Genomic DNA, 144,179 nt, shown 5'->3' with positions numbered 1-144,179 from the left:
ATCTATTAGAGTGGATTCATGATCGCAAAGGAATAGCACTGCTGATGCCTGAGCTGTAACCTCATATAGGCCGATGAGCAGGTGCCTGTTCAATCTGGGGCACCGGGAAATGCTACTATGCCACGTAGCCTTTGCTTTGGCGTTGTGGCACCGGGTCAGACTCATCGATTCCACTGGCAGTCCTGCCATAGTGGTCTCAGAGGGCAGAAAGCAAAATTTTATTGCAGAGGCTTACAATCCCCATAGCGTTAACGTCCTCGTCCACGCCATGGGATGGGAGCCAGGCGAGGAGAAAGGGAGGTGGACATATCGACCAGTTGTTGGTATGCTCCAAAACTGACGGAGAGTCTTTTGCATCAACAAAGACATGGTTTTTAATTGACAATATAGAGGAATTTTTCGGAAAAGTTGCTGCGAAGAAAAGAAAAATGGATCTTTGTGATCGAAACATTGAATGTTAACCAATCACAAGCACTAAGCGGTGCCAAGCTCGGGGATATATTACCATCTCTCCTCGTAACAAACTCCACAAGATTCAAGGTGTCAACTTCCATTGGGACCTAATGCTGCAAACAAATGGACAACTGCATGCTGGCTTACTAGGGTGTCGAGTACATTTTGTTCGTCACTTTCAGAGGACCTACGGCTCACGGGGTTGACACTGGAACTTCCATGCTAGCCTCCGACAGAAATGTTTTACCTAAGAAAGTTTTTTTTTTTGGGGGGGGGGGGGGTCATCAGTCTACTGACTGGTTTGATGCGGCCTGCCACGAATTCCTTTCCTGTGCTAACCTCTTCATCTCAGAGTAGCACTTGCAACCTACGTCCTCAATTATCTGCTTGACGTATTCCAATCTCTGTCTTCCTCTACAGTTTTGCCCTCTACAGCTCCCTCTAGTACCATGGCGAAGTCATTCCCTCATGTCTTAGCAGATGTCCTATCATCCTGTCCCTTCTCCTTATCAGTGTTTTCCACATATTCCTTTCCTTTCCGATTCTGCGAAGAACCTCCTCATTCCTTACCTTATCAGTCCATCTAATTTTCAACATTCGTCTATAGCACCACATCTCAAATGCTTCGATTCTCTTCTGTTCCGGTTTTCCCACAGTCCATGTTTCACTACCATACAATGCTGTACTCCAGACGTACATCCTCAGAAATTTCTTCCTCAAATAAAGGCCAGTATTTGATATTACTAGACTTCTCTTGGCCAGAAATGCCTTTTTTGCCACAGCGAGTCCGCTTTTGATGTCCTCTTTGCTCCGTCCGTCATTGGTTATTTTACTGCCTACGTAGCAGAGTTCCTTAACTTCATTGTCTTCGTGACCATCAATCCTGATGTTAAGTTTCTCGCTGTTCTCATTTCTACTACTTCTCATTACCTTCGTCTTTCTCCGATTTACTCTCAAACCATACTGTGTACTCATTAGACTGTTCATTCCGTTCAGCAGATCATTTAATTCTTCTTCACTTTCACTCAGGATAGCAATGTCATCAGCGAATCGCATCATTGATATCCTTTCACCTTGTATTTTAATTCCACTCCTGAACCTTTCTTTTATTTCCATCATTGCTTCCTCGATGTACAGATTGAAGAGTAGGGGTGAAAGGCTACAGCCTTGTCTTACACCCTTCTTAATACGAGCACTTCGTTCTTGATCGTCCACTCTTATTATTCCCTCTTGGTTGTTGTACATATTGTGTATGACCCGTCTCTCCCTATAGCTTACCCCTACTTTTTTCAGAATCTCGAACAGCTTGCACCATTTTATATTGAAGAACGCTTTTTCCAGGTCGACAAATCCTATGAAAGTGTCTTGATTTTTCTTTAGCCTTGCTTCCATTATTAGCCGTAACGTCAGAATTGCCTCTCTCGTCCCTTTACTTTTCCTAAAGCCAAACTGATCGTCACCTAGCGCATTCTCAATTTTCTTTTCCATTCTTCTGTATATTATTCTTGTAAGCAGCTTCGATGCATGAACTGTTAAGCCGATTGTGCGATAATTCTCGCACTTGTCAGCTCTTGCCGTCTTCGGAATTGTGTGGATGATGCTTTTCCGAAAGTCAGATGGTATATCGCCAGACTCATATATTCTACACACCAACGTGAATAGTCGTTTTGTTGCCACTTCGCCCAATGATTTTAGAAATTCTGATGGAATGTTATCTATCCCTTCTGCCTTATTTGACCGTAAGTCCTCCAAAGCTCTTTTAAATTCCGATTCTAATACTGGATCCCCTATCTCTTCTAAATCGACTCCTGTTTCTTCTTCTAAGAAATTTAGTCATGGTTAATAGGTGTGATTTCAAGCCCTATTTTACTACTCCTATGAGAAGTTTCCGGTGCCAGAGATTTCGACACGTGGCGCCCTGATGTACTAATGAGGCTACTTATGAAGCATGTAGGAAGGCCATGCATGAGGGAAGTTCTTGCGAACAAGCAACTTCTTGTGTAAACTGCCCAGGATTCCAGCCCCCCCCCCTCCCCCCCGCCCTCTTCTCTCCATCGCTGACGTGTTCCGTTTTTAAGAAGGGAAAAAATCCAGGAATAGAAAACTCTCGACCCCCTGTCTTATCAAAAAGCTAATAAGAGAAACTCTCCCTCGCGCCCCTCCCCCCCCCTCCCCACCCGGTCAGATTTAGTAGTAAAATGCCCCAGTGGATAGCCCGTCCAAAACTGAACACAGATAAAGCGTAGAAACAGGACAAACGTGTACTGAAAATCGAAAAACAAAGCAAAACAGGAACAGTGAACGGTCCAAGCTCAAGATGTGCAAAATCGAGCGAATTGCGAGAACCACGGCGTCGTGGTTCTGTGGTCACGCTGTTGGACTACAAAGCGCGTGTTCAAATCTCCTTCGTGACCTATATAATTTTTTTTTCACAAAACTACGAAATTGACGTGTCTGGTGCCCTAAACTGGTTACAGAATATGAATCGTGTGGTAAGAATAAATTACCGTCGAAAAGAGCGGGTGAGATGCTGCGGAGACCTCTCACAAAAATGAAAACAAATGTCTCAACAAAGGAATTCGAGAGACAGAACTTCCAAAACGGGACGCAATATGTGGTGCTTGTGTAGAACAAACAGGAGGTACGTGCGTCTGGGGGTCCCTTCGTTACACCTTGCTTTTGCAGACAGACATCCGACCGCGACACAGACACTAATTTGAATACAGCGAGCAGACCCGTCAATGAACGGACGGACAGTTCATAATTTTGTGAAAAAATAAACAAACAAATATGGCACGAGGGAGATCTGAACACTGATCTCCCCCTTCACAGTCCAACATCGTGACCGTACAATCACGACGCCGTGACTATTCAAATTCCCTCGATGTTGCACATCTTGAGCTTGGCCAGCCACTTCCAGGACGAAACAGACCAGCAGCCTACCACCACCCAGTGACCAACAGTCACAGGCTGCGGGTCGTAAAAGAGAGCGGCTCTGTTCTGTCCCAGAAGTCAAACCGGAAAAGCCTCACAGAAACTGAAATGTCACAGGGACAAGAAGAATAAATAGGAAGTTAAACCGAATTCTGCTGCTTCATCTCAAATTTGCATTCTGGGCTTTCAGGGGCAACATAGACGAACTAATCAGTCTGGAGTTTGCAATGCGCAATACTTTCACGCATCGTCAGCATCTGATCACTGTGTTCTTTGAGCTACAGAAGGCGTACCATCTGGTGCCTTCATATTCCGCCTACACTGCTTGAGTAGTGCTTTTGGGGCTGTTCACACATTTTTAGTCAAAATTTCCTATTCCTCCGATGATTCCGGGTCTAGATAGGCCCCCCCTGCGGGTCCGGGGGTTAGAATAGGTCTGAGGTATTCCTGCATGTCGTAAGAGGCGACCAAAAGGAGTCTCTCACTTTTCGGCCCTATGCATTCAGGTCCCATTTTGTGGTTTGACCTGCCACTTTCCAAATTCTACAGAAGTGCGGACCATATGGGGAAGGACGCCTTATGTGGTGCACGAGTTATCCATAGTGCCCTTAGATTCGAACTCCTGAATCTCTTGTCATGGCTTTCCATCTCCACCTGGGATTCAACTATTTGGGCGATGACACTTTCCGGGATATGTCATCTTCTTCTGTTGTCTCCTGTCCTCTTTCGCCCCTCTGAAAATATTGGATTCACTGCACCGAATATCCAGCACAATAGTCCATTGTGGTGGGGCCGTCATGTACCCATTTGGTGGTAGCCCCATGACAACACAGGGATCTTACTGCTGATGCCTGAGCTGTAAACTCCCCATGTATGCCAAGGAGTAGACGCCTCTCTTCTTGGGGCATCAGGACTCCTGGAAACAGCCATCATGCCAGTTGGCCTTTGCTGTGGCTGGGTGGCGCCCGTGGGAAGAGCCCCTGAACAGAGTGGGTGGCATCAGGGTGGATGATCCGCAATGAAGAGGACTAAGTGGCTGGCCGGAGTGGTCGTGCGGTTCTAGGCACTACAGTCTGGAGCCGAGCGACTGCTCCGGTCGCAGGTTAGAATCCTGCCTTGGGCATGGATGTGTGTGATGTCCTTAGGTTAGTTAGGTTTAATTAGTTCTAAGTTCTAGGCGACTGATGACCTCAGAGAAGTTAAGTCGCATAGTGCTCAGAGCCATTTTTGAAGAGGACTAAGTCATCTCTTGCTGGTGACCGTATGCACAGAGTAACATATAAACATATACAGAGAGGAAGCCCCCCCCCCCCTAAACCACTGTCCCGGGGGTGTGCTCGCAGTTCCGTTAGACGACAGTAGATGTCAGGCGTGTCGCCTGCTTAGTTTCGGGAGATCACGCTAGAGGCGCTTCGGCAACGGCCTCCCTGACGTCAAGGGTAGCAAGGTGGGGGACTGGGGTGACAGAGGGGTGAGACCGAGAGAGGGTAGCCGTATCTGTGTAGGCAGCAACAAGCAATACTTCATAGAAAATTTGGGCCAACGCTTTCGGCAGCGAGCACTTCCGCGTGATGTCACTGTCGAGAAGAGACGATTTTTCACGTTCGCGCATGGCCGTATTCCGCTTAAGCCACCATTAATTTACTAAACTGAAGGGCGATGTAATAAGATATGAGTTCGATTGAAGCTTACCTACACAGGGACTTACTGCTTTCCACGGCAATGAAATTATCATATTGTCTTTCTACTAATGACCGATGTATAACTACGTATTATGGATCACCTTGACATATACATTCTATTGTTTAACATTTTCTATGAGATAAGTTATAACTTGGCATCCTTCAGTCGTTATTAAGTATTACACATTTTTAATAGTACAGGAAACGCAACAATCATAAGAGCGTTCAGTTTCTAAACGCAGTTTTTTCGTCACAATCAGCAATAGTGTATAACATTTTTTTCGTGCAGATATTAAGTAGAAAGGAAACGATAGAATTCCATTTACTTGTCATTTCTGCGTTTGATGATTGTGAAGCTTTAGTATTGATCGCCGTACTTCAACAATTCAACAACAAATTAAATACCTTAATCCCATATGGAATGAACTGCGGAAGCTCTCCATGTGTGTGCTCCTTTCTGCAGCTGTTTAGCCCTCATTGTCTTTGCCGACGTGTTAGGTGCCTTATCCGGATGTAGGTACAGTAATGATCTTAGTGTAAATTGCGGAGATCTCTTGAGAAATAGTTTGAAACTTCCGATTAAAAGTTTTGGCAGGTTTTTATTCACATCTGCTTCTTTACACAGAGAACTGCGTTTGAAGAGACGATTAAGCTAGGACGAGATAGTTCCTCAGTTGCCGCAGAGCTTATATGACCTTTTGATATTACTATTATCTTGTCACTATGATGTCCAAGTGATTGCTCTGTGGAGTCGGATCTGGAAGAAATACATCCAGTGATGTATTTTTGCGTCTCTTTCGTGACCAGCAGTATACAGACTGCTTCCAGGCTCCATATAAACCACATGCAATAACAACCTGTACCTTTCAAATAACTTCCGGGAATTCAGCCAGGTAACACTTTCAGCGACCGCCGATATTACGGCGGGAGAACACCCCGCCATTTTCAAGGCAAACTGCTGAAAGTGTTACCTGGCTGAATTCCCGGAAATTATTTGAAAGTTGTATACGCCAGGAGAAACTCAGGTCTCACAACCTGTACCTGGCTATGTGGTCCATATATGGCGTCACTTTCTTAGTCGTAGCATATGCCAATCATTTTATCAAATGCTCAACACACAAATTTTCTGCTTCACTTAAGCTTGTTTTTTGCTTACTCGTGAAGTGCTTTTAGCAAACCTTTTGTGTACTTTAGTCGTCAGCACTGTGTAGATACTTAATGCTTTGCATTACTTCCTCTCTTTGCTTAACGCGTGAAAGAGTAATAGCGGATAACAATATACTGAGAACGAAAAGCAAATTAAACGCTGAATTGTTTTCCCTCAATGGTGATAATTCTTCATTAAGTTTTTTTAATTTCATCCTCGATAATACCTTTGTCTGATTCTATGCTTTGATCTACTTTTTCTAGCATGTTAAGTGCACGTTTACGAGTTTCACAAGCTTATAGAATTTGCAGTCGGCTTTAAAACCTATTTTGGTTGAAGTTTCTTTAATTCAGCTTGTAGATACTGTAAACAAACGTCCTCTCTAAAGTTTTTGCTACAGGCAGTAGCATTTTTAATGTTAATGCTGTCACTACTGCTACAGAGCTGAACCCACTGAGCAAATGTTTCAGGAGTTCGAGGGAACTTATGACAAGTAATACTACTGCCTTTTAGTCTTCTGATTACAGTTTTCACACACAGCCGTAGGACAATTCGGCATTATTGTCAAACATAACGAACAAACTCGAAAGAGGCAAAAATAAACAGCAACAACATGAAACTTAATCGCTTCAACACGTAACAGTGCGCGCGAACTGTGCCGAGCTTCTCGACGGTGACGTATTGCGCAGGTCGGAGCAGTTCTGCGCAGACACTATGGGCCCTACCTGAGGCAGCAAAGCCTGAGACAAGTTCTTCACAGTACGTGAAGACAGACCTTTTGAAATAAGCAATGTTGGAAAATACTTCTAACAAATAATGGAAAGGAGCGCCGCAACAAAATTTTGCGCTTCTCCGCTGTGCGCAATTTTGGCTGTAGCAGCTGGCTGATTCTCTAATAGGGAGCCGTGATGAGCCAATATTCATAACTAGGTTTTATGCTGAAAACTGGCCTTCTATAACAGACGTTACAACATAGTGTCAGAAGACAATTCTGTTACATGATTCTGCATACAGCTGCAACTGGCGGCAGTAACATGCGTTGCAATTAATGATATCTACTTTATCCTCATTTCATAGGACATAGAAAATGAATAAAAACGCCGACCAGTCACATAAGGATCAATAATCTGCTTGAATACGATTACACAAATAATCGCTCCTTTAGTCAGCTCATGCCGATTCATAGAATGATTTTAGGTTCGGTTTGTTACGAAGAGTGTGTTTATCGTTGCTAATGACTGAGTTAGGTGTCTGGGCATTTAACTAATTCGTTTTCCGAGTCTTGTACATTGGCTAATGCTCGCTTTTATGTTGACCTAGCCTCTAACAGAGACAGTGTGCAGTTTTGATCGATCGTTTGTGAAATAATTCCAACCTACTACAATGAAGAGAACATTAAAATTGTTGAATGGAATACCAATTTTGTTGTACAATGCCAACCGTAATACGCTGATAACAGCTTGATTTGCTTTTTCCTTATAGTGCTGTCAGGTCACAAAATGCGTTTATCCCCTTTATTACGGAAGACATAACGAGGTTCTTCTCTGTAATATAAGTCCTAACGGTAATATTACAGAAGTTTTCCGTTTAAATTAACTACTCGTTTCTACACAGTAAAGATATAGATGACAGACCAGTTTTTGCCGACTATGACTAAAATGCCAGGATGGCTTAGTAAAACTGTCTCTAAGAAGCAACTATGTCCCCTAAACGAAAAGCCATACAAGAGGTAGCAGGGGCAAGTGTTATAAAGAAACATCGTTTTCTTTTCCTTTGAGGGCGGATTGTACGAAAAATAAGAAAATTTGAATAGAGTAAGTTACTTGTGGAGGGATGGGTACATGGACGTGCAAATCATAAAAACGTTACATTGTGATTAAGAGGAAGATCTATTTCATCACATAGAAACTGACATCGATTTATAACATCCATAGATATTAAATTCTTTTGCGCCCAAAACATCATGTTAGGAAAAATCGGAGCTTCCACGAAAAACACATCAGATCTAAACAAAATCATATGATAGATATGGTATTAAGTATAATTGGTCTCACGAAATAAAGGAAATTAAGAAAGTTAACAGACGTGTTGGACAGACACAGCAGTTCATAAATAAGCAAACCGCAGATAGAAAATAAACACAGTAAAATATAATACATAACAAGATAAAATTAAACTTAAGCTTTGCAATAACAAAGTTATGGTCTGAATTTATTTATTTACCCTGGGAAGTTTGGATGCTTTTGAGTCTTTTGCTGGATACATTTCGTTTGAAATCCAAAGTAGCTCCTTCTGTAGCCGTACTTTACAGAGCATTTCTAGGATATACTTTCGATGCATTGAGCATGGATCAAGCTGAAGCCATTGAGGATACAAACGTTCAGTGTCCTTCAACATTGAGTTCACAAGGCTGCAGTTTACACCAAACTGGTAATGGACAGTTTTGAACACGTCGTTGGACACTTTTAAATTAGATCTAACTACGGCAGTCAGATTTTCTGAAGGGGCTCTTAATTCGCCCAAGTCTTCCGCGGACGTTTCATAAGCTTTATAAAATATATAGAGTTCATCTGCACTTTCCAGAGTCTTGTTGCCTTTAAGCAGTTCCGACACACAAACGTCACAATTAAATTTTTTGATGCATTTATGTGCCAGGTAGCCTGCTAAGTAGCGCACTGCACAGTCCTCCACAGACGCTGGCTGACTCTGTAACTCTAATACAGCACTGTGTACAAGCTCAGGTGCTTCATGTGCAGCTTCTTTCGGAACATGTTTTCCGCTGTCTCCATTCATGCTTACGTTAATTGCCGAAGAGGTCACACAATCGTTCCCTTCCAGCACAGAATGGTCCTCATCGGGTTCACAGTTCGCCGAATCAACAGGTTTCATTAGTGATGCTACCACTATGTGCTGCAAGTTTCTGCGGAATTCCTGGCAGCTGGGATTCCTGTTGAAACCTGATCGTTGCCGGATTACTGAAAATACATTTTCTATGGGATCTTGGTTCACCCGCGATGTTAAGAACAACTCATAGCCATCGCTTTTCAAGTCATTCCATAGCGTTAACAAAGCACGAATTGTGTGCTGAAAGCCTGTACAACATGGAGGAATCCCCCAGTTTTTTTGGGGAGGGTTAACGACCCTCCACGTTTTTAACCAATCCAGGGAGTCCTGTAGATAATCCTCTAACCAACTTTTTTGAGTGATTAGAGCACAGGCGAATGGTTTCGAATCATAAGAGAGTCTTGCTATTCATTGCGTCGAACAAATTGTTCAGTCTTGCCAGAAAGGAAGCTGTATTCAGCGCTGTTTTGCTCTGAAGCTCCGACGTGGAATACGCTGATAGAATAGCGGCCGAGATGGAATGACTGAATACTTGTGTTGCAAGTCGAACACTCATTTTTTCAAAGTTATTCGGATTGATGTGCTTGTGACTGAGAGAGCAGCACATTCTTGCCTTGCCGCCCTTCCTATCTAGTTGATACATTTTGACAATGTCTTGCCAAGACACAATATCATTCGAATCAGTTTGTATATCTCTCTCCAGCAAACGGTTTCGAATGCTTTTCAGGAGATGACACACATCGTACATGACGTATAAAACTTTGTTTCGATAATGAAAGAAAGGTTTTTCAGTTGTAACACCGAGATCACGCACTAATGAGCGGTTATTGGACCCTTGGTCACAAACAATGCAACGAACTTTTAAACCAACAGTAAAAAGTTTCTCTAATACAACGAACAGCAACTGTTTCATTACATCAGATTTGGTCTGTTTACAAGACGTAAAATAGGCAACAGGTAACTTCCATTTTTGACGCAGCCCACGAACAAGGAACATGAGAGCCTGTGTTGCCACCTTAGACGTACGTCTGAGGCTACCAAAATCTTCATAGCCCTCAACGACATACTTAGCGCAGTAGCTGAGACACTTCCTCACACTCATTTCGTCGAACACCAATACACAATCTCGGCAACTATCATCCATTGTCTTCACTTTTTCTACAAGATGTTCAAATAGTTTAGTTTCTGTGCCCGCTATAATATCCATTTCACTGACCCACTTCTGAATAATTTTTTTCGAAGGTAGTTTCATCCCAACTTCTTAAGTGGTCATATGCAGCAGGACTTTTATAAAATAAACTCAACGACAGCCGTCTCTCCGCTTCTGTCCAAGGAGTGAAAGGCCTGAAAACAATAAATGCGACTGTTTAATTCAGTTATTAAGAAAGTTGGCGCTAGTTAATGTATTTGACGTCATCGGAGGACGTTACTTACTTGTGTAGAAGCTGCATACCAAATAATGTTCCACATTTTGGAGACATATGCTTAACAGCCTCTGTTGCCACAGCTTTTACATCAGGCTTCTTCGTGGCAAGATGTCGCATTCTCCACAGTTTTTTTTTTTTCCTCTGCTTTGCCAATTTTAACTTTTGCTCATTAATTCTTTGTGTCAGCTTTCGTTTTCTTGGTGTTAAATCTGTTGGCAGCGACGTATCCGGCGAACTATGGACTGGCTCACGGGCAGGTGGCGAACAGCTTCCTTGTTGGTGCATTTCGTAATCGCTGTGTTGTCTACTGTTGTCTTCGTTTTCTACGTCTGCAGGCTCTTCCAGAGGTTCTGGATTTGGCACAGCGTTAAATACTAGTTTTGTTTTCAACTCATTCATAAAAGAATTGTCAGTGAAGTGAAGAGCACAAAGGAATTTATTACGCAGCTGACTCTGCTACAAGTCAAACAATGAAAAGTTTCCACTGCGCAGAATCCACTCTTGACACCTGTAATGTAAGGGTGAATTAGTAAGGCGAAATCGCATCTGGCTAACTAAATGAGACTGAGACATTAACAGATGAAAGTGCTTGGAAATTACGGTGTCTAGATATGTGGTTATTCATCAGCACCTTCGTAACTACATTTCACTTTTTAATGCTTTGTAAGAGAAACAGCAGATGCACCGATGTTTTAAAGAACATCGCTTTGCTGTAAGCAAAGAAAATATTTTTCGAAATGGGGGACTGAAGCAGAGTTCCCTTCGGGTAGTAAGTGCAGAAAGTGTTGAGGAAGAAACAACGGGACAATATGTTACTGAATGGACGTGGAAACAAATGAAGTTGAACGATAAATGAAAAATACATGGCTCTCGAATGACACGTTATCATACAGCACCCACGAGGAAGTGCAAAAAAATGAGGAAGCATGAAATGCTAAACGTTTCGCTAAATTTATAAACTCTGTTCAGTGTCTAATTGGACCTGGAATTAAACGTAACATACAAAATAATACTTAGGAGCGACAATTACAGGATGAGTAAACGGAGTTATGCAAGTTTTGTAGGGGTTATTGATAACGGGAGGCATTGGTTCGTTGATAGCATGCAAAAGACTACAGCCTGCGTGCAAAGCAAAGAATTTCCGGTGCTTTTATGAAACATTACTCTATCTACAAAATTGCTTGAATACTCTACAAATCACTTAATTGATGGCACAGGATACTCTTGCTTCTACCATTATGGTCTCCTTCCATTAGATTAAGAAGTAGTGCGGGGGAAGCACGACTGTTTATATGGCATTCTATGCATTGCGAGTAACGTAATTATATCCTCATGATCCCTACGCGAAAGATATGGAGGCAACAAGAGATTTTCAGATTCCTTACTGAAATTTGAGAGAGATCTTACCGAGGCTAGAGTGAGCATCCGAACCATTTTCTTCCGACTACATTACGAGGACAGTTTGGTAAGTCTGGTAAGTTTCATGAAGAATGGAACACTTTTTTTGAGCCTCCATGGCTGGTAAACTTGATTATTCAAAGTATCATATAAACAATTTCAACAAAGTCAAGCATCCAGTTCGTTGTTGAAATGTTGACAGCCATCTGAATTGTTCAGTCTGTCGACTGCGACTGCAGGTGGAGAGATCAGAGTTTCGTGCTGTTATTAAACATGTTGATTTGAAGGATTGGACTGCCGCTCAAATCAGAACTGAATTGGATTAAGTTTACGTGAACTCTGTTCCATCACTGAAGACTCTTTACTTTTGGATTAATGAATTTAAACTTGGTCGGTAAGCACCTAGGACGAAGCGTTCAGCGACTGTCCAAGTGAGGTAATCACAAAGGAAATCCAGGATATGGTAATGCAAGACCACCAAATAAAAACTCTTGAGATTTATGAGACTGTCTGCATCTCAACTGAGCGACAGGATAATATTCTGCTCGAACATTTGACTATGAAGGAGCTGTGGTGCCACGATTGCTCACTATCTACCAATAACGTATCCAGCGCAACACTTCAATACGATGTCTGACGATGTTTGATCACGATCAGTAAGTTTTATGCGGCGATTTGTGACTGTCAGTGAAACCTGGATCCATCGTTACACACCAAAGCAAAACGGCAGTCAAAACAATGGACAAATGTTCGTGAAAGAGCTCGGAAGAAGGCAAAGACCATTTTGTCACCTTATAAGGTGATGGCCACTTTTTTTTTAGAATTCCCTTGGAGTAATCCAATTAGTTTACTTCGAAAAATGCAGAACCATAACTGGACATATAATTACTTTCAACGCTGATGTGAAGACGTTAATCTGCAGACAGTGTAGAAAGCTCATTTAACATGTAAAATTTCCTGTGTTGAGAACTCTAGGGCGTGCACTATTTAACACACAGACTCTTCATAAGTGAAAATGACTCTTTTGATCGCACTTACAAGGGAACTTCATCAACTCGACCTCATATTTTCATGCGGAAAAAAAAATTGCCAGCAATCGACCTCACGCAAAAATTTGAGCCATTATGCAGACACGATGTACTTATGGCCTTCTTATTCCTTTACTTTACTTCTATTTATTCCTTTACTTGAAGTGTGGAACATTGCTTGTTGTCAGAGTTCACGATTCTAGGTCAACTGGAAGTATGTTACAGATTTTCAAGAGTGAGTTAGCGAGTAACAGAATTTGTGACATAAATAATCGTATCTTTTGATTGCGTTGACTTAGATGTTCAAATATTTTGCACCGCTTTCGCACGGTACATAAATTTCGACTCGATATCTTATCGCGATCTTTAGAAAACGGAGACTGAAGGCTGCCAGACAGACAAGAAATGACAAATATTTTTTTTCGAGTGACATAATTTCACAATTTTCGAACTTTTTCTTTTGCTTGTTCTTTGAAACCTTGCTTCATACCAAATTTTATGATTCTGGGTCAACAGGAGGTACCCTACAAGTTTTGACGAGTGACCTTTGACGTATAAATTTCTTTTACATAAATTGCCGTATCTGTTGCTTGCGTTGACGCAGAAGCTCAGTTTTTTCACATAACGAAGTGACCTTATACCGTATTATGTGACATAAATTTCCAATAATTATCTCTACCCATTCTCAAGAAAACGCGTTTTAAGTGTCGGACAGACGTTAAAGTGAGACTACAACGGTTCCGTTTCTACCGATTTAGTATTAAGATTGTAAATGTTGTGTATCTGTTGGAGTAGTGCAAGACAGAATGCATTCTCACTCTGCAGCTGATACAAAACTTCCTAGCAGTGTAGAGTCTTGGTATGGCACACAGTTTTAATCTGCCAGGGAGTTCTAGCACAAGACACTCATTCTCAAAGGAACAACATATAAAGTAATACAATTTGTTTAAAGGTACCTTTTCTCATCTTTCACAGGGAAAGAAAAGAATTTCATCGTCGTATCTTTCCGGTTGGATCCGCACCCCTTATACGCACAATTTCTTCCTGACATGACGCACCACAGATTCCCAAAAACACTTCCAGGAAATACTCGGTAGCGATAACGTAACCTGCCGCGGCAACTAAATGTCTCAGAACTGGATGGTGCCCTGTGCTGGCATTTGAGGGGAAGTGGTGGTGGGGATTTCCACTGCCACGGCCTCGTGTGCAGTTACCTGCTGCCCGCTGTCCGAGCAGTTTCGCACCCCAGCGCCATCCCGTGTCATCTGACAGAACTGCTGTAACCCCCCGTCCCGCACCCCTGTCCGCGTCAACAGGCCCATACGGAGGTTGCCTGTCTGGATATCTTTGTCTGTGCCGTATGGCACCAGCAGTCTCTAACGAGGGCAAGATAGAATACAATGCCGACAGGTATGACCCTAAATAGTTTCCCTCCCTCGCTACACCATGGGAGGAACGTAACGGCACAGAATGGAGAGAGCCATATTCGCCTCGGTTTTTAGTCTGTAGCAGAACTGAAGTGGTGTCTTTTCTACCAATGAAGCCTCAATTTTTCGCTGAACACGTTGAAGATAAGTTTGGAGAAGTGACAGCGCTGTCAAAGATGCGAAACGGCGCAGTCTTAATTCAGACAGCATCTCCAGCCCAGTTCCGAGCGTTACTCGCCTGAGACAAGCTGGGTGATATTACTGTTTCCGTCACTCCCCATAAAAGCCTCAACACGGTCCATGCGAATATTTTCCATCGTGACCACCTCTTGCAGTCTGACGACGAGCTCCGCACCAATTTAGAACGGAGGGGTGTTCTTTTCATCCGGTGTGTTTAATGGGGACCCAAAGACAACAGGGTTGCGACTGGTGCTTTCATCTTGCCCTTTGAAGTTGATTCACTGCCTGAAAAGTTCAAGGTGATGGTGTACCACTGTGACGTTAAACCATACGTCCCTTCCCCTATGTGGTGCTTTAAGTGCTGGAAGTTCGGGCACATGTCTTCCTGCTGCATTTGCACCACCACATGTCGAGACTGCGGGCATCCACTGCACCCAGATACTCCATGTGCACCACCTCCCACTTGCATCAACTGTGGAGAGCAACACTCCCACTGCTCGCCAGACTGCCCACTACTCCAAAAGGAGCGGAAAATTATGGAATACAAGACCCTAGACCAGTTGACTTACACTAAATGTAAATTCGAAAGATTACATCCCATTCTGTTGACGTCGACATAAGCTGCAGCTACATCACCATCGCTGTCCCAAGTGCCAGTAGTTCCTCACTCTGTGCCATTAGCAGTGGGCCGCCCAGGCCAATACATCCCCCCCCCCTCCCTTGGTGGTAGGGGCAAATCTTCCTCTGTTGCTCCCAAAGCACCTACTTCGGGAGTAAGGCCCCTCAAACGCAGGCAGCCCCTCAAACGGAGGCAGCAGGTGACCGAGGCATAACCTGCTTCCTTGTGCACTTCATGCCTCCCCCCCCCCCCCCCCCGCCCTGCGGGTTCGGGATTAGAATAGGCCCGCGGTAGTCTGCCTGTCGTAAGAGGCGACTAAAAGGGGTCTCTAACGTTTCGGCCTATATGTGATGGGACCCTCTCGGGATTGACCTCCATATTCCCAAATTCTTCCAAAGAGCGAGCCAATTGGGGAAGGGCGCCATACATGGTGCATTGCGTCCATCGTGCATTGAGACCTTTAGCCAGCTGGTGGTAGCTGCTCCACTAACAGCTTGTGATATTGGAAACATCAGTCTGGGTGTAGACAAATATTACATATTGTCATTCGAACTGACACATGGACACTAATGGCCACAGCCCCACTGCAGTGGTAAGAGGCATCTGCTCACTGCAAGTTGGTTGATTTAAAATCGCATTTGGCGGGAAGGAGCATTTCTCTCTCAATGGCGGGAAGGTGTTATTCCTGTCCTGAAACTGGGAAAGGACCTACATAGTTTAACTTACTACAGGCCAATCTCTGACGCCTGGGCTATGTAAGTTATTCGAACGAATGGTCAAACACAGTCTTTGTTCGCGTCCCGAAGCTGCAGAGCATATATCAAGATTCCAAAGTGGCTTTTGGGCTTTCCAGTACACCATATATCACCTGGTTCATCTGGAATCTACAGTCTGAAATGCTTTCGCGCATCACTAACATCGGATTGTTGTGTTCTTTGACCTACGGAAGGCATAAGGTACCACCCGGCGATGTCACACATCTTATCTACATTCATGAGTGGGGCTTCCAGGGTAGTTTACACATTTTTATCCAGAATTTCCTTTCTCTGACTTTTTCAGGTCTGGATAGGTTCGACAGTCAGCAACCAGTATCTACAGGAAACTGGAGTCACTCAGGGATTGGTTCTGAGCGTAATACTGTTCACTGTCGCCATTAACGGTATCGTAAATGCAGTGGGCCCCATAGTCTTTCTGTCACTCTATGTGAATGATCTTTGTATTACGAGGCGTGTTTTTTAAGTAAGTACCGTTTTGAATTAAAAAAAGACACGTTAAGATATCTCAATAATTTTATTTTTACATGAAAGCCTGCGCCATAATCTACTTTTCTACATAATTTCCGTCAATATTGAGGCACTTGTCATAACGTTGTACCAGTTTTTGAGTACCCTCCTCATAGAAGTCTGCCTCCTGACTTGTTAACCACTGCATCACCACTGTTTTGACTTCGACATCATCTTGAAGACGCTGACGGCCCAGGTGTTTCTTCAAGTGGAGAAACAGGTGGTAGTCACTGTGTGCAAGATCGGGGCTGCACGGAGGATGATCTAGAGTTTCCCATCGAAAAGATCGATGAGATCTTTGATCTGATTCGCCACATGCGGACGGGCATTGTCTTGCAGCAAAACGATGCCCTCGCTCAACTTCCATGGACTGTTGCTTTGATTTTGGTGTGACGTAGGCCAACCATATTTCATCGCCCATAACAATTTGGCTTAAGAAATCATCACTGTCGTTGTGCTACCGCTCAAGGAAAGTCAGTGCTCTGTCTAAACGTTTGGTTTTGTGCACATCCGTCAACATTTTCGGTACCCAACGTGCGGACAATTTTCGGTAATTCAACTGCTCGGTCACATTGTCATACAAAACACTACGAGAAACATTAGGAAAGTCATCCCGCAAGGAGGAAATCGTAAAGCGTCTTTTTTCTCTCACCTTATTGTCCACTTCCTGCACCAAACTTTCATTAACGACCGAAGGACGCCCACTCCGTTGATCATCATGCACCTTTGTGCGCCCATCCTTAAAAGCTTTCACCCACATTCTTACCATTCCATCACTCATAATGTTTTCTCCGTAAACTGCACAGATCTCACGGTGAATATCGATCGCTTTTAGGCCTTTAGCACTGAGAGATCTTATAACAGCCCGTACTTCACAGTCGGTGGGACTCAGGATTATCGGAGGCATCTTACTCACTCACTACACAACGTAAACAAGGAAGAATCAGACTGTAATGGCGTCAGTGCGTAGATTAAGGTACAGGCTTTCATGTAAATATAAAATTATTGAAATATCTTAGCACGTCTTTTTTTAATTTCAAAACGGTACTTAAAAAACACACCTCGTATATCACTGCGTACTGCTGACCAACTGCAGGGGCTGTCTGTAGAGTACATGACTGGGCCCTAAATCATAGCTATCGATTTTCTCCTGTATTTTAGCTGACTCCGGACTGTGTACCCACACACAGAAATTTATCTTGGTGACCAGTTACTTTAACTCATTGAACCTTTTAAATTTTTAGGTATTTTGACAATAAGCTAACTTGGCTGCAACACGTTAGCCGGCTCAAGGCAACTTGCATGAAGAAGCTACATGCTCTACATTTTCTTAGTAACACCTTCACAGGCACGGAACACCCCCTGCGGGTCCGGGGATTAGAATAGGCCCGAGGTATTCCTGCCTGTCGTAAGAGGCGACTAAAAGGAGTCCACCCTCTCACGGGGGTAGTTAGCACCTGCGTCCGGAGACGGACGGTTCCACGACCTATAATTGTGGTCTTTTTGGTTTCTCACTTCTCGTTTCTTCCTTCCTTTTGTTGGTTCCTTTCTTTACTCTTCTCCACCTCACTGTCTTCCTTACTCTTTCCCTTGACTTCTCCTTGCTTTCTCATTGCCTTCTTCTCCTTGCCTTCTCATTGCCTTCTTCTCCTTGCCTTCTCTGGTCTCCGCCTCGGCGTTTGAGACAGTCTGTCCTCTTTCTCCCTCTCTCTTCTTTTTCCTCTTCTTCCTTCCTCCCTGTGCGTGCCTGAAGGCCGACCCACGCGTTCGCACGCGTAGCCGGTGACGGGGTAACGCGTAAGTCCCCGCCCTGGGTAGACATGTAAGGCACGCGCGTACCCCCTGGTAAAGGCCAGGCCCGGGGAGGGGTGATTGCCTGAGCTGATACCTTCTGACCATGCCGATTGGTCCCTCCGTCTGTTTCTCGGGAGGTGTGACCTGAGGTGTAAGCATTCACCTAAGGCGGGAGTGCCCTCTGAGAGGGTCCCCACAAGGAAGGAGCGCGCCATCGGAGACGCTGGCAATCATGGGGGATTCCTCCGCAATGGATTCTACTCCATCGCTTTCGACTTCTGCCCAAAAACGGAAACGTGACCAGCCACCAGTGACAAAAGTACTACCGCCTGCCCCACAGTTCCTCGTCGTTTCTCGATCTGAGGACGGAAAGGATTTTTCCTCTGTCAACCCTTTCGTTATCCAGAAGGGCGTAGATGCCATAGCCGGATCTGTCAAATCTTGTACCAGGTTGCGTAACGGTACCTTATTACTAGAAACTGAGAGTGCCTTTCAGGCACAAAAACTGCTTCGGGCCACACTCCTGTACACGTTCCCTGTCCGGGTGGAGGCCCACCGAACTTTGAATTCGTCTCGTGGTGTAGTCTATACTAGCTCCCTCGACGGATTGACTGACGAGGAGATTCAATCTTTCCTCGCTGAGCAGGGCGTGACGGCTGTCCATAGGGTCATGAAAAAGGTCAACAATGACCTTGTACCGACCCGGACACTTTTCTTGACCTTCGATAGTGTTAAGCTGCTATCGCGCATCAAGGCGGGCTACGAGGTAATTTCTGTTCGCCCCTATGTCCCGACACCTACGCGCTGCTACCAGTGTCAGCGTTTCAATCACACTCGACAGTCTTGTTCCAATGCGGCTAAATGTGTCACTTGTGGCAGGGATGTCCATGAGGGTTTTTTATTTCTCGTTCAGCTACAGGCAAAGCGTGATACACTTACAAACATCAACATAAAAATTTAAATTAACATTAGCAATGATTTACAATAAAATTTTCAGGGTTTCCAGCCACAAAAGTGCTTGGTCACTTATCACATGTATGTCCATCAGATTTCCTCCCTTAAGTCCGTGTACGTCGCACTCAACTATATGCTGCATGGTTTGACTCTCTCCGCACTCACAATTGGGGTCCTGGGAGAAACCCCACTTTTTCAACAAATATCCGCAACGACCAACACCTGTCCGCAGACGATTTAGAGTTACCCACACTCTACGTTGGAGTTGGAAGCCTGGAACTCGTTGAGATGGGTCCTCAATAAGGAAACTGTTATTCACTTTGCTTTCCTGCCATTGCTGTTTCCACAGGTTATCGATATCAATCTGTTGTTTGAGTTCTTTCCAGAAGGGATTTCTTGACATCAATCTGTCAGGGGGAGGAGGTAGGTCCCTGAACTTTTCTTTGTACCTCTGGATTGCTCTTTCACGTCTAATCGAGGGTGGTTCGATATTGGCAAGGACGGGCAGCCAAGGTTTCGGGGTGGGTCTTACTGTTCCTGTTATGAGCCTCATTGTCTCGTTAAGTTGCACATCAATATATCTGACATGCCTACTGCGGGCCCAGACGGGTGCGCAATATTCCGCTACACTATACAGAAGTGCCAGTGCTGATGTACGTAGAGTTTCAGTGGAACATCCCCAGGTTGTTCCTGCCAGTTTCATTATGATGTTGTTTCTTGTTTTCATTTTTGGGCGACTTCGTACAGGTGGCTCTTATATGTGAGAGTGCGATCTAGCTTAACACCCAGATATTTTGGCGTTCTATCGTTTTTCAACAATTTACCTTTTATTTGCACTTTTAGCTCACGATTTGCATCTTTGTTACACAAGTGCATTATTCATGCCACGGATTTAGTCGGATTTACTTTGAGGTGCCAGTTGTCATAATATTGTTGTAGTCGTTCCAGATCCCTGTTTAAAATTTCTTCCAGTTCTTCGAAAGTGTTGGCGTGAGCCGCGATAGCGATGTCATCTGCATACATAAAAGAACGAGATTCCAGGTTTGGGATGTCCGCTATGTATAAATTGAAAAGGCATGGAGCCATCACAGACCCTTGGGGGAGACCATTTTGTAGTGTCCTGTAGCTGCTTGTTTTCCCATTCAGAGATACCTTGAATCTCCTGTTTATCAACATATTTCTGACTAGATCTATGATCTTCTTGCATTTCACGACTTTTGACAATTTATACAGTATCCCTTTTGTCCATACGGTGTCGTATGCTGAGGTGAGATCTAATAATACCATGCCCGTTTTCTTTTTGTTTTGGTAACCTCTTTCAATGAAAGTGGTTAGGGCGAGAACTTGGTCGCAGCAGTCTCTTCCTTTTCGAAAACCGCCTTGCTCTGGGGGAAGAGCAGCTTCTATTTTACTTTCTATTCTGCCTAGGATGACTCGTTCAAACAGCTTGTAAGTGGTGCACAATAAAGATATCGGTCTATAATCTTTAGCATTCTCTCCTGTTTTCCCTGGTTTCTGGATGGCTATGACTTGTGCGTTTTTCCATTGCTTTGGTAACCGGCTGGTATCTATGATATTAGAGAAAAGAGAAGACAGCCATACTCTTCCCTTTGGCCCGAGGTTCTTCAAGAATTCTGGAAGAAGGCCGTCACAGCCAGCTGCTTTACCAGGTGACATTTTCTTTAGTGCTATATTTATCTCTTCTTGTGTTACCCAGTTCGCTAAACCTGCTTCCTCCTCGCTTGCATCTAGCTCTTCGTTCATCAGTTGGTGCAGTTCTTTTTTCTTCGAGGCGGAGGCATGGATTCTGGATGTTTGTAGTATAGAAGAGCATATCTTGTTAGGGGTCATTTTATTATTGATGTTCCGTCCCTTGAATTGTGCTCCGCCAAGTTTCCTCAGTAGACTCCAGCTCTTCTGTGAGGAGTGCGTAAAGTCCATTTGTTCCATCCGCTTTTGCCATCTCTGTTTGCGTTCCTCGTCCATAGCTCTTATGAGCTGTTCTCCTAGTTCTGGATTCTCTGTTTTGTTGTATTCATCGAGTAGTTGTTCGCACTCCTTTGTCCAGTATGGGATGTATTCTTTCCGCGCTCCTCTTGGTATTGAGTTATGTGCCGCTTTGATAATTAACTTCGTAAATCTGTTTACATTATTTTCAATGGTATCTTTAAACTTAACCCAGTTAGCCTTCCTGAGGTTCCAGCGGGCTATAGGGGGGCTCTTTATTACTGGTATTTGGATCCCAAGGTCTATAATAACTGGTCTGTGTTGGCTCCGAGGAATACGGCTCAGTACAGTTCTCTTGGACGGAAGTGCTATTCCAGTTTCTCCAGATGAGACAAAACAAAGATCGGGCGTTGATGTTGTGCCCCACGCTCCTGAACAGAAGGTGGGGGTATCTTTTGCATCGTATATTAATGTATAATTATTTATATCTGCCCAGTCTGCCAGCATGAGTCCTTCTTTGTCGCAAGACTGATAGCCCCATCTGGGGTGATGGGAGTTAAAATCGCCAATTACGACTGCAGGGTGTTGTGGGTTAGGTAAAACAGGTTGTTCCCATTTTTCTGAAGGTGGCTTGTACACGTTATACACAGTCATATCGTTTAGTTTGATTCCCACGGCAAATTCGTGGTGCATAGTTTCCTCAATATTATCAACCAGTTCTTTCTTGATCAGTGTTGCAATACCGTGTTTATTATGGGCTTTATAGCCCACAATTTCATAGCCTGGTATTAGAAGTCTCGAGATATTTTCTTCTGATAGATGTGTTTCCTGCAAGGTCAGCACATCAATTTTTTCTTCTGTTAGTAGCTTTGTGAGGATGTCTCCTTTTGTCCTCGTGTATCCTTCTATGTTAACTTGGCATATACGCATTCGTCCACGCACTTGGCTCCGGGGGGGGAAACTGAGGCATTTGTCTCGCTCTCTTGCGTAACTTCGCCTGTGAGGGCCGGAAGGTATTACTACGTCCGGCCGCCGTTTGGTGGTGACATTTGCTTCTCGTGTCGCAGCTCGTTCTGAGCATTTCGATTTTCTTCTCGCAATGCGATCGTTGTGCGGCACGATACTGGGGGGGTAGGCCACGTCGAGGCTGTCACCATCTACCCCTCCATGAGGGTGACTGTCCACCTCCGTCTCCTCGTTGTGTGAACTGTCAGGGTGACCATGCCGCATCCTCCCGCGACTGTCCTGTCTATAAGGAAGAACGCTGTATCCAAGAAATTCGGGTCAAAGAGAAAGTGTCCACCTCAGCTGCTCGCAAGCTATTGGCTAGTAGGAAGCCCACGCTGCTCCCAGCGGGGAAATACAGTACTGTCCTCGCCTCTCCTCGGACTACCAAGGAGGTAGCGACCCAGACATGCGATCTGACCTTCAGCACCACGGTCGTCCGTTCGGCCAGTGCTAAGGTCGCGCGGTCGACGTCTCCTCTTCCTCCCATCACCCCACAGACAGCAGCCCCTTCATCAGCTTCTGCTAAGACGAAGACCCCGAAGTCAGATGCACGGGCCTTCAAGAAGGAACCATCCCGTGCAGACTTCCTACGTTCCTCGACCTCCCAGCCTTCGACCGGTACTTCCACCAAACGTCCTTCCAAAAAGGCGCATAGGAAGCACAGTTCTCCTTCTCCGCCATGGCCCATTTCTTCTCCTGCGCCACCCAGCGGTTGCCGCCCCAGGCCGTCATCCGTTTCGCCTGGCCGCACCGCTGGTAGCCGTCCATCTGGCCGTTCACCGGCGGAGGAAGCTCCCCCTCCCGGTCATCCTCATGAGATGGCCGATGAACCTATGGACCCAATGGACGATGACTGTCCGCCTACTGATAGCGGCGGCGGTGCTCGCTCGAAACCATGCCCTCAGCGGCCTTCGAGGTGACCCCTTTTTTCATCTTCCTTTTCTTACGATGGCACTTATTCACTGGAATATTCGCAGCATTCGCTCCAACCGAGAGGACTTGAAGTTGCTGCTCCGCTTGCACCGTCCGCTCGTCGTAGCCCTCCAGGAAACGAAGCTACGCCCATGCGATCAAATTGCCTTGGCACACTACACCTCTGTGCGTTTTGACCTACCCCCTGTGGTAGGTGTCCCAGCTCATGGAGGTGTTATGTTGCTGGTCCGGGATGATATTTACTACGATCCCATCACGTTGCACACCGGCCTGCAGGCAGTTGCCATCCGCATTACTCTCCCCACTTTTACGTTTTCCTTTTGTACCGTTTACACTCCATCGTCATCTGCCGTTACCAGGGCAGACATGATGCAACTTATTGCTCAGCTACCTGCACCATTTTTGTTAACTGGAGACTTCAATGCCCACCATCCCCTTTGGGGCTCTCCAGCATCCTGCCCGAGGGGCTCCTTGTTAGCAGACATTTTCAACCAGCTCAATCTTATCTGCCTCAATACTGGCGCCCCTACTTTTCTTTCGGACACATCTCACACCTATTCCCATTTAGACCTCTCTATATGTACTCCCCAACTTGCACGCCGGTTTGAGTGGTATGCACTTTCTGATACATATTCGAGCGACCACTTCCCGTGTGTTATCCATTTCCTGCAGCATACCCCCTCTCCGTGCTCCTCTAGTTGGACCATCTACAAGGCAGACTGGGGGCTCTTCTCTTCCAGGGCGACCTTTCAGGATCAAACCTTCACAAGCTGCGATCGTCAGGTCGCACACCTCACGGAAGTCATTCTCGCTGCTGCTGAATATTCCATCCCTCACCCTACTTCTTCTCCACGTCGCGTACCGGTCCCCTGGTGGACCGCAGCATGTAGAGACGCTTTACGTGCTCGTCGACGTGCTTTCCGCACATTTAAACGCCACCCTACAGTGGCGAATTGTATCAATTATAAACGATTACGTGCTCAGTGTCGTCGTATTATCAAAGAAAGCAAGAAAGCCAGCTGGGCTGCTTTCACAAGCTTCAACAGTTTTACTCCTTCTGTTGTCTGGGGTAGCCTGCGCCGGCTATCTGGCACTAAGGTCCACTCCCCAGTTTCTGGCTTGAAGGTCGCGAATGACGTCCTTGTGGCCCCTGAGGCTGCCTCCAATGCATTAGGACGCTTTTTCGCAGAGGTTTCGAGCTCCGCTCATTACCACCCTGCCTTCCTCCCCCGCAAACAGGCAGAGGAGGCTAGGCCACCTAACTTCCGCTCCTCGAATTGTGAAAGTTATAATGCCCCATTCACCATGCGGGAACTCGAAAACGCACTTGGCCGATCACGGTCCTCCGCTCCAGGGCCTGATTCTATTCATATTCAGATGCTGAAGAACCTTTCTCCTGCGGGTAAAGGTTTTCTTCTTCGTACATACAATCGCATCTGGATTGAGGGACATGTTCCCGCATGCTGGCGCGAATCTATTGTTGTCCCGATTCCTAAGCCGAAGAAGGACAAGCACTTGCCTTCCAGTTTTCGACCTATCTCGCTTACCAGCTGTGTCTGTAAAGTGATGGAGCGAATGGTTAACTCTCGATTGGTTTGGCTGCTCGAGTCTCGACGCCTACTTACCAATGTACAATGTGGATTTCGTAGGCGCCGCTCTGCTGTTGACCATCTGGTTACCTTGTCGACCTTCATTATGAATAACTTCTTGCGGAAGCGCCCGACCGCGGCTGTGTTCTTTGATTTGGAGAAGGCTTACGACACCTGTTGGAGGGCGGGCATTCTCCGCACCATGCATACATGGGGCCTTCGCGGTCGCCTCCCTCTTTTTATTCGTTCCTTTTTAATGGATCGACAGTTCAGGGTACGTGTGGGTTCTGTCCTGTCAGACACCTTTCGCCAGGAGAATGGGGTGCCACAGGGCTCAGTTTTGAGCGTCGCTCTCTTCGCCATCGCGATCAATCCAATAATGGATTGCCTCCCAGCTGATGTATCAGGCTCCCTTTTTGTGGACGATTTTACCATCTATTGCAGCGCGCAGTGTACACGTGTCCTGGAGCGCTGTCTTCAGCGTTCTCTTGACCGTCTTTACTCCTGGAGTGTCGCCAATGGCTTCCGTTTTTCTGCCGAGAAGACGGTCTGTATTAACTTCTGGCGCTACAAAGAGTTTCTCCCACCGTCCTTACGATTCGGTCCCGTTGCTCTCCCAATCGTGGAGACAACCAAATTTTTAGGCCTTACATTTGACAGGAAACTTAGCTGGTCTCCACATGTGTCATATTTGGCTGCCCGTTGTACCCGTTCTTTAAATGTCCTCCGTGTTCTCAGTGGTATGTCGTGGGGAGCGGATCGAACCGTCCTACTTCTGTCTATATCGGTCGATCGTCCGCTCCAAGCTGGATTATGGGAGCTTCGTATACTCCTCTGCACGGCCATCCATCTTACGCCGCCTCAACTCCATACAACATCGGGGCTTACGACTTGCGATCGGAGCATTTTATACTAGTCCCGTAGAGAGTCTTCATGCTGACGCTGGCGAATTGCCACTCACCTACCGGCGCGATATACTGCTTTGTCGGTATGCCTGTCGGCTACTGTCAATGCCCGACCATCCGTCTTATCGTTCCTTTTTTGACGACTCTCTCGACCGTCAATACGGGTTGTATGTCTCTGCCCTGCTACCCCCTGGAGCTCGCTTTCGTCGCCTCCTTCAACACCTTAATTTTTCACTCCCTGCAACCTTTCGAGTGGGCGAGAGCCACACGCCACCTTGGCTCCAGGCTCAGGTCCGAGTTCACCTTGACCTCAGCTCGCTCCCAAAAGAGGTTACCCCCGGTTCGGTCTACCACTCCCGTTTTTTGGAACTTCGTTCGAAGTTCATCAACATGACTTTCATTTATACAGATGGCTCTAAGACCAATGACGGGGTCGGGTGTTCCTTTATTGTCGGGGCACAAAGTTTCAAATACCGGCTCCATGGCCATTGTTCGGTCTTCACAGCTGAGCTCTTTGCCCTCTACCAGGCTGTTCTTTACATCTGCCGCCACCGACATTCTGCTTCTGTCATCTGCTCCGACTCCCTGAGCGCCATCCAGAGCCTCAGTGATCCGTACCCGGTTCACCCTTTCGTACACCGGATCCAACGCTCTCTTCAGCAGCTGGTGGACGTCGGTTCTCCGGTTAGCTTTATGTGGGTTCCTGGCCATGTCGGTATCCCTGGGAACGAAGCTGCAGATGCCGCGGCCAAGGCTGCGGTCCTCCAGCCTCGGACAGCTTCTTGTTGTGTCCCTTCGTCCGATTTTAGCAGGGTCAATTGTCGGAGCATTGTGTCGCTGTGGAATGCAGATTGGGCTGCACTTACAGAGAACAAGCTTCGGGCCTTAAAACCTCTTCCCGTGGCTTGGACGTCCTCCTCACGCCCTACTCGGCGGGAGGAGGTAGTTTTGGCCCGGTTAAGAATTGGACACTGCCGGTTCAGCCATCGCCATCTGCTGATGGCTGCGCCAGCGCCGTTCTGCCCATGTGGGCACTTGCTGACGGTTCGACACATTTTAATGTCCTGTCCATATTTTAACACACTGCGTCTAGATCTTAACCTGCCAAGTACTTTCGATGCCATTTTAGCGAATGACCCACGAGCAGTTGCTCGTGTTCTTCGTTTTATCAATTTGACAAACCTCTCTCAGGACATTTGATGATGCTGTTTTTTAATCCTATGCCTGTCAGTCTGTCTTTTATCGTGTTTTCCCTTTTAGTTGTTGTTGTCCACTTGTGCCTCGCGGTGCATTCTTAGAGTAGTCAGGGCGCTAATGACCATTGAAGTTGTTCGCCCTAAAACCACAAAAAAAAAAGGCACGGAACGCACAGTCGTTCTGAGATTTTACAAAGCGCTGAATTTATCCCCCTTGGACTATGGAGGTGTTGCCTGTGAGTAGGCAGCACCCCCCTTACTGGGTTTGCTGGACCCTGTTCACCACACTGGCTTGCAGTTGGCAGTGGGGGCCTTCCTTATGAGCCCTGTTGACAGCCTTCTGGCGGAAGCTAGTGTCCCACTGCTGCGGGTTAGATGACAGCAGCTTCTGGCAAATTACACAGTCAGAAACTGTAAGATACCAACTCACGCATGTTACTCAACTCTGTTCCACAACCAACAGTTCAGACTGCTTGCGCATCGCGAAAAACTGGGTAGACAAGCTTAGATCCGACTCTATACTCTACTGAAGGACCTCAGACAGCCTGATCGGGTTGGTTACGCTGTTGCACATGCAAGGGGATACGAGAGGCACTCTCTGCCAAGTGCCTGTTGTGTATTTCCTACAGAGTTGGTTGCCATATCTCAGGCATTGTGGTACGTCAAATCCCTAGCCACAGCGAACTTTTTGATCTGTAGCAATTCCACGAGTTGCTTAAAAGGCATATCCCGGTGCTATCCCAAAAATATTTTGGTCGTCAACATCCAGGACCTACTGGCTGACCTCTACAGCTCTGGAAAGACAGTGACTTTCATCTGGACACCGAGCCACATAGGCATTCCAGGGAATTAACTTGCCGACCGTCTAGCTAAAGACGCCACTACATGAGATCAGATTAAGTCGGAATACCAGATACTGACTTAATATTACGTCTTCCATGCAATATTTTGTGATTCTGGGAATTGGAATGGCAGTCTACTACGCCCCGAAGCAAGTCGAGAACGATTAAATGGTCCACTAAGGTGTGGCATACATCTTTCCAGGCCTCTCTGAAAGATGCCATTGTGTTGCGCTGAATACGCATCATTCGCATCTCGTGGTCGTGCGGTAGCGTTCTCGCTTCCCACGCCCGGGTTCCCGGGTTCGATTCCCGGCGGGGTCAGGGATTTTCTCTGCCTCGTGATGGCTGGGTGTTGTGCGCTGTCCTTAGGTTAGTTAGGTTTAAGTAGTTCTAAGTTCTAGGGGACTGATGACCATAGATGTTAAGTCCCATAGTGCTCAGAGTCATTTGAACCATTTTTTTTGTTGAGATAACTTTTTCGCAAATGGTACTTGAATTACGTAACCTCACCTCAACTTCTCGATACCAGCAATATTCTACTGTGTTTCTGTAAAATAGTTAACATATTTCTGTGACAACAGTCACATTTGATTTCATTAACGTAGAGGTACTTCGATACGTCGGTATGTATATATTCCAATGATATTATTCTTATGTGTATTCTTTCTTTTGTCACTATGATCTTTGACGTACTTGTAACTCTGATTTTTGGGCGCGTAAGCGGTTATTAGAGAGTCAAACTTTGGTCGTCATGTTAGAGAGACGCAAATTGTAGTCAGTTTATGAAATGTGAACTTAAACAGCGAGGAAGATATTTTCAAGTATGTTTTATATTGTGAAGTGATGTTTTGGAACGCGTTACGTGATATTGCAACAAAAGTAATAAAGAAGTGTAACTTAAATTCGGAATGCTGATTATTTTTTTACATCACCAATGTCCTAACTTGCAAAAGTTTAATCTTCAAGAATGGTTTATGAAACACATCTATAAAACTTTTGAATATCGCAGAATAACACCTAGGCCTCTTTGCATCCGAGATTGGGATCATCACCACATAGATTTTAGACGATTGAGCCATGAGTTCACAATGAGACCAGCGTGGGAAACACGAAAAGATGAGTGTCTAGTTTATCTATTATTTCAAGAAATGATTTTATTAACTGTGCTCTTATGACACCTGCCACATAATATAACTTTGTTGTTGCCCGAAGATGCAATATTTAGCAGCGTGAGCAAAACTACAATCATAATTAATTTTTGACCTTTGTTGTGATAGGGTTGTTAGAACGTGCTTGTTAAAACTTGGGTTGAGCATTAACCTTGAGTGTTATGTGCGCACGAAAATTCGTTGCATGTCCCAGTGTGCCATCGAACAAATGCCCATATTTTTCACACGACTGATCAATGTACCCATTCCAAAAATATCTGAACTCGAACGTGACTGAACTACTTTGTATGGCACTGATGTCATATTCCTATATTTTGCTTGCACTGCGCACATCCCAAGAAGAGATGTTTTCGCAGTTCTAATCCATGAACACATCTACGGTAAGCAGTCCTGTACAGTGCTTCTTATTTGTAGATGATTTTGCTGTTTTCTGTTCCTCCTCCAGTATTGCAACGGCGAGTCGTCAGTTGCAACTTACAGTGCGAAGATTAGAGGAGTGGGCTGCTAAGATGAGATTCCAGTTTTCTGCAGATAAGTGAGTGTGTGTGTGTGTGTGTGTGTGTGTGTGTGTGTGTGTGTGTGTCCATTTTAATCTTTCTCGTCGTCTTTTTAATTTGCCTGTCTTGAATATGGGGGACACCAACCTACATTTTAGACACAGTGCGGTTTCTGGGCCTGATTTTTGACTCCCGATTGTCGTGGTTACCACACCTGCGAGACCTGAAAACCAGAACCTTGAAGGCAGTGAACATCATAAGGTGCCTTAGCCACAGGTGTTGGGGAGCGGACAGAGCGCGTCTCCTTCAGTTTTATCGGGTTTTTCTGCGAGACGCTGTCCATCATGAGGGATTTCGGCTGGCAACAGGTGTTTAACGGACCAGTCCCATACTTAGCATCTGTGCTGGGGGGGGGGGGACCGTCACTTACCATCTGGCGCAAGCTCCTCATTGTAAGTTCCTTCCAGCTCCAACTTCACCCACACACCATACTGTTGCTCGTCCACTTTATGGCATTATCGCCATTTCGTGCAGTGGAAGCGGCAGTGTTTGTGATCGTGAGTTACAGAACACTTCACACAAGACTTTGGAGTGCTTGAACTAAAAATGAAACATTCGGAGTCTGTCTTTTCACGGCAGAAATGGACGATAACAACGCCCGAGACATGATTAGGGCCCTTACTATTCCGGTAAGGAGCACAGACAAATAGTTTGGACTCTTTGCCTACAGCAGACTGACGTGGGCAAGCCATGTGGAATATTTTATTTCGAAGGTCGGTCGACCACTCAAATTCATATGATAGGTGGGGAGCTGCTGGTACAATTTTACTCACTCCATACCTTGACACGTTTCGGCCTACACTGGGTCATGGGTGCACGTTATATGACAATACCTCGACATCTCTACTAAACGATATCGATACTGTGCAGTACCGTGCCATACGCATCTGTCTTTGGGCAATAAATTCCACCCCTGTGAATGCGCTTTAGGTGGAGGCAACAGAGATGCCCCTTCAATTCCGGAGGACACTCTTCGTCAGAAAGCCTCCCTTGGTGGAGCAGCGCAAACAGTTCAAACCCTTCTCCACAATCTTAACTGCTTCATAGAGGACAACGGGTTCGTCGATAGGATTCGAAGGAGGAGGGTATCTCTCCAGGTTCAAAGTTTCAGGCAGTAAAGATTGAAAGATTACCGTCAAACTTCCTTACCTAGGGACGCCAGATGCAAGTTGATGTCGTCAAGCCCTGAATGAAAATTGCGCAACGGATAACTGGGGAGGGGAGCTTGAGAGCGCTACCTAGAGAGCGTGCCCTTTCTGTACGATACTAGGCAAGGGGCTGGAGAGCTCACACGCTGATGTGTGGGTCCCTGCATTCTATATCTTTTATTTTAAATGAATTTCTTTAACTTGACTCCTATGTGATTTTTGGGATATGTTAAAGATTGATGACAATTGATTACCTATTTATTATAAACATTATCACTCGACTTACAGCGATTGCAGCCATTGTTCCAGTTTACAGATATTACAATTTTAAAACTTATAGCTCGGGTATATTATATACTAATCTGCACGCACATTTCTACGGACAACACGGAATTGCGTTGGCCAAATGCATACCACCCAAAATCTCCCAATATTTTACATGGGACATACACTATGTGCGGAGGATAACGGGCAAACTGGGGACCAAATAAATTAACACAGGGGGTCAAATTTCCGAAATTAAACGAGAACATTCATGTCCTTACACAATCTGAAGCTGGAAATAAAAGAATTAGTGCAGATATTCAGATATCTCTCTTCCACGCGTGAACATCAAGACAGACGCACTGAGGGCATGTCTGCTCACTTACCCGTCTTCTGTAACACTCCCAGAATTCAGCGGGCACCCAGAGATCTTCCTGGGCCCCAGTGGACGGGGTAGTCGAACCACTTGGCCGTGACCAACCTCTCCACCCCAAATCTTGTGACACTGGAACGTCTTTGACTTTTACCTGCCTGTGCTGTCTCTCTGATCCCCTACCCGGGAGTAAGGTTGGCACTGCTATACTACTATACTACAGATGGTGTACTCAACGACGAACCTGGATGCACGAATGGCAAAACATCATTTTTCCGGATGAATCCAGTTTCTGTTTACAGCATCATGATGGTCGCATCAGTGTTTGGCGTCATCCCGGTGAATGCACTTGCGCCCCCCCCCCCCCCCCCCCCTCTGGAGTACAGAGTTTTTATTCACAACAGAATTCTCACACTCTTGTAATTTTCGTGGTTCTGCAAAACATCTCGTTTAGCGAACTGTTGCGTTATCTGCATGATCGCAGTGAAATAATATAAGGTGGCGCACGAAAAAACGGTCCCGAGTACAAACTGCTCGCCAATTACGCACGATTTGTTGGCCGCTACGAGCAGAATAGGTAAACATATAATATTTAGGCAGTGAAGAAATAACAAATAAGCTAATGCAAACAACTTCGAAACAATACATGACGATTGGTAAGCGACAATGAGCAGTCTAGCACTCAAACCCGATTTTTCGTGCGCCACCCTGTACCACTGAAATAATATTGTGGGAGTTACAAAATGTGACACCATACACTCGATTACGAAGCGCGGGCTTCATTAGATTGTAAGTCGATCTGCCTTGCATAACAATGAACATGCTGTTTTCCCTTGGATAAAAAAAAGACGGAAATGACCACTCCTGTGTGCCGTGCCGACGTCCTTTGCATGTCTAATAACAAAAAATCTTGCCTTTTTGCAAGTATTTCTTCTGCTGTTTAGCGAAATAAAGCTGATACGCCGTTTTGTTGCATGAAAAGATGTATGTATTACATACCACGTAATTTTTATGTATTTTACGTAATTATAAAATACATTTTAATTACCGGTCGTGGACGCTGAATAGAATACGAAAAGAACCGGAAGTTCAGAATTAAAAAAATGTTTAAAACAGATCCAGAATGATCGTGCGAAACTAATGAAACGAACAACTCGATACTGAACCATGAGCAGTCGGCAGTGGAACTGCGACGAGTAGCAACGCGAAGGAGGACGAGGTGAACTATGAAAGACCGTTCCTTACAAGGGAACCTCCCCATCGCACTCCCCTCAGATTTAGTTATAAGTTGGCACAGTGGATAGGCCTCGAAAAACTGATCACAGATCAATTGAGAAAACAGGAATAAGTTGTGTGGAACTATGAAAAAAATAAGCAAAATATACTAACTTAGTAGTCCATGCGAGAGATAGGCTACATCAAGGATAGTGTGTGCTCAGGAGCGCCGTGGTCCCGTGGTTAGCGTGAGCAGCTGCGGAACGAGCGGTCCTGGGTTCAAGTCTTCCCTCGAACGAAAAGTTTACATTATTTATTTTCGCAAAGTTATGATCTGTCCGTTCATTTAAGTCTCTGTTCACTGTAATAAGTTTAGTGTCTGTGTTTTGCGACCGCACCGCAAAACCGTGCGATTAGTAGACGAAAGGACGTGCCTCTCCAATGGGAATCGAAAACATTTGATCGCAAGGTCATAGGTCAACCGATTCCTCCACAGGAAAACACGTCTGATAAATTCTATACGACACTGGTGACGCCATGTGCGTCACATGACAGGAATATGCTGTCGACCCACCTAACTTGTACACTTGGCGAATGGGTAAAAAGATTCTTCTACCTTGGCCGATTTAGGTTTTCTCGTGGATGTGATAATCACTCCCAAAAAGTGATGAAAACATAAGAGTTTGTCACATAAACTGCAATAAATGAATACAACAGTTTCACAGTCGCACAGTTTTCCCTGTGCTCTGTCAAAACATACGTTTTCAATGTTTTCAAATTTTTCCGTGTGTAGATCGTCAAATCCTGCGTATGTCCAAGCAAATCTGAACATGTCCTGGAATTTTGGAGAGCGAAGTTGATTATGTTTGAGTGCCTGAACTTTACTAATTTTCTGAAAATAAAAAATTAAACTTTTCACTCGAGGGAAGACTTGAACCAAGGATCTCTCGTTCCGCAGCTGCTCACGCTAAGCACGGGACCACGGCGCTCCTGAGCACACACTATCCTTGATGTAGCCTATCTCTCGCATGGATTACTAAGTTTGTATATTTTGCTTATTTTTTTCATAGTTCCACACAACTTCTTCCTGTTTTCTCGATTGATCTGTGTTCAGTTTTTCAAGGACTATCCACTGTGCCAACTTATAACTAAATCTGATGGTGCGATGGGGAGGTTCCCTTGTCAGAGCCATTTGACCCAAAGGGAAGACCAGTGTTCGGCATATGGCTCTGGCGCATCGTATTAAATCTGCAGCAACAGTCTGAGCAGCAGTTGGCGCCATAGTGACACAACGAACTGTAACACATCGGTTACTTCCAGGACAGCTCCAAGCCAAACTCCCTGTAGCGTGCATTCCACTGAGCCCAAACCACCGCCATTTGCGACTTCAGTGATGTAAAGCGAAAGCTCATTGGAGGGCAGGGTGGAGGTCTGTTGTTTTTTCAGATAACTGGTTCTGCCTCGGTACCAGTGGTGGCAGTGTGTTGGTTAGGAGGAGGCCGGTTAGGGCCTGTAACCAACCTGTCTGGGTGCTGGACGCACTGGACATACACTGGAGTTATGGTCCGGTGTCTGATTTCGTATCACAACAGGAGCACTCTCGTGGTCATACGACGCAGATTGACTGCAAATTTGTACCTCAGTCTTGTGATTCGATCTGTGATTCATGAACAGCATTCCTGGTGGTGTCTTCCAACAGGATAACGCTCGCCCACATACTGCTGTGCTAACCCAGTAGGCTCTGCAGAGTGTCGAAATGTTGACCTGGCCTGCACGATCTCCAGATCAGACTCCAATCCAGCACATATGGGACATCATCGGACAACTCCAGCAGCGTCTACGAACACCATTAACAGTCCCTGTATTGATCGACGACAACAGCCATTGAACTCAGTCTCACAAACTGATATCCGCTACCTGTGCAACACAACGCATCAACTTTTACATTCAACATTCTGGCGGTTGCGCCGGTCATTAATACAGGGTGTTCCATTGATCGTTACCGGGCCAAATATCTCACGAAATAAGCATCAGACGAAAAAACTACAATAAACGAAACTCGTCTAGCTTGAAGGGGGAAACCAGATGGCGCTATGGCTGGCCCGCTAGATGGCGCTGCCATAGGTCAAACGGATGCGTTTTTTTAAATAGGAACCCACATTTTTTATTACATATTCTTGTAGTACGTAAAGAAATATGAATGTTTTAGTTGGACCACTTTTTTCGCTTTGTGATAGATGGCGCTGTAATAGTCGCAAACGAATAAATACGTGGTATCACGTAACACTCCGCCAGTGCGGACGGTATTTGATTCGTGATACATTACCTGTGTTAAAATGGACCGTTTACCAATTGCGGAAAAGGTCGATATCGTGTTGATGTATGGCTATTGTGATCAAAATGCCCAACGGGAGTGTGCTATGTACGCTGCTCGGTATCCTGGACGACATCATCCCAGTGTCCGGACCGTTCGCCGGATAGTTATGTTATTTAAGGGAACAAAGTGTTCAGCCACATGTGAAACGTCAACCTCAACCTGCAACAAATGATGATGCCCAAGTAGATGTTTTAGCTGCTGTCGCGGCTAATCCGCACATCAGTAGCAGACAAACTGCGCGAGAATCGGGAATCTCAAAAACGTCGGTGTTGAGAATGCTACATCAACATAGATTGCACCCGTACCATATTTCTATGCACCAGGAATTACATGGCGACGACTTTGAACGTCGTGTACAGTTCTGCCACTGGGCACAAGAGAAATTACGGGACGATTACAAATTTTTTGCACGCGTTCTATTTAGCGACGAAGAGTCATTCACCAACTGCAGTAACGTAAACCGGCATAATATGCACTATTGGGCAATGGAAAATCCACGATGGCTGCGACAAGTGGAACATCAGCGACCTTGGTGGGTTAATGTATGTTGCGGCATTATAGGAGGAAGGATAATTGGCCCCCATTTTATCGATGGCAATCTAAATGGTGCAATGTATGCTGATTTCCTACGTAATGTTCTAACGATGTTACTAAAAGATGTTTCACTGCATGACAGAATGGCGATGTACTTCCAACATGATGGATGTCCGGCACATAGCTCGCGTGCGGTTGAAGCGGTATTGAATAGCATATTTCATGACTGGTGGATTGGTCGTCGAAGCACCATACCATGGCCCGCACGTTCACCGGATCTGACGTCGCCGGATTTCTTACTGTGGGGAAAGTTGAAAGATATTTGCTATCGTGCTCCACCGACAACACCTGACAACATGCGTCAGCGCATTGTCAATGCATGTGCGAACATTACGAAAGGCGAACTACTTGCTGTTGAGAGGAATGTCGTTACACGTATTGCCAAATGCACTGAGGTTGCCGGACATCATTTTGAGCATTTATTGCATTAATTTACAGGTAATCACGCTGTAACAGCATGCGTTCTCAGAAATGATAAGTTCACAAAGGTACATGTATCACATTGGAACAACCGAAATAAAATGTTCAAACGTACCTACGTTCTGTATTTTAATTGAAAAAAACCTACCTTTTACCAAATGTTCGACTAAAATTGTGAGCCATATGCTTGTGACTATTACAGCGCCATCTGTCACAAAGCGAAAAAAGTGGTCCAACTAAAACATTCATTTTTCTTAACGTACTGCACGAATATGTAATAAAAATGGGGGTTCCTATTTTAAAAAAACGCAGTTGATATCCGTTTGACCTATGGCAGCGCCATCTAGCGATCCAACCATAGTGCCATCTGGTTTCCCCCTTCAAGCTAGACAAGTTTCGTTCTCTGTAATTTTTTCGTTTGACTCTTATTTCGTGAGATATTTGACCCGGTCACGATCAATGGACCACCCTGTATACGAACATTTTAGATTTGCAGTGGCTTATCTCGCCCTTAGATTAACCTGTGATCTTGCAATGTTAATCACTTAAATATGTGATCTAAACAAACCAATTCCCGAAACTTCATTACTCTATATTAACTATTTTTTGGTGTCGAGATTTTTTTCCGTCAGTGTACTTGCTCTGGGTTCCGTATTGTGATCAAAGACGACAGAAAAGCACTAAGGTGACTCAGTATCTACACAAAACACGTACGAGAAAGACGAAGTGACGGCAAAGTTTTGTTTGAAAATTTCAGGAGGAAGTCACAACAGGGGTTTGGACTTTGTTTGGGAAATTGCTGCTATAATGTTGACACTAACATTTCGTTTGCCTGAAAGGGGATACTTATGAAAGACTTTGAGTTATTAATTTGGAAACAAAGTATTTCAATGATTATTTCTGAAACACAGAACTTACAAGTTCTCAGTCGTTACGTGAAGGTTAACTACATCATTTGTATTTTATTTTATAAAAATATTGTTCGCACAACTTCAAAGTTCATATACAGCAAAAACTGCCTTACACAGTACTGACGTTCAATAATAAAATTCGTTGTACAGTTCTTTACGAAATGACTTTGGACTTCTATGCCGTCCACAGACAACTTCAGACTAAACTATCTGTTCGGAAATGTGTTCGTAAATACTGAAAAAATACTTCCTGTTATGCTGCTGAAGGTCGTCAAACTGTGTATGAAAATAATCATTAGATATCCTCCCTTCTAGAAATGGTACAGAATTTCCTTTCACATTTCTACCTTTTTACTAGCTTATTCTGTAAAGAAAACATCTGTTGTCCGGGGACTGGGTATTTGTGTTTTCGTCCTCATTTCATCATCATTCATGAAATGGCGAGATTGGACTGAGTAAATATTGGGAATTTGTACGGCCGCTGATAACCGCGCAGATGAGCGCCGCACAAACCAATCATCATCAAAACAACTGTTGAATCTTAAGTTGTCTGAGGATCGTCTACAAAGCCGTAACCTGGTTCATAACGAACTACAAGAGAAATATTTTCGTGGAATGTCAGTACCGTGTGTTTAAATTTTTAATATGTGTATGACTCTGGACCTTGCCGTTAGGGTGTTGGCTAATGTGCCTCAGCAATTCAGATTGCCGTACCGTTGGTGCAACCACAACGAAGGGGTAACTGATGAGAGGCCAGACAAACATGTGCTTCCTGAAGAGAGGCAACAGCTTCGCAGATGAAGTTAATTGAGACGAAAATTTAATTGTGTTGATCGACTGGAATTCGATAGTAGGAAAAGGAAGAGAAGGTGGTCGCAGGTGGTCTTGCCTCTACTGCTTCAGAGGTGGGACATTTCCTGCCTCTAACATAGCGTTGGGTTCGCTCTCTTGCTAACTTGCGATTTTTACCATTGACGACATGACTGCACTTTTACATTTTTTAGCCTTTTCCCTTTTATCATTCTGACTTCTCTAAGATGTCACACTATCATAATGGACCACATTTAAAACAAGGGACTGATGACCTTGCTGTTTGGTCCCTTCCACCCCAACCAACCAACCATCCTCCCAGATAAATGGACACGACTTCCACAAAAATGCTGCAAGTCAGGTGTTTGGCATCAACCTGTTTCTAATCCACCATGATTTCAGCTGTGATGGATGTGGAGTGAGGCATAGATGTAACAGTGGAGATGGGGTCCAGCAGAGGGTGAACCCCAAACAACGAGACCTCAAACGCCAAATAAACAAAGTTGAAAGAAACTCAGATTTCGTGATGTTACACCATAAGACGTAAAACTAAATGTGCAAATTTTTCAAGTGATCTGCTGCAGAACAAAAAAATGGTTCAAATGACTCTGAGCACTATGGGACTTAACATCTGAGGTCATCAGTCCCCTACACCTTAGAACTGCTTAAACCTAACTAACCCAAGGACATCACACACATCCATGCCCGAGGCAGGATTCGAATCTGCGACCGTAGCCGTCGCGCGGCTCCCGACTGAAGCTCCTAGAACCGCTCGGTCACCGCGGCCGGCGAGAAGGAAAAGTAGTAGGTGAATATGGACTGGGGAAAGAAGTGAAAGAGTAAGCAGCCTGGTAGAATTTTGCACGGGGCATTATTTAATTGTCGCCAACAGTTGGTTTAAGAATCACGAAAGGACGCTGTACATGTGGAAGAGATGTGGAGACACCAGGTGGTTTCAGAATGATTGTACACCGAAGAGCCGAAGAAACTGGTACACCAGCCTAATATCGTGTACGGCCCCCGCGAGCACGCAGAGGTGCCGCAACACGACATGTCACGGACTCTACTGCTGTCTGAAGTAGTGCTGGAGGGAACTGACACCATGAATCCTGCAGGGCTGTCCATAAATCCGCAAGAGTACGAGGAGGGGAAATCTCTTCTGAACAGCATGTTGCAAGGCATCCCAGATATGTTCAAAAACGTTCATGTCTAGGGAGTCTGGTGGCCAGCGGAAGTGTTTAAACTCAGAAGAGTGCTCCTGGGGCCACTCGGTAACAATTCTGAACGTTTAGGGCTGTCTTGCTGGAACTGCCCAAGTCCATCGGGATGCACAATAGACATGAATGGATGCAGGTGATCAGACAGGATGCTTACATACGTGTCACCTGTCAGTCGCATCTAGACGTATCACGGGTCCCATATCACTCCAACTGCACCCGCCCCACAGCATTACGGAATCCCCGCCAGCTTGAACAGTCCCCTGCTGGCATGCAGGGTCCATGGATTCATGAGGTTGTCTCCATACCGTAAACGTCCATTCGCTCGATATAATTTGAAACGGAACTCGTCCGACCATGCAACGTGTTTCCAGTCGTCAACAGTTCAACGTATCCGTTGACGGGCCCAGGCGAGGAGTAAAGCTTTGAGTCGTGCAGTCATCAAGGGTACAAGAATAGGCCTTCGGCTCCGAAAGCCCGTATCGACGATCTTTCGTTGAATGGTTCGCACGCTGACACTTGTTGATGGCCCAGTATCCAAATCTGCAGCAACTTGCGGAAGGGTTGCAGTTCTGTCACGTTGAACAATTCTCTTCAGTCGTCGTTGGTCCTGTTCTTGCAGGGTCTTTTTCCGGCGCAGCGATGTCGGAGATTTGATGTTTTACCTGATTCCTGATATTCACGGTACACCCATGAAATGGTCGTACGGGAAAATCCCCACTTCATCGCTACTTTAGAGATGCTGTGTCGCACTACTCGTGCGCCGACTACAACACAACGTTCAAACTCACTTAAATCTTGATAACCTGGCATTGTAGCAGCAGTAACCGATTTAACAACTGCGTCAGACACTTGCTTTATACAGGCGTTGTCTATCGCAGCGCCGTATTCTGCCTGTTTATATATCTCTATTTTAATACGCATCCTTATAACAGTTCCTTTGGCCCTTCAGTGTATAATGGCAAGACAGACATTTCGGTACGGGATTTTAAATTGTAAGACATTTCCAGGGATACATATGGACTCGGGCCACAGTTTATTGGTTATGAATTTAGATCAAAACTAAAGAAATTGGCAAAAGGGAAGAAATTAAGAATATGGGGTGTGCGCAAGTTAAAAAAAAATGATGAGATTTTCAGAGCGAGCATTGGGCAGCAATTGACTAAAACAGGGAAAAGGAATACGGTAGAAGACGAATGGCTAGTTTGAGAGATGAAATAGAGAAGGTATCAGAGGGTCAAATACGTAAAAAGATACGGCCTAATAGAAATCATTGGATATCACTGTACCTATCGCATTTATTTGATGAAAGGAGGAAATATAATAATACAGCAAATGAAGCAGGCGAAAGGGATTACAAACGTCTAAACACGAGATTGACGAAGTGCAAAATGGGTAAGCGCGAATGCCTAGAGGACAAGAGTAAGGATTGAGATAGATACGGCGTACAGGATAATTAGAAGCCTTTGGGGGAAACTGAAGCAGCTGTATGAATATAAAGACTACAGATGGAAAACTAGCACTAAGCAAAGAAGGGAAAGGTAGGAGTATGTAAAGGGTCTATACAAGTGAGATAAACTTGAAGGCAATATTACAGAAAGGGAAGAGGACACGGATGGAGATGGGAGATACGATACTAAGAGAATAATTTGACGGAGCACTAAGAGACCTAAGTGAAAAAACAAGGCCTCTGGAGTAGACGACATTATGTCAGACGTACTGATGTCCTTTGGAGTGCCAACGACGACAAAACTCGTCCATCTGGTGTGCAAGATGTATGAGAGAGAGACGAAACACCCTCATACTGCAAGAATGTAATAATTCCATTCCAAAGAAAGCAGGTACCAAGAGGTGTGAATATTACCGAACTATCAGTTTAATAAGTCATGGTTGCAAAATAAAAACACGAATTCTTTGCAGGAGAATGGAATAACCAGTAGAAGCTAACCTAAGGGAAGATCCGTTTGGATTCTGGAGAAATACAGGACCGCGTGAGGCAATACTGACCCTCCAACTTCTCTTACACGATAGCTTGAGGAACATCAAACTTATGTTTATAATGTTTGTAGACTTAAAGATTTTGACTATGTTGAGTGGAATACTCTTTGAAATTCTGAAGATAGCAGGAGTAAAACACATGTAGCGAAAGGCTATTTTCAACTTGTACAGAAACCAGATGGAAGTTGTGAATCGAGGGGCATGAAATGGTAGTTGTGGTTGAGAAGGGAATAAATTAAGGTCGTAACCTATTCCGATGTCATTCAATCTGTAAATTTAGCAGGCACTAAAGGAAACGAAAGAAAAAGTTGCAGTAGGAATTAAAGTTCAGGGAGAAGAATAAGAACTCTCAGGTTTGCCGATGACATTGTAACTGCCAGAGACAGCAAATACTTGTAAGAGCAGTTGAACGGAATGGATAGTGTCTTGAAAGGAGGACAGAAGATGATCAACAGAAGCTGAACGAGAATAATGGAAGTAGTCGAATTAAATCAAATGATGGTGTGGGAATTAGATTAGGAAACGAGACACAAAAAGTAGATGAGTTTTGCTACTTCGGCAATAAAATAACTGTTTATGCCCGATACAGAGAAGATATAAAATGCAGACTGACAATAGCAAGAAAGGCGTTTCTAAAGACGATAAATTTATTAAAATCGAATGTAGATTTACGTGTTGCGAAGTCTTTTTTGAAAGTATCGGTCTGGAGTGTAGCCATGCGTGGAAGTGAAACACAGTCGATAAACAGTTAAGACAAAAAGAGTGCAGAGGTTTTTGAAATGTGGAGCTACAAAGTAACGCTGAAGATTAGATGGGCAGATCATGAAACTAATGAGGAGGCGCTGAATAGAATTAGGAAGACAAACGTGGTGCACAACTTGACCAAAAGATGGGATTGGTTGATACGACACATTCTGTGACATCAAGGGATTACGAGTTTAGTATTGGAGGGAGGTGTGAGGCTAAAAATTGTAGAGGGAAACCAAGAGATGAATACAGTATAGAGATTCAGAAGGATATAGGTTGCAGTACATATTCGGATTTCAAGAGGCTTGCACGAGATAGAGTAGCATGGAGAGCTGCATGAAATTGTTGAAGACAACAACAGTATGTCTGTTCCCCCAGATACCGACGAAACATTCCATGAAGATTATAGATCAATATCCCCTCTGCAGATCCGGGGATTAGAATAGGCCCGAGGTATTCCTGCCTGTCGTAAGAGGCGACTAAAAGGACTCCATCCCCCTCACGGGGGTAGTTACCGCCTGCGTCCGGAGACGGACGGTTCCACGACCTATGATTGTGGTCTTTTTGGTTTTTCACTTCTCGTTTCTTCCTTCCTTTGGTTGGTTCCTTTCTTTGCTCTTCTCCACCACACTGTCTTCCTTACTCTTTCCCTTGACTTCTCCTTGCCTTCTCATTGCCATCTGTCTCCTTGCCTTCTCATTGCCTTCTGTCTCCTTGCCTTCTCATTGCCTTCTGTCTCCTTGCCTTCTCATTGCCTTCTGTCTCCTTGCCTTCTCATTGCCTTCTGTCTCCTTGCCTTCTCATTGCCTTCTGTCTCCTTGCCTTCTTCTCATTGCCTTCTGTCTCCTTGCCTTCTTCTCCTTGCCTTCTGTCTCCTTGCCTTCTGTCTCCTTGCCTTCTGTCTCCTTGCCTTCTGTCTCCTTGCCTTCTGTCTCCTTGCCTTCTGTCTCCTTGCCTTCTGTCTCCTTGCCTTCTGTCTCCTTGCCTTCTGTCTCCTTGCCTTCTGTCTCCTTGCCTTCTGTCTCCTTGCCTTCTGTCTCCTTGCCTTCTGTCTCCTTGCCTTCTGTCTCCTTGCCTTCTGTCTCCTTGCCTTCTGTCTCCTTGCCTTCTGTCTCCTTGCCTTCTGTCTCCTTGCCTTCTGTCTCCTTGCCTTCTGTCTCCTTGCCTTCTGTCTCCTTGCCTTCTGTCTCCTTGCCTTCTGTCTCCTTGCCTTCTGTCTCCTTGCCTTCTGTCTCCTTGCCTTCTGTCTCCTTGCCTTCTGTCTCCTTGCCTTCTGTCTCCTTGCCTTCTGTCTCCTTGCCTTCTGTCTCCTTGCCTTCTGTCTCCTTGCCTTCTGTCTCCTTGCCTTCTGTCTCCTTGCCTTCTGTCTCCTTGCCTTCTGTCTCCTTGCCTTCTGTCTCCTTGCCTTCTGTCTCCTTGCCTTCTGTCTCCTTGCCTTCTGTCTCCTTGCCTTCTGTCTCCTTGCCTTCTGTCTCCTTGCCTTCTGTCTCCTTGCCTTCTGTCTCCTTGCCTTCTGTCTCCTTGCCTTCTGTCTCCTTGCCTTCTGTCTCCTTGCCTTCTGTCTCCTTGCCTTCTGTCTCCTTGCCTTCTGTCTCCTTGCCTTCTGTCTCCTTGCCTTCTGTCTCCTTGCCTTCTGTCTCCTTGCCTTCTGTCTCCTTGCCTTCTGTCTCCTTGCCTTCTTCTCCTCCCCCCAGGGGGTCCACAACTCTTTTGTGGATACGTGTGTGGCGAGCACGGGGCCCCGAGCCATTGCAGCCTTCCTTCTCTCCCGGGCTGCATTTCCTTTCCCTTCCCCTCCTTTCCCCTCCATACCCCTTTCCCCTCGCCCTCTCCTCTCCCTCTATTGGTGTCCTTGCTTATGTTGGCCCCCGCTATCCTCCTGGTTCTGTTGGTTTTACACTCCGGCTTTGTTGCGTAATCATCTCCTCCTTTTGGCATTCCTTGGTCCCCCTCTGGGGTTTGACCTCCATTCCAAAATTTCTCTTCTGTAGTGTGAGCCATTTGGGGAAGAGCACCTTACCTAGTGTCTCCGACGTGTGCCCTTCTAGTACATTCCACCTTTTCTTTTACGTCGTTGTCTGATGCTAGGGTGCATAGCCAGCACGGTAGCCAGCCCGTGTGGTGCGGTCGCTATGTACCCTTTTGGTTGAGCCCCCTGAACACACAGGGATCACACTTCTGATACCTGAGCTGTGACCTCCTCATGCATGCCTTGGAGTGGTTGCTCGTCATTCTGGAGCATCGGAACTCCCGGCAATGGCCGCCGTGCCAGACGGCCCTTGCTGTGGCTGGGTGGCGCCCGTGAGGAGAGCCCCTGATCGGAGTGGGTGGTATCAGGGCGGACGCTATGCAGATGAAACGCATACGGGTCCAAACCTCTGGCCGCTCTTCTGCGGCCGTCTCTCTGCGTGGTACTGATTCCTCAAGTGCTCCTTCTCTTGCTCCTTCGGCCTTCCCTTCCGTGGCTACCCCCTGGGAGGAGGGTCAGGCCCGTCGTCTAGGGGCAAAACCTTTCCCCCGTTATTTAGTTTGCACTAGGACTGATGGAGATACTTTCACCAGTGTCAAACCTTTATTCTTTGTGGAACACATTGAAGACAAGTTCGGCGAAGTGGACTCCCTGAGCAAGATGCGGTCGGGTTCGTTGCTGATAAAAACTGCTTCGGCTGCCCAATCTGCGGCCCTTCGTGCCTGTACCCACCTTGGCACAATTCCCGTGTCCATTACCCCTCACCAGTCTCTAAATATGGTACAAGGTGTGATTTTTCACAGAGACCTCATCCTTCAAACTGATGAGGAACTTCGGGACAATCTCGGACGGCGGGGTGTTCACTTCGTCCGGCGTGTTCAGAAGGGTCCTAAGGATAATCGTATTGATACTGGTGCCTTTATCCTGGCCTTTGAAGGGGATACCCTTCCTGAGAAAGTTAAGATTATGGTCTATCGCTGTGATGTGAAGCCGTACATCCCACCTCCTATGCGGTGTTTTAAGTGCTTGCGTTTTGGCCACATGTCTTCTCGCTGTTCCCAGGACCCCCTCTGTGGTGACTGTGGACGTCCACTCCATGAGGGGAGTCCCTGTGTTCCCCCTCCTGTATGTGTAAATTGTCATGGTAGTCATTCTCCACGTTCAGCAGATTGCCCAGTCTATAAGAAAGAAAAAAAGATACAGGAGTATAAGTCCCTTGATCGTTTAAGCTACACAGAGGCCCGTAAGAAATATGCACGATTGCACCCTGTGTCCATGCAATCTAGTTACGCCTTGGTTACATCTTCATCCCTTCCTCCCCCTTCCTTACCCCCATCCCGGACCCCTCTCCTTCCCCCCTCCCCTGCGGCTCCCACCCCCTCTCCTCTGGGCGCTGCTCCCCCTCCCCAGCCGGAGAAGTGTCCCACTCCTTCGGCGTCTGCCGGTCAAGGGCGCCTCTCCCGGGATGCCCCTTCCCGGCACCTTCCAGGTCAGAGGTCTGCTGCAGCGCGGCGACCGCGAGAGCCGCGGTCTATCGGCCCCCAGGTCGCCCGGTCTCTTTCTGTTCCTGATCTTGCTGCAGCTGGCTCCATTATGCCACACAGCCCTCCTCGATCTCAGCCTGAAAAGAAGAAGAAACATAAGTCCCGGGACAAAGAGCCTCTGGTACCACCGGAGGTCCCTTCCCCGACTTCGCAACCGGATTCTGACCTGTCTTTTATGGACGTCGCCCCCTCCTTGTCGGTGACGGGTGGGGACCCGGCGGTATGACTGGATTCAGCGTGTTCAGCCCTCATTTAAACCATCGTTCTGTGGTTCTCCAATGGAATTGTAATGGCTATTATCGTCACCTTCCGGAATTGAAATCCCTTCTCTCGTCCTACTCAGCAGCTTGTGTGGTTCTCCAGGAATCTCATTTTACTGATGCTCACTCACCGACCCTCCGTGGGTTCCGTGTTTTCTGTCGAAATCGGGTCGGACCCTTGCGGGCTTCTGGTGGCGTTTGTACGTTGGTCCGTACAGACATTGCTAGCACGTGGATTCCTCTCCAAACTACATTGGAAGCGGTTGCTGTTAGGGTCCACTTAGACTCTGCAGTCACAGTATGCAATCTTTATCTCCCTCCTGACAGGACTTTCACACCTGCTGCCTTAACCACCCTTCTTCAGCAACTTCCTCCTCCCTTCCTCCTCCTTGGGAATTTTAATGCTCATCATCCTTTGTGGGGCAGTGCCTTTCCATCTAGACGAGGTCTTCTTATCGACCAATTTATTGCAGACCACGACCTGTGCCTTCTTAATGATGGCTCCCCTACTCATTTCAGTGCTGGTCCTGGTACCTTTTCTGCCATTGATCTTTCTCTTTCTTCTCCCTCTCTCCTCCCTTCATTACACTGGTCGCCACACGACGACCTTTGTGATAGTGACCATTTCCCGTTGATTATCACGCTCCCTTCCCGCTCCCCGATGGATGGGTTACCTCGTTGGTCTTTCCACCGCGCCGATTGGCCTCTATACACTGCACAGGTCGAGTTTTCTCCCTCTTTGTCGGGTTGTATTGATGACGTCGTACGTGACGTGTCTGACGCGATTGTTCGCGCGGCTACCCTTGCTGTCCCGCGCTCATCTGGCCAATTTCGTCGTCGGCCAGTCCCGTGGTGGAGTACGGCCATTGCCATTGCCATCCGTGATCGCCGTCGAGCTTTGCAACACTTCAAGAGGCACCCATCTGTAGCCAGCCTTTCTACCTTTAAGCGCCTTCGCGCTAAAGCCCGTTATTTAATCAAACAGAGCAAGCGGATATGTTGGGAACGATTCGTTTCTTCCCTTGGTTCCACTGTCCCTCTGTCGCGGGTATGGGCTACACTTCGCTCTCTCCAAGGTTGCCATCGGCAGTCCACCCTCCCAGGCCTTCACCTCCCAGATGGCATTTGTACGGACCCATTAGTTCTCGCAGAACATCTTGCGACCCATTTTGCCATGGCATCGGCGTCGGCCTCCTATCCAGCTGCTTTCTCTCATCAAAAACAGCAGGCTGAAGCTGTCGCCTTATGTTTCACCACTTGTGCGTCAGAATCTTACAACGAACCTTTCACTGAATGGGAATTTCTTTCTGCTCTATCTTCTTCTCATGATACGGCCCCTGGCCCCGATTCCATTCATAACCAGCTGCTTCAACATCTCAGTGCTCCACAACGGCACCATCTTCTTCGGGTGTTTAACCGTATCTGGCTCCAGGGTGACTTCCCTTCTCAGTGGAGGGATAGCATTGTGGTTCCTGTCCTTAAGCCTGGTCAGAACCCCCTATCTGTTGACAGCTATCGGCCAATTAGTTTGACCAATGTTGGCTGTAAGTTACTTGAACGGCTGGTAGCCCGTCGGCTCACTTGGGTCCTCGAATCTCGGGATCTATTGTCCCCATACCAGTGTGGCTTTAGAGAGGGACGATCTCCAATCGATCATTTACTTCGCTTGGAATCTGCAGTTCGGCAGGCTTTTTCCCAGCGCCGCCATTTGGTTGCAGTGTTTTTTGACCTTCGCAAGGCCTATGACACGGCCTGGCGCCATCACATCTTACTAACCCTTCATCAGTGGGGTCTTTGGGGCCCACTCCCGATTTTTATCCGCCAGTTCCTGATCCATCGGTCATTCAGAGTTAGAGTTGGTACTGCTTTTAGTTCTCCACGGACCCAGGAGACGGGCATCCCACAGGGTTCTGTCTTGAGTGTCCTTCTTTTCCTCATTGCTATCGATGGACTTGTGGCCTCTGTCGGTCCCTTGGTCGCTCCTGCCCTGTATGTGGATGATTTCTGCATTTGGGTTAGTTCCTCCTCGATGGCATCTGCAGAACGGCAGCTCCAGGTGGCTATACGGCGTGCCTCTGCATGGACCCACTCACACGGGTTTCAATTCTCTCCTTTAAAATCGCGGGTGGTCCACTTCTGTCGCTGTACTACGGTCCACCCTGATCCAGAGCTCTATCTTGCTGCACAACAATTGCCTGTGGTTCCACAGTTTCGTTTCCTGGGTCTTCTTTTTGACAACAAGCTCACTTGGCTGCCCCATATCAGACTCCTGAAGGTAGGATGTTTCCGTAAACTCAATGTCCTTCGCTTCCTTGCCCACTCCTCTTGGGGTGCGGACCGTTCCCTCCTCCTCCGTCTTTATCGTGCTCTAGTTCTGTCACGTTTGGACTATGGTTGTCAAGTTTATGGTTCAGCTGCTCCTTCCACGCTGCACGTGCTGGATCCGGTCCACCATCGTGGTATCCGTTTGGCCACCGGTGCCTTCCCTACTAGCCCTGTTGATAGTCTCCTGGTTGAAGCTGGGATCCCCCCCCCTTTCTGTTCGGCGGTCCCAGCTTCTGGTGTCTTATGCCCTTACTATCCGTTCTTCTCCCGCTCATCCTTCCTATTCTATCCTATTTCCAGACCATGGACGTCGCACGCCTGACTCCCGCCCTCGGGCCGGTTTACCGGTTGGGCTGCGCCTTGCGTCTCTTAACCGTGATTTTCGGCTTCCTTCTTTGTCCTGTCTTCCTCGCTCCCTCCCCTCCACCCCTCCTTGGTTAGTTCCTCGGCCTCGAATTCGGATGGATCTCCGCCGCGGTCCGAAAGATTCCATCTCCCCGGTGGTGTTCCGTTCCTTTTTCCGCCAAATTTTATGGGAGTTTCGGGATGCTGTTGTTTTTTACACTGATGGCTCTAAATCTGCTGATCATGTTGGGTATGCCTTCACGTCCTTTGTTGGAACGGAAAATCATCTGCTGCCACCCTCATGTGGGGTGTTTACCGCGGAATTGATGGCCATATCCCGGGCCCTTACCTTTATTAAACAATCCCAACACAACCGCGTTTTGTTATGTACGGACTCGATGAGTGGCCTTCTTGCTATTGACCGGTGTTTTTCGCGCCATCCCTTGGTCTCTGCCATCCATGACCATCTCGCTGATCTTCACCGTGCTGCTTGTTCCATTGACTTCCTATGGGTCCCGGGCCATGTGGGTATCCCGGGTAATGAGCTCGCTGATCGTTTGGCTGGGGGAGCAGTTACTTACCCCCCGTTTTCTGTAACCCCTCCTGCAGCGGATTTACGGCTTCACATCAAATCCCACTTTGCACAGTCATGGGCCAGTTCTTGGGAGGCTACTCCACTGTCTAATAAACTTCGTGCCATTAAGGTGAATCCAGGCCCATGGCGTACTTCCTTTCGCCTCTCCCGCAAGGACTCGACCACACTGTGTCGTCTCCGCATTGGCCATACCAGGCTGACCCATGGTTTCCTTTTGCGTGATGAGCCACCCCCGCTATGTGGTTGTGGAGCCTTCCAGTCAGTGGCCCACATTTTGGTTGAATGCCCCCTTCTTTTGGCTCTGCGTGCGAAGTACAGACTCCCCCACACTTTACCTTTGATGTTGGCTGACGATTCCCGGATGGTCTCTCTGGTTCTAGGTTTCCTCCGGGAGAGTGGTTTTTATTCTCAGTTTTAAAGTTTTTAATCTCCCTCTGGTGTTGGGGCAGGGCGGTGAGTGTTTGGGTGTCTCCCACTGTAGGCGGTGTTCAGAGATTCCCGATTCACCTCCCTGCCTGGAATCCTCTTTTCTTTCCCTTTTACTCTGTTTTTACCCCTTCTTTTTAAGGCTTGGTTAGTTTTTCTATTCCCATCCGTACTTTCTGCATTATAGCGGTTGTCCCTTTTAAGTCACAGGTGGTCTTGCCTATGCTGCTTCAGCATAGTGTTGGGTTCGTTCTCTTGCCAACTTCCCTCGTTTGTTTTTACTAATGACAACATGACTGCCCTTTTACGTTTCCCCTTTTTCCGTTTTATTGTTCTGCCTTTTCTGAGATGTCCAGTTAGCAGCATGGAGTCTATTTGAAACAAGGGACTGATGACCTCGCTGTTTGGTCCCTTTCACCTCAAACAACCAACCAACCAACCTTCTTCTCCTTGCCTTCTTCTCATTGCCTTCTTCTCATTGCCTTCTTCTCATTGCCTTCTTCTCATTGCCTTCTTCTCATTGCCTTCTTCTCATTGCCTTCTTCTCATTGCCTTCTTCTCATTGCCTTCTTCTCATTGCCTTCTTCTCCTTGCCTTCTTCTCCTTGCCTTCTTCTCCTTGCCTTCTTCTCCTTGCCTTCTTCTCCTTGCCTTCTTCTCCTTGCCTTCTTCTCCTTGCCTTCTTCTCCTTGCCTTCTTCTCCTTGCCTCCTTCTCCTTGCCTCCTTCTCCTTGCCTCCTTCTCCTTGCCTCCTTCTCCTTGCCTCCTTCTCCTTGCCTCCTTCTCCTTGCCTCCTTCTCCTTGCCTCCTTCTCCTTGCCTCCTTCTCCTTGCCTCCTTCTCCTTGCCTCCTTCTCCTTGCCTCCTTCTCCTTGCCTCCTTCTCCTTGCCTCCTTCTCCTTGCCTCCTTCTCCTTGCCTCCTTCTCCTTGCCTCCTTCTCCTTGCCTCCTTCTCCTTGCCTCCTTCTCCTTGCCTCCTTCTCCTTGCCTCCTTCTCCTTGCCTCCTTCTCCTTGCCTCCTTCTCCTTGCCTCCTTCTCCTTGCCTCCTTCTCCTTGCCTCCTTCTCCTTGCCTCCTTCTCCTTGCCTCCTTCTCCTTGCCTCCTTCTCCTTGCCTCCTTCTCCTTGCCTCCTTCTCCTTGCCTCCTTCTCCTTGCCTCCTTCTCCTTGCCTCCTTCTCCTTGCCTCCTTCTGCTTGCCTCCTTCTGCTTGCCTCCTTCTCCTTGCCTCCTTCTGCTTGCCTCCTTCTGCTTGCCTCCTTCTGCTTGCCTCCTTCTGCTTGCCTCCTTCTGCTTGCCTCCTTCTGCTTGCCTCCTTCTGCTTGCCTCCTTCTGCTTGCCTCCTTCTGCTTGCCTCCTTCTGCTTGCCTCCTTCTGCTTGCCTCCTTCTGCTTGCCTCCTTCTGCTTGCCTTCTCTGGTCTCCGCCTCGGCGTTTGAGACAGTCTGTCCTCTTTCTCCCTCTCTCTCTTCTTTTTCCTCTTCTTCCTTCCTCCCTGTGCGTGCCTGAAGGCCGACCTACGCGTTCGCACGCGTAGCCGGTGACGGGGTAACGCGTAAGTCCCCGCCCTGGGTAGACATGTAAGGCCCGCGCGTACCCCCTGGTAAAGGCCAGGCCCGGGGAGGGGTGATTGCCTGAGCTGATACCTTCTGACCATGCCGATTGGTCCCTCCGTCTGTTTCTCGGGAGGTGTGACCTGAGGTGTAAACATTCACCTAAGGTGGGAGTGCCCTCTGAGAGGGTCCCCACAAGGAAGGAGCGCGCCATCGGAGACGCTGGCAATCATGGGGGATTCCTCCGCAATGGATTCTACTCCATCTCTCTCGACTTCGACCCAAAAACGGAAACGTGACCAGCCAACAGTGACAAAAGTACTACCGCCTGCCCCACAGTTCCTCGTAGTTTCTCGCACTGAGGACGGAAAGGATTTTTCCTCTGTCAACCCTTTTGTTATTCAGAAGGGCGTTGATGCCATAGCCGGATCTGTCAAATCTTGTACCAGGTTGCGTAACGGTACCTTATTACTAGAAACTGAGAGTGCCTTTCAGACACAAAAACTGCTTTGGGCCACACTCCTGTACACGTTCCCTGTCCCGGGTGGAGGCCCACCGAACTTTGAATTCGTCTCGTGGTGTAGTCTATACTAGCTCCCTCTACGGATTGACTGACGAGGAGATTCAATCTTTCCTCGCTGAGCAGGGCGTGACGGCTGTCCATAGGGTCATGAAAAAGGTCAACAATGACCTTGTACCGACCCGGACACTTTTCTTGACCTTCGATAGTGTTAAGCTGCCATCGCGCATCAAGGCGGGCTACGAGGTTATTTCTGTTCGCCCCTATGTCCCGACACCTACGCGCTGCTACCAGTGTCAGCGTTTCAGTCACACTCGACAGTCTTGTTCCAATGCGGCTAAATGTCTCACTTGTGGCAGGGATGCCCATGAGGGTGACTGTCCACCTCCGTCTCCTCGTTGTGTGAACTGTCAGGGTGACCATGCTGCATCCTCCTGCGACTGTCCTGTCTATAAGGAAGAACGCTGTATCCAAGAAATTCGGGTCAAAGAGAAAGTGTCCACCTCGGCTGCTCGCAAGCTATTGGCTAGTAGGAAGCCCGCGCTGCTCCCAGTGGGGAAATACAGTACTGTCCTCGCCTCTCCTCGGACTACCAGGGAGGTAGCAACCCAGACATGCGATCTGAACTTCAGCACCACGGTCGTCCGTTCGGCCAGTGCTAAGATCGCGCGGTCGACGTCTCCTCTTCCTCCCATCACCCCACAGACACCAGCCCCTTCATCAGCTTCTGCTAAGACGAAGACCCCGAAGTCAGATGCACGGGCCTTCAAGAAGGAACCGTCCCGTGCAGACTTCCTACGTACCTCGACCTCCCAGCCTTCGACCGGTACTTCCACCAAACGTCCTTCCAAAAAGGCTCATAGGAAGCACAGTTCTCCTTCTCCGCCACGGCGCATTTCTTCTCCTGCGCCACCCAGCGGTTGCCGCCCCAAGCCGTCATCCGTTTCGCCTGGCCGCATCGCTGGTAGCCGTACATCTGGCCGTTCACCGGCGGAGGAAGCTCCCCCTCCCGGCCATCCTCCCGAGATGGCCGATGAACCTATAGACCCAATGGACGATGACTGTCCGCCTACTGATAGCGGCGGCAGTGCTCGCTCGAAGCCAGGCCCTCAGCGGCCTTCGAGGTGACCCCTTCTTTCATCTTCCTTTTCTTACGATGGCACTTATTCACTGGAATATTCGCAGCATTCGCTCCAACCGAGAGGACTTGAAGTTGCTGCTCCGCTTGCACCGTCCGCTCGTCGTAGCCCTCCAGGAAACGAAGCTACGCCCATGCGATCAAATTGCCTTGGCACACTACACCTCTGTGCGTTTTGACCTACCCCCTGTGGTAGGTATCCCAGCTCATGGAGGGGTTATGTTGCTGGTCCGGGATGATATTTACTACGATCCCATCACGTTGCACACCGGCCTGCAGGCAGTTGCCATCCGCATTACTCTCCCCACTTTTACGTTTTCCTTTTGTACCGTTTACACTCCATCGTCATCTGCCGTTACCAGGGCAGACATGATGCAACTTATTGCTCAGCTACCTGCACCATTTTTGTTAACTGGAGACTTCAATGCCCACCATCCCCTTTGGGGCTCTCCAGCATCCTGCCCGAGGGGCTCCTTGTTAGTAGACCTTTTCAACCAGCTCAATCTTGTCTGCCTCAATACTGGCGCCCCTACTTTTCTTTCGGACACATCTTACACCTATTCCCATTTAGACCTCTCTATATGTACTCCCCAACTTGCACGCCGGTTTGAGTGGTATGCACTTGCTGATACATATTCGAGCGACCACTTCCCGCGTGTTTTATTCATCTCCTGCAGCATACCCCCTCTCCGTGCTCCTCTAATTGGACCATCTCCAAGGCAGACTGGGGGCTCTTCTCTTCCAGGGCGACCTTTCAGGATCAAACCTTCACAAGCTGCGATCGTCAGGTCGCACACCTCACGGAAGTCATTCTCGCTGCTGCTGAATATTCCATCCCTCACCCTACTTCTTCTCCACGTCGCGTACCGGTCCCCTGGTGGACCGCAGCATGTGGAGACGCTTTACGTGCTCGTCGACGTGCTTTACGCACCTTTAAACGCCACCCTACAGTGGCGAATTGTATTAATTATAAACGATTACGTGCTCAGTGTCGTCGTATTATTAAAGAAAGCAAGAAAGCCAGCTGGGCTGCTTTCACAAGCACCTTCAACAGTTTTACTCCTTCTTCTGTTGTCTGGGGTAGCCTGCGCCGGCTATCTGGCACTAAGGTCCACTCCCCAGTTTCTGGCTTGAAGGTCGCGAATGACGTCCTTGTGGCCCCTGGGGCTGTCTCCAATGCCTTCGGCCGCTTTTTCGCAGAGGTTTCGAGCTCCGCTCATTACCACCCTGCCTTCCTCCCCCGCAAACAGGCAGAGGAGGCTAGGCCACCTAACTTCCGCTCCTCGAATTGTGAAAGTTATAATGCCCCATTCACCATGCGGGAACTCGAAAACGCACTTGGCCGATCACGGTCCTCCGCTCCAGGGCCTGATTCTATTCATATTCAGATGCTGAAGAACCTTTCTCCTGCGGGTAAAGGTTTTCTTCTTGGTACATACAATCGCATCTGGATTGAGGGACATGTTCCCGCATGCTGGCGCGAGTCTATTGTTGTCCCGATTCCTAAGCCGGGGAAGGACAAGCACTTGCCTTCCAGTTATCGACCTATCTCACTTACCAGCTGTGTCTGTAAAGTGATGGAGCGAATGGTTAACTCTCGATTGGTTTGGCTGCTCGAGTCTCGACGCCTACTTACCAATGTCCAATGTGGATTTCGTAGGCGCCGCTCTGCTGTTCACCATCTGGTTACCTTGTCGACCTTCATTATGAATAACTTCTTGCGGAAGCGCCCGACCGCGGCTGTGTTCTTTGATTTGGAGAAGGCTTACGACACCTGTTGGAGGGCGGGCATTCTCCGCACCATGCATACATGGGGCCTTCGCGGTCGCCTCCCTCTTTTTATTCGTTCCTTTTTAATGGATCGACAGTTCAGGGTAAGTGTGGGTTCTGTCCTGTCCGACACCTTTCGCCAGGAGAATGGGGTGCCACAGGGCTCAGTTTTGAGCGTCGCTCTCTTCGCCATCGCGATCAATCCAATAATGGATTGCCTCCCAGCTGATGTATCAGGCTCCCTTTTCGTGGACGATTTTACCATCTATTGCAGCGCGCAGTGTACACGTGTCCTGGAGCGCTGTCTTCAGCGTTCTCTTGACCGTCTTTCCTCCTGGAGTGTCGCCAATGGCTTCCGTTTTTCTGCCGAGAAGACGGTCTGTATTAACTTCTGGCGCTACAAAGAGTTTCTCCCACCGTCCTTACGACTCGGTCCCGTTGCTCTCCCAATCGTGGAGACAACCAAATTTTTAGGCCTTAAATTTGACAGGAAACTCAGCTGGTCTCCACATGTGTCATATTTGGCCGCCCGTTGTACCCGTTCTTTAAATGTCCTCCGTGTTCTCAGTGGTATGTCGTGGGGAGCGGATCGAACCGTCCTACTTCGTCTATATCGGTCGATCGGAGCATTTTATACTAGTCCCGTAGAGAGTCTTCATGCTGACGCTGGCGAATTGCCACTCACCTACCGGCGCGATATACTGTTTTGTCGGTATGCCTGTCGGCTACTGTCAATGCCCGACCATCCGTCTTATCGTTCCTTTTTTGACGACTCTCTCGACCGTCAATACGGGTTGTACGTCTCTGCCCTGCTACCCCCTGGAGTTCGCTTTCGTCGCCTCTTTCAACACCTTAATTTTTCACTCCCTGCAACCTTTCGAGTGGGCGAGAGCCACATGCCACCTTGGCTCCAGGCTCAGGTCCGCGTTCACCTTGACCTCAGCTCGCTCCCAAAAGAGGTTACCCCCGGTTCGGTCTACCACTCCCGTTTTTTGGAACTTCGAAGTTCATCAACATGACTTTCATTTTTACAGGTGGCTCTAAGACCAATGACGGGGTCGGGTGTTCCTTTATTGTCGGGGCACAAAGTTTCAAATACCGGCTCCATGGCCATTGTTCGGTCTTCACAGCTGAGCTCTCTGCCCTCTACCAGGCTGTTCTTTACATCTGCCGCCACCGACATTCTGCTTATGTCATCTGCTCCGACTCCCTGAGCGCCATCCAGAGCCTCAGTGATCCGTACCCGGTTCACCCTTTCGTACACCGGATCCAACGCTCTCTTCAGCAGCTGGTGGACGTCGGTTCTCCGGTTAGCTCTATGTGGGTTCCTGGCCATGTCGGTATCCCTGGGAACGAAGCTGCAGATGCCGCGGCCAAGGCTGCGGTCCTCCAGCCTCGGACAGCTTCTTGTTGTGTCTCTTCGTCCGATTTTAGCAGGGTCATTTGTCGGCGCATTTTATCGCTGTGGCATGCCGATTGGGCTGCACTTACAGACAACAAGCTTCGGGCCTTAAAACCTCTTCCCGTGGCTTGGACGTCCTCCTCACGCCCTTCTCGGCGGGAGGAGGTAGTTTTGGCCCGGTTAAGAATTGGACACTGCCGGTTCAGCCATCGCCATCTGCTGACGGCTACGCCGGCGCCGTTCTGCCCATGTGGGCACTTGCTGACGGTTCGACACATTTTAATGTCCTGTCCAGATTTTAACACACTGCGTCTAGATCTTAACCTGCCAAGTACTTTCGATGCCATTTTAGCGGGTGACCCACGAGCAGTTGCTCGTGTTCTTCGTTTTATCAATTTGACAAACCTCTCTAAGGACATTTGATGATGCTGTTTTTTAATCCTATGCCTGTCAGTCTGTCTTTTATCGTGTTTTCCCTTTTAGTTGTTGTTGTCAACTTGTGCCTCGCGGTGCATTCTTAGAGTAGTCAGGGCGCTAATGACCATTGAAGTTGTGCGCCCTAAAACCACAAAAAAAAATAATAGATCAACATCCTCTGACTCGATAAATTCACGAATGTCATAGACACCATAATACACAAGAATGGAGGGTGTTCTCCTTTTTTCCGTCATCAGTTCTCTAATTTCGATTTCCTGCAGTTTGTTGAGGATCTCCACCTACCAAGTCTTTCCTTTTGTGCTTTTAAGCCGCCATAACATGAATGATCTTCACAGTTTTCGTATTCATTTCTCATATATGTGTAGGCTTATTCTATTTAGACTCCTCTTATCTTTTACAGTAATATCATCGAAGACTTATCTAATACTTCACGCCCAGAGCATCATATCTCAAATTTTTATTCAAATCTATAGAACGGGTATTCCACGATTTCTCTATCAAAATTTCAGCGTACATTCTTTGGAGGCAACAGACAATTGCAGATAAATAGCCTTAAAGCATAACGTCAACGCACTACACAATGAAATAAAGATGAGCCTCATCTGCCCGTCGTCTGCTAAACAGCGCAAGACATTCCCACGGAACCCGTGACATAATGCGGTATGACACACGCCCTCCAATTCAGTGCTTGCTCTCCAAATCAGTGTTTGCACTGTTGTCAAAGTAAGCACATTCGCAAAGTTAAACAGAAAAAAAGGAATCGGTGCAGGCGTGCCCTTAATGAAAAAGATAGGCCAAATCAAAGCGAGGAAATTTAACAGGCAATTGTGGGTCCATCCATTTCGAGAAGGAAGAATAGCTAAGGATTATTGTCATACACTGCACCACGACCTACAACGATATGAATGTCGAGTGGATCCTTCGTACTTTCCTTCCATAGTTCAGCAATTTACACAGGGATCCAAGTGCTAATGTGCGATGATCTTTCATTCCAGCAAATGAGAAGCTTGCTTTCACTTTAAGGTAAGAATCGTTTATACTCACGTCCATATCAAACATTTATTTTGCTGGAAAGTACACATACTCTTATTATCCAAATTATTCGATTTGATTTGCATGAAGCAGTTAAAATGGATGTCAGTTGGTAATGATGTTAACTTCCCGTGTGAATCTCTGTGCACACTTGAGGGTGAACTGATCAGAAGGTAGTGAGAAATTCCGATGTTGCACATGACGTGGTTTTCAATATGCTTCAGACGGAAATGTGGAGCTGAGCAGTGTGAGGTATATGACGTAGAGCTAATAGCTACTGTGACAGCTTGGTTTCTTGCCTTCTTAAAACAATCAAAATTTCCGCCTTTGCGTCTAACTTCACAAGTTCACGCGTAGTTCAGGAATTAAAGAGAAGATGAATAGTGTATCTTCATCTTCCTGTTCATTCGATGTTTGACGACTGTAGAATTTAGTTTCTAGAGTTTGTTAGGTCATCTGTTTCTGTAGGCTCCTTTGTACACTACTGGCCATTAAAATTGCTACACCACGAAGATGACGTGCTACAGACGCGAAATTTAACCGACAGCAAGAAGATGCTGTGATATGCAAATGATTACCTTTTCAGATCATTCACACAAGGTTGGCGCCGGTGGCGACACCTACAACGTCCTGACATGAGGAAAGTTTCCAACCGATTTCTCATACACAAACAGCACTTGACCGGCGTTGCCTGGTAAAACGTTGTTGTGATGCCTCATGTAAGGAGGAGAAATGCGTACCATCACGTTTCCGACTTTGATAAAGGTCGGATTGTAGCCTATCGCGATTGCGGTTTATTGTATCGCGACATTGATGCTGGCGTTGGTCGAGATCCAATGACTGTTAGCAGAATATGGAATCGGTGGGTTCATGAGGGTAATACGGAACGCCGTGCTGGATCCCAATGGCCTCGTATCACTAGCAGTCGAGATGACAGGCATCTTATCCGCATGGCTGTAACGGATCGTGCAGCCACGTCTCGATCCCTGAGTCAACAGATGGGGACGTTTGCAAGACAACCACCATCTGCACGAACAGTTCGACGACGTTTGCAGCAGCATGGACTATCAGCTCGGAGACCATGGCTGCGGTTACCCTTGACGCTGCATCACAGACATGAGCGCCTGCGATGGTGTACAAATGGCAAAACGTCATTTTTTCGTATGAATCCAGGTTCTGTTTACAGCATCATGATGGTCTCATCCGTGTTTGGCGACATCGCGGTGAACGCACATTGGAAGCGTGTATTCGTCATCGCCATACTGGCGTTATCACCTAGCGTGATGGTATGGGGTGCCATTGGTTACACGTCTCGGTCACCTCTTGTTCGCATTGACGGCACTTTGAGCAGTGGACGTTACATTTCAGATGTGTTACGACACGTGACTCTACCCTTCACTCGATCCCTGCGAAACCCTACATTTCAGCAGGATAATGCACGACCGCATTTTGCAGGTCCTGTACGGCCCTTTCTGGATACAGAAAATGTTCGACTGCTGCCCTGACCAGCACATTGTCCTGATCTCTCACCAATTGAAAACGTCTGGTCGATGGTGGTCGAGCAACTGTCTCGTCACAATACGCCAGTCACTATTCTTGATGAACTGTGGCATCGTGTTGAAGCTGCATGGGGAGCTGTACCTGTACATGCTCTGTTTGACTCAATGCCCTCGAGTATCAAAGCCGTTATTACGCCCAGAGGTGGATGTTCAGGGTACTGATTCCTAAGGATCCAGGCACCCAAACTGCGTGAAAATGTAATCAAAAATGGTTCAAATGGCTCTAAGCACTATGCGAGTTGACTTCTGAGGTCATCAGTCGCCTAGAACTAATTAAACCTAACTAACCTAAGGACATCACACACATCCATGCCCGAGGCAGGATTCGAACCTGCGACCGTAGCGGTCGCTCGGCTTCAGACTGTAGCGCCTAGAAGCGCACGGCCACTCCGGCCGGCGAAAATGTAATCACATGTCAGTTCTAGCATAATGCATTTGTCCAATGAATACCCGTTTATCATCCGCATTTCTTCTTGGTGTAGTAATTTTAATGGCCAGTGGTGTATATTTCTTCTTTTTAATTCGGGTAGCACCCACATTCTCTTCAGCTCCTGCGGCATGTGATGCGCGAGCTTGGGATCATCCTCAGTCTCATCTTCAGTAGTCAGATGCAGCTCTATGTGACGTATCAAAAAGTCGTAAATTCACAAAGAAAATTGTTCCGCCCAGAAGCAGATTGTTCTTTATTCCTTTTTGACATTTCTTTGGCGTGAGTATCCCTTAAGCTGTTCTATGTGAAAAATGGATGCTTTAAAGAAAATTGAAACATTATGAAGTATGTAAGCACTGTATTAAGAGAATTTTTTGTAATGATAAGCTTTGAAAAAGCAAAGGAAATACTTGTTGAATGTAGCTGGCATTTCTCGTTTTCAGGTACGGATATCTTCCAGCAGGAAGTAAGATGGATCTTCATTTACAATATCGAACTGGCCTATCAACTGTATCTGGTGTAATACGACAAGTGTGTCAGGCTGTATGGCACTGCTTGAGACCTGTCTACTTCCCACTTCTCACAGTAAGTATACTTCTGGATTCTGCCACAACCTATGAAACGATAGCCAATCATCCCAGCTGTGTGACGGCTATATAGGGTGAGCGTATGTGTCCTTCAAGCCAGCTAACAATGGGTCTCTTTATTATAACTGCAGAAACGTTCTTTATGTTATTGCTAGCTATGTGAGATTTCCACTATAGTGTCATGTTCATTGACGTTGTTACTTCTGGAAGATCGTCAGACAACAGTGTTGAATTCATTGCTTTACATAAAGTTAATTAGCGATGTAATTTAATTTCCTCAAGGCGGGCAGTTCTAGCAGGGCTAAGATTACTTTTATTTTGTAATGGTTGGTCAGAAGGTAATTTTTAATCAGAGTTTTCAGCTATAGTCACTGAAGGGCTATAAAATATTTTCCATGAACCTGCGACATCCATTGTAACAGGCGGAGAATTTTTCACATACCTTTGAATGTATCTTGACAAGATACTATAAAAACAAGTTGTGTGTTGGACAGTCTCTACATATAAAACACATGTCCCGACTCACTCATCATCGTCGAACCTAAGCCACCAGGGATAGAAACTTGAAATTTTCAGAGGGTGTTGATCTTATACTGTAGGCGTCGTTTGCGGTATTGTTCCAAATTCCACCCTTAAGTGAGATAAATAGGGGATAAAGGATTTTTGAAAATATCCCGCTATCAAGGAAATTTTGAAGTTAACCTAGGAAAATTGGTATTTGATTTCTCGATCAGAAATACGGAACAACTTGTTTTTAGCATTTTTGGAAATTCAGCTATTGAGGGGGTAAAGCAGCTGGTGAAAGTTTGTTTGAAAACGAATCATTATTAAGGAACTACTAAAGCATTTTCAGAGCTACGTCTATGAAAACTGATATTTGACTTCCTGGTTAGAAATAAAACATACGCGTTTCAGTGTTTTAGGAAATTAGACCCCTAAGGGGGTGAAATAGGGAATGAAACGTTTTATGAAATTATTTCATTATGAAATCATTTTCGAAGCTTGATCTATGAAAATTTGTACTTGGCTTCTCTGTCAGAAATAAAACAAAGATGTTTCATTGTGTTAGGAAATTGATCCCTAAGGGGGTGAAATATAGGATGAAAATTTAAACAAAATATATTTCGTTATATTAAAAAAATTAAAGCCATGAAAACAGGCATTTCACTTCTCGGTTAGGGGATGAAAGTTTCTATGGAAATGTCATCATAAGAACCCAAAGGCGTGATTAACAAAACCTTGGACTCCAGCAGCCGCTATAGATTTTTGGTCAGAAGTACATTCGGAAAAGGTTATACTTCTATGGCATTAATTACCGTGCAAAGTCTAGAAGGTGTTGCAATTTGTAACCAACATAAAAAATGTATTAAAGGAAACCAAAAACACGTGTGCAGACCGTAGAGTCTATGCGAGCGAAGCAGCGGGAGCTAAGCCAATGTGGTAGAGATGGATACAGATTTGAAGTCACTTTGACTACTTGGTGTTCATACAACATAGCAACAGACCTAACACAGGCAGGAAGAAACATGAACAATGTTCGTGACAAATTGAAGACTACTTTATGAGCACAGAGGGACAACTACTACGGCAGTTTGAAAATGTCCCCTTGCTCAAAATACCATTTAAGTGAACACCCGGCTGGATAGCTGCGCTTGTTAATGCGACTGTTTCCGGGACGGGGAGGTGTGTCGTCCCTGAATCGGATATGCCTGGTGGATTAACAACAATATGGTTTTTGGGAGGTTTCCCACATCCCACTAGCAGAATACCGGGTTAGTTCCCATGTTTCTGCGCAAAGTTTTAGAACATTTTCTCAACCTATGCACAGAATTTACCTTATACTCAGACAAGGTATGTTGGTTGGTTCTGTCATGGAGGGGGGAGGGGGGGGGGGCAGGATCGTTTAATATAAGTGTCAATGCGGTATATGTCCGGTTTGTTCATAATTATCAGGACACCATTTGTCTTCTTCTTTGCAGCACTTTTGCCTGCAAAGTCCGGTGAAAACTTAGAAATGACTGTCTGCCATGCTTCAGTCTTCTCCATTTTATCTGAGTACTAGCTGAACACTCGGCGTTGCCCGGGTATGTATTTATTCCATTCTTTTATTAGTCCATCTCCTCCTCGCCCCCCCCCCTCCCTCTCTCTCTCTCTCTCTCTCTCTCTCTCTCTCTCTCTCTCTCCCTCTCTCCCTCTCTCCTTTCTATGTGTCAATCTCTTCTTTTTCCTTTTACTATCAATCTTCTCCTATCCCCTTCTCTCCACGTTATTACCCCTACCTCAGTAGGAGGCTGCTGGTTCTTAGCCCACAGTATTTCTATCCAGACAATAAGTAGTATGTATACAAAGTTTGGATGAAATAGATCCAGGGATTTAGGAAGAGCCTTTTACCCTTGGCTGTGCCTTCGTACGCAGTCACATATCATTCGCATGTATTTAACATGATTGACACATACCTGAACACACATTTTACCTGTATGTATAGAAAATTTCACTCTGCAGTTTCGTTTTCACGGATCTCAGTGCTTTTCCTGAATTGTGTGTCGTACAATGACAAAATTTTGTAGGTACATTCAGCAGCATATGTAGATACTGCCTGCGAAACTTGCTGCCAATAGTAGCAAAGAAGTAATGAATTAAAAAGTCATGCATCATGCAGTAATTTTACTGCATGAACATCAATAATGTGGTAAGTGATAAACTTTATTCCTTTCATCATTTTGTAGGCGCGGATCCGTGCAGGTATAAAATTGAGTAGAATTTGTTGCAAGTCACTAAGAGTTCTCATTCTCAAATACCGAATTATTTGCGCGTAGTGGGCTGCACTTATTTTTCACCCCCGACCTCTTCCATAGGTAGATGGTTCTTCCGTCCAAAGCGATTCTTTCCAGACGATGATTTGTGTACCAAGTTTTGTTGAAATCTGTCCAGTAGCTTAGGAGGAGATGTGGTAGATACGTATGTACATACATACATTTTTATAATATGGATTTTTCACACTCGATGTTACGTTATCAACGGATGTTTCTCAACTTCACAGATGAAATCCTCTTCGTTAACTTCCACTTCTAGCCAATAGTGTCACCTACACGGCGGTACCATAGCCCACGACAAAAATCGCGAAACTCTGTGGCAGAAAAAATGCATCGAGTTGAGTCAAGTTACTACACGCCAGACGACTGGAGCGCTAACATTGCTGCAACTGTCAAAATTTTGACGCGTAATGCAATGCTAGCGCTCGAAGCGCCTGATGTGTGATAACATAATGGGATGAAATAAACTAAGAGTTTACTATTTTTAATGGTGTTACTTTTTTCTTCCATATTTTCCAATCACTAAATGTAGCGGTGACTTTGCCAATACGCTAAGGAAAATATAGTTAATGTACTATCTTTCCTCCTAAATGTCAACATACAGCAATGAAATCTAAGTTCAATGTAATATATTCGGTTCACAGTAGCACAGTCGTAATCGTATCATCGAAAATCGTATAAGACAGAAAATTGTGGCTTGATGTGTTTAAGTTCAAAAGGAACTGATCAATATTACATGCACGTACTTCGCACGTTCTTTCTGAATTCTGATGCACTTTGCCGATTGTACAGTGTGTTTGAAAAAGAGCAAAGTTTTAATGTATCCTAGAATCTGTGTTTGATTCATCAACTCTCCAAGTTTGGCTCCAGTACAGTTTGCAGGTCTGCTTGACCTTGAGACAACACCAGTGCAGTTTTTTTCTCTACTGCGTGCAGTGCAGAGCAACTCAGCAACAATGTGTACTCCACAACAGAAAAGCCACTCCGTCTTCAGGCCACGAGTGGCCTGCCGGGACCATCCGACCGCCGTGTCATCCTCAGGGGAGGATGCGGGTAGGAGGGGCGTGGGGTCAGCACACCACTCTCCCGGCCGTCATGATGGTATTCTTGACCGAAGCCGCTACTATTCGGTCGAGTAGCTCCTCAATTGGCATCACGAGGCTGAGTGAGTGCGCCCGAAAAATGGCAACAGCGCATGGCAGCCTGGATGGTCACCCATCCAAGTGCCAACCACGCCCGACAGCGCTTAACTTCGGTGATCTCACGGGAACCGGTGTAGCCACTGCGGCAATGCCGTTGACTCCACAACAGAAAGCGCAGTGTATTATTTGGCTTGTGTAAACTGAGTCAGTGGAACGTAATTTTAGACGCCAGTATGGTGATGAACCACTTACAGCAAAAACTAGGTAGACGGAGAACTTCTGAAGATGTTGTTGAAGAGATCCGTGTTTAGTGTGTTTGGAGCCCGAAGAAGTGATTGATGTAGTTAACAATTAAAAGTGCCTAAAGGTACTGGGTATGATGTTATGCGTTAGACTTAAGTTGCGCACCTACAAATTGCAACTGTTACACAGGCAGGGCTGGCCCAATACGTTGGCCACCATAAAAAATCAAATGGCTCTGAGCACTATGGGACTTAACTGCTGAGGTCATCAATCCCCTATAACTTAGAACTACTTAAACCTAACTAACCTAAGGACATCACACACACATCCATGACCGAGGCAGGAGTCGAACCTGCGACCGTAGCGGTCGCTCGGTTCCAGACTGTAGCGGCCGGCACCGCCGTGAAGCCCAGGCTTAACCCCACTGGAAATTTTCTTCTGGGGTCACACAAAAAATGTTGTGTACAGTGGAAATATCACACACATCAATCATTTACGGGAAAGAATTTTCGCGGCGCTTGGGACAGTTAAACTTGAAATGTTTGTAAATACGTCGCGAGAAGTGGAATATCTTCTCGGCGTGTGCAGGGCAGCAAATAGATCCCACGTTGAAGTCTACTAACATTAAACAAAACTTGAAGGAATTTTCTTTCATGATACGTACTCATTGATGTAATTTTTCACTAATTTCTCCATTAAATTTATACTTCAAACACCACGTACTTTTTTTCACAAGTTTCTTTGCGGACTCATTGTAATACGCCTAGCATTAGGCACATATTTTACAGTCTAGGATATATTTTTATTGCTGCTACAATTTATAGCGGCGCAGTTAACTGCGAAATACGACCTGATTTGCATTATGAACTTGCATTTACGCCCCATATATGCAACTCTCAATAGTTTTGCAGTTTTGACTGTTCATGTGCGGCTTTACCCTATGCTTGGCCTACCCAGAAGCGCCACAGAGTGGCGTATTGTGAAGGCTGCTATTGAACTCGAAGTTCCGCCAGCAGTGACACTGTGTCTTCGCCACCACCTGTCTCTCGCGGCTACCAGAGCATTGCTTGTTAGTTGGCTAACGTTCATCTCGTCTTAATAAAGACAGGTCTGTAGCAGCACCGCTCGGTGATTTGGCCTGCAAGAAGCTCTGTTGACGGAAGCGATGTCACTCGCCTGTTGATCGAAGCCCTTAAATACAGACTACCCACAGCTATCAGTTTGGAACGTAAGGTCAGTACGGTTTTCTGAATGGAGAATCGGTTATGTAAATTAAATACAGAAACCAGCTTCGCGTGCGTTAAATCTATATTGTGGTGACAGACTGATCAATAGCGTCGTCAGAGGTATAGACGTGATTATCTGAAGCCAGTGAGTGTCACTAAGAGTTATTAATGAATATACGACTTATGAATTGAATGACAGTGAGTTACCGCTTAACAGTTGGTATCGTTGAGTTGCTTAATCAAAAAGAAAAAAAGTTATGCTGTCATTTATTCCCTTCCCATGGAGCTCATATTCACTCACGGGTACTTCATCTTCGGAAATTGCGAAATTTGGATTATGTGCTTGCTTAGGCGCAGGTTAGCTCAATGAAATGTCTTCATTACAACGATCCTCCTTGATTTTCAACATGTAAAGCACTGCTTGCTAATGAACCTATTCTCAGACTTTGTAGTACTGAACTACGAATTTGTCTTCGCATCCGCAGCAGCAATAGCAAATGCAGAAAAACGGGCCAAATAGGGATAAAAGTTACGTAGTGCCCCCACCACCTTGCATTTTTTGCGGTTTATTTACTATGTAAGAACATAACCTGAATCAAAATACTCGTCAGAACCTTATTCCCCCCCCCCAGGGGGTCCACAACTCTTTTGTGGATACGTGCGTAGCGAGCACGGGACCCCGAGCTAATGTGGCCTTCCTTCCTTTCCGGGCTGCATACCTTCCCATTCCGCATCCTTCCCCATCCCTATCTTCGCCCCTCCTCCCCTCACCTCTGGCTCTTTCCTTCCCTTTCTCCCCATCTGGGAGTATGGTTTGTGCCTACGTCCAGAGACGGACGCTCTTAAATGTACTACATTCTTCGCCTTTCTTGCTTTTATGTCTTCTTCCTTCCTTTGTCCTTCCCTTTTTCCTTACCTCTTCTCTTTCCCTTTTCTCCGCTGCGGCGTTTGAGACCTCTCTTCTTTCCTTTCCCTTTCTCTTTCTTCCTCCCTGTGCGTGTCTGAAGGCCGACCCACGCCCTTCGTGCGTAGCCGGTGACGGGGTAACGCGTAATTCCCCGCCCCGGGTAGACAGGTAGGACACGTACGTACCCCCTGGTAACGGCCAGGCCCAGGGAGGGGTGATTACCCGAGCTGATACCTTCCGAAAATGCCGATTGGTCCCTCCGTCCGTTTGTCGGGAGGTGTGACCTGAGGTGTGAACAATCACCTAAGGCGGGAGTGCCCTCAGAGAGGGCCCCCACAAGGGAGGAGCGCGCCATCGGAGACGCCGGTAATCATGGGGGATTCTTCCGCAATGGTTTCCTCACCTTCCACTATGTCTGCTCACAAACGTAAGTATACTGAGTCTCAGCCACAGACGATTCTTCCATCGTTGCCACAGTTCCTTGTTGTTTCTCGGACTGATGAAGGTCACGACTTCTCCACGGTCAACCCTTTCATTATTCAGAAAGGTGTCGACGCAATTGCAGGTCCTGTAAAGTCTTGTTCCAGATTACGGAATGGCACCCTGTTGTTAGAAACACACAGTGCCCTCCAGGCACAAAAATTGCTGCGTACTTCTCTGCTCCACACCTTCCCTGTCCGGGTGGAACCGCACCGTACCTTAAATTCCTCGCGTGGAGTCGTTTATACACGCTCCCTCGATGGATTGTCTGACGAAGAAATTCAGCACTATCTGTCTGACCAGGGCGTAACGGCAGTTCATAGAGTAATGAAACGGGTTGACACGAACATCATTCCAACCCGCACTGTCTTCTTGACATTTGACACAGTTTAACTCCCATCGAAAATCAAAGCTGGCTATGAGATAATTTCCGTTCGCCCTTACGTCCCAAACCCTACGCGTTGCTATCGATGTCAGCGGTTCAATCACACCAGCCAGTCCTGTTCCAATCCAGCCAAATGTGCTACGTGTGGCAAGGATGCCCATGAGGGTGCTTGTCCACCTCCATCCCCTCGCTGCATCAACTGTATGGGTGACCACGCTGCTTCCTCTCGAGATTGCCCCGTTTTTAAGGACGAAAAGCTCATCCAGGAAATAAGAGTGAAGGAAAAGGTGTCGACCTTTGCTGCTCGAAAATTATTCGCCAGTCGCAAGCCCACCGTGCCTCAGACAGGAAAATATAGCACTGTCCTTGCTTCTCCTCGGCCAACAAAGGAGGCGGCCACGCAGACTTGCGACCTCACCTTTAGTGCCACGGTCGTCAGATCGGCCAGCGCAAAGATCGCTCGTTCAACCTCACCACTTTCGCCTGCCCACTCTATGGCTCACCCTTCGTCGGGTTCTGCTAAATCTCGAGCCCAAAAGTCGGACGCCAAGTCTTCGAAAAAAGAGCATACTCGTGAAGAGTTTTTACGTACCGCAACTTCCCAACCATCGGTTCCTCCATCTAAACATCATTCCTCGAAGAAGGCTACAAAGGAACCCAGTTCCTCTCCTTCTCCGCCAAGGTGTGTCCCATCTACAGCACCACCTGGCGGAAATCGCCCTCGGCCGTCTTCTGTGTCGCCGAGGCGCACTGCTGGTGGCCGGTCAACCGGCCGATCGCTGGTGGCAGGAGCTGCTCCTGACCAACCTATGGATCAGGATCTTCTGCCTTCGGCTGACTGCCATTCCATGATGTCGGTTGCTAGCTCCGAGCAGTCTTTGACTTGACAGCAACTTTGGTCACAGTCCTCCATTTTCTGTTCACCCCATGTCCATTATCCACTGGAATATCCGCGGCATTCGAGCCAATAGGGATGAATTGTCGATTCTCTTAAGATCCTACTCGCCGGTCATCTTCTGTCTTCAGGAAACGAAGCTGCGTCCCCATGACCGCTTTGTTCTCCCTCATTTTCAGTCCGTCCGATATGATCTCCCCTCTGTTGAAGGCTCTCCAGCCCATGGAGGACTCATGATTCTTCTCCATGATACTCTCCATTATCACCTAATCCCCTTAAACACTTCCTTCCAAGCTGTCGCCGTCCGTCTTTCCCTTTCCGGATACACGCTCTCCCTTTGTACTGTATACATTCCATCGTCCACACCAATGGCACGAGCTGATCTCCTTCATCTTCTTGGTCAGCTTCCACCCCCCTATTTGCTGGTTGGGGACTTCAATGCCCACCACCCGCTTTGGGGATCTCCACATCCTTGTCCACGTGGCTCCATATTGCTAGACGTCTTCCACCAAGCGGATCTAGTTTGCCTCAACACTGGGGTCCCCACATTTTTGTCTGCCTCCACGACAACCTTATCTCATTTGGACCTTGCGGTCGGTACTGTTCCGCTAGCTCGGCGCTTCGAATGGTTCGCCCTTGATGATACACACTCGAGTGACCACTTTCCATGTGTCCTCAGACTGCAGCCTCAACTGCCATATATGCGCCCGCGACGCTGGAAGTTTGCCCAAGCCGATTGGACACTTTTTTCGTCTCTCGCGACATTCGATGACCGTCGCTTTCCCAGCGTCGACGATGAGGTCACACATATTACCGACATTATCCTTACAGCTGCGGAACGTTCAATACCACGCACCTCCGAATTGCCCCGGCGCCCCCCAGTTCCTTGGTGGAACGAGGCATGCCGTGATGCAATACGTGAGCGGCGACGTGCTCTTCGCATTTTCCGTCACCATCCTACTTTGGCCAACTGTATCCGCTATAAGCAGCTCCGTGCGCGATGCCGTCGCGTCATCCGCGATAGCAAGAAGGCAAGCTGGAAATTCTTTATTAGCTCATTTAACACCTTCACTCCCTCCTCGGAAGTTTGGAGTCGGCTTCGATGGTTCTCAGGCGCGCCTAGTTTCTCCCCGGTCTCTGGGCTCACTGTCGCGCATGATACCTTAGTGGACCCCGTCGCAATTTCTAACTCGTTGGGTCAGCACTTTGCTGAGATTTCGAGCTCTTCAAATTACCCGCCAGCGTTTCTCCCGAAGAAACGTGCAGCGGAAGTGCGACCTCTTGCTCTCTCCTCTCAAAATCACGAAAGCTACAATACTGTTTTCTCCATGCGGGAACTCCAACATGCCCTCTCTTCTTCTCGCTCCTCCGCCCCAGGACCGGATGGTATTCATGTCCAAATGTTGCTGCATTTATCAACCCCTAGTCTGCGTTACCTCCTTCGCCTTTATAATCGAATTTGGACCGACAGTACCTTTCCCAAACGGTGGCGGGAAGCTATTGTCGTTCCTGTTCCGAAACCTGGAAAGGACAAACATCTCCCCTCTAGCTATCGCCCCATTTCTCTCACGAGTAGTGTCTGTAAGGTTTTGGAGCGTATGGTGAATTACCGTTTAGCTTGGTGGCTGGAATCCCGCAGTCTTTTTAACACCAGCCCAATGCGGATTCCGGAAGCATCGTTCTGCAGTTGACCATCTTGTTGCTCTCTCCACTTATATCATGAACAATTTTCTCCGGAAACGCCAAACGGTAGCAATATTTTTTGATCTGGAGAGAGCATACGATACCTGTTGGAGGACAGGCATCCTCCGCACACTGTTCTCTTGGGGCTTTCGAGGCCGACTGCCCCTTTTTCTTCGCGAATTTATGGCAGAGCGCACTTTTAGGGTGCGGGTGAACACTACTCTCTCCCGTACTTTCTCCCAAGAAAACGGGGTACCCCAGGGATCCGTGCTGAGTGTTGTACTGTTTGCCATCGCCATAAATCCAATTATGGATTGTCTCCTTCCTGATGTCTCGGGCTCCCTCTTTGTGGACGATTTTGCGATCTACTACAGCTCTCAACGGACCAGCCTTCTTGAACGACGTCTTCAAGGATGTCTCGATCGCCTCCACTCATGGAGCATCGAAACCGGCTTCCGTTTCTCACCCAGTAAGACCGTTTGTGTCAATTTTTGGCGACGTAAGGAGTTTTTTCCGCCCTCCTTACATCTAGGTCCTGTCAACCTTCCGTTTTCAGACGTCGCTAAATTCTTGGGTCTTATGTTTGACAGAAAACTGTGCTGGTCCTCCCACGTCTCCTATCTTTCGGCTCGCTGTCTGCGATCGCTTAACACCCTCCGTGTCCTGAATGGTACCTCCTGGGGAGCAGACCGAGTGGTCCTTCTCCGCCTCTATCGCGCCTTAGTGCGCTCAAAATTGGATTACGGAAGCATAGTCTACTCCTCTGCTCGGCCGTCTATTCTTCGGCGTCTCGACTCTATCCACCACCGTGGATTACGTTTAGTGTCTGGAGCTTTTTACACTAGCCCTGTGGAAAGCCTTTATGCTGAGACTGCTGAACCTCCGCTGTCCAATCGGCGAGCAGTCCTCCTGAGTCGTAATGCTAGCCATCTGTCTTCCATGCCTGCTAATCCAGCCCATGACCTTTTTTTCGACGCCTCCTTTGATGTAGGGTATGCAGGCCGCTCCTCCTCCCTACTACCCCCGGGAGTCCGCTTCCGTCAATTGCTCGATTCTCTTTCCTGCCGCTTTCCGAAAACCTTTTTGACAACTTGGGGTACAGCACCGCCTTGGCTCCGTCCCCGGATCTGCCTGCTCCGTGACCTTTGTCAATTTCCGAAGGATGGTACCCCTACACTTGTTTATCGTCGGGCATTTGCTGCTCTATGTGCACAAATGACGGACGCCACGTTTATTTACACCGACGGCTCGAAAACAACATTAGGTGTAGGGAGTGCCTATATTGTTGGCGACACCCCAAATCGCTTTCGACTTCCCGACCAGTGTTCGGTTTATACTGCGGAGCTTTACGCTGTTCTCCAGGCTGTCCACTACATCCGCCGCCATCAGCGGATACAGTACGTTATCTGCTGAGATTCTCTCAGCTCTCTCCTCAGTCTCCAAGCTCTTTACCCTGTGCACCCTCTGGTCCACCGGATTCAGGACTGTCTGCGCTTGCTCCACCTGGGGGGCGTCTCGGTGGCGTTCCTCTGGCTCCCGGGACACGCTGGTATCTGTGGGAATGAGGCGGCCGATATGGCGGCCAAGGCTGCAGTCTCTCTTCCTCGGCCAGCTATTCAGTCGCTTCCCTTCACCGATCTACGGAGCGGTTTATGTCGCCAAGTTGCTCATTTATGGCATGCGCATTGGTCAACACTTCCCCGTAATAAATTGCGGGAAGTGAAAGCCCTTCCTTGCGCTTGGACTTCTTCCTCCCGAACGCGTCGTCGGGAGGAGGTAATTTTAGCTCGACTCCGGATAGGGCACTGTCTTTTTAGCCATAGACATCTTTTAAGCGGTGATCCTCCTCCACTCTGTCCCCACTGCTCTCAGCCGTGGACGGTCAGACACCTTTTAATTGAATGCCCCTATTTTAATCCGTTACGCTCCCGTCTACAGCTATCGCCTGATCTATCGTCGATTTTAGCAGATGACACGCGCTCAGCCGACCGCGTTCTCCAGTTTATTATCGACAGTGAAATGACGTCAGTCATTTGAAGTTTTTTTTTTGGGGACAAGTCTGTACTGGATTTTTAAGCATTCTTTCTACTTTTAGTTTCTCCAATTTTATGAGTTTGTTTCCATTGCTGCTGGTTTTCAATTTCGGTTTTTTACTGTCTTAAGTCACGGGCTGGGCGCTAATGACCATAGCAGTTTTGCGCCCTAACACCACAACCAAAAAAAAAAAAAAAAGAACCTTATTCAATATCTATGTTGTTGTTGTTGTTGTTGTTGTTGTTGTTGTTGTTGTTGTTGTTGTTGTTGTTGTTGTGGTCTTCAGTCCTGAGACTCGTTTGATGCAGCTCTCCATGCTTCTCTATCCTGTGCAGGCTTCTTCATCTCCCAGTACCTACTGCAATCTACATCCTTCTGAATCTGCTTAGTGTATTCATCTCTTGGTCTCCCTCTACGATTGTTATCCTCCACGCTGCCCTCCAATACTAAATTGGTGATCCCTTTATGCCTCAGATCATGTCCTACCAACTGATCCCTTCTTCCAGTCAAGTTGTACCACAAACTCCTCCCCAATTCTATTCAATACCTCCTCATTAGTTATGTGATCTACCCTTATAATCTTCAGCATTCTTCTGTAGCACCACATTTCGAAAGCTTCTATTCTCTTCTTGTCCAAACTATTTATCGTCCATGTTTCACTTCCATACATGGCTACACTCCATATATATACTTTTAGAAACTACTTCCTGACACTTAAATCTACACTCAGTGTTAACAAATTTCCCTTCTTCAGAAACGCTTTCCTTGCCATTGCCAGTCGACATTTTATATCCTCTCTACTTTGACCATCATCAGTTATTTTGCTCCCCAAATAGCAAAACTCCTTTACTACTCTAAGTGTCTCATTTCCTAATCTAATTCCCTCAGCATCACCCGACTTAATTCGACTACATTCCATGATCCTCGTTTTGCTTTTGTTGATGTTCATCTTATATCCTCCTTTCAAGACACTGTCCATTCCGTTCAACTGCTCTTCCAAGTCCTTTGCTGTCTCTGACAGAATTACAATGTCATCGGTGAACCTCAAAGTTTTTATTTCTTCTCCATGGATTTTAATACCTACTCCAAATTTTTCTTTTGTTTCCTTTACTGCTTGCTCAATATACAGATTGAATAACATCAGGGATAGGCTACAACCCTGTCTCACTCCCTTCCCAACCACTGCTTCCCTTTCATGCCCCTCAACTCTTATAACTGCCATCTGGTTTCTGTACAAATTGTAAATAGCCTTTTGCTCCCTGTATTTTACCCCTGCCACCTTCAGAATTTGAAAGAGTATTCCAGTCAACATTGTCAAAAGCTTTCTCTAAGTCTACAAATGCTAGAAACATAGGTTTGCCTTTCATTAATGTATTTTCTAAGATAATTCGTAGGGTCAGTATTGCCTCACGTGTTCCAACATCTCTGCGGAATCCAAACTGATCTTCGCCAAGGTCGGCTTCTACCAGTTTTTCCATTCGTCTGTAAAGAATTCGCGTCAGTATTTTGCAGCTGTGACTTATTAAACTGATAGTTCGGTAATTTTCACATCTGTCAACACCTGCTTTCTTTGGGATTGGAATTATTATATTCTTCTTGAAGTCTGAGGGTATTTCGCCTGTCTCATACATTTTGCTCACCAGATGGTAGAGTTTCGTCAGGACTGGCTCTCCTAAGGCCGTCAGTAGTTACAATGGAATGTTGTCTACTCCCGGTGCCTTGTATCGACTCAGGTCTTTCTCTGTCAAACTCTTCACGCAGTATTGTATCTCCCATTTCATCTTCATCTACATCCTATTCCATTTCCATAATATTGTCCTCAAGTACATCGCCCTTGTATAGACCCTCTATATACTCCTTCCACCTTTCTGCTTTCCCTTCTTTGCTAAGAACTGGGTTTCCATCTGAGCTCTTGATATTCATACAAGTGGTTCTCTTTTCTCCAAAGGTCTCTTTAATTTTCCCGTACGCAGTATCTATCTTACCCCTAGTGAGATAAGCCTCTACATCCTTACATTTGTCCTCTATCCATCCCTGCTTAGCCATTTTGCACTTCCTATCGATCTCATTTTTGAGACGTTTGTATTCCTTTTTGCCTGCTTCATTTACTGCATTTTTATATTTTCTCCTTTCATCGGTTAAATTCAATATTTCTTCTGTTACCCAAGAATTTCTACTAGCCCTTGCCTTTTTACCTAATTGATCCTCTGCTGCGTTCACTACTTCATCTCTCAGAGCTACCCATTCTTCCTCTACTGTATTTCTTTCCCCCATTCCTGTCAATTGTTCTCTTACGCTCTCCCTGAAACTCTGTACAACCTCTGGTTCTTTCAGTTTATCCATGTCCCATCTGCTTAAATTGCCACCTTTTTGCAGTTTCTTCAGTTTTAATCTACAGTTCATAACCAATAGATTGTGGTCAGAGTCCACATCTGCCCCTGGAAATGTCTTACAATTTAAAACCTGGTTCCTAAATCTCTGTCTTACCATTGCATAATCTGATACCTTCCAGTATCTCCAGGATTCTTCCTTGTATACAACCTTCTTTTATGATTCTTGAACCAAGTGTTAGCTATGATTAAGTTATGCTCTGTGCAAAATTCTACCAGACAGCTTCCTCTTTCCATTCTCTCCCCCAAGCCATATTCACCCATAATTTTTCTTGCTCTCTCTTTTCCTACTCTCGAATTCCAGTCACCCATGACTATTAAATTTTCGTCTCACTTCACTAACTAAATAATTTCTTTTATCTCATCATACATTTCATCAATTTCTTCATCATCTGCAGAGCTAGTTGCCATATAAACTTGTACTACTGTAGTAGGCATGAGCTTCGTGTCTATCTTGGCCACAATAATGCGTTCACTATGCTGTTGGTAGTAGCTTACCCGCACTCCTATTTTTTTATTCATTATTAAACCTACTCCTGTATTACCCCTATTTGATTTCGTATTTTAACCCAGTATTCACCTGACCAAAAGTCTTGTTCCTCCTGCCACCGAACTTCACTAATTCCCACTATATCTAACTTCAACCTATCCATTTCCCTTTTTAAATTTTCTAACCTACCTGCCCGATTAAGGGATCTGACATTCCACGCTCCGATCCGTAGAACGCCAGTTTTCTTTCTCCTGATAACGACGTCCTCTTGAGTAGTCCCCGCCCGGAGATCCGAATGGGGGACTATTTTACCTCCGGAATATTTTACCCAAGAAGACGCCATCATCATTTAACCATACAGTAAAGCTGCATGCCCTCGGGAAAAATTACGGCTGTAGTTTCCCCTTGCTTTCAGCCGTTCGCCGTACCTGCACAGCAAGGCCGTTTTGGTTAGTGTTGCAAGGCCAGATCAGTCAATCATCCAGACTGTTGCCCCTGCAACTACTGAAAAGGCTGCTGCCCCTCTTCAGGAACCACACGTTTGTCTGGCCTCTCAACAGATATCCCTCCGTTGTGGTTGCACCTACGGTACGGCCATGTGTATCGCTGAGGCACGCAAGCCTCCCCACGAACGGCAAGGTCCATGGTTCATGGGGGTAGGAGATTTATACTAGAGTAAGTCAATTATTATCTGCAATTTAGTTATAATTTTGTTTATTTTGGGAGTACTGTCGTTTTACGTTGATGACGCATGCTTTGTTGCTATATCTTTGCAATTTTCAAGCTGCTAGGCTAGTTTCTTTATCGCTGCCCTGCTGTTAATCATGGCTGCTCCGCTATCCATTTGCACCAAAGAAGAGCAACGTTCAGTGATCCGATTTTGTGGTCGGAAGGCGTATCAGGAACCGAAATTCACTGAAGAATTTTGGTACAATACGGGAACAGTGTTTTACCACTATGGAGTGTCTACGAATGGATTGAAAAATTCCGAAATCGTCGCACAAGTGTTACTCACCATTTACCGCCAGAAATGAAGAAACCATTGAGAGTTCACGTGAAATGATCCTCTTAGACAGACGGTTAACTATTGACCAAGTGGCACATGGTCTGCAAATTAGTCACGGTTCTGCCTACAAAATCAACAACTGACTTGGGTTTCATATAGTTTGTGCAAGATAGGTCCCAAAACAACTCACACAGTTGCATAAACAAACGCGCTTGGACATCTGCCAAAAAAAAGAAAAAAAATTTGGATCGCTATGGTAACGAAGGTTCTTAGACAGGATCATTACTGGTGACGAAACATGGATCCGTCATTACGTGCCGGAGAGTAAACGACAGAGTATGGAATGGAAACATCCAAATTCGCTGTGCAAAAAAAAAGTTCAAGACACAACCATCCACAGGATAACTGGTGCTTACGGTTTTTTGGGACGCACAAGGTCCAGTACTGGAACATTATGGGGAAAGGGGTATAACAATAAACAGTGTACGTTACAGTGAGATTCTTACTCCCAGGCTAAAGCCTGCAGTTCGAAGCAAACTCCGCGGACTACTGCCAAAAGGTGGTGTTGCACAACCATGACCATGCGCATACTGCTTTCCACACTGCTGAAACGCTCCAGAAACTCAAATTTGAAATACAGGATCATCTTCCATATAGTGCCGGCCTTGCCCCTTTTGACTATCACTTGTTTGGTCCACTCAGGCATTAAGGGGCCGTCGATTTGCCTCGTACGAAGCAGTGAAAGAAGCGGTGCATTCCTGGCTCGCAGCTCAACCGAGAACCTTCTTTTATGAGGGCATCAAGAAGCTCGTACAATGATTGACCAAGTGGGTTGAAACGGAACGAGACTGTGTCGAAAAATGATGTTCTTGTAAGTATCCTATTTGATTACAATAACATTTTATAACTACTTTGCGGATAATAGTTGACTTACCCTCGTAATAGGAGTTCGAAGGAAAAATACATCAAAATTACCTGCTAAACATAATTGTACTCTATACTATGGATTCCTACGATCTAATACTATGCCAACCAATGAAGGGTTTCCGGTGGCTGATTTGGTGAATGCCCACGGGTTTTCCTGTTGAATGCTGTTAGGTTTAGGTGGGCAACGTTCAACGACCTCACCTTGTACTCATTCAGGAGCAAATTCATTGTGCCTGAACTGTCTCCTATTATCATTTTGGCGAAATATCTACATCCATACCCCGCAAGTCACCTAACGGTGTGTGGCGGAGGGTACTTTGAGTACCTCTATCGGTTCTCCCTTCTATTCCACTCTCGTATTGCTCGTGGAAAGAAAGATTGTCGGTATGCCTCTGTGTGGGCTCTAATCTCTCTGATTTTATCCTCATGGCCTCTTCGCGAGATATACGTAGGAGGGAGCAATATACTGCTTGACTCCTCGTTGAAGGTATGTTCTCGAAATTTCCCGTACCGAGCTACTGAGCGTCTCTCTTACAGAGTCTTTAATTGCAGTTTATCTGTCATCTTCGTAACGCTTTCGCGATTACTAAATGATCCTGTAACGAAGCGAGCTGCTCTCCGTTGGATCTTCTCTCTCTCTCTCTCTCTCTCTCTCTCTCTCTCTCTCTCTCTCTCTCTTCTATCAACCCTATCTGGTACAGATCCCACACCGGTGAGCAGTATTCAAGCAGTGGGCGAACAAGTGTACTGTAACCTACTTCCTTTGCTTCCGGATTGCATTTCCTTAGGATTCTTCCAATGAATCTCAGTCTGGCATCTGCTTTACCGACGATTAATTTTATATGGTCATTCTATTTTAAATCACTCCTAATGCGTACTCCCAGATAATTTATGCAATTAACTATTTCCAGTTGCTGACCTGCTATATTGTAACTAAATGATAAACGATCTTTTTTTCTGTGTATTCGCAGCACATTACACTTGCGTACACTGAGATTCAATTGCCATTCCCTGCACCATGCGTCAATTCGTTGCAGATCCTCCTGCATTTCAGTACAATTTTCCATTGTTACAACCTCAGCATCATCGGCAAAAAGCCTCAATGAACTTCCGATGTTATCCACAAGGTCATTTACATACACTCCTGGAAATTGAAATAAGAACACCGTGAATTCATTGTCCCAGGAAGGGGAAACTTTATTGACACATTCCTGGCGTCAGATACATCACATGATCACACTGACAGAACCACAGGCACATAGACACAGGCAACAGAGCATGCACAATGTCGGCACTAGTACAGTGTATATCCACCTTTCGCAGCAATGCAGGCTGCTATTCTCCCATGGAGACGATCGTAGAGATGCTGGATGTAGTCATGTGGAACGGCTTGCCGTGCCATTTCCACCTGGCACCTCAGTTGGACCAGCGTTCGTGCTGGACGTGCAGACTGCGTGAGACGACGCTTCATGGGGGACAGATCCGGAGATCTTGCTGGCCAGGGTAGTTGACTTACACCTTCTAGAGCACGTTGGGTGGCACGGGATACATGCGGACGTGCATTGTCCTGTTGGAACAGCAAGTTCCCTTGCCGGTCTAGGAATGGTAGAACGATGGGTTCGATGACGGTTTGGATGTACCGTGCACTATTCAGTGTCCCCTCGACGATCACCAGTGGTGTACGGCCAGTGTAGGAGATCGCTCCCCACACCATGATGCCGGGTGTTGGCCCTGTGTGCCTCGGTCGTATGCAGTCCTGATTGTGGCGCTCACCTGCACGGCGCCAAACACGCATACGACCATCATTGGCACCAAGGCAGAAGCGACTCTCATCGCTGAAGACGACACGTCTCCATTCGTCCCTCCATTCACGCCTGTCGCGACACCACTGGAGGCGGGCTGCACGATGTTGGGGCGTGAGCGGAAGACGGCCTAACGGTGTGCGGGACCGTAGCCCAGCTTCATGGAGACGGTTGCGAATGGTCCTCGCCGATACCCCAGGAGCAACAGTGTCCCTAATTTGCTGGGAAGTGGCGGTGCGGTCCCCTACGGCACTGCGTAGGATCCTACGGTCTTGGCGTGCATCCGTGCGTCGCTGCGGTCCGGTCCCAGGTCGACGGGCACGTGCACCTTCCGCCGACCACTGGCGACAACATCGATGTACTGTGGAGACCTCACGCCCCACGTGTTGAGCAATTCGGCGGTACGTCCACCCGGCCTCCCGCATGCCCACTATACGCCCTCGCTCAAAGTCCGTCAACTGCACATACGGTTCACGTCCACGCTGTCGCGGCATGCTACCAGTGTTAAAGACTGCGATGGAGCTCCGTATGCCACGGCAAACTGGCCGACACTGACGGCGGCGGTGCACAAATGCTGCGCAGCTAGCGCCATTCGACGGCCAACACCGCGGTTCCTGGTGTGTCCGCTGTGCCGTGCGTGTGATCATTGCTTGTACAGCCCTCTCGCAGTGTCCGGAGCAAGTATGGTGGGTCTGACACACCGGTGTCAATGTGTTCTTTTTTCCATTTCCAGGAGTGTATATTGTGAATAGCAACGGTCTTACTACACTCCACTGCGGCACACCTGAAATCACTCTTACTTCGGAAGACTTCTCTCCATTGAGAATAACATGCTGCGTTCTGTTATCTATGAACTCTTCAATCCAATCACACAGTTGGTCTGATAGTCCATATGCTCTTACTTTGTTCATTAAACGACTGTGGGGAACTGTATCGAACGCCTTGCGGAAGTCAAGAAACATGGCATCTACCTGGGAACCCGTATCTATTGCCCTCTGAGTCTCGTGGACTTGGTCGCGATAGTGCTGATTGTTTCAGCTTCCTGTTTGTCGTAGGTGGTTGCTGTTTATTGACACCTGATGTACTATCTCTGTCTGCATGCAACGGTCATCTTGCCAGGTGGCCCTTGCTGAGGCTGGGTGGCGCCCGTGGGGAGAGCCCCTGGTCGGAGTGGGTGGTATCGGGGCGGACGTTTCGCAGATGAAACGTCAACATGTATCAGGTCGCTCTGCGGCCGAGTCTTTTAAAAAGGAAGGTACTGTCTCTGGTTCTGGTTCTCCTGCCCTTTCCCCCTTGGCCACTCCCTGGGAGGAAGGACAGGCCCGCCGGCTTGGGGCGAAGTACTTCCCCCGCTATTTAGTCTGTTCTCGGACCGATGGGGGGATGTTCGCCACCTCCAAGCCCATGTTCTTTGTCCAGCACATCGAGGACATCTTCGGGGAAATCGAGGCTCTCAGTAAAATGCGTTCAGGGTCCGTTCTTATAAAGACCGCCTCCGCCACACAGTCGGCGGCGCTCCAGGCGTGCGACCGACTAGGGGACATCCCAGTGTCCATTGTCCCGCATCTGGCACTGAATAGGACGCAGGGGGTTATTTTTCATCGGGACCTCCTGCTGCAATCTGATGAGGAGTTCAGGGCCAACCTGGAGCGCCGAGGCGTGCATATTTCGTCCGGCGAGTTCAGCGTGGCCCCAAAGACCGTCGCATCGACACCGGAGCCTTTATCCTCGCCTTCGAGGGGGACATTCTCCCGGAGAAGGTAAAGGTGATATGCTACCGGTGCGACGTGCGACCTTACGTCCCGCCTCCTATGCGCTGCTTTCGGTGTTTGCACTTTGGGCACATGTCGTCACGGTGTGAGGCTGAGCCCCTTTGTGGCGATTGTGGACGTCCTCTTCGTGAGGAACATACATGCACCCCACCACCTCGGTGCGTCAATTGTCCTGGCATCCACTCGCCTAGATCTTTAGACTGCCCCCGTGTATCAGAAGGAGAAGAAGATTCAAGAAATAAAAACTTTGGATCGTCTCTCTTATTCTGAGGCCAGGAAGAAGTATGACCGCCTCCATCCCGTGACGTTGACAACTTCGTTTGCCTCAGTCGTGTCCACTCCTTCCACAGTATCCTCACCCCTATCCTGTCCCCCCTCCACCTCCTCACCCCATTCGGGGTCTATGCCTCCGCCTCCCAAATCCCTCCCTTCCAAATCCTCCTCCTTCGCGGCCCCTGCCCCCTCTGCCCCAGGGGCCACTCCTCCTCCTCCTCCTCCTCCTCCTCCTCCGCCGCCGCTTGAGAAGTGATCCTCTTCTCAGGCGTCCATCGGGGAAACGTTCCGGACCCCAGCTTCCGAGGTCTGGCGTTCCAAAACAGACCCCGCGCGTGAGGACCTTCTTCGGGTCTAGCCCACCATCCCCGTGCCTCATCGGACTTCCAAGAAGGCCTCCAAGAAGAAGTCTTTATCCCCCTCTCCACCCCGGCGCGTTTCGTCTGACGCTCAATCCACGAGTCGCTGCTCCCGGCCGTCCTCAGTTTCGCCGGGACGCTCTGCTGCCAGGCGCTCAGCTGGCCTCACGTTGGCGAATGATGCTGCCCCTCCTATGCAATCCGGGAAAGCGGCCGCAGCTGGCGACGACTCGATGGAACAGGATCCGCCTCCCGCCGGTTGTAGCGTTGTTCCCTCGAAACCTGGCCCTCCGCTGCCGTCGAGGTAACCAGCTCTTAACCCGTTTCGTTCCCTCTTTTTTCTGACTAGCGATGGCTTTGTTAAATTGGAACGTCAGAGGTATTTGATCTAATCGGGAGGAATTACAACTGCTCCTCCGCCTGCACTGTCCGTTCGCCCTTGGTCTCCAGGAAACCAAGTTGCGCCCAACTGACCGTATTGCTTTTACCCACTATCCCTTGGAGCGGTCTGACCTCACACCTGCGGACGGTATTCCAGCTCATGGTGGGGTCATGTTGCTCATTCGGGACGATGTCTATTACCATCCCATCCCATTGTCCACCCCACTCCAAGCAATAGCTGTCCGTATTATTCTTTCTGCCTTTACTTTTTCTGTTTGTACTGTCTACACTCCATCGTCATCCGCAGTTAGTCGGGCTGACATGATGCACCTGATTGTTCAGCTTCCTCGCCGTTTTTATTGTTTGGCGACTTCAATGCCCATCATCCCCTTTGGGGCTCTCCTGCATCCTGTCAGAGAGGCTCCCTCTTGGCGGATGTCTTCAACCATCTCAATCTTGTCTGCCTCAATACTGGCGCCCCGACTTTCCTCTCGGACTCCACTCATACCTACTCCCACTTGGAGCTCTCGATCTGTTCTACCACTCTTGCCCGTCGGTTCGAGTGGTATGTCCTTTCTGACACCTATTCGAGCGACCACTTCCCCTGTGTTGTTCGTCTCTTGCACCACACCCCATCCCTATGTCCTTCGAGCTGGAACATACCGAAAGCTGACTGGGGACTTTACTCCTCCCTGGCGACCTTTCTGGACCACGATTTTCTCAGTTGTTACAGTCAGGTCGAATACCTCACGGCTGTTATCATCAATGCTGCCGAACGTCCATTCCTCGTACTACCTCTTCTTCACGTCGCGTTTCCATCCCCTGGTGGAATGAGGCTTGTAGAGACGCTAGCAGTGCTCGACGACGTGCTTTACGCACCTTTCGCCGCCATCCTACGTTGGCGAATTGTATTGGATACAAACGTCCCTGAGTGCAATGCCGTAGAGTCATCAAAGACAGCAAAAAAGCTTGTTGGGCCTCTTTCACCAGCTCCTTTAACAGTTTTACTCCCTCTTCTGTCGTCTGGGGTGGCCTGCGCTGGCTGTCGGGCATTAAGGCACACTCCTCGGTACCTGGCCTGACTTCAGGTAATGAGGTCCTTGTTGATCCTGTGGATGTCTCCAACGCCTTCGGCCGCTTTTTCGCGGAGGTTTCAAGCTCCGCCCATTACCACCCTGCCTTCCTTCCCAGGAAAGAGGCAGAAGAGGCTCGGCGACCTTCCTTCGACTCTCTGAATCTGGAAAATTATAACGCCCCCTTTACTTTGCGGGAACTCGAACGTGCGCTTGCACTGTCCTGGTCCTCTGCTCCAGGGCCAGATGTCATTCACGTTCATATGCTGGTACACCTTTCTCCGGCAGGCAAAAGCTTCCTTCTTCGTACCTACAATCGCGTCTGGACCGAAGGTCAAGTCCCCATGCGTTGGCGTGATGCCGTCGTTGTTCCTATACCCAAACCCGGGAAGGATAGACACCTTCCTTCTAGTTACCGCTCCATTTCTCTTACAAGCTGTGTCTGTAAGGTGAAGGAGCGCATGGTTAACGCTCGGTTAGTTTGGATTCTTGAATCTCGACGGCTACTTACAATGTTCAATGCGGCTTTCGGCGCCGCCGCTCCGCTGTTGACCACCTTGTGACCTTGTCGACATTCATCATGAACAACTTTGTGCGAAAGCGTCAAACGGTAGCTGTGTTCTTCGATTTGGAGAAGGCTTATGATACCTGTTGGAGAGGAGGTATCCTCCGCACTATGCACAGGTGGGGTCTACGCGGTCGCCTGGCCCTTTTTATTGATTCCTTTTTAACAGATCGAAAGTTTAGGGTACGTGTGATTTCCATATTGTCCGATGTCTTCCTCCAGGAGAACGGAGTGCCTCAGGGCTCCGTCTTGAGCGTAGCCCTTTTTGCCATAGCGATCAATCCTATTATGGATTGCATTCCACCTAATGTCTCAGGCTCTGTTTTTGTCGATGACTTCGCGATCTACTGCAGTGCCCAGAGAACATGCCTCCTGGAGCGCTGCCTTCAGCGTTATCTAGACAGCCTATACTCATGGAGTGTGGCAAATGGCTTCCGGTTCTCTGAAGAGAAGACGGTTTGCATCAACTTTTGGCGATATAAAGCGTTCCTTCCGCCATCCTTACATCTCGGTCCCGTTGTTCTCCCATTCGTGGAAACAACTAAGTTTCTAGGGCTCACACTGGACAGGAAACTTTGTTGGTCTCCGCACGTCTCTTATTTGGCTGCCCGTTGTACACGTTCCCTTAATGTCCTCAGAGTTCTTAGTGGTTCATCTTGGGGAGCGGATCGCACTGTCCTGCTTCGCTTGTATCGGTCCATAGTCCGACCGAAGCTGGATTATGGGAGCCTCGTCTGCTCGGCCATCCCTCTTACGCCATCTCAACTCCATCCACCACAGGGGGTTACGTCTTGCGACCGGAGCCTTCTACACCAGCCCCTTCGAGAGTCTTTATGCTGAAGCTGCCGAATTACCATTGACCTACCGGCGCGACGTACTGCTATGTCGGTATGCCTGCCGGCTGTTGTCAATGCCCGACCACCCCTCTTATCAGTCCTTCTTCGCCGATTCTCTCGACCGTCAGTATGGGTTGTATGTGTCTGCCCTGCTGCCCCCTGGAGTCCGCTTTAGTCGCCTGCTTCGACAATTGGATTTGCCCTCCCCACCACCTTCAGAGAGGGTGAGAGCCCGACTCCACCTCGGCTCCAGGCTCCGGTTCATGTTTATCTCGACCTCACCTCGCTCCCGAAGGAGGGTACTCCGGCTGCAGTGTATTGCTCACGGTTTGTCAAACTTTGTGCACGACTTGCCGGTCACACCTTTATTTACACTGATGGCTTCAAAACTGACGATGGTGTCGGCTGTGCCTTTGTCGTCGGGACCGTCACCTTTAAATACCGGTTCCTCGACCAATGTTCCAGCTTTACGGCCGAGCTTTTTGCTCTCCATCAGGCCGTTCAGTATGCCCGCCGCCACCGCCATTCATCGTATGTACTCTGCTCTGATTCACTCAGTGCTCTTCAGAGCCTTGGAGCTCCATATCCGGTCCATCCCTTGGTGCAACGGATCCAGCAGTCCCTCCATTCTTTTGCTGTTGGTGGCTCTCCTGTCAGCTTTCTGTGGGTTCCCTGCCATGTAGGAGTGCCTGGGAATGAGGCTGCTGATGCTGCAGCCAAGACTGCAGTCCTCCTGCCTCGGCCAGCCTCCCATTGTGTCCCGTCATCTGATGTTAGTGGGGTTGTTTGTAAGAGGCTTGTGTCCTTGTGGTGGGATGCTTGGTCCTCACTTCAAGGAAACAAGCTCCGGGCAGTAAAACCGTTCCCAACTGCTTGGACAACCTCCTCCCGACCATCTCAGCGAGAAGAGGTCCTTCTGACCAGGTTGCGGACTGGGCATTGCCGGTTTAGCCACCGCTACCTGCTCTCCGGTGACCCAGCCCTGCAGTGCCCTTGTGGTCATGCATTAACAGTGCACCATATTTTATTGTCGTGTCCCCGTTTTAGTCAATCTCGTGTTGTCCTGTCTCTGCCATCTACTTTACAAGATATTTTAGCTGATGACGCTCGAGCAGCTGCTCGTGTTCTTTGTTTTATTACTTTGACTGGCTTATCCAAAGACATCTAACTCTTTCACTTATTTTATCTGCATCTTTGTAAGAACTTTCTGGTGTCCCCCCCCCCCTTGAGTTTTACTAGATTCTATGTGCTTTAACAATTGTGACTGGACGCTAATGACCTCAGTAGTTGAGCGCCCTTAAACCCACCCACCCCCCCAAAAAAAAGGTCCACCTTTTCTTCCAGTCGTGCTCTGTTCATCCAGCATGAATTCTAATTGTCTCAGGTATCCCGAAAGAATTCAGTATCGTTACCACATTTGCCAATCAGTATTTGTTGGTGGTGTGGTGGGTGCTTCATATGGCAGAATCGGATTATTTCGGCATCGCTACACGGGTCATCAAAGAATTGCTTCACTTTGACCAGAGAATTTGACAGGACTTTTAAATCCTGATGCGATCAGATCCTTGTAAAACATGATTTCGTGTATGATGCATTCCTGTGTCTTGGTTGACCAGTATTTCGTCAAAAACGTATCCCTGAAATTTTTGTACGACTTCCAGGTTGCAGCGATCGTACGCGTTCTTTCTGCCACACTGCCCTCGATGTGCCCACATCCCCCCAGGGGGTCCACAAATCTTTTGTGGATACGTGCGTAGCGAGCACGGGACCCCGAGCTAATGTGGCCTTCCTTCCTTTCCGGGCTGCATACCTTCCCATTCCGCATCCTTCCCCATCCCTATCTTCGCCCCTCCTCCCCTCACCTCTGGCTCTTTCCTCCCCTTTCTCCCCATCTGGGAGTATGGTTTGTGCCTACGTCCGGAGACGGACGCTCGTAACTGTACTGCATTCCTTGCCTTCCTTGCTTTTGTCTTCTTCCTTCCTTTGTCCTTCTCTGTCTTCTTCCTTCCTTTGTCCTTCTCCTTTCCTTACCTCTTCTCTTTCTCTTTTCTCCGCTGCGGCGTTTGAGACCTCTCTTCCTTCCTTTCCCTTTCTCTTTCTTCCTCCCTGTGCGTGTCTGAAGGCCGACCCACGCCCTTCGTGCGTAGCCGGTGACGGGGTAACGCGTAATTCCCCGCCCCGGGTAGACAGGTAGGACACGTACGTACCCCCTGGTAACGGCCAGGCCCAGGGAGGGGTGATTACCCGAGCTGATACCTTCCGAAAATGCCGATTGGTCCCTCCGTCCGTTTGTCGGGAGGTGTGACCTGAGGTGTGAACAATCACCTAAGGCGGGAGTGCCCTCAGAGAGGGCCCCCACAAGGGAGGAGCGCGCCATCGGAGACGCCGGTAATCATGGGGGATTCTTCCGCAATGGTTTCCTCACCTTCCACTAAGTCTAGTCACAAACGTAAGCATACTGAGTCTCAGCCACAGACGATTCTTCCATCGTTGCCACAGTTCCTTGTTGTTTCTCGGTCTGATGAAGGTCACGACTTCTCCACGGTCAACCCTTTCATTATTCAGAAAGGAGTCGACGCAATAGCAGGTCCTGTAAAGTCTTGTTCCAGATTACGGAATGGCACCCTGTTGTTAGAAACACACAGTGCCCTCCAGACACAAAAATTGCTGCGTACTTCTCTGCTCCACACCTTCCCTGTCCGGGTGGAACCGCACCGTACCTTGAATTCCTCGCGTGGAGTCGTTTATACACGCTCCCTCGATGGATTGTCTGACGAAGAAATTCAGCACTATCTGTCTGACCAGGGCGTAACGGCAGTTCATAGAGTAATGAAACGGGTTGACACGAACATCATTCCAACCCGCACTGTCTTCTTGACATTTGACACAGTTCAACTCCCATCGAAAATCAAAGCAGGCTATGAGATAATTTCCGTTCGCCCTTACGTCCCAAACCCTACGCGTTGCTATCGATGTCAGCGGTTCAATCACACCAGCCAGTCCTGTTCCAATCCAGCCAAATGTGTTACGTGTGGCAAGGATGCCCATGAGGGTGCTTGTCCACCTCCATCCCCTCGGTGCATCAACTGTATGGGTGACCACTCTGCTTCCTCTCGAGATTGCCCCGTTTTTAAGGATGAGAAGCTCATCCAGGAAATAAGGGTGAAGGAAAAGGTGTCGACCTTTGCTGCTCGAAAATTATTCGCCAGTCGCAAGCCCACCGTGCCTCAGACAGGAAAATACAGCACTGTCCTTGCTTCTCCTCGGCCAACGAAGGAGGCGGCCACGCAGACATGCGACCTCACCTTTAGTACCACGGTCGTCAGATCGGCCAGCGCAAAGATCGCTCGTTCAACCTCACCACTTTCGCCTGCCCACTCTATGGCTCACCCTTCGTCGGGTTCTGCTACATCTCGAGCCCAAAAGTCGGACGCCAAGTCTTCGAAAAAAGAGCATACTCGTGAAGAGTTTTTACGTACCGCAGCTTCACAACCATCGGTTCCTCCTTCATCTAAACAACATTCTTCCAAGAAGGCTACAAAGAAACCCAGTTCCTCTCCCTCTCCGCCAAGGCGTGCCCCCTCTACAGCACCACCTGGCGGAAATCGCCCTCGGCCATCTTCTGTGTCGCCGAGGCGCACTGCTGGCGGCCGGTCAACCGGCCGATCGCTGGTGGCAGGGACTGCTCCTGACCACCTTATGGATCAGGATCTTCTGCCTTCGGCTGAATGCCATTCCATGCTGTCGGTTGCTAGCTCCGAGCAGTCTTTGAGTTGACAGCAACTTTGGTCACATTCCTCCATTCTCTTTTTACCCCATGTCCATTATCCACTGGAATATCCGCGGCATTCGAGCCAATCGGGATGAATTGTCGGTCCTCTTACGCTCCTACTCGCCGGTCATCTTCTGTCTTCAGGAAACAAAGCTGCGTCCCCATGACCGCTTTGTTCTCCCTCATTTTCAGTCTGTCCGATATGATCTCCCCTCTGTTGAAGGCTCTCCAGCCCATGGAGGACTCATGATTCTTCTCCGTGATACTCTCCATTATCACCCAATCCCCTTAAACACTTCCTTCCAAGCTGTCGCCGTCCGTCTTTCACTTTCCGGATACACGTTCTCTCTTTGTACTGTATACATTCCATCATCCACACCAATGGCACGAGCTGATCTCCTTCATCTTCTTGGTCAGCTTCCACCCCCCTATTTGCTGGTTGGGGACTTCAATGCCCACCACCCGCTTTGGGGATCTCCACACCCTTGTCCACGTGGCTCCGTATTGCTAGACGTCTTCCACCAAGCGGATCTAGTTTGCCTCAACACTGGGGTCCCCACATTTTTGTCTGCCTCCACGACAACCTTATCTCATTTGGACCTTGCGGTCGGTACTGTTCCGCTAGCTCGGCGCTTCGAATGGTTCGCCCTTGATGATACACACTCGAGTGACCACTTTCCATGTGTCCTCAGACTGCAGCCTCAACTGCCATATATGCGCCCGCGACGCTGGAAGTTTGCCCAAGCCGATTGGACACTTTTTTCGTCTCTCGCGACATTCGATGACCGCCACTTTCCCAGCGTCGACGATGAGGTCACACACATTACCGACGTTATCCTTACAGCTGCGGAACGTTCAATACCACGCACCTCCGAATTGCCCCGGCGCCCCCCAGTTCCTTGGTGGAACGAGGCATGCCGCGACGCAATACGTGAGCGGCGACGTGCTCTTCGCATTTTCCGTCACCATCCTACTTTGGCCAACTGTATCCGCTATAAGCAGCTCCGTGCGCGATGCCGTCGCGTCATCCGCGATAGCAAGAAGGCAAGCTGGAAATTCTTTATTAGTTCATTTAACACCTTCACTCCCTCCTCGGAAGTTTGGAGTCGGCTTCGACGGTTCTCAGGCGCGCCTAGTTTCTCCCCGGTTTCTGGGCTCACTGTCGCGCATGATACCTTAGTGGACCCCGTCGCAATATCTAACTCGTTAGGTCAGCACTTTGCTGAGATTTCGAGCTCTTTCAATTACCCGCCAGCGTTTCTCCCGAAGAAACGTGCAGCGGAAGTGCGACCTCTTGCTTTCTCCTCCCAAAATCACGAAAGCTACAATACTGTTTTCTCCATGCGGGAACTCCAACATGCCCTCTCATCTTCTCGCTCCTCCGCCCCAGGACCGGATGGTATCCATGTCCAAATGTTGCTGCATTTATCCACCCATAGTCTGCGTTACCTCCTTCGCCTTTATAATCGAATTTGGACCGACAGCACCTTTCCCAGACGGTGGCGGGAAGCTATTGTCGTTCCCGTTCCGAAACCTGGAAAGGACAAACGTCTCCCCTCTAGCTATCGCCCCATTTCTCTCACGAGTAGTGTCTGTAAGGTTTTGGAACGTATGGTGAATTACCGTTTAGCTTGGTGGCTGGAATCCCGCAGTCTTTTAACACCAGCCCAATGCGGATTTCGGAAGCATCGTTCTGCAGTTGACCATCTTGTCGCTCTCTCCACTTATATCATGAACAATTTTCTCCGGCAACGCCAAACGGTAGCAATATTTTTTGATCTGGAGAGAGCATACGATACCTGTTGGAGGACAGGCATCCTCCGCACACTGTTCTCTTGGGGCTTTCGAGGCCGGCTGCCCCTTTTTCTTCGCGAATTTATGGCAGAGCGCACTTTTCGGGTGCGGGTGAACACTACTCTCTCCCGTACTTTCTCCCAAGAAAACGGGGTACCCCAGGGATCCGTGCTGAGTGTTGTACTGTTTGCCATCGCCATAAATCCAATTATGGATTGTCTCCCTCCTGATGTCTCGGGCTCCCTCTTTGTGGACGATTTTGCGATCTACTACAGCTCTCAACGGACCAGCCTTCTTGAACGACGTCTTCAAGGATGTCTCGATCGCCTCCACTCGTGGAGCATCGAAACTGGCTTCCGTTTTTCACCCAGTAAGACCGTTTGTGTCAATTTTTGGCGACGTACGGAGTTTCTTCCGCCCTCCTTACATCTAGGTCCTGTCAACCTTCCGTTTTCAGACGTCGCTAAATTCTTGGGTCTTATGTTTGACAGAAAACTATGCTGGTCCTCCCACGTTTCCTATCTTTCGGCACGCTGTCTGCGATCCCTCAACACCCTCCGTGTCCTGAATGGTACCTCCTGGGGAGCGGACCGAGTGGTCCTTCTCCGCCTCTATCGCGCCTTAGTGCGCTCGAAATTGGATTATGGAAGCATAGTCTACTCCTCTGCTCGGCCGTCTATTCTTCGGCGTCTCGACTCTATCCACCACCGTGGATTACGTTTAGTGTCTGGAGCTTTTTACACTAGCCCTGTGGAAAGCCTTTATGCTGAGACTGCTGAACCTCCGCTGTCCAATCGGCGAGCAGTCCTCCTGAGTCGTTATGCTAGCCGTCTGTCTTCCATGCCTGCTAATCCAGCCCACGACCTTTTTTTCGACGCCTCCTTTGATGTAGGGTATGCAGGCCGCCCCTCCTCCCTACTACCCCCGGGAGTCCGCTTCCGTCAACTGCTCCATTCTCTTTCCTTCCGCTTTCCTAAAACCTTCCTGACAACTTGGGGTACAGCACCGCCTTGGCTCCGTCCCCGGATCTGCTTGCTCCGTGACCTTTGTCAATTTCCCAAAGATGGTACCCCTACACTTGTTTATCGTCGGGCATTTGCTGCTCTATGTGCAGAAATGACGGACGCCACATTTATTTACACCGACGGCTCGAAAACATCGTTAGGTGTAGGGAGTGCCTATATTGTTGGCGACACCCCAAATCGCTTTCGGCTTCCCGACCAGTGTTCGGTTTATACTGCGGAGCTTTACGCTGTTCTCCAGGCTGTCCACTACATCCGCCGCCATCAGCGGATACAGTACGTTATCTGCTCAGATTCTCTCAGCTCTCTCCTCAGTCTCCAAGCTCTTTACCCTGTGCACCCTCTGGTCCACCGGATTCAGGACTGTCTGCGCTTGCTTCACCTGAGGGGCGTCTCGGTGGCATTCCTCTGGCTCCCGGGACACGCTGGTATCTGTGGGAATGAGGCGGCCGATATAGCGGCCAAGGCCGCAGTCTCTCTTCCTCGGCCAGCTATTCAGTCGCTTCCCTTCACCGATCTTCGGAACGATTTATGTCGCCATGTTGCTCATTTATGGCATGCCCATTGGTCGGCACTTCCCTGTAATAAATTGCGGGAAGTAAAAGCCCTTCCTTGCGCTTGGACCTCTTCCTCCCGAACGCGTCGTCGGGAGGAGGTAATTTTAGCTAGACTCCGGATAGGGCATTGTCGTTTTAGCCATCGACATCTTTTAAGCGGCGATCCTCCCCCACTCTGTCCCCACTGCTCTCAGCTGTGGACGGTAAGACACCTTTTAATTGAATGCCCCTATTTTAATCCGTTACGCTCCCGTCTACAGCTATCGCCTGATCTATCGTCGATTTTAGCAGATGACACGCGCTCCGCCGACCGCGTTCTACAGTTTATTAGTGACAGTGAAATGACGTCAGTCATTTGAAGCTTTTTTGGGGACAATCACCCCCTTTCTCTAGTGGATTTTTAAGCAGTCTTCTATTTTTAGTTTCTCCAATTTTCTGACTTTGTTCCCATTGCTGATGGTTTTAAATTTCGGTTTTTTACTGTCTTAAGTCACGGGCTGGGCGCTAATGACCATAGAAGTTTTGCGCCCTAAAACCACAACAAAAAAAAAAAAAAAAAAAAAAAAGATGTGCCCACAGACAAAATCTAGTTTACACCCGAGTAGCCACCGTGAAGGTAGAAAGAGGTCAAAATTGTGAGATGAAGGTCTTGGGTTGTAAGGTGTTCCTGTTATCTTTGTAATTCTGAAATTTTCTGTTGGGCACAAAATGGACACACAATGTTTGAAGTCGAACGTGTCGTCCGTTCGTCTGCCCAATGTCTCCCCTGAAAGGCCATCTGGTGCTGATTTCATTCTCAGAATACTGTCGTCGCTTGCTATAGGACTCGCCGCATTGTTCATCTGCTCGTCAGTTCTGCACAGTGGTATGCAATCGTCTACACCGCTCGTTCGCTCGTTCGCTCGTTAGCTCGTTTCAAGATATCTGTTCCAAGGGCTCCCGTAATTTTGTAGTATCATTTGCAATTTGGTCACAACGCAAGATGTATTTCACCCTCGATTCGTCTATTACTTACTTCAACACTTCGCGAACCTGCTTTCTTAGCTTCTTGACCTTCATGTGAGGCTTCTTTGCCTCTGTGTTAGCTGTCGTTGCTAAGAGTTTAGCCTCCTGTGCTTCCTCAACGACACACGCCACTAGTGTTCGGGTCTTTTTGCCTTGTCGTCATCTTTCACTTACGCTCTAATTTTTTCGCTCTGGCCTGTAGACCATTCTCGCGTCCTGATGCAACCTCGTCATCCTCCTCGTCTACGATATCAACCGTGGTGGGCATCAGACTCACCTTGGATCTGATCCCATTCAGTTGCGTGATCGATCCCCCCTCATTTCAAGTGCATTGAGCATCCCTTACGTATGAACAGTATTAGGTGCAACAATGTGGCTAACTTCCTTCAGAAGATGGCATCGAACTGCGCATACGCAAATCTCGCAAATAAGGTATCCAAAAATTAGAAATACATAGTCCTGCACATTGATGCTCACGCCGCGGTTTAATAGGGCAAAATACATCACGAAGGAAAGGAGTGCCTCATTCCCTCCGATCCCTTTAAAACTTACTGTGGACTTAATTGTTTTGTTATTACACTACTGATCATTAAAATTGCTACACCACGAAGCTGAAGTGCTGCAGACGTGAAATTTAACCGAAGAACATGCTGTGATATGCAAATGATTAGCTTTTCAGAGCATTCACACAAGGTTGGCGCCGGTGGTGACTCCTACAAAGTGCTGACATGAGGAAAGTTTCCAACCGATTTGTCATACACAAACAGCACTTGACCGGCGTTGCCTGGTGAAACGTTGTTGTGATGCCTCGTGGCGTTTCCCACTTTGATAAAGGTGGGATTGTAGCCTATAGCGATTGTGGTTTATCGTATCGCGACATTGCTGCTCGCATTGGTCGAGATCCAATGACTGTTAGCAGAATATGGAATAGCTGGGTTCAGGAGGGTAAGACGGAACGCCGTGCTGGATCCCAACCGCCTTGTGTCACTAGCAGTCGAGATGACAGGCATCTTATCTGCATGGCTGTAACGGATCGTGCAGCCACATCTCGATCCCTGAGTCAACAGATGGGGATGTTTGCAAGATAACAACCATATGCACGTACATTTCGACGACGTTTGCAGCAGCATGGACTATCAGCTCGGAGACCATGGCTGCAGTTACCCTTGACGCTGCATCAACGACAGGAGCGCCTGCGATGGTGTACTCAACGTCGAACCTGGGTGCACGAATGGCAAAACGTAATTTTTCGGATGAATCCAGGTTCTGTTTACAGCATCATGATGGTCGCATCCTTGTTTGGCGACATCGCGGTGAACGCACATTGGAAGCGTGTATTCGTCATCGCCATACTCGCGTATCACCCGGTGTGATGGTATGGTGTGCCATTGGTTACACGTCTCGGTCACCTCTTGTTCGCATTGACGGCACTTTGAACAGTGGTCGTTACATTTCAGATGTGTTACGACTCGTGGCTCTACCCTTCATTCGATCCCTGCGAAACCCTACATTTCAGCAGAATAATGCACGACCGCATGTTGCAGGTTCTGTACGGGCCTTTCTGGATACAGAAAATGTTCGACTGCTGCCCTGGCCAGCACATTCTCAAGATCTGTCACCAATTGAAAGCGTCTGGCCAATGGTAGCTGAGCAACTGGCTCGTCACAATACGCCAGTCACTACTCTTGATGAACTGTGGTATCGTGTTGAAGCTGCATGGTCAGCTGTACCTGTACACGCCATCCAAGCTCGCTCTGACTCAATGCCCAGGCGTATCGAGGCCGTTATTACGGCCAGAGGTGGTTGTTCTGGGTACTGATTTCTCAGGATCTGTGCACCCAAATTGCGTGAAAATGTAATCATATGTCAGTTCTAGTATAATATATTTGTCCAATGAATAACCGTTTAGCATCTGCAATTGTTCTTGGTGTAGCAATTTTAATGGCCAGTTGAGTATTTACGTGACTGAGACTCAAAAAATCTACGGTCCCCTGAAATTTAAGTAAGCAAACCGAAATATGTATACAAAAAATTATATTTATTGTTCGGAGACCTTCACATCTGTTCATCTTTTGACATGCCCTATGCTTGCTCAATGCCTTCTCTACCCACGTCTACTTGTCCTGACCCTTCACCCACGAGTAAATCCTCCATGCTAACGTTTACCTGTGCATGCAGGAACGCTCTTACGCGCTTCATATCTGGCTTAGTATACTCTATATTCGCTGTTGTCAACTTCTACTAAAACTTTCTGTCCCCAGGCCTTACTATGCATGATCATACACACTGAATGCTAATAAAAGCGATTACAAAATTCGCTGCCTGACACAACAGATTTGGCCAGTAACTGATAACCGTAAAGGTATATAGATACCACAAGCGAATAGAAAACGATCACAGTATCCTTCAAAATCACAGCGCCGGTAAAAAACGCCACCAAACGACACAGGGACGTGATGTAGAAACCACGGAACCAAAATACATAGCAGACACAAATAAATGAAAAACAGGCGCCAGCAAATTAAGACTACTCTAATACTAATACAGAACTAGTAAAACTTCCTGGCAGATTAAAACTGTGTGCCGGACCGAGACTTGAACTCAGGACCTTTGCCTTTCGCGAGCAAGTGTTCTACCATCTGAGCTACGCTAGCACGACTCACAATCCGTCCTCACAGCTTCAATTCTGCCAGTACATCGTCTCCTAACTTCCAAACTTCACAGAAGCTCTTCTGCGAACTTTGCAGAACTAGCACTCCTGGAAGAAATGATTTGCGGAGACATGGCTTAGCCGCAGCCTGGGGAATGTTTCCAGAATGAGATTTTCACTCTGCAGCGGAGTGCACTTTCCCGCGAAAGGCAAAGATCCCGAGTTCGAGTCTCGGCCCTGCACACAGTTTTAATCTGCCAGGAAGTTTGATCTCAGCGCACACTCCGCTGCAGAGTGAAAATCTCATTCTGAGAACTACTAAAGATTGCCGCAGATCATGCAGTCAGATCAACTAACTGAATATGCAATAGCAAAAGAAAAGTTAGACTGCCAAAAATCTCCCAAAGAATGAAGACTGAGCAAGGTTTGCCAAGTGATGCAATATCCCACAGTGTGTGTAAATGTGAAACCTATCAGTAATGTACTGGTTCGGAATTTTCTCTGCCCCGGGACAGGGTGTTTGTTGTCTTCGTCGTATCACCACCACCACTCGTGGTAGTGGCTAGATTGAGTAGTGTAAAAAAAATTTGGACTGTGTAAAAGTTGGGACTTTGTATGGGAGCTGATGACCGCGCAGTTGAGCGCCCCACAAACCAATAATAATAATAATAATAATAATAATAATAATAATAATAATAATAATAAATAATAACGGTTTGAAGGAACTTTGTATTTTGACAGGTCTGAAAATTGAAAAATACATCCAACTGGCTGAGGAAGTCAAGGACATTTGGCATCAGGATAAAGTTGACATCATACCAATTATACTATCAACTACAGGAGTCATACCTCACAATATTCACCAGTACATCAATGCAATACAGCTACATCCAAACATGTATATACAACTACAAAAATCTGTAATTATTGATACATGTTCAATTACCCGAAAGTTCCTAAATGCAATATAACATATACCATACAGTTACAAGGAAGTCACGCTTGACCGAGGTCCGCGTCACGTTTCATTTTTAACCAGACTTAAGTCTGAGAAAAAAAAGTCAATAATAATAATAATAATAATAATAATAATAATAATAATAATGTACCTATCCAGACTCCGTCACACACCTATTAAGACTCCATGTTACCTGTAAATTACGCTTCGGAGAATAGGTGTTACATTCTGGGTGGTGAACAGCCACTATGTGACTTTAACTTTTGAGGACACTTTTCGGTTAGATCTTGAAGGGGACACTTTACGTAGAGTTCTGGAAGGAGGTAGACCAGGGTATGGTAACGTGCGTGATTCAGTTGTATAGGTGATTGATTCTGGGCAGTGAACGGCCGCTACAGTACTCCACGGTTTGAAGGAACTTTGTATTTTGACAGGTCTGAATGTGCTCCAGAGTAGGTCTCTTAACTCATTCCTCTTGTGATAAGAAACCGACACAGTATTTCCATTTGGATCTACTTGACATACATCACCATGTGCAACCGAACCCTCTAACTGAACGTTACAGCCAACATTACGTAGCTCCATCATATTCTTATTACTTTAGATGGGTGGGAATTTTTATCTGGAATTTGTCATTGGTCCATCCGTGCCCAAGTAAGAACATCTGTCTACCTCACGCACAGGAAAACGGGGTCGCAGAAGGCTATTAAGTGTTTAACCACGTTCCTAGTAGCGACTTAAGTGCCAATAAAAGCTATGGTCTCTACAGTCTCGCAATGTCTGTGTACTGACGTCTTGGGCACACCAGCTACAGAGCGCATTAAGAAAAGCCCGATCTTGGGCCCTCACCATGGCCCCAGTCCACAACCTCCAAAATATCTGTAATGCACTGCTGCCATCACCAAACAACACACCCACGCCCGGAGATTTATATGCACGATGTGTTATTTAAGGTGACACAAAGATAGTACTTTCTAACCGCTGTGCTGCCTGCACAGCATGGCCCAGGAGGAATGGTCAGTATTCAGAGATATGACAGATATAATCATTCTCCATCTCTTGGGTGAGGACACCTTTCTGGGTGCGTTTACCACCATGCACTATGCAGTGTCGCTTTCTCCGTCGACGATGACCATGGACTTCTTTGCACCTATATCCAGCACAGTAGCCAGTCCGTTGTGGTGGGGTCGCCATGTACCCTGTTGGTTGTAGCCGTCTGACCACACAAGGATCGCTCTGCTGATGTCTGTGCCATTAACTCCCCACGTATGCCAAAGAGTAGAGGCCCGTCACCCTGGGGCATCAGGACTCCCGGCAATAGCCATCCTGCCAGGTGGTCTTTGTTGTGGCTAGGTGGCGCCTTTGGGGAAGGCCCCTGATCGGAGTGATTGGCATAAGAGTGGATGACACGCTATGAAGAACAGTACATCATCTCTTGCTGGTGGTCAAACACCAGCAGTCTCTAAGCGGTCAAGGTCTAACTTCAATGCTAAGAAATACAACCCCAATTCGTCCCCCCCCGCCCCCCTCCCAGCCACACGATGGGAGGAACGCCAGGCTAAGAATGGCAGCGAGGCTTATTCTCCCCAGTACCTCGTATGTATGAGAGTTGATGGGGAATCTTTGTTGTCAAAGAAACCTCAGTTTTTTGTGGAGCATTTAGAGGGCAAGTTTGGAGAGGTGGAGGTCTTGTCCAAAATGCAGTCAGGGGCGGTCTTGATCAAAACAACGTCTTCTGCCCAGTCACAGGAACTATTCGCCTGTGACAAGCTGGAGGACGTTTGTTTCCATCACGCCTCATAAGAGCTTAAATATCGTCCATGGTATCGTATTTCACCTTCTTTTGCAGTCTGACAATGAGATGAGCGCCAATTTAGAGCGGTGAGGCATCAATTTCGTCCAGCGCGTCCACAGAGGTCCGAGGGATAATCAGGTTGCTACTGGTGCCTTCATCTTGTCCTTCGAGGGTGACACATTACCCAATAAGGTCAAGGTGATGGTCTACTGCTGTGATGTCAAGCCATATATCCCTACCCCCATGCTGTGCTTTAAGTGCTGTAAGTTCAGCCATATGTCTTCCCACAGTACTTCCAGCATCATCTGTCGGGATTGTGAATGTCCTTCACATCCCAGTACTCCCTGTCCCCCAACTCCCATCTGTGTCAACCACGGACCATTCGTCTTGCTCGCCAGACTGCAGGATTCTCCAGAAAGAAAGAAAAATAATGGAATACAAGACCCTGGACCGATTGACCTACACTGAGGCTAAGAGAAAATGTGAGAGGCATATGCATGAGAGGAGTCGCCCTACACCGCCACTACGACAATGGTTCTACCATCTTCCATTCCACCACGTACAGTTGGCTCTCAGAGCAGTCAGACTCCACCTGCCCCCTTGATGGTTGGGGCACTTCCCTCCTTGTTGCTCCTGCACAACCTACTTCAGAAGCAACACCCCCCCTCAAACCATCGGGGACGATGGTCCCCACTTCTCAGCAAGAGAAGCGCAAGTCGTCTTCAGCTCCTATCGCCAGGAAGGGATCCCCCCTTGGGTCTCTCTCTTCCCAGGTTCCTACCAGTGGCAAAGCTGACACGTGCCAGAGACTGAAGCAACCACAGGTAGCTGGTGGTAGGGCTTCACGGTCCTCCTCAGTCCCTGAGACTGAATCAGTGAAGCCCTCCTAACCACACAAACCTAAGGAGCAGCAAAAGAAACTTAAAAAGAAAGACCCCAAGAACAAAGTCACTGTGGGGGCACTCACACCACCACTACCTACAAGCTCTGTGTCTGAGGATGAGGTGTGGAGATTCTGGCGTTCGCAGAGGACCTAGATCTCGCTGGGCCCTCAGACACAATGGATGTCGATCGCTCTGGTATTAATCTGGTGGCAGCAGGTGATCCTTAGGTGTAGACTGCCTCACTGAGTGATTCATGCCTTCTCAGCCTCGCGATAACGTAAACCTCCAGTGGAATTGCGGCGGTTTTTTTCCGCCACCTGGCTGAGCTACAGCAACTGTTAAGCGTTACACCTGCTTTCTGCATTGCTCTCCAGGAAACATGGTTCCCACCAAAGCGGACCCCTGGCCTTGAGGGCTATAAGGGATATTACAAGAACCGTAGTGACTATAATAGTGTCAGGTGGAGTTTGCGTCTATGCGGTATGTAGTGAATCTGTCCCCCTTCAAACCCCTTTTGAAGCTGTGGCTGTCAGGATAAGGACGGCACGGGAAATAACTGTCTGCACCATCTTCCTCCAGATGGTGCAGTACCCCTGAACGTATTGGCTGCACTGACTGATCAACTCCCTGAACCTTTCCTACTTTTGGGAGATTTCAATGAGCTTAACCCCTTTTGGGGTGGCGCCATGCTTACTGGTCGAGGTAGGGAGGTCGAAAATATACTGTCACAACTCGACCTCTACCTCTTAAATACAGGTGCCCCCACACACAGTGTGGCACATTGCACATATTCGGCCATTTATCTCTCGGTTTGCAGTCCTGGCCTACTCCCATCTCTCCACTGGATAACACAAGACGACCTGTGTGGTATTGACCACTTCCCCATCTTCCTGTCATTCCGCCGGCGTCATGTCTATGGACATCTACCCAGATGGGCTTTAAACAAGGCAGAATGAGAAGCCTTCACCTCCGCTGTCACCGCTGAATCACCCCCACATGGTGCCAACGATGTTGTCGTTGAGCACGTAACTACAAAGAATGTTTCTGCGGCAGAAATCGCGACGCCTCGTTCTTTACCGTGCCTCCCAGCGAAAGACAGTACCTTGGTGGTCGCCAGAAGTAGCTGAGGCAATTAAAGAGTGTCGGCGAGATCTACAGTGACATAAGCGGCACTCTTACCTAGAGCACGTAATAGCCTTTAAGCAGCTCCGCGCCCGCATTTACCAGCTGTTAAAACGATGTCTGGACGAAGATCAGGCGTCTTTTTGGGTGCCAGACCAAAACAGGTGACCCTGGCATTAACATCAATGGCTTGTTACCTACCGATGCAAACGCGATTGCTGAGCACTTTTCTGAGCACTATGCTCGAGCCTCTGCATCAGAGAACTACCCCTCAGCCTCTAGCACCTTCAAATGGCGGACGGAAAGGAAAGTACTTTCGTTCACTACACGCCTCAGTGAACCCCATAACTCCCCATTTACAGAGTGAGAGCTGCTCAGCGCCCTTGCACATTGCCCCCACACAGCTCCTGGGCCGGATCGGATACACAGTCAGATGATTAAACATCTCTCGTCTGACAACAAGCGACAACACCTCATCATCTTAAACTGGATCTCGTCTTTCTATCGCGATGGCGGGAGAGCACAATCATTCCGGTGTTCAAACCCAGTCAAAACCCACTTGATGTGGATAGCTACCAGCCAGTCAGCCTCACCAACTTACCTTGTAAGCTGCTCGAACGAATGGTGTCGGTGGTTGGGTTGAATCAGGTCCTGGAGTCACGTGTCCTCCATGTCAGTGCAGCTTCCACCAGGGTCGCTCTACCACTGATAAGTTTGTGTCCTTAGAGTCTGCCATCCGAACAGCCTTTTCCAGACGCCAACATCTGGTTGCCGTCTTTTTTTAATTACGCAAAGCATACGACACGACCTGGCGACATCGTATCCTTGCCAAATTGTATGAGTGGGGTCTCTGGGACCCGCTCCTGATTTTTATCCAAACTTCCTGTTGCTCCGTACTTTCCATGTCGAAGTAGGTGCCTCCCAAAATTCCATCCATACCCAGGAAATGGAGTCCTGCAGGGCTCTGTATTGAGTGTGTCTCTATTTTTAGTGGCTATTAACGGTCTAGAAGCAGCTGTAGGGCCGTCGCTCTCACCTTCTCTGTATGCAGATGACTACTTCACTTAGTACTGATCCTCCAGTAGTGGTGTTGCTGAGCGGCGCAGTCGTGGCTCTAGCCCACAGCTTCCAGTTCTCAGCCGCAAAGTCGTGTTTCATGCATTTTTGTTGGCATCACACTATTCATCCGGAACCAGAACCTTTCCTTAATGACGATTCACTCACTGTAGTGGAGACATATCGTTTCTTAGGACTGATTTCGACGCCCGATTGACATGGCTACCTCACCTTCACCAGCTTAAGCGGAAGCACTGGCAGCACCTCAATGCCCTCCGCTGCCTGAGCAACACCAACTGGGGTGCAGATCGCTGTATGCTGCTGCAGCTCTACAGAGCACTTGTTCAGTCCCACCTTGACAATGGGAGTGTGGTTTACAGTTCGGCGGCGTCCTCAGCGTTGTGTTTACACGACCCAGTGCACCACTGTGGCGTTCGCCTAGCGACGGGAGCTTTTAGAAAGAGTCCGGTGACCAGTTTCCTGGTGAAGACTGGAGTCTCTCCATTGAAGGTCAGGAGTGCACAACTGCTCGCCAGTTACGTTGTACACGTTCGTAGTTCTCCTGCACACCCAAATTATGATCTCCTTTTCCCAACCACAGCGATTCATCTCCCTCATCGGCGGCCCAGGTCAGGACTTAAAATTGCGGTTAGTGCCTGGTCCCATCTGTCTGAAGTGGAGTCGTTCCCGTTACCACCTCTCCTCGAGGTCCATTCATGTACACTTTCATGGTGTACACCTAGGCCGCAGATTCTTCTGAACATTTTGCATGGCTTTGAGGACTCCGTTAACCCCGCAGCTCTCCGCTATCACTTCCTCTCAATGCTCGACATGTACCAGGGCCATGAAATGGTTTACACCGACGGCTCGATGGCTGATAGTCACGTAGGCTTTGCATATGTTCACGGAGGACATATTGAAAAGCACTCCTTGCCAGATGGCTGCAATGTTTTCACTACAGAGCTGGTGGCCATATCTCGTACTCTGGAGCACATCCGCTCACGTCCTGGCAGGTCATTTCTCCTGTGTACTGACTCCTTAAGCAGCCTACAAGCTATCGACCAGTGCTACCCTCGCCATCCATTGGTAGCGTCCACTCAGGAGTCCATCGATGCCTTGGAACGGTCCTGTCGTTCAGTGGTGTGTGTGTACCACAGGACACGTCGGAATCCCAGGAAATGAACTTGCCGACAGACTGACCAAACAGGCTACACGGAAACTGCTTCTGGATAGGGGCCTCTCCGAAACTGACCTACGTTTTGTCTTACGCCACGAGGTTTTTCGGCTTTGGGAGACGGAATGGCATAACAGTATGCACAACAAACTGCGTGTCATTAAGGAGACTATGAATGTGTGGAAGTCTTCCATGCTGTCCTCTTGCAGGGAATCAGTTTTCCTCTGCCGGCTCCGCATTGGCCTTTCGTGGCTAACGCATGGTTACCTCCTCCATCGCGAGAACCCACCTCGGTGTCGCTGTGGCTCACAAATGATGGTTGTCCACCTATTGCTGGACTGCCCACTTTTAGCCACTCTGCGGCGGACTGTTAATTTTCCCAGCACCCTACCTTCGGTGCTGGGTGTCAATGCCTCAAAAGCAGCTTTAGTTCAACGTTTTATTCGCGAGGGCGGGTTTTATCATTTAAGTTTTAGCGCATGTCCTTTGTCGCTCTGTGTCCTCCATCCTAGTGCTTTTAGGGTGGAGGTTTTAATGTATTGCAGACTGGCTGGCTTCTCCTTTTTATTCTCTTGGTCAGCCAGCCATGGTAAACTACTCTTGTTTTGATTTCTTCATGTTCCTTGCGTCTCTCTGTGGTTTTCTTGTCCGATTTTGTCCATTTTAGTGTTTGTTGCCATTTTGTCATTCTATTGGTTTTCTCCTTTCTTCCAGCTGTGTTTTGTATGTCTCAATTATTTTACTCCCAAACTTGTGCAATTATTTTAATCGGAACGAGGGACCGAAGACCTATCTCCCCCCCCCCCCCCCCCCCCGCCTTTTAAACCAACCAACCGTTCCACTCCTTGTAATCATGGCTTCATCAGTGAATATTATTAATGAAAGCAAATGTCTATTATGAAACCAGTGACAAAATTCTAGTCGTGTAACATTGTCACTAATGTGACGATTCGGGACACGCTGTATGTGAAATGGGTAAGAGCTTTCCGCATGTAATGTTCGCCATACACTTGCACGTGGGACACTGATACATGCAGAAAGCAGCTCTATGCAGGTAGTAAGACTACGCTGCACCATTTCAATATGTTGCTGTTCCTACACAGGTTTTGAACTACATGTTCAGAAGAAAAATGGGAACTTGGAAGAATACCTGTTTCAAGCAATGTTCTGAAAACTCTGGTAAACACTCCGCGATCAGGAATTGGACGTGTTGGAAATCACCATCGATATTCCTAGACAGTAGCAGCATCACCAGCAGTATACTGTCAGAAGCCATAAACACACACGATATTTGCATATTCTCATCAGTGTACTTTGGTGACATTTTTGTCATCACATGTACAAAAACAGTTAACCAACGCTTCTGTCTGATGCTCCTGAGCAAAGAGGTTGAAAGCAACGAGGTAGGTTGATTTATAATAAAACATGAAACGAGTTGATGGAACACACACTGATGCGCGCTACTAGCCCGAAAACAAATGTACGTTAAATGTGTTCCATCTTGGGAACCATTCGGAATAGGGAATATTCCTCCCGGGACACACTATACAGGATGGTCTATTGATCGTGACCGAGCCAATATCTCACGAAATAAGCATCAAACGAAAAACTACAAAGAACGAAACTCGTCTAGCTTGAAGGGGAAACCAGGTGGCGCTATGGTTAGCCCGCTAGATGGTGCTGCCATAGGTCAAACGGATATCAACTGCGTTTTTTTAAATAGGAACCCCCTTTTTTTATTACATATTCGTGTAGTACGTGAAGAAATATGAATGTTTCAGTTGGAACACTTTTTTCGATTTGTGATAGATGGCACTGTAATAGTCACAAACATATGACTCAAAATTTTAGACAAACAGTTGGTAACAGGTAGGTTTTTTAAATTAAAATACAGAACGTAGGTACGTTTGAACATTTTATTTCGGTTGTTCCAATGTGATACATGTGCCTTTGTGAACATGCTGTTACAGCGTGATTACCTGTAAATACCACATTAATGCAATAAATGCTCAAAATGATGTCCGTCAACCTCAATGCATTTGGCAATACGTGTAACGACATTCCCCTCAACAGCGAGTAGTTCGCCCTCCGTAATGTTCGCACATGCATTGACAAAGCGCTGACGCATGTTGTCAGGCGTTGTCGGTGGATCACGATAGCAAATATCCTTCAACTTTCCCCACAGAAAGAAATCCGGCGACTTCAGATCCGGTGAACATGTGGGCCATGGTATGGCGCTTCGACGATCAATCCACCTGCCATGAAATATGCTATTCAATACCGCTTCAACCGCACGCGAGCAATGTGCCGGACATCCATCATGTTGGAAGTACATCGCCATTCTGTCATGCAGTGAAACATCTTTTCGTAACATCGGTAGAACATTACATAGGAAATCAGCATACATTGCACCCTTTAGATTGCCATCGATAAAATGGGAGCCCATTACCCTTCCTCCCATAATGCCGCACCATACATTAACCCGCCAAGGTCGCTGATGTTCCACTTGTCGCAGCCATCGTGGATTTTCCGTTGCCGCTGTTAGCGAATGACGCTTCGTCGCTAAATAGAACGCGTGCAAAAAATCTTTCATCGTAGCGGAATTTCTCTTGTGCCCAGTGGCAGAACTGTACACGACGTTCAAAGTTATCGCCATGCAATTCCTGGTGCACAGAAATATGGTACGGGTGCAATCGATGTTGATGTAGCATTCTCAACACCGACGTTTTTGGGATTCCCGATTCTCGCGCAATTTGTCTGCTACTGATGTGAGGATTAGCCGCAACAGCAGCTAAAACACCTACTTGGGCATCATCATTTGTTGCAGGTCGTGGTTGACGTTGCACATGTGGCTGGACACTTCCTGTTTCCTTAACGTAACTATCCGGCGAACGAGGCAAAACGAGGATAATGGAATGTAGTCGAATTAAGTCGGGTGATGTTGAGGGTATTAGATTAGGAAATGAGACACTTAAAGTAGTAAAGGAGTTTTGCTATTTGGTGAGCAAAATAACTGATGATGGTCGAAGTAGAGAGGATATAAAATGTAGACTGGCAATGGCAAGGAAAGCGTTTCTGAAGAAGAGAAATTTGTTAACATCGAGTATAGATTTAAGTGTCAGGAAGTCATTTCTGAAAGTATTTGTATGGAGTGTAGCCATGTATGGAAGTGGAACATGGACGATAAATAGTTTGGACAAGAAGAGAATAGAAGCTTTCGAAATGTGGTGCTACAGAAGAATGCTGAAGATTAGATGGGTAGATCGCATAACTAATGAGGTACTGAATAGGATTGGGGAGAAGAGGAGTTTGTGGCACAACTTGACCAGAAGAAGGGATCGTTTGGTAGGACATGTTCTGAGGCATCAAGGGATCACCAATTTAGTATTGGAGGGCAGCGTGGAGGGTAAAAATCGTAGGGGGAGACCAAGAGATGAATACACTAAGCAGATTCAGAAGGATGTAGGTTGCAGTAGGTACTGGGAGATGAAGAAGCTTGCACAGGATAGAGTAGCATGGAGAGCTGCATCAAACCAGTCTCAGGACTGAAGACCACAACAACAACATCCGGCGAACGGTCCGGACACTTGGATGATGTCGTCCAGGATACCGAGCAGCATACACAGCACATGCCCGTCTGGCATTTTGATCGCAACAGCCATACATCAACAGGATATCGACCTTTCCCGCAATCGGTAAACGGTCCATTTTAACACGGGTAATCACGAAGCAAATACTGCCCGCACTGGCGGAATGTTACGTGATACCACACACTTATACGTTTATGACTATTACAGCGCCATCTACCACAAAGCGAAAAAAGTGGTCCAACTAAAACATTCATGTTTCTTTACGTACTACACGAATAGGTAATAAAAATGTGGGTTCCTTTAAAAAAAAAAACGCAGTTACATCCGTTTGATCTATGGCAGCGCCATCTAGCGGGCCAACCATAGCGCCATATGGTTTCCCCCTTCAAGCTAGACGAGTTTAGTTCTTTGTAGTTTTCTCGTTTGACGCTTATTTCGTGAGAAATTTGGCCTGGTCACTATCAATGGACCACCCTGTATACCTAACTAAAAGAGAAGCACCTCAGCAACACTTTTTGAGGAGCCGATCGCTCCACCTGTTTTCGACTTTATAAATCTCTCATACTATTCCTCTTCGACTGAAGCGGCCCGGCCAGTGGGCCAGCAGCCCCGTTGGTGACATGACTTTTATATTCCACATACTGAGAGATCACACTCGCAGTCTGTACCTTTGAGACGGGCCGCTGTAACAAAAGCGGTTGCTTAAACTATGTTAAGAAATCAGAGTTGGCCTCACATTTGTGTGTGGAACTAAACTCGTGTTGTACGTCATGCTAATTTTGCCAATTACGAAAAAATTCATATTGCCCTTGTAACATGACCAATGAAGTGGGTTTCATTGGATGTTCGACACCTATATTGACCATCTGCTATTTCCCAAAACCCAGACTGTTAGTTACTTCTAAGAACATAAAGCTATACTACTCTCATTAAAATTAGTTCTTGATTAACTTTTCGAACGACTACTGAGAGGAAGTGATTTAAAACACCTAAATGATCAATGTGGTGTTCATCGTCTGTCCAGTTAACAACACTGCCAGCGGCCCTTGGCCAATCAGAAACAATGCGGAGATTATAGTAGATTCGCACACACGACGAGTAATGGTGGACATTAACTTCCATCATTTAAAATTTGGAATTAGTGGCAAAAAATAGTCTAACTTCAGAAATTGTTTTAAATAATTTATAATAGCTGCTGGATAGGATGACTGATAATGAATATTAAACAGGTGATGGGCTTTGTTAGCGACAGAACCGACAATACATACCGCTATGATATTAGATTTATTACATCTCAAATTACTCTTCAAACTTAAGTACAGAATGGTTAGTACAAAGTTCTCTGCCTGTGAGAGCTTGCTTTTTGTATAGTTCATCAAAAGTCTGGATTTTTGGCAAAGCTTTACTTTGTGGCTGGATTAACAAGTGTTGCGTTGGCAGTGACTTGCGAAAACTATTATTCGATGGCATTATCATTCGATGTTCTTCATTCATTCATTTTAGTTGTAGTCCCGACCAGTACTCTATTAATTATTGTCTAGATCTTGATATCGTATTTCAGTATCGAGACGTACACGCGACAACGAGCACCATGTAGTTGATCATTCGGTGTAAATTGGCATCCACAATTACTGGCCATAATCAGTACAATATCGTAATTATTCGGTTTTTAAGTCACAGTTCATTTTCTTCAGTAAGTTTATTTAGTTCTCACTCAGCTTGTGATCGTATAGCGTACACATTATTTCAATTGGAAGTTGGCGCTTAACGTCTATAGCATTCGCAGAGATGCATTTAAATACTGTCTTGGTGCCACTGTTCATAAAGTATCTACCGTTAATCGCTATCCACTACCTATACTTATACTGTTCGCATGGTAGTGTCCGTATGTTAACTCACTCCCTCAGGAGCGATACACGCGCTCCCGCCGCTTTTGCTTGTCAGACTCGCAATGCCCACAGTCGATACTTCACATAGACTTTAGACGTCTCGTTCATACCTGCACATACATTTGATTCAATGATTTACGCATCCGTTTGCAATTACAAAAATTTAGCGGCACTACGAATTAGAGATTCAAAATAAAATAGAGAAATGGGAAAGGAAGAACATTTACAAAAGCGAAACATAGCTGTAATTACAACCTGTGGATAGAATCCTGATCAAGATGGTGAAACACTCCTTACCGATTCGACGGCTCGACTTATTACGTAATTACGCTGTCTATGTACATAGCATTAGACCATGCAAATCATCATACTCCACTCCCGGATGACCCCCAGGGGGCTCACGGTTCTTTTGTGAGTGAGTGCGTGGCGAGCACGGGGCCCCGAGCTATTGCAGCCTTCCTTCTTTCCAGGGCTGCATTTCCCTCCCCTTCCTCTCCTTTCCTCTCCTTGCTCCTTCCCCCTCGCCCTCTCCTCTCCCTCTCTTGGTGTCCTTGCTTATGTTGGCCCCGCTATTCTCCTGATTATGTTGGTTTTGCAATTTAGTTTTGTTGCGTAATCACCTCCTCCTTTTGGCACTCCCTGGTCCCCCTCTGGGGTTTGACATCCATTACTAAATTTCTCTTCCGTAGTATGAACCATTTGGAGAAGAGCACCTTACCTCGTGTCTCCGACGTGTGCCCTCCTAGTTCATTCCACCTTTTCTTTCACATCGTTGTCTGATGCTAGGGTGCATAGCCAGCACGTTAGCCAGCCCGTGTGGTGGCATCGCTATGTACCCTTTTGGTTGAGCCCCCTGAACACACAGGGATCACACTTCTGATACCTGAGCTGTGACCACCTCATGCAAGCCTTAGAGTGGTTGCTCGTTATCCTGAAGCATTGGAACTCCCGGCAGTGGCCGCCATGACAGACGGCCCCTTGCTGTGGCTGGGTCTCGCCCGAGAGGAGAGCCCCTGATCGGAGTGGGTGATATCAGGGTGGACGCTATGCATATGAAACGCATATGGGTCCAGAACTCTGGCCATTCTTCTGCGGCCGTCTCTCTGCGTGGAACTGATTCTTCTAGTGCTGCTTCTCCTTCCCCTTCAGCCTTCCCTTCCATGGCTTCCCCCTGGGAGGAGTCAGGCCCGTCGCTAGGGGCGGAACCTTTCCCCCCACTACCTGGTTTGCACCAGGACTGATGGGGATACTTTCACCAATACCAAATCTTTATTCTTTGTGGAACACATTGAAGACAAGTTTGGTGAAGTGGACTCCCTGAGTAAGATGCGGTCAGGTTCGTTGTTAATCAAAACTGCTTCATCTGCCCAGTCTGTGGCCCTTCGTGCCTGTAACCATCTTGGCACAATCCCTGTGTCAATTACCCCCACCAGTCTCTAAATATGGTTCAAGGTGTGATTTTTCATAAGGATCTCATCCTTCAAACTGATGAGGAACTTCGGGACAATCTCGGATGGTCTGGTGGTCACAGTGTTTGGCGTGTTCAGAAGGGTCCGAAGTACAATTGCATTGATACTGATGCCTTTATCCTGGCCTTTGAAGGGGGATACCCTCCCTGAAAAAGTAAAGATTATGGTTTATCGATGTGATGTGAAGCCATACATCCTACCTCCTATGAGGTGTTTTAAGTCTTCCCACTGTTCACAGGCCCCTCTCTGTGGTGACTGTGGACGTCCACTCCATGAGGGAAGTTCCTGTGTTCCCCCCCCCCCCCCCCCCCCTGTGTGTGTTAATTGTCATGCCAATCATTCCCCACGTTCACCAGATTGCCCAGTATATAAGAAGGAAAAGAAGATACAGGAGTGTAAGTCCCTTGATCGTTTAACCTACACTGAGGCTCGTAAGAAGTATGTACGTCTTCACCCTGTGTCCATGACGTCTAGTTATGCTTTAGTTACATCTTCACCCCTCCCTTACCCCACTCCCAGACCCCTCTCCTCCCCCCTCCTCTGTGGCTCCCACACCTTCTCCTCCGGGCGCTGCTCCCCCTCCCAAGCCAGAGAAGTGTCTCACTTTTTCGGCGTCTGCAAGTCAAGGGCGCCCCTCCCGGGATGCCCCTTCCCAGCACCTTCCAGGCCAATGGGCTGCTGCCATAAGACAACCGCGAGAACCGTGGTCTGTCGGCCCCAAATTCACGTGATCTCTTTCTGTTCCCGATCTTGCTGCAGCTGGCTCCTTTGTCGCCCAGCCCTCCTCGATCTCAAACAGAAAAGAAGAATAAACGTAAGTCTCGGGACAATGAGCCTCTGGTGTCACCAGAGGTCCCATACCCGGCTTCACAACCAGATTCTGACCTGTTGTTTGCCCCCTCCTCGTTGGTGATGTGTGGTGACCCGGCGGTATGACTGGCTTTAGCCTGTTCAACCCCCATTTGAATCATCGTTCTGTGGTTATCCAATGGAATTGTAATGGATACTACCATCACCTTCCGGAATTGAAATCCCTTATTTCGTCTTATTCTGCAGCTTGTGTGGTTCTACAGGAATCTCATTTTACTGATCATCACTCACCGACCCTCTGTGGGTTCAGTGTTTTCTGTCGAAATCGGGTCGGACCCCTGCGGGCATCTGGTGGCGTTTGTACGTTGGTCCGTACAGACGTTGGTAGCATGTGGATTCCTCTTCAAACTACATTGGAAGCGGTTGCTGTTAGGGTCCACCTGGACTCTGAGGTCACGGTTTGCAATCTTTATCTCCCTCCTGACAGGACTCTTACACCTGCTGCCTTAACTGCCCTTCTTCAGCAACTTCCTCCTCCCTTCGTTTTTGCGGGGATTTTAATGCTCATCCTTCCTTGTGGGGCAGCGCATTTCCATCGAGACGAGGTCTTCCCATAGACCAGTTTATTACAGACCACGACTTGTGCCTTCTTAATGATGGCTCCCCTACTCATTTCAGTGCCGGTCATGGTACCTTTTCTGGCATTGATCTTTCACTTTCTTCTCCCTCCCTCCTCCCTTCATTACGCTGGTCACCACACGATGACCTTTGTGATAGTGCCCATTTCCCGTTGATTCTCTCGCTCCCTTCCCGCTCCCCGATGGACAGGTTACTTCGTTGGTCTATCCAACGCGCCGATTGGCATCTGTACACTGCACAGGTCGTTTTTTCTCCCTCTTTGTCGGGTTGTATTGATGACGTCCTACGTGATATGTCTGACGCGATTGTTCGCTCTGCTAGCCTTGCTGTACTGTGCTCATCTGGACCATATAGTCGCCGGCAAGTCCCATGGTGGAGTACGGCCATTGCCATTGCCATTGCCATCGCCATCTGTGATCGCCGTCGAGCTTTGCAACACCTTAAGAGGCACCCATCCGTTGCCAACCTTATTACCTTTAAACGCCTTCGCACTAAAGCCCGTTATTTAATCAAACAGAGCTAACGGATATGTTGGGAGCGCTTTGTTTCCTCCCTCGGTTCTACTGCCCCTATGTCATGGGTTTGGGCTACACTTCGCTCTCTCCAAGGTTGCCATCAGCAGTCTACCCTCCCAGGCCTTCACCTCACGGATGGCCTTTGCACGGACCCATTGATTCTCGGGGAACATCTTGCGACCCATTTTGCAATAGCATCAGCATCAGCCTCCTATTCGGTTGCTTTCCTTCACCAGAAATAGCGGGCCGAAGTTTCCACATTATGTTTTACACCTTGTCAGTCAGAATCTTACAACAAACCTTTTACTGAATGGGAACTTCTTTCCACACTTTCTTCTTCTCATTATGCGGCCCCTGGCCCAGACTCCATTCATAACCAACTGCTTCAACATCTCAGTGCTCCACAATGGCAACATCATCTCTGTGTGTTTAACCGTATTTGGCTGCAGGGTGACTTCCGTTCTCAGTGGAGGGATAGCATCGTGGTTCCTTGACTTAAGCCTGGTAATAACCCCTATTTGTTGAAAGCTATCGGCCAATTAGTCTGACAAATGTTGTTTGCAAGTTACTTGAACGGATGCTAGCCTGTCTGCTCAATTGGGTCCTCGAATCTCGGGATCTGTTGTCCCCTTACCAGTGTGGCTTCCGTGAGGGACGGTCTACGATCATTTACTTCGTTTGGAATCCACAGTTCGGCAGGCTTATACCCAGCCCCGATATTTGGTTGCAGTATTTTTTGACCTTTGCAAGGCCTATGACACGGCTTGGCGCCATCACATCTTACTTACACTTCATCAGTGGGTCTTCGGGGCCCACTCCCGATTTTTATCCGCCATTTCCTGTTCCATCGGTCATTCAGGGCTTGGGGTGGTACTGTTTTTAGTTATCCACGGACCCAGGAGACGGGCATCCCACAAGGTTCTGTATTGAGTGTACTTCTTTTCCTCATTGCTATCGATGGACGTGTGGCCTCTGTCGGTACTTTGGTCGCCCCTGCCCTGTATGTGGATGATCTATACATTTGGGTTAGTTCCTCTTCGAAGGCCTCTGCAGAGCGGCAGCTCCAGGGAACTATACGGCATGCCCCTGCATGGACCCTCTCACATCGATTTCAGTTCTCTCCTTTAAAATCGTGGGTTGTCCACTTCTGTCGCCGTACTACAATCCAGAGCTCTATCTTGATGCACAACGATTGCCTGTGGTCCCACAGCATCGTTTCCTGGGTCTTCTTTTCGACAACAAGCTCACTTAGCTGCCCCATATAGACTTCTGAAGGTAGGATGTTTCCGTAAACTTAATGTTCTCCGCTTCCTTGCCCACACCTCTTGGGGTGCGGAGCGTGCCCTCCTCCTCCACCTTTATCGTGCTTTAGTGCTGTCTCGCTTGGACTATGGTTGTCATGTTTACGGTTGGCTGCTCCTTCCACACTACACGTGCTGGATCCAGTCCACCTTCGTGGTATCCATTTGGCAACCGTTGCCTTCCCTACTGGCCCTGTTGATAATCTCCTGGTTGAAGCTGTGATCGCCCCCCCCCCCCTTTCTGTTCAGTGGCCCCAGCTTCTGGTGTCTTATGCCATCGCTGTCCGTTCCTCTCCCACTCATCATTCCTATTCTATCCTGTTCCAAGACCATGGACGTCACCCACCTGATTCCCGGCCTCGGGCAGGTTTACTGGTTGGGCTCTGCCTTGCGTCTCTTCGCTGTGATTTTCAGCTTCCTTCTTTGTCCTGTCTTCCACACTCCCTCTAGCCTCCTCCACCTCAGTCCACCCTCCCCCCTCCGGTTAGTTCCTTGGCCCCGAATTCCTATGGATCTCCACCGAGGTCCGAAAAATTCCATTTTATGGGAGCTTTGGGATGCTGTTCTTTTTTACACCGATGGCTGTAAATCTGCTGATCATGTGGGATATGCCTTCACATCTTCTGTTGGAACGGAAAATCTGCTGCCACCTACATGTGGGGTGTTTACTTCGGAATTGATGGCAATTTCTCAGGCCCTTACATTTATTAAACAGTCCCAACACAACCACGTTTTGTTATGTACGGACTCAATGAGTGCCCTTATGGCTATTGACTGGTGTTTTTCGCGCCATCCCTTGGTCTCTGCCATCCATGACCATCTCGCTGATATTCACTGTGCTGCTTGTTCCGTTGACTTTCTTTGGGTCCCTGGCCATGTGGGTATCCCAGGTAATGAGCTCGCTGATCGTTTGGCTGGGGGAGCAGTCACTTACCCCCCATTTTCTGTAACCCTTCCTGCAGCGGATTTACAGCTTCACATCAAATCCCACTTCACACAATAAGGGGCAACTCTTGGAAGGCTACCTCTCTGTCTAATAAACTTCGTGCAATTAAGGTGACACCAGGCCTGTGGCGTTCTTCCTTTCGCCTCTCCCGAAAGGACTCGACCACGCTGTGTTGGCTCTGCATTGGCCATACCAGGCTGACCCATGGTTTTCTTTTGCGTGATGAGCCACCCCAACTTTGTGGTTGTGGAGCCTTCCAGTCAGTAGCCCACATTTTGGTTGAGTGCCCCCTTCTTTTGGCTCTGTGTGCTAAGTACAAACTCCCCTGCACTTTACCTTTGATGTTGGCTGACAATTCCTGGATGGTCGAACTGGTTCTCTGGCAGAGATCCTCTTTTCTTCCCCTTTTACTCTGTTTTTATCACTTTTTAGGATTGATTAGTCTCCTTTTCCCATACGCACTTCTACATTCTAGCAGTTGCACACTTTTAAGTTGCAGGTGGTCTTGCCTCTACTGCTTCAGAGGTGGGATATTTCCTGCCTCTAGCATGGTGTTGGATTCGCTCTCTTGCTGACTTGCTGTTTTTAACATTGATGACATGACTGCACTTTTACTTTTTTTAGCATTTTCCCTTTTATCGTTCTGACTTTTCTGAGATGTCACACTATCATAATGGACCACATTTGAAACAAGGGACTGATGACCTCGCTGTTTGGTCCCTTCAACCCCAATCAACCAACCAACCATCCTCCCAGATAAATGGACATGACCTCCACAAAAATGCGGCAAGTCAGGTGTTTGGTATCAACCTGTTTCTAATACATGATGATTTCAGCTGTGACGGATGTGGAGTGAGGCATAGATGTAACAGTGGAGATGAGTCCAGCAGAGGGTGAACCCCAAACAGCAAGACCTCAAACCCCAAATAAACAGAAAGTTGAAAAAACTCAGATTTCATGCGGTTACACCAAAAGACGTAAAACTAAATGTGCAAATTTTTCAAGTGATCTGCTGCAGAAAAAAAAATGTTCAAATGGCTCTGAGCAGTATGGGACTTAACATCTGAGGTCATCAGTCCCCTAGAAGTTAGAACTACTTAAACCTAACTAACCTATGGACATCACACACATCCATGCCCAAGGAAGGATTCAAACCTGTGACCATAGTGGTCGCACTGTTCCAGACTGAAGCGCCTAGAACCACTCAGCCAAACCGGGCAGCGCTGCAGAGCAGCTCATGATAACATCATCCAGATAATTAATGCAACCTGGGACAGGCATAGTGAATTGCTCTAAAAATTCTTGGAAACTACCAGGAATGCTTGCCACACCAATAGGAGTGTGCAAATATTGATATAAACCAAAAGAAGTATTCAAAACCAGAACTCACCAAGACACTTTGTCCACAGTAACCAGCAGATATGCTTTAGACAAATCAATTTTAGAAAAGTACTGGTCACCCAACATTTTTGACAATGGTTCCTCCTGGCATGGAAGGGTATGTGTGTCCACAATCGACTGTGCATTGACAGTAGTACTGAAGTTGCCACAGAGGCGAAGTTTCCCTGACAGCTTCTGAACTACAGTCAGCAGAGATGATCAATCACTATCCATAACACATTGCACCAACCCTAGAGATTGAATTCTGTCCAATTCTGCTTTTGCTTGATCTTTCAGGCCAACAGGAATAGGACGCACATGACAAAAACGAGGCAGATACATGAATTTCAACAAAATATGAGCAGAAAAACTCCCAGCACATGCTACACTTTCCAAGAACAAGCCTAAAAACTCCTCACACAGTGTTTCCAATAGAGAACACTGTACCTGATTGGATATAAGGTGAACTGTGCCAGTGATAGAAAATTTAAATGCTTGAAATTTGTCCATCCTGAACAAGTTCTCAACACCAGCATCATCAACCACCAAAAATTTAATGGAACGGACAACTGAGTTACAAGAGGCAGAGGCCATAAATTTTACCAACAGCACAATGGTCTGTTTTTTTATAACTGACCAGCTTCCATGTGACCTGTGTCAACAGCAGTGAGTCTAAACTTGCAGAGGTTTGAGAATTCAATGTCACTACAGCACCTGTGTCGATCTGTAGCTGGAGCATTTGTGAAAGACACTTAACTTGATAAACAACTTTGAAGAAGTTGCAAGCATTAGTCACACTGTTTAGTCCATGTCCATATCCTGAGCAGCCTTCAGCGAATGACACACGGAGGTGATGTGGAGTTCCTTCTGGCACACTTCCTTGTTCAGAGCTGCACAGATAATTGCGTTGTGCACCATAGAGTCAATAACAAATTGACCCTTACAGCTGAAGACATGAAGTCAGCTGTCCAGGCTCTATGTGACTGGTTTGGTTTCTTGCACCACTATGACATACGTTAGTGGTAGTTAAACAAAAAACTGCTCATGTAATCAAAAGTAAGAGCTGCCAGTTCTTGTAAAGGGGCAAACTGACACAGTAATTAGGTGGAATCCATGAGAGGAATGAGGTTTTGCATAAATTTGTGTCTGTCACACCGAAAGCCAAAAAATGCTGTATAATTCTCTTTCATAAGCTTCCCAAATCTCAGCTGAATCATCATATGGAGGAAAAATGGATGGATGGACTGGTGGAACGGTACTCTGTCTATTCATGGAATCTGATAAAGTGGTCACTTCTGAAGTAAGCTTTTCAATCAGGACTGGTAGCATGGTGTCCATAATGACTAACTTAATGAAACTGCACTTAAAGATTGTACATGCAGAAACTATCCCATTCTTGTCACCAATCATTTAGTAGTGGTGGTGGTGGTGGTGGTGGTGGTGGTGGTAGTAGTAGTAGTAGTAGTAGTAGTAGTAGTAGTAGTAGTAGCTGCTTTATTCATCTGTAGATCTCTTTTTACAAGGATATAGGACATGTCAAAGTATTTACAAATTTATGATATGGTTATAATAGAAGGAAACATTCCACAAAGGAAAAATATATCTAAAAACAAAGTGCTGGCAGGTCGACAGACACACATACACACAAAATTCAAGCTTTCGCAACAAACTGTTGCCTCCCTCTCCTTCCCTCTTTCCTGATGAGGCAACAGTTTGTTGCGAAAGCTTGAATTTTGTGTGTATGTTTGTGTTCGTTTGTGTGTCTGTCGACCTGCCAGCACTGTTTTTGGATATATTTACAAATTTAGATCAATTTAAAATAAGCTAATTCGTATACACATATATTTACAGACTTCTAGTTAGACAATCATTAGATTTACTCCTGGTATACAATACTTTTTTAACAAATAATTTACTAAATAATGTAATGTCACATTGTTCACTCGTATCTCACTATCAGTCACAGCACATGGGCCATTTTCTGTACCGCAACTTTCCATTTGCTATCCTGAAAAACTGAGTCAGCATCCCTCCATAATGAGTGAGATGTTGAGCTCAGAAAGGGGAAGAGGTGTTAGTATTGTGCTATGCATATCTTGAGGTAAAAAACAAATTGAAGGTGTTATGTGGAATGATGGATATTTTATAATAATAATAATAATAATAATTATTATTATTATTATTATTATTATTATTATTATTTATATGTATAACATTCTTTTATCAAGCCCCTAATCTGTATCAGCTAAGTAATCCTTCAGTGTATAAAATGTATTGCATAACAGGTACTTTTTAGCTGCCTTTTTGAAGAAGTGTATTTTTGCAATTTCTTTAATCTCTTTTGGTAATTTAACCTTGGTAGAAAGTGCTGTTTTGAGTTTTATGTTTATTTTTTTCTTGGTAAATGTAAGTTGAGTGTCTCTCTTGTTGCAGTGTCATGGACAGAGCTATCTGTGCAGTAATTCCTAATGTTATTGTTGATGTGTACAACTGACTGGTAAATGAATTCACAAGGAGCAGTTAAAATCCCCAGTGTTTTGAACAGATCTTTACAATGTGCTTGAATACTATTTTTGGTTATTATTCTTATGGCTCTTTTCTGGAGTTCGAAAATTGTGTTCATATTTTGTGCATTTGTTCCCCAAAAAAGAATGTCATAGCTAAGAATTGAGTGTACATGTGAATAATATGTAACTAAAAGACACTACATGTTACACACTGATGATAGGATTCTAAGGGCATAAAATGCTGATGACATTATGTTTGCAAGTACCTTTGTGTTTTCACGCCACTTCAACTGAGAATCGATAGTCATTCCTAGAAATTTTGCATTTGTTACACAGTCTATAGAGGTAAAATCTACATTTAATTTAACATGGTCATTTTTACTCTTCAAACTGAAATTCATGGCATTAGTTTTCTTCATGTTAAATGTCACTTTATTGCTTATTGACCAATCATAAACTTCCTTGGGAGTTTTATTTGCTTTCTCAGCAAGGAGTTGTCTTGTTTTCTCAGTGACTATAATATTGCTGTCGTCAGGGAAGAGGATTTCTTCACCATGAGTAACACTACTGGAAAAGTCATTGATGTATATCAGGAACAATATTGGTCCTAATATGCTACATTGCAGAACCCCTATATTAATGTATTTTGGTTCTGATAAGTGTTTTACTAAATGTTTAGATCTATTTGAGGTATGTGTTATCTCTACTCTTTTTACTGTATCTGTTAGGTATGATCAAAGCCAGTCATTAGCTACTCCTCTTATTCCTAATGCTTCTAATTTATTTAATAGAATCTTGTGGTTGACTGTATCAGACACCTTAGAAAGATCCAAAAATATGCCTGTGACACACTCATCTTTATCAAGGGCATCAAGTACAACTTTTGTAAATTCTAATGTGGCTGACTCCATATGTTTGCCACTTTATAAACCAAACTGTGATTCACTTAAAAGATTGTTTTTATTCAGGTAATTCATTAATCTGTCTTTCATAATTACTTCTATTATTTTTGAGAATGCTGGCAGCAGGGAAATGGGCCCATAATTTGCTATGTCTTCTGCATTACCTTTCTTCAGCAAAGGTACAACTCTTGCCTGTTTTAACTGCTCTGGAAATGCCCCTGATGTGAAGGATTCATTTGTTATATTTGTTAAGGGGCCTTGTATAATCCCTATGCATTGTTTCAGTACACACATTGGTACTTCATCTAAGCCTACTGATGAAGCAACCTTGGGTTGCAAAAGCTTGAAATTTGTGTGAGTGTTTGTGTGTTTTTTATTGCCTCTATCTACCAGCACTTTCTCGTTTGGTAAGTCACATCATCTTTGTTTTTTTGTATATATATTTCCCACGTGAAATGTTTCCCTCTATTATATATCAGTCACATGCACTGGTAGCAGGATACAGCATTGTCACAGAGCTTCTCTCAGTGAAATCTTGTATCAACAACTAGCTGCTCTTTGTTGTGATTCTTTACCTGGTTTTGCAATATGTGATGACTGTTTCTGTATTATAGCTTGAATTTCATTTATTTGTAACTCAGTATAAAATGGCATCTGAAGGTAGGATTTCGTTTCACATTCATGATATTGTGCATGTTCCTGAATGTGAGGTCATATTGCTGGTCAGTAATGTACATGATACCAATTTATTATTGAAGATTGCCTGTTTTCAATTTGTTTCCAGGTTAGAGAGAACAATGCTTTAAGGATGGCACAGATAGAATTACTCGAAATGAAACGAAAGTTTGATGCCTTGAGAGTTGTGGAGACAGAGAAAAAAATGATGATTGCCGTGTTGCAGAGAAAGGATGAAGACTTAAAATCTCTGAAAAGCTTGCTTGAAAATGAAAGGAAAGAAAAAATGAATATAATTAATGAAAAGGAACATTTTGAAAAAGAAAAAGCAGAAGAAGTAGAAAGAATTAATAAAGAAAATCTTAGATTAAAAGCTGAGCTTGACAAATTAAATGAGAGAATGAAATCTAATCAGTTTGGAGCAGCAGGTAAACCAGTAGCACATTAAACATATGTCAGTCATTCATAAATGCCAAAGTGTCACCAACTTCATTTTACTTTGTTTCTACTTTGTTTTATTTATTTAAATTTGAAAGTTATTTGATCAGTTAAATTTTGTAGATCTGTAATATTGACACACAGCTTGCAGATGAGATTACTTACTCGGGATCATCAGCACTTAATACCTCTTTTCTATTGTTTATCTCCTTCATTTGTTTCCTTCCTCTCTTTTATTTTTTACACTGTCACTCTGTCCATGCCACTTGCTGGCCCCTTCCCCCACCTCCCCACCCACCACCACCCCAAGGAGGCTCATAACTCTTTCATTAGTACATGCATGGTGAGCACGGCCCCCCAATCTATTGTAGCATCTCCTTGCTTTCTCGTGCTGCAGTCTCCCATCTCCAACTATACTCCTCTTACTTTCTCGTGGAGGCAACCTTTCATGTTGACCTGGCTGTTGCCTAGGTTCTGCTTTATTTCCTTGACATCGTCATTTAATTATATTACACCAATTTTAGTTCCCTTCTAGGTTTTATCTTCATTTTTAATTTTTTTCTGTAATGTGGAATAACTGGAGAACAACGCTGTCAGTAGCATCCACTACATAGTGTTAAAGATAATCTCTGCACAATAACTGCTTAGACTCATACATGTGCTTAAAAGCCAATGTGGTAGCCAGTCTCACATGGTGGTGTCATTACATACCCTTTCAGTGGAGCCCTCTGACAACACATGGATCACACTTCTGATACTAACTTTCCATGCATTCCAAGGAGTAGATTCCCAACTTCATGGGGCATCAGAACTCCAGACAGTAGTCATTGTGCAAGATGGCCTCTGCTGTGGATGAGTTTTGTCCATAGTGAGAGCCCTAGACTGGAGTAGATGGCATCAGGCAGACACTTTGCACATCAGACATAGAAAATTAAATTGTCACAATGGCTGTTCTGATCTGGCTGTCTCATCAGAGAGGTCTAGAAATTTCAATGCAGACAGTTCCAGTTCTGCTGACGAGAAATGTGCTAAAGCCCATAAATAATAGTCAAAGTAGGTATGGTATCCACTGGAATATAAATGGTTTAAACACTGGTGCTTCTAACAACAAAAGCTCCAAAATAGATGAATTGGAAATCATTCTGTCAGAATGTGCAAATGTTAGTTGCTTGTTTAAATGAGCACTGGTTTACAGAGGACACAATTAAAATTCTAAACAATATAGGGAACTTCAGATCAGCAAGTAACTTTTGCAGAAGAAACAAGTCACGTGGAGGCTCATTTATACTTCTACATAGTGATATAAGTTTTATGAGATGAGAAACTATTTTAATTATTTAAATGAAGAATGTGTGTTTGAGAGCTGTTTTGTAGAAATAGTGGACTCACTGACAAATGTTATAATAATCTCAATATACAGAATTCCAGGGGCACCAACAACAGAACTATTCTTATCTAAGTTTCAAATTATGCTAGAAGACCTTTGTAGAGGAAAAAAAGAAAAAAATTGTAATAGCTGCTGATTTTAATATTGATATTATGTGTGATGGTAGCCACACTTTGATTCAATGACTTACTAAAAAAAATACGGTTTCAAATTGAGCTTCCTTGAATCTACCAGAGACAATGGGAAATCAGCAACATGTATTGACAATGTTCTAACTAATTATGTATATGAAGATGTGTATAAAATTTGTCTAGATCAAGGTATTTCGGATCATTGTGCATTATTCATTGAGCTGCCAAAGACAGACAGGAACATTTCACATGTGAGAACCCATACGAGCAGGAACTTAGCAAAGAAAACTTGCTAACGTTTAGTGAGAAGCTAAAAGAGAAAACATGACCTTTTGATCATTGTAACTCAAGTGATGAAAACTTTGAGAAATTCCTAAATAGTTGTCTTGGTGTGTCTAATGAAACATTTCCATCTAGACTATACAGCAATAAAATAAAAAAAATCAAGTGGATTACCCAGGGCATAAATATTTCCAGTGTAAAGAAAAGGCAAATGCACAGAGAAGATTTCACTAAATATGTTAGACTCTATAAAACCATATTTAAAAGAGTTGTCAGGGCAGCAAAACAACTGGCAGATAACAGGCTAATTTTAAACCATAAAAATAAGACAAAGGCAATGTGGTCAGTCATTAAATCTGTGTTAGGTGTTAAAGCCTGTAACCAAGCAATTTCAAAAATTGACATTGAAGGAAATACTATTGTAAATCCAACTCAAATAGTAGAGTACTGTAATGAATTCTTTATAAATGTAGCAAAGTCTGATGTAGATGTAGTAGATTGCCACAACAAAGTAAATCGCTTTGTCCTAGGTGAAAACTCTGAAAACTTTACAAAATTCTTAAGTTTCTGTGGAGGATGTAGAAAATGCTATTCTAACATTGAGAAACAAAAAATCTGCAGGTTGGGATGGAATACCCACCAAAGTTATTAAAGTGGTACACAATAAAACTGCAAACCCACTAGCTCAAATAATGAATCAATGTTTTGAAGAGGGCTGTTTCCCAGAGGAACTGAAATATGCTGAAGTCAAACCACTCTTCAAGAAGGGATCAAGAGAGATCATGGGAAATTATCATCCTATCTCAATTCTCCCAGTCCTACCTAAAATATTTGAAAAACTTTACGTTGCACAAATCCAAAACTTCATTGCAAAATATTCTGTTATTCTAAACAATCAATTTGGTGTTCAGCAGGGGGAAAACACCATAGATGGAGTAAACAGTTTCATTGAGAAAATAAGTACATCATTAGACAAGAGAAATAAGATGGCAGGAATTTTCTGCGACCTCACAAAGGTATTCGATTCTGTAAACCATACATTCCTTGTGAGACCTTAACTTTTCCCGGTGAATCGAATGTTCAAATAACTTTTGGGTTTGCTGTTGGGTGATGTCATCGAACACCACCGATATTTCAACAGGAGCACACCCTGCCATTCTCAAGGCACAAATGCAAGGAAGAAAAAATGTGCAAGCAAATTTAGTACCTCGGTTCACAGAGGAGAAACAAGAAAGACACCACACACAGAACAAGTGTCAGCACAACCAAAGATAGCCAACATCAGAACATTTCTGATGATGGCAGGGTGTGCTCCTGTCGAAATATCGGCGGTGTTAGACTACGTCACCCGGCAGCAAACCCGTATGTTATTTGAACATACATTGCTTATTTACAAACTTGAAAAATATGGCATTAGCGGCAGTGCCCTACAATGGCTTAAATCCTACTCATCCAACAGAAAGCAAAGAGTTAGCATTTCTTCAAATGGCATATATTATTTTTCTGACTGGAGAAAAAAAAAGTATTTCAGGTTGTTCCACAAGGCTCCATATTATGCTCACAAGGGAACCTCCCCATCACACCCCCCTCAGATTTAGTTATAAGTTGGCACAGTGGATAGGCCTTGAAAAACTGAACACAGATCAATCAAGAAAACAGGAAGAAGTTGTGTGGAACTATGAAAAAAATTAGTAAAATATACAAACTGAGTAGTCCATGCGAAGATAAGCAACATCAAGGCGAACGAACGTCTAGGAGTGCCGTGGTCCCGTGGTTAGCGAGAGCAGCTACGGAACAAGAGATCCTAGGTTCAAGTCTTCCCTCGAGTGAAAAATTTGTTTTTTTATTTTGAGTTTATGTGTCAAACTCTTATGTTTTCATCACTTTTTTGGGAGTGATTCACATCCACAAGAAAACCTAAATCGGGCAAGGTAGAAGAATCTTTTTACCCATTCGCCAAGTGTACAAGTTAGGTGGGTCGACAACATATTCCTGTCATGTGACGCACATGCTGTCACCAGTGTCATATAGAATATATCAGACATGTTTTCCTGTGAAATAATCGGTTGAGCTGTGACCTTGTGATCAAATGTTTTCGGTTCCCACTGGAGAGGCACGTCCTTTCGTCTACTAATCGCACGGTTTTGCAGTGCGGTCGCAAAACACAGGCACTAAACTTATTACAGTGAACAGAGACATCAATGAATGAACGGACAGATCATAACTTTGTGAAAATAAAGAAAGTAAAATTTTCAGTCGAGGGAAGACTTGAACCAAGGATCTCTCGTACCGCAGTTACTCACGCTAACCACGGGACCACGGTGCTCCTGAGCTTACATTCTCCTTGATGTTGCCTATCTTGAGCATGGACTACTCAGTTTGTATATTTTACTAATTTTTTTCATAGTTCCACACAACTTCTCCTGTTTTCTCGATTGATCTGTGTTCAGTTTTTCAAGACCTATCCACTGTGCCAACTTATAACTAAATCTGAGGGGGGAGGTTCCCTTGTCAGTCCTATTTCTCTTTTATGTTAATCACTTACCATTAAATATCAGCTCCCCATCAGTTCTGTTTGCAGTTGATACTTCTGTCTTAGTTGAAGATCAGGATTCAGAAAAAAAAAATTCCCAAATCTGTGGTCAGTACCCTCAGTGCCCTAGAAACTGTGGTGCAGTTCAAAACCAAACAGTCAAAATGTGAACAGACTAAGATTGAACACAATAACCAAGGTATAGAAGAAGTTGACTCAGTCAAATTCTTAGGTTTAAATGTAGATAAAAATTTGAGCTGGCAGGCACACGTTGAATACCTGGCAAATAAACTGAGCAGCTTTGCATTTGCAGTGCAAATATTATCAACTGCAACTGACATGGACACACAAAAAGTAGCATATACAAGCTACTTCAAATCCATTATTAGGTACAGTATTGTTTTTTGGGGTAACTCGACAAATAGTGCAGATACTAAAAAGACACCAAGCGAGGTGGCGCAGTGGTTAGACACTGGACTCGCATTCGGGAGGACGACGATTCAATCCCGCGTCCGGCTATCCTGATTTAGGTTTTCCGTGATTTCCCTAAATCACTCTAGGCAAATGCCGGGATGGTTCCTCTGAAAGGGCACGGCCGACTTCCTTCCCCATCCTTCCTTAATCTGATGAGACCGATGACCACGATGTCTGGTCTCCTTCCCCAAACCAACCAACCAACCAACCAACTAAAAAGACAGAAAAAAAATCATACAAAATACGTGCACTGCAAATCACAAACAACCACATTGACCAGTATTTAGAAAACTTAATATTTTAACTCTGCCATCCTTATACATTTATGAGATTATTATATTTCTGTACACCAGACATAAATTATTTGAGAGACCATTTTGTCCATTCATGTGATACTAGAAACAGAGAAAATTTTATGCTCCCCACCCACCACCTCAGACTGTATGCCCAGGGCCCTCAATTCATGGGAATGAAAATTTGTAATAAATTAAAAGGGAACAAGTTAATGCAGATGAATTTAGACTCACTTAAAAGAAAGCTATATGAGGTAATGACACTGAAGTGTTAGTACTCAGTGGATGAATTCACGCAGGACAGACTGGAAATTTTTGAGCTGGACAACGTGTTACACTTCCAAGAAATATCCTTATAGTGTTATTATTTATTATAGTGCTATTATTTATTCATGTAAAAATCATTGTAACTGTTTTATAAATTTTTGACATGTCTCCTATATGCAAACCAAATGGATTGCAAATGTACATCATGAGATGAATAAAACACAAAACACAATTCCCCACATTGTCTACATAATGGGCTAGACAGTTGGGAGCAAAACAATTTATTCAGTACCTGGTATGTACTAGAGTAAATGGGAATACTTCTACAGTGAAAACACCATAATTTTTGTGTAGAACAAATTGAAGATAAATTTGTAGTTGACTCCCTGTGAGAAATGCACAATGGATCACTTTTAAGGCCACCTCTGCTGCACAATCTCAAGCTCTTTAAACATGTGGACGACTGGGTAGCTCACCAATGACTGTTCACTAAGCTGAACTCTGTCCTTGAGCCCTGGCAGGCTCATCAGTACTGACTTACCGCTGTGTCATCCTCAGTCAATGGGACTATTGGATGTGCAATGGAGGGGTGTCAGGCCAGCACATGGCGGACCCTACTGTCAGTTTTCATATCCTGGAACCGCTACTTCTAGGTCAAGTAGCTCCTCAGTTGGCATCACGAGGCCGAGTGAACCCTGTTCCAGTCCTCCCACCGAGGAAAAATCCCAGCAGTACTGGAAATTTAACCCAGGTCCACTGCATGGCAATCAGTACTCCTGACTACTCTCTATTGCCTCATGTAAATCTCTAATCTGCTCCAAGGAAACCTTACACTGTAGATTGTCAAGAAGCTATAGGTTAATCTCAAATGGTACGGTTTCCATTTTTTTGCATGTTCAAAAATGTCCAAAGAATAACCGAACAGATACAGCTGCTTTCATCTTAGTATTTGAAGCAAATCTCCTCCCAGAGGAAGTTAATCATGGTGTACAGGTGTGAAATGAAACATTATGTCCTATCGCCCATGAGGTCCTTCCAATGCATATGCTTTGGTCATATGTCATCCCGCCACATACCATAAAATGTGGCAACTGTAGATGGCCATTCCATGAAGAGCCCTTTAAACAATCACCTTTGTAAAACGTTTTTAGTTGTGCTGAGTCACAGTCATGCAGTATTTTTTAAAAGAATAAACCGCCATTTGACTGTGTATTACTGTATTTTTCTTCTGTACTAACTATATTTCAGATTTTATGCCATTATCAAGTACAATGCTAAAAGTTCTTAGACAATTAACACATTATATATGGTGAAAATCCAGATATAAATAGATATGATGACTGATGACCTCAGATGTTATGTCCCATAGTGCTCAGAGCCATTTGAACTAGATATGATGCGTTAATGGTCTAAGACCTTTTAGCGTTGTACTCAATAATTATGCAAAATGTGAGCACCTGTCATATATTGATGATAGAAAAAAACATGAATACTTACATCCTGCCACTGCCCTTCTCTCATGGTTTCTATGGCCCCATCTTTGGGAACCACATCCTGCTCCCATCCAGAGAAGCAGCTTCCTCCTCTAGCAGGGCTCCCTCTTGAGACCCCTTTCCGCAGAAACACCAAGATCAGAGGTTTGACACCAACTATTGGCTGGAGTTGCCACATCCTGGGGGTGCCAGAGTTGTCTGCCCTTCATCCTTATCCACAACTGCTGTGGATAGGTCCTCGTCGGCTGGTGTGGCTGAGTGGTTCTAGGCGCTACAGTCTGGAACCGCTGCGACCTGTATGGTCGCAGGTTCAAATCCTGCCTCGGGCATGGATGTGTGTGATGTCCTTAGGTTAGTTCGGTTTAAGTAGTTCTAAGTTCTAGGGGACTGATGATGACCTCAGAAGTTAAGTCCCATAGTGCTCAGAGCCATTTGAACCATTTTTGATAAGTCCTCACAAGAATCTCAGTGACCAAAGGTTGTGAAACAGAAGGGAAATATCAGGAGGAGGCCATTCCAGTGACTCCAGAGGCATCAGATCTCTCCACTCATTTGGATACTGAACAAATGTTAATCAATATGATTCCATCCCCACTGGTGACAGGTAGTGATTCTGGGGCATAACTGATCCTTCTGGCCCTTCTAACCCCTCTAGCCTAATGCGGACACCCAGCACGTAATGACCTAATGAAACTGTAATGGATATTACTGTCACCTGCCAGAACTACTACATCTCATTTACTCCTCTTCTGCAATTCGTGTTGCTCTATAACAAACATGCTTCACTGATGACTATTTCCCAATGCTACATTGTTGCCATGCCATCAATGAGTGAATTTCTGTTTGTACCACAATGGAAGAAATAGCAGTGCATGTGAGAATGACCTCAGCAATCACCACCACCTCCAAGGCAAGCTATTATTTACCTTGAGATGACCAACTTAATCCAACAACTCCCCTCCCCCTCCCACCCTTTCCTCCCCAGGGGGCTCACGGTTCATTCGTAAGTTCGTGTGTGGTGCACATGGAGCCCCAAGCTATTGCAGATAATTTTTCATTACCTTGCTGCTTTTCCTTCTCCCTGCCCCCTCCCTCCCTATCCCTGCTCCTTCCCTGTTGCCACCTCCTTCTCCTCTGTTGGTGTTCTGCTTTATGTTGACCTGGCGATTCTCCTGATTTCCTGTATTGGTTGCAATTTTGTTCCTTTTGCCCGTTCTTTCACCCTTTTGACGTTTTAGTCCCCACTTGAGGTTTTATCTCCACTTCAAAATTTCCTGTTTTTATTGTGAGCCATATAGGGAAGAACTCCCTCCCTAGCATCTACAGTGTGGATTCCTCTCCCTTCTCAGTTCCCCTCTCACTTCCCCAGTCTAGCCCCCTTCCACACTGCTAGGTCACCAGCACATGTAGCCAGTCCTTGTGGTGGGGCTGTTATGTACCCATGTGGCTGAGCCCCCTGACAACACAGGGATCACACTGCTGATACCTCAGCTGTTCCCTCCCCATGTATGCCAAGGAGTAGTTGCTTGTCTTCTTGGAGCATTGGAAGTCTTGGCAACGGCCACTGTGCCAGACGGCCCATGCTGTGACCGGGTGACGCCCATGGAGAGAGACCCTGGTCGGAGTGGGCGATATCAGGGAAGATGCTTGGCGCAGGCTGCAAAACTCTGGCTGTTCTCACACAGCCATCTCTTCAAATGGTGAAGGATCCTTAAATGCTGTCTCATATGACCTGGCAACTTTCCCCTCCCTGGCTACACCATGGGAGGAGGGCCAGGCTCCCAGTCTTGGGCTGAAACATTTTCCCCGTTACCTCATCTGTACTAGGACAGATAGGAGGGACAAATTCACCACCACAAAGCCGTTGTTTTTTGTGGAAACTATAGAGGACAAGTCTGGTGAAGTGGAGTCTGTTAGTAAGATGTGATTGGGCTCCGTGTTGATCAAAACTACTTCTGCCACCCAATCCGCAGCTCTTCGTGCCTGTGATCGTCTTGGCAATGTCCCAGTGTCCACTACTCCTCACCAATCTCTGAATATGACCCAGGGAGTCATTTTTTATAGGGACCTTGCCCTGCAAACTGATGAGGAACTCCAGGCTAATCTGGAGTGGCGTGGTGTTCATTTTGTCCGACGTGTACATAAGGGTTGCAAAGACAACTGCACCAATACTGGCGCCTTCATTCTGGCTTTTGAGTGGGATACCCTCCCAGAGAAGGTCAAGGTTATGTGCTACAGATGTGACATGAAGCTGTACATCCCTCCACCTATGTGGTGCTTTTGGGGTTTGCGTTTTGAGGAATATGTCTTCCCGCTGTACGGAAGACCCCTTGTGTGGTGACTGTGGCCACCCCATCCATGAGGGTAGCCCTTGTTCCGCCGCCTGTGTGTGTTAATTGTGCTGACTGCCACTCCCCTCACTCACCAGATTGCTCGGCTTACAAGAGAGAAAAGAAGATACTAGAATATAAGCCCCTGGATTGCCTGTCTTACACTGAGGCTCGCCAAAATTATGAGAGACTCCACCCGGTGTCACTATCTTCAACTTTTGCCTCTGTTACTTCCTTTCCTCCTCCTCCTCCTCCTCCTCCTCCTATGCCCCCCCCCTCCCCTCGTCCTTACCCCAGCCCCACCCCACTCTCGCCTCCAGGGGCTCAGCATTCATTTGCTGAGTACGGGCTTGGCGACCCCAGGGTCCTGAGCTGGGGACTGGTCAGCACTGCCAGTCTCCAGTCACCGTAACCTCGGACATGCTTCTGCAACCATTGTATGGTGCAGCGGTGGAATGTTGTGTGCTGCGGGGAATGGTAATATTGGCTTGACCGCTTGGATTGCGAGGAAGGCCAACCTCTATAAAACCCAGTTTTATAACGCTTACTCAGGCATGTGGGGCTCTGTCTGAGCAGACCTTTATTTCCCTAGCTGCTCGTGGGACCACAATGGACCCTTCGACCTCTACATTTCCCCCTACCAGTGGACTGGGTAGGCCACTGGTAGGAAAACACACCCCATCAAAAAAGCGACTTCATGCTGCGAGTCCTCCAGCGCCTGGTGTAGCTAGAGGTTTATCAGACTGTCATAACAGAGCGCATGCTGACAATCAGAATGTGTTTTTTATTATTAAATGGAAGGAGGGTAGCATTGAGAGGGTTTCTCCCTTTTACATCCACAAGGGTCTTGAGGGAATTGCAGGAACGCTGAAATCTATGAAGTGACTGCGCAATGGGACTCTGTTAGTTGAGACTTCTAGATCCTGTCAAGTCGCTTCTCTTTGGGAAAGCAACATGTCTCAGAGAGTACGCTATTGAGACTGAGCTCCACTCCACTTTGAACTATAGTAAGGGTGTTGTGACATGTAGGGACTTGGTGGATATCCCCACAGACAAGTTAAAATCTGAGTGGGCTGAAGAAGGTATTGTTGACATGCAGTATATTATGAAACGAGTTGATGGAGACCTTGTCAAATCTGACTCATTTATTCTCACGTTCAGTTGCCCGAGACTCCCAGAGCATGTTAAAGTGGGGTTCTTACATTTGCCAGTACGGCCATATTTCCCCAACCCAATGTGCTGTTTTAACTGTCAGCGCTTTGGGCATACTACGTTAGGGTGTAATGGGATAGCCACTTGTAGTAAATGTGGTCAGCCTGCTCATGAAGGAGCCGATTGTTCATCGCCTGTGAAGTGCGTGAATTGCTCTGGGAGTCACCCTGTCTGGAGCCGGGTCTGCCCCATCTATCTCGAAGAATGGAAGATACAGGAGATTAAAACATCTAAGCGCATCCCCTATGGTGAGGCGAAGCTCTTTAAGGCCATGCAACCTCCTGTGTTTACAACATCTTTCGCTTCCGCTCTGAAAAAATTGCTACAAATGGCCTCTGTTGCTACGCAAACAGAGGTTGCTAGTGTTAGCACTAATACCTGCATTTGCCAGTGCACTTGTGCTGCTGTGGATGTTTTGAAACCTGTGGCTCTCCCCGCAATGTCGGACAAGGACGTGGTTGCTGACATTGGGGTACTTCCTGCCTCTCCCCATATGGCGCCTTCTGCCCAGGCAAGTAAAGCTCCAACAGTTGACAAGGCTCTGCATTCTAAGCCCCCCAAGACAAAGACGCCGAAGGTGAAGGTTTTGCCAAATGAGGAGACTAGTCAGGGTAGGTCCGATGACGAGGCCATCGTACTGTCTGACATCTCCCGTGGGTCATCATCGGAGCTGATGGACATTGATGTCGACTGGGGGCAATCTTCTCGCCCCAGGAATAAATCTCCAGCCAGTATGGGCTCTCCTCCAAAGCACAGAGGCAGGGTGAAAGTTCAGCCACCCTGGTCACTGGCTCCCATATTACAGTGGAACCTGAATGGGTTCAGGACGCATGTGGCTGAATTACAACTCCTTGTACGAGAGTGCCCTTTGTGCTTATGTCTCCAAGAGACACATTTTCGGGCCACTGATGCTCCTTCTTTACGGGGCAATTCCGTATATCGAAAAGATGATCTGATGGGGAAAAGGGCAAAGGGTGGTGTTGCGGTTTTTGTCCGTGACATGCACCACTCATCTGAGCTCCCTCTCATTACATACTTGCAAGCAGTTGCAGTTGACCTTCTTGTGGGTCAGAGGCTCACAGTCTGTTCAGTTTATTTACCGCCTCAGGATGCAGTAGACTCTGAGGCTCTCACAGACCTTATTAGACAACTCCCCCACCCATTTCTTCTTCTGGGGGACTTCAATGCTCATAATGTCTTATGGGGCTCTTAGACTACTTGTCCCAGGGGTCGCATTCTGGAAAGCCTCATGATGTCTGAAGAACTGTACATCCTCAACTCTAGTGCTCCCACTCATTTCTGTACTGCTTCCGGGTCGTCATCAGCTATTGACCTTTCCTTTTGCTGTCCAGCACTCGCGGATTCTGCTCTGTGGGAGGTTGCTGCTGACCTCCATTCTAGTGACCACTTCCCCCATTGGATTCACCTCCTGGATGAGGCTGTGGCATTACCAGTGTCACCCCGGTGGCACCTCTGCAGAGCTGACTGGACACTTTTCAGCCAACTGGCTGTTTTGGAACACCGTGCCAGCGTCCACGAATGGGTAGACCATGTTACAGCTGTGATCTCCCATGCTGCTGAATTGTCAATCCCATGGTCATCCAGTCATCCCAAGAGGCGTCCTGTCCCTCGGTGGACCACTGAGTGCCACTCAGTGATCCGAGTCTGCCGTGCAGCTCTGCACCGCTTCAAGTGCCGTCCCTCAGCTGACAATCTTGTGGCCTTTTGGGTGGCAAGGGCCAAAGTGCAGTGAGTGATTAAAGAGAGCAAACGACAGTCATGGCAATCGTTCTTGAACTCCATCTCCCGCTCCAATAGTTCTACAAAAGTATGGGAAGCCATCAGGAGGATTTCTGGGAAACTCGGCCAACTACCTGTCACGGCATTGTTGCATCAAGGATGTCTCCTCACGGCACCGAGAGACATTGCCCAGACACTGGCCATGCATTTTGCGGAATCTACCGCCACTATTAACTGTGATCCAGATTTCTGCCGCTACCGCACTGCCATCAAGAGGGGTCACTTCAACTTCCGGTCTCCAAATTCTGAACCCTAAAACTGCCCCTTCACAATGTGGGAACTGGATTCGGCGCTGTCTGTGGCTCATGATACTGTGCCTGGTAATGATCAAATCCGGTACAGCATGCTGCAGCACTTGTTGCTGCCATCCAAGGAAGTTCTCCTGAATTGTTTTAATATGATATGGTTATCTGGCACGTACCCTGACTCATGGAGGGAGGCAATTTTGATTCCCCTCCTCAAACCAGGGAAGGACCAAACCCATTCCAGTAGTTATTGAAGTATTGCTTTGACGAGCTGTGTCGGGAAGACGTTGGAATGCATGGTCAACTGTCGCCTGGTTTGGCTGCTCGAGACCAGCCCCTCTCAGTATGGCTTTCGGAGATGTCGTTCAACTATAGACAACTTGACCCTGCTTGAGGCGGCCATCCAGCAGGCCTTCCTACATAACCAGCATTGTCTAGGTGTATTCTTTGATATTAATAAGGCATATGACACTACTTGGCACCACCTTATCCTCAATCAAATCCATCAGTGGGGCTTTCGTGGCCATCTCCCCATCTTCATTCGGTCCTTTCTTTCCCACCGCCTCTTTCGATATTGGGTTGCCAATGTGTATCTGATTTGTACGTGCAGGAGAATGGTGTTCCTCAGCGTTTTAAGTGTCACCCTCTTTGCCGTCGCCATTAACAGTATCATGTCCACTATCCAGAGTCCTGCCCAATGCTCCTTGTTTGTGGACAATTTTGCTGTTTTCTGTTCTTCCTCCAGTCTTCTCACTGCTAGTCGGCAGTTGCAGCTTACGATAAAGTGATTAGAGGCATGGACTGTGAAGATGGGTTTTACCTTTTCTGCAGATAAATGTGTGTGTGTTCATTTTAATCGTTCTCGACGTCTTTTTACCTCCCCTGAATTGCGTCTGAGGGACACCATTCTTCCTTTTAGCGACACTGTGAGGTTCCTGGGCCTCACTTTTCATTCAAAGTTGTCGTGGTAGCCTCACCTTAAAGACCTCAAGGTGCGGGCCCTGAAGGCACTGAATATTTTGAAGTGTCTGAGCCATTGGTCCTGGGGAGCAGATCGGGCGCGTCTGCTGCAGTTTTATAGGGCTTTCGTCCGATCGCGTCTTGACTATGGTTGCACCGTTTATGGGTCTGCAAGGCCTTGGTATCTGAAGATTCTTGACGCAGTACACCATGAGGGTATCAGGCTGGCCACTGGTGCCTTCCGTACCAGCCCATCCCCAGCCTGTGTGCTGAGGCAGGGGATCCGCCGCTCGCCATCCGGTGGAAACTCCTCATGGTGCGACAGGTGTGTCAATTCCTTGCCTGTCCTACCTCCCCTGCGTACCCTACCATTGCCCTACCGCCTATGGAACCTCTCTTTTCCAGTCGTCCCAGGGCAACGAGACCATTTGGGATTCGTGCCAAGCATTTGCTAGAGTTTTACCCGCCTGCCTCCCTGGTTGCTCCAGAGGCCCAGCGTCCTTTTAGACTTGTCGGAGTACCGGAGGAGCTGCACTCCTGCGTTTGTTTTTACCTCCTTATTTTCTGATATTTTACACCAGCATCCTGACCATGTACCAGTATTTACGGATGGCTCTAAACAGGGGGACTCTGTTGGTTGTGCTGTTGTTTTCCCTGATCGTGTCATCAAGTTACGGCTTCCTGCAGTGTTTACCATCTTTGATGCCGAATTGTTTGCAATCTTGTGGGCATTGGAGCAGATGAGATGTGTTCCCAGTCTTAAGTTTCTCATCTTTCCTGACTCCCTGAGTGCCCTTCAGACCATGCAACACTTGTACCCAGCGGATACGGTCGTCCAGAACATCCATGATGCCCTACTCCACCTGCAACGGAAGGGGAAGGAGGTTTCTTTCTGCTGGGTGCCAGGGCACATGGGTATTAGGGGAAACGAACTGGCGGATGTGGCTGCCAAAGATGCATGTTCCCTCCCTCACATTGTTGAATGTGCCGTCCCCCTCCATGCTGTTACCTCCCTCCTGCGTTTTTGTGTTATGCGTCAGTGGGAAGAGGAATGGCTGGCAGTCGGTGAAAATAAGCTGCGTCTGGTCAAGGGCACCACGCGGCCATGGCGTACATCCTACCAGTCGTGCAGGTGGGATGAGGTTCTCCTCACTCGCCTTCGCATCAGGCACAGTCCCTTAATGCATGGTTTTTTACTCCGGCGGGAGGACCCCCCAGTCTGCAGTGCTTATGGTGTCCAGATTACTGTCCGCCACATTTTACTTGACTGTCTTTTATTCTCTGACCAGAGGGCGGTGGTTTCTTTGCCACCGGATTTGCCCTCTATTTTGCAAGACGACACAATGACTGTGGTTAAGGTCTTAAGGTTTTGTGTCCTGTTCAATTTGTTGCCTCGGATTTTAGGGAGAGGGTTTTAATGTGCTGCTGGGTGACTGGCTCACCCAGGTTTTAGGTAAGAAGTCCGCCAGTCACGATTACCTCCTTGTTTCCCTTCTGTTCTCTTTTCCTTGCGTTTCCTTTCCTTTTTTAGTGTGTTTCTTCTCATCTTGTTTTGCCTCTGTATGTGAGGATTTGGAAGTGCATCAGGTCTGTGTCTTTTAGCCGTTCTCCTCCTGACGATTTACTCTGATTGGAATCGGCCATCTGACAGGCTTTTACTCACTGCTGGCACCTTGTCCCACTGTTCTTTTACCTACATAAGGTGTAAGACATGGTTTGGTGCCATCACATTTTAGTTACCCTCCATGACTGGGGCTTCCATGGTCCTCTTCAGATTTTTGTCTGTGAGTTTTTATCTTACTGGCTCTTCCAGGTTCAAGTTGGCACTTCACCACAGGGTTCTGTGCTAAATGTCACTCTCTTCCTCACTGCCATTAATGGGCTTGTGACCTCTGTTGGGCCTCTGGTTACCCTGGCATTGTACATTGACAATTTTTGCACCTGGTGCAGCTCCCACTCAATGGTGTCTGCTGAGTGCCAGATCCAAGGCACCATCCGATGGGCCTCTGTGTGGGCCACCACCCATGGCTTCCAGTTTTCCTCCTCCAGAACGCAGGTTATGCATTTTTGTTGTCAACCTACAGTACACCCTGATCCAGAACTTTACTTAGGCAACCAGCTCCTTGATGTTGTAACACAGTCCCGTTTCTTGGGCCTTATTTTTTATAACAAGCTGACATGGCTGCCCCACATTCACCACCTAAAGACTACATGCACACGGAAGCTTAATGCTCTCCACCTCCTGGCCCACACATCTTGGGGTGCAGACCATTCCACTCTCCTCCTCCTCCTTCTCCTCCTCCTCCTCCTCCTCCTCCTCCTCCTCCTCCTCCTTCCCCACCATGCTCCAGTTTTGTCCTGACTCTATTATCTATTATGGTAGTCAGGTTTATGGTTCAGCAGCTCCTTCCACTTTGAAACTCCTTGACCCTGTCCATCATTGTGGGGTGCATCTGGCTATTGGTGCCTTTCGCACTAGTCCTGTTGATAGTCTCCTCACATAAGCAGGGATTACCCCTCCCCCATACACGTCCAATGGAGCCAACTCCTTGTTTCTTATGCAGTTGACATTCACCACTTCCTTGACCATCCCGTATACATTGTGTTCTTCACCAATGAGGAATGTCTCCCTCCTAACACCTGCCCAAGGGTGGGATTGCCGGTTGGCATGCATCTCACTACCCTCTGTCGGGATCTCCATCTGCACTCACTGGACTGCACCCCATGTCTTTCTTTCCTCCCATAAACTCCCCCTCTTGGATGGTGCCTAGACCACGGATTAGGACCGCTCTTTTCCAGGGTCCTAAGATCTCCGTTGCTCCTGTGGTTTACTGGCATCTTGTATGTACCATCCTTGCAGAGTTCCAGGGTACCACCTTCTTTTACTCTGATGGTTCTAAGACTACCAGCTTTGAGCACTATTTATTGCCAGGATCATGTAGTGTATTTACAGCAGAGCTTCTAGCCATTTACAGGGCCCTCCTTTTTGTTTCTCATGCCTCCCTCCATAGTGTTTTAATTTATTCAGACTCCATGAGCAGCCTTCAGGCTATTGATCGATGCTACTCTCATCACCCGTTGGTCTCTGCCATCCATGACTTTCTCTCTGCCCTTGAGCATGCTGCCTGTTAAGTCATCTTTCTCTGGGTCCAAAGTCATGGGGGAATCCCAGGGAATGAATTGGCTGACCATTTGGCTAGAGAAGCAGATACTTACCCCCCCCCCCCCCCCCCCTTTTCCTTTCAAGATTCCAGCTGCTGATATGTGGATCCATGTCAAATCTCTCTCTGCCCAACAGTAGAATGCCATCTGGAGTGCTACTGCTCACAGTAATAAACTCCGCACAATCAAGGAGTCTACTGCAGTTTGGGGCATTTCTTTCTGCCCCCTCTCAGGAGTCCACTGTTTTATGTTGTTTACTTATTGGCCATACCCGGATCACCCATTGTTTCCTCCTACATAACGACCCACCCCCACAATGTGGTTGTGACAACTGGCGATATCTCGCATATTGGTGGCATGTTCCTTCTTTCGACCCTTCGTGCTAAGTATAGTCTTCCTGCTTCCTTAAATTTAATATTAGCGGATGATTCACAGATGATTGACCTGGTCCTCATTACTCCATGAAAGTGGTTTTTATTTCCAGATATGAGGTTCTCCTTTTGTCTTGGAGCAGAGACGGGTTGGTTGTGATTGGGACTCCTTTTGCAGACTTCATGGTCTGTGATCCCATGGCTGCCTCCCCCCACCACCCCCTCCCCACCACCCCCTCCCCTTTTTCCAGTTTTTAGATTTGTCCTCACCTTTTATGCTTATACTATGTGTTTTTAATGTTCATTCTTTTATAATTTGACTCCTCTTTTCATTTCTAGCGGACTCTCTTTCTTATGTAACCCCCTTTGGAATCGCGGGACTGATAACTTCACTGTTTGGTCCCATACTCTCTCAATTAATCAATCAATCCTGCCCTTTCCTCTTACTTTACAATTACAGTGCACACCACCATGCCCTAGGGATGTTCCATTTCTTCTGGTTGGCCTTCTGATTAGCCATCTTCTTTCCAATCTTGGTCTGTCTCCCCTCAATGACAATACTCCTAGCCACTTTTTTGCTTCCCATAGCACCTATTCGGCTGCTGACCTTGTGATCTCTTTCCCCTAAGCTCATGGCTTCGCTACAATGGCCTGTACACAACGATCTTCATACAGTGACCATTTTTCAGTGTCCTATCACTTGTCACAGCCGTATGGATCAATAACCATGTTTGGCACTTCGGAGAGCCAATGACAGTTGTATGCTTTTGCTATCATCTTTGTCCCCTGTCTGTCAAATTGCTTCAACAAGGTTGTGGGAGATGTCTTTGATACAATCTCCCATGCTGCTGGAACTGCTATTCCTCTTTCTGAAGGTTGCCTCCACCATTGTATGTGCCATGGTGGACCAAAGAAACTGCAATGCCTATTCAGGACTGCTGAAGATCTGTTAAACAACTTAAACAACATCCTTCACAGACAACCATCCTCCCTTTCAGGCAACTAAATTCTGAGCATTTACTATCTAATTAAATGCAGTAAAAATGAACGTAGGGAGCACTGTGAACATTTCACTGCATTGGAACTACTTCAGGCACTTTCCTCGTCTCACAGTATGGTCCCAGGCCTTGATTAAATTCATTATCAGATGATCCAACATCTGAATGAATATTACTCAGTTGCTCCATCTACCGAGGATCTTTAACCATATTTCTCTTCACAATGGTTGGGTAGTATCATCATACCAGTTCTTAAGCTAGGCAAAAACCCTTTGTCAATTGACAGATCTGTCAGTTAGCCTCAACACTGACTTGGCCGCACGATGTTTGTCAACTAAAGACTATCTGCCTGCAGAAGCTTAACAGTCTCTGCTTTCTTGCCCACACCTCTTTAGGTGCTGATTGCACTACTCTTCTCTGTATTTATCAGGCGCTGCTATTGCCACAGTTGGACTATGGTTGCCAGGTTTGTGTTTTGGCACCCTTTTACATTTTGAAACTGTTAGACCCAGTCAATCATCCTGGGGCAAGACTGGCCACTGGCACCTTCCTGACTAGTCCCCTAGACAGACTTCTTGCTGAAGCAAGAATCTTCCATCTTTATATCTGACAGTACCAACTGTTTCTCACTTATGCTGTTACCATTAGACAATTCCCTAATCATCCAACTGATCACACATTTTTGACCGAGCGAAGTCTCGCAGTGGTTAGCACACTGGACCTGCTTTCAGGAGGACAACGGTTCAATACACTGTCCGGCCATCCTGATTTAGACTTTCTGTGATGTCCCTAAATCAGTTCAGGCAAATGCTGGGATGGTTCACTTCCTTCTCCATCCTTCCTTAATCCAATGAGACCAATGACCTTGCAGTTTGGTCTCCTCACCCAAATCAACCCAACCCAACATATTTTTTGCATATGAGGGGCATTGATCTCCTGACACCAACCCCCAGATAGGATTACCAGTTGGCGTATGTCTCACAGCCCTGTGCTGGGATCTCCATTTAACTTCTTGAGAACATACTCTCTGCATCCTCCCCTTTGGTAAATACCCAAGCTATGAATTAAGACCAATCTGTTTAAAGGTTGTAGAGTTCACATTTCCACCATGACTTTTCAGCATCTGTTACTTTGAGTTTTAGTATCAGGGTGTTACCTCTCGTTTATGCTCTGAAACCATAGACAGGATGACACGTGCTTTTACATCTCTCACCAGTCAGGAGAAACATTCAGCCCCAGGAACATGTAGTGTTCACACAGTGAAGCTGATAGCCATTAACAGAGCGTTAAGTTTTCTTAAATTGGCCTCCATTAATAGCTTTTTAATTTGTGGCTCAAGGAACAATTATCTGGACATTTATCTAATGCTATTCTTGTCATCCTGTAATATCTGCTACTTATAACCTCTCTTACCTTAGTCACACTGCCTGCATAGTTGTCTTTCTCTGATCTCTAAGTCATGTGGCTATCCAATGGAATGAACTGGCTGACCATTTGACTATAGAAGCAATTAAATGCCTACATATACTTCGATCACCCAAGATGGACATTTGCCAATGCAAATAGTCTCTGCTCAGACTGAGTTGGAACATCTGGTGGGCTACTGCCCCTTCTAATAAACTCCACACTATCAGGGAGACTACTGCTACATGCCACTCGTCCTTCCATCCCTCCCAGAAGGAATCTACTGTTCTATGTCGCTTCCTTATCACTCATACCAGACTAACTCACACCTTTACTTCATGTAACAAGCTACCTCCACAGTGTGGTTATGGGACCTTACAGACAGCAGTACACACAGCCTGGTCGAGTGCCCCCCTCCTGGCTTTAATTCTTTGCCTCTAATATTGACAATCGACTCGTGGGCAGTTGGACTGGTTTCCTATTGTTCTCCATGAAATTGTTTTTTGTCAGATATGATGTTTTCTCTCCCATGAACCATGGACCTTGCCATGGGTGGGAAGGCTTACATGCCTCAACGACGTGGATAGCCGTAATGGAGGTGCAACCACAATGGAGGGGTATCTGTCAAGAGGCCAGGCAAACATGTTGTTCCTGAAGAGGGGCAGCAGCTTCTTCTGTAGTTGCAGGGTCAACAGTCTGGATGATTGACTGATCTGGCTTTGTGAAATCAACCACAATGGCCTCACTGTGCTGGTACTGTGAACAGCTGAAAGCAAGAGAAAACTAAAACTGCAGCTCTACTGCATGGTTACATGATAATGACATCCTCTTAAGTAAAATATTCTGGAGGTAAAATAGTCCCCCGTTCAGATCGCTGGGTGGGGAATACTCAGGAGGATGTCATTATCAGAAGAAACAAAACTGGCATTCTGCAGATCAGTGTGTGGAATGTTAGATTCCTTAATCAGGCAGGTAGGTTAGAAAATTTGAAAAGGAAGTGGATAGGTTAAAGCTAGATATACTGGGAATTAGTGAAGTTCGGTGGCAAGAGGAACAGAAGGACTTCTAGTGAGGTGAATACAGGGTTATAAATTCAAAATCAAGTAGGGGCTTTGCAGGAGTTGGTGTAATAATTAATAACAAAATACAAACACAAGTAAGCTACTACGACCAGCATAGTGAATGCCTTATTGTAGCAAAGTTAGACACAAAGCCCACACCCACCATGGTAGTACAAGTTTATATGCCAACTAGCTCTGCAGATGAAGAGGAGATTAAGGAAATGTATGGTGAGGAAAAAGAAATTTGTCAGATAGTTAAGGGAGATGAAAATTTAATAGTCATGGGGGACTGGAATTTGACTGTAGGAAAAGGAAGAGAAAGAGGGAAAAGAATGAAAGAGGAAGCTGCCTGGTAGAACTTTGCACAGGACATAATTTAATCATAACTAACACTTGGTTTAAGAATTGTGAAAGAAGGTTGCATATGTGAAAGAGATCTGGAGACACCAGAAGGTTTCAGATTGTTATACAATGGCAAGACAGAGATTTCTGAGCCAGTTTTAAACTGTAAGACATTTACAGGGGCAGATGTGGACTCTCACCACAATTTATTTGTTATGAAACTGTAGATTAATACTGAAGAAACCGCAAAAAGGCAGGAATTTAAGGAGATGGGACCTGGATAAACTGAAAGAACCAGAGGTTGTAGAGCATTTCAGAAGGAGCATTAGAGAATGACTGACAAGAACAGTGGAAAGGAATGCAGTAGAAGAAGAATGAGTAGCTTTGAGAGATGAAATAGTGAAGGCAGAAGAGTTCAAACTAGGTAAAAAGATGTAGTAGAAATCATTGGGTAACATAAAAGATATTGAATTTAATCAGTGAAATGAGAAAATGTAAACATGCAATAAATGAGGTAGGTGAAAGGGAATACAAATGTTTCAAAAATGAGATCAACAGAAAGTGCAAAATGGTTAAGCAAGAATGGCTAGAGGACAAATGTAAAGATGTGGAAGCATATATTACTAATGGTAAGATTGATGTTGCATACAGGAAAATTAGAGAGACCTTCGGAGAAGAGAGAACCACCTGTATGAATATCAAGAGCTCAGGTGGAAAACCAGTCCTAAGCAAAGAAGGGAAAGCAGAAAGGTGGAAGGAGCATGTAGAGAGTCTATACAAGGGAGATGTACTTCAGGGCAACATTATGGAAATGGATGAGGACATAGATGAAGATGAGAAGGGAGATATGATACTGCATGGAGAATTTGACAAAACACTATAAGACTTAAGTGAAAATAAGGCCCCAGGAGTAGACAACATTATGTTAGGGCTACTGATGGCCTTGGGAGAGCCAGCCATGACAAAACTCTTCCACCTAGTAAGCAAGATGTATGAGACAGGTGAAATAACTGCAGACATCAAGAGGAATGTAGTAATTCCAATTCCAAAGAGGACAGGAGCTGAGAGGTGTGAAAATTACTGAACTATCAGCTTAATAAGTCACGGTTGCAGAATATTAACATGAATCCTTTACAGAATAATGGAAAAGTTGGTGGAGGCCAACTTGGGGAGGATCAGTTTGGTTTTCATAGAAATGTAGGAACACATGAGGCAATACGACGACTTCTCATAGAGATAGGTTAAGAAAAGATAACCCTACATTTCTAGCATTTGTAGACTTTGAGAAAGCTTTTGACCATGTTGACTGGAATACACTCTTTCAAATTCTAAAGGTGGTAGGGGTAAGATACAGAGAGCAAAGAGCTATTTACAATTTGTGCAGAAACCAGATGGCAGTTGTAAGAGTCAAGGTGCCCAAAAGGGAAGCAGTGGTTGAGAGGGGAGTAAGATGGGCTTGTAGCCTATCCCTGATGTTCTTTATTCTGTGTATTGAGGAAGCTGTAAGAGAAACAAAAGAAAAATTTGGAGTAGGAATTAGAAGCCCAGGGAGAAGAAATAAAAACTTTGATGTTTGCCAATGACATTGTAATTCTGCCAGAGGCAGCAAAGGACTTGGAAGAACAGTTGAACATAATGGATAGTGTCTTGAAAAGAGGATATAAGATGCAAAATGAGGATAATGGAATGTAATAGAATTAAATAAGGTGATGCTCAAAGAATTAGATTGGGAAATGAGTTTTGCTGTTTGGGAAGTGAAATAACTGATGATGGTTGAAGTAGGGAGGATATAAAATGTAGACTGGTAATGGTAAGAAAAACATTTCTGAAGGAGAGAAATTTGTTAACATTGAGTATTGAGTGAATGGAATTGAGGAGATGAGAATTTTGTGGTACAACTGAATTAGAGAAGGGATTGGTTGGTAGGACACGTCAGGGGATCACCAAATTAGTACTGGAGGGGAGTGTGTGGGGTAAAAATCATAGAGGGAGACTAAGAGATGGATGCAGTAAGCAAATTCAGAAGGATGTTGGTTACAGTAGTTACACAGAGATGAAGAGGCTTGCACAGGATAGAGCAGCACACAGAACTGCATCAAACCAGTCTTTGGACTGAAGATGACAACAACAACAACAACAGCAACAACAAAATTTTTTCAACTACTTTTGTGGTGGGGGTGGGTGACTGGTTGAGGTGTCTCCCACCTTATGCTAGGTTTGGGAGACCATCAACCATACCCCTCCCTATCATGTGTTCCATACTTGTCTCCAACAACAGAACGTGACACCATTGCTTATCAGTTATCCACAGAATCACAGAATGTAGATGCACACTTAATAGTTGGTAACAGGCCAAACAGAGGCATTTATAAGGCACTTTCACTGAGATGTTATTTAGGAGAGCATATGGGATTTATGATACCCCTAGCCCGATATAGGCTCATATCTTTAGAGTATGCTAAACACATTGGTATCTTTTCCTCAGCTGTATGTGTATAAAGTTCTCTTTGATAGTGAATGCATCTGTATGTTTGGACCAACTTTCATATCAAGGTGTTTTTATTTCATGTAATTGTTAATTTTTAATTGTAATTGTTAATTCATTGTAATATTGCAGGACCATATTGATGGGAGAAGAAAAGCCTGCAGATGTCAAATATAATCATTCTTATAACAATTTATCCTGCCACTCATATTTTAAAAAATCGCAAGAAAGCTTGTGATTGAACTACCTAGCTGACACCAAGCAGCTACTGTGTGGAAAGTGTCACTAAGAAATATTTTCATCTCTTCTATTCTCACACATTGTTGAATCTTGAAACAACATTCTTGTAAAAATGACATTGCATTTAAACTCATTTGAGAACTTCATTCTGGCCCATTATTTTTCATTATTGAGCCAGAAATATTCAAAATTGACAAGACTTTGTGTGTAATTTTTAACTGTCAGTATCCCTTATAAAAATTCCTTTGAATACAAAAGCAGCACCTTGTACTATGTATACAGGAGTGTAAAATTATGCAGTAGAGCAACAGCTTTTTCAGTTTGTGACTTATGCAAACAAGCATTTACTATCTGATTATAGTTGAGCTTAAATTTATCAGAAATTCATGTTTGTATTATTATTCCATGGCACTAAAAAAAATTTATACACTTACTTTGTTGTCACTCAGATTTGTATTTCCAATAATGCTTCTTTTGATGCTATCAACATTTATTGAGACTAGTATATTATGTATGGTAAAATGAAAACACCCTTTTAAGGATATACTGTAGTTAATTGTTTCTACTGGACATGCTACCCTAAATGGTATATATTTTAGTGATGTTACGCAATAATTTTCTTTAATTTTAGTAGAGAATCTACAGGCCTGTGTTGAGCTAAAAAGTCTGATGCTGAGCAAAGATAGAGATGGATATCAGAAACTCCTGGAAGAGCACAACCTATTGAAAAAACAAAATGAAAGCTTGAAGAATGAAATGGGTCACCTGCAATGGCATGGGCATTCTAAAAGTACTCATCAGTGTTCTTTTTATAGTCCAATCACTGTTAGTGCACAAGATAAAACTATAAGTGGTGTACCTGAGCATGGGGAAGATGTAAGTTTTTATTCCTTTATTATCCCCACTGTGTTTATCTTGTGTTTACAATGTCTGTATACTATGGGATTTACTTGTAGGTGAAATGCATTTTGGTGTAATGCGGAATCAGATAACTTACACAGATTAAACAATTATGTCTTTGCATATTTTTCAAATTCAAAATAATAATTAAAACTTCAGGCTTGTCTCGTGTGAATGTTAAAAGGAGGAAGGGAATTGTAGCAAAAGAAAAAAAAATTGTTACTCTAGTTCCACAGCTTGCTGAAGTAGGTGGAACAGTATCAATATTATTCTCTGTTAATTTAAATATATCCACCTGATGATGAATGTATGATCACTTTGGTTGTTCCAGCACTTGTAAAATGAACCATAAACAGGGTTATAATTTGAATATCTTCATCTGTAGCAAAGTATCTACCAATAAGTCAATTTTTTTCCATGTTAAAGTACATACCATGGCCTTTTGGGCTTTATACAGGTGTCCCAAGAGGAATGGTCTATATTCAGGGATATGACAAAGACCATTCCAAGGAAAAAAGTCTAGTAAGCACGAGCTCTAAAATGCATTCCTTAAGCTCTATGAGAATATGTACATCTTTGCTACTGAGAAATGTCTCTCTTCTACTGAATAAGTGCTCACAGATCTTAAGGTATGCATTTTAGAGCCCAAGTTCACTAGATTATAATTCTCCTCCCCCCCCCCCCCTCCCCTCCAAATGATCATTCCTGTCATATTCCTGAATGTTGTCCCAGTAGAGCGCACGCAGAATACCATTCCTCGAGTTACTGCAAGAACTGTCAGCCATTTGAAGCTTCCAAAATAAATTTCATTATAGTGTGTATGGTCAAAAAAGTATGTGCAAACATGTTTCCAATTTTATTCATTTTACCACTTTGTAGAAAATATAAAATGTAATGAATTTACCTGGAAATCAGATGGAAAAAGTAACTGAACTGTTCATTATTTTGAAAGTAATCACCATAACTGTTGATAAACTTAACCCACTATGTGATACACAGTCAATACCATCATGGAAACATGTTTGTGGTTGTCTACCAAACCATGATTGTACCCAGTCATGCACCTCTTCATCCATAGCAAATCTGTGGCCACATACATCTTTCTTCAGGTCTCCAGAGAGGTGACTTATAATTAGTCTGATGAATTCCATTTCCATATTCCTCCTGCTGCAACTAATGTTAACTTTAATCTCCTTTTTCATGCATCAGTTGGGACAAAATACAGTATTCAAAATAGCTCTCTAACCAGTCTCAAACTCTGCATTCTACTGTTTGCTAATATTCTTGAAAACCAGGCTTTACACCTCAAAAATACAAGATATGGAAATAAAACTCTACCAGAAAGGAAGCTTTATTATTGATTCATGTGCTTTAGTCATACTTTTCAGTGCTTTCTTTGTTTTCAGACTGAAGGTGTTCAATTGGTTCTCAGGCTACACCAGAAGGTAAAAGAACTGGAAAAAGAAAGAATCAAGTTGCAGAAACAAATGGAAGAGGTAGAGAAAGAAAAAGATAGTCCATGTGGTGATACAGCATTTACACATGTTGGTTTTAGAGTATGACTTGAAGCGATGATTAATCTTTCAATTCTGTGTACTATAGTTAAATAATCTATTTGATAGTATATTGGAATTATATATCAAAAACAATATTGATTAGGGGATTATTTTTCCTGTGTCTGTTTTTTGTAAGATCAAGATGTGTGTGTGTATCATCTTCGATGGTTTGGGCATTTTTTACGGGCTAGTGATGACTCTATTGCCAAGGTGGGTTACACGCTTGAAGTAGTCAGCAGTACACCCTAAGTATGACCTAAGCAATGATGGGCCGATACAATTCATAAAGACCTTAAATGTGTGAACATCCACCCAGATGCAGCCCGTGATAGAGCAAAATGGAGACAACGGACCCATATGGTGGACCCTGCACGCACATGGCACAAATGCTGAAGAAGAAGAAGAAGAAGAAGAAGAAGAAGAAGAAGAAGAATAGTAGTAGT

At 46.3% G+C, this 144,179-nt stretch overlaps 2 protein-coding genes and 1 pseudogene across 2 annotated transcripts; 1 reads left to right on the top strand and 2 right to left on the bottom strand.

The window, feature by feature from the left end:
* Nucleotides 1-42,190: 42,190 nt before the first annotated feature.
* Nucleotides 42,191-58,821, bottom strand: LOC126183987 (ribosome-binding protein 1-like). Its single transcript, XM_049926339.1, has 3 exons — nucleotides 58,799-58,821; nucleotides 49,421-50,137; nucleotides 42,191-43,097 (listed from the first exon to the last, which is right to left on the bottom strand). Exons 1-3 carry the CDS (start codon nucleotides 58,819-58,821, stop codon nucleotides 42,191-42,193), a joined length of 1,647 nt encoding a protein of 548 aa, XP_049782296.1.
* Nucleotides 58,822-59,031: 210 nt separating this feature from the next.
* Nucleotides 59,032-143,742, top strand: LOC126183986 (kinesin-like protein KIF16B). Its single transcript, XM_049926338.1, has 5 exons — nucleotides 59,032-59,036; nucleotides 59,135-59,276; nucleotides 117,482-117,800; nucleotides 141,912-142,156; nucleotides 143,587-143,742. The coding sequence occupies exons 1-5, from the start codon at nucleotides 59,032-59,034 to the stop codon at nucleotides 143,740-143,742; spliced, it is 867 nt and encodes a 288-aa protein (XP_049782295.1).
* Nucleotides 63,275-63,392, bottom strand: LOC126185787 (5S ribosomal RNA; annotated as a pseudogene).
* Nucleotides 143,743-144,179: the final 437 nt, after the last annotated feature.

The sequence above is a fragment of the Schistocerca cancellata genome, chromosome 4, assembly GCF_023864275.1.
Source record: "Schistocerca cancellata isolate TAMUIC-IGC-003103 chromosome 4, iqSchCanc2.1, whole genome shotgun sequence".
Lineage (NCBI taxonomy): Eukaryota > Metazoa > Arthropoda > Insecta > Orthoptera > Acrididae > Schistocerca > Schistocerca cancellata.
Note: the sequence above shows the minus strand (reverse complement) of the source record. Positions and strands in the feature narration are given on the sequence as shown.

What these genes read in the sequence shown, in the direction of transcription:
- LOC126183987 (XM_049926339.1), bottom strand. Translation starts at nt 58,821, where the DNA reads ATGCCGCAGGAGCTGAAGAGAAT. An exon ending in CCGCAGGAGCTGAAGAGAAT is followed by an intron (nt 50,138 to 58,798) that starts GTGGGTGCTACC and finishes GGCAAGCAGAAG; the next exon opens with GAGGCAAGCAGAAGGAGGCA. An exon ending in AAGAAGGCAATGAGAAGAAG is followed by an intron (nt 43,098 to 49,420) that starts GCAATGAGAAGA and finishes TATCCACAAAAG; the next exon opens with AGTTGTGGACCCCCTGGGGG.
- LOC126183986 (XM_049926338.1), top strand. An exon ending in TCTACTTCCCACTTCTCACA is followed by an intron (nt 59,277 to 117,481) that starts GTAAGTATACTT and finishes ATTTGTTTCCAG; the next exon opens with GTTAGAGAGAACAATGCTTT. An exon ending in TACCTGAGCATGGGGAAGAT is followed by an intron (nt 142,157 to 143,586) that starts GTAAGTTTTTAT and finishes CTTTGTTTTCAG; the next exon opens with ACTGAAGGTGTTCAATTGGT.